The sequence below is a fragment of the Clinocottus analis genome, unplaced genomic scaffold (assembly GCF_023055335.1).
Source record: "Clinocottus analis isolate CAN_PGR_092001 unplaced genomic scaffold, fCliAna1.0.p SCAF_19, whole genome shotgun sequence".
Lineage (NCBI taxonomy): Eukaryota > Metazoa > Chordata > Actinopteri > Perciformes > Cottidae > Clinocottus > Clinocottus analis.
The window spans coordinates 13,688,233-13,823,852 of NW_027175920.1; the positions used below are offsets into that span (position 1 = coordinate 13,688,233).

The window sequence follows — 135,620 nt, forward strand, 5'->3', positions numbered from 1 at the left end:
TGGGTATTTACACCCCTTGATATGTTTTGGTGTGATTACAGTAACAGAGTGGCTGGTGAGCGACTGGCCATCTGCTTAGAGTCAAGATGCATGAGTCATGATTTGCCTCTTCACTCCTGGGTTTCCTATCTTCAGTTTCATGGGGACAGTGACTCAGAGAGAGATCCAATGTCGGTCTTTGTCATTTCTGTTTGGGGGTTTTTGTCTTCTTTTTTTTGGTAAACTGAAGAGGAGGAGCTCTCAGTGAGTGAAGGTGACACCCTGCCAACACGGTCCTGGGTCCTCAACACGTCTTTTCATCGATTTGGTCAAACTACTTTGTTTAATTTAAGAAAAATTACACAAGCTTTTTTAAAAATTTTAAACCACAGACACATGCTTAATATCAGTGGTTGTTTTAATGTTAACACGCATGTTGAGCCATTTTTGTTGTTCCTACAAAGCTACTCAAAAAAGTAGTGACATTGTTTTGGGATGAAACGCTCTTCACGTTATTGCCATGTCCCTCCAGGTCAGCTGAAGCTGCTTGGAGCAGCCATGTTAGTTGTGGGGCGTTAACTCCTGTTCTCCTGGGAACATTTGGATATTTGAGCCGTCAGCAATTATCTGTAACTAACTATTAAACAAAAAAAAGATTCCTTATGTACTGGTTTGTCCACCCAATCATTGTTCAGCTCTGTGATACTTAAAGCCGTTGGGGAACATTTCTAATGTGAGAACTGAGAATTCAAACTTGTTTCCCATCCTTATTCTGGTCCTGATGGGTGTATGTTGGTTGCTCAGTGGTCACCTGTATTGCATTACAGTTGCACTTTTACCACATGAGTGTAACGTAACACTCTTTGCTTCCCAACAAAATCACATGGAAACGAATAAAAATAATAACAAGGCCATTGCAAAACACTATAGCTGTACTGGCAAAGTCAACTCATCTGGAAATCAAACGATCACTGATGCAAAAAGAACAGAACCTGTTATTGTGGTGGATGTTGTTGTGCGATTAAGTCTAGTGATAAACTGCATGAGAAGTGTAGTGGCGGTTCACTCCAGGAAATGTGACTGTGAATTACTATTCACTGCTGACCTTGTGAATACAATGTTTTCTACTCATATTTCGCTCTTGTCGTGTTTCAGAGGGAAATGCAGAGTGACAGGAGTCATCATAAACAACAAGAAAAAAGAGCTGATAAAAAAAAGTCAAGAGGTTCCTCCAAGAACCAAAATATCCACTTTTGAGAAGATTTGTGCTTTAAAAACATAATATCCTCTAGAGGAATGTTTATATTGTGTTGTTTTCTTTTTTGTTGTTGTTGCATTTCCATCTAAAAAACATTATTTTTGTATTTATCCTTCAAAATTCTTCATCCTCCTCAAGTTATTTTTTATGAAGTTAAAAAAGCTGGCAGTATAGCTCAAATACAGCCTGCTTTCAACATCCGCTTAGCTTCTTTAATGAGACTGTTATGACTTGTAACATCATTTCTCTCAATAAGTGTAGTTGTTTTTTTTGTTTTTTTTAACTCAGGTGTTGCATGTTGAGGCCAAACAATACCTATAATCTTATCACACCAGAGAGCAGATGTTTCAAACTGGTACATTTTGTGTGCAATTTCAAATGAGTGATCATTGCACGCATCACATTAAATGAGCAAACAAGAGAAGTCTCATGCATGTATGCAATTTGCATGCATTATTATAGTCTTTTTAACCTTTAATCATTTCTGTATTTTAGCTTGTCAACATGTTGAGCTAGAGGTCTATTTATACACTACAAGTCTTCGAATTGTGGTGCCTGTATGATCTTCACAAAAAGGAGTCAGATTTAGCTAAATCCCTCAGAGCCTGGATCAAAAGAAAGAAGATTAGAAAAATATTTATGATTTTAATCCCAAAAGAAAAGTTTTGAACATGTTCACCCTGAGGTTCGCGTTGATATTTTTATTTTTTAATTTTTTTTTATCGATGTTTCGTTTAATTGATATTTCATTTAAATTCAAACGACAGTATTTGAGCAGCAGAGGTCGCCACCACACAACCCCGCTACGCCCGGGGTCTTCCTTGATTTCTCCAGGAGTCCTAGATGCCTTGATGGGACTCTTTATTCATACATCCACGGCCCCACGCACAGGAGCAAGCAACTGTTTAATTGCCATATAATGTTGGCTGTAAGTGAACTAAATTAGAAAAAAATATATAGGAGTTAAAAGCAAGTTAAATTGTCCCTGCGGTCGCCCACCAGACAGGTGAATTCAGTTCAACAACAAATATTAATTTGTGCCCCTGTGTAAAAAAGGGGAGTGTCTGTATAATAACCTATTGGTTTCAACCGAAATGCATTTAATCCTAGTTTTAAATCACAATCAGTGTAAAGTTAGTTGGAGTTAAGAAGTTGTGCAATTTTGCCTTCAAAATAAAACCATAAATAAGTGGCGGGCAGAGCTACGTAGATGCTGCTGGCTGGTCAGGGGGGTTCAGAAATGTATGTCAAATACATACACAACTTGAACTCCGGGTGGGAAATTACAAACAAGTAAAAAAGACCAACAATTCAATCAAACGACTATAATTAAAGAAGACTTTACTTTGAAAGCTACTACCGGAAGTCGTACACACGACGTGGTTCACTTGACGCCTCAACGCCTCCGTCTCGCGCTGTCCAGCCTCCAGCTCTTCCCTCAGTAACTCCACAGCGGATTTGCTTGTCGCCCGCCACCACCTGCGCTACGTCTACAACAGGTGAGACGCGCCTCTCGTTACAACGAGTTTATTAAGAACAAAAACAAAAAACAAAAGCTGAGCGGACCTCAATTTCGACAAATGACGCGCGTTACAGATGAAAAAACTTGCGTTTTGGGGGACTTTGAGCGAGCGCCAGGGAGACGGGACACCTTGACAGTTGAGGCTGTCAAGTTAGCAAAGAGGAGCGGCTAAATGTTCGTGTGTTCACGAGCAGCAGAGGACGAAGCTTAATGAATGTGTCCTACCATGAAGAGGTGGAAGACTTTCACTGGTCAAGCCGTAGTTAGTCAGAATAGTTCAGGGGAAACTACGCCAGCGCTGTCAAACATTTTAAAATTGGTTATTTGATTTATAAGCTAGCAGTAGAAATGTTTCGTTAATCTTTGCTATCTTTTACCGAAGCGTTTAGGTGTTCTTGTAAATTCGCCGTACAAGAATACACAAAACGGAACCGTATTTCATTTTAATTTGCAACTTTTAGCAACTGTTTTACACTGCTCGTTACCACCACTTGGTGTTGTTTTTCTATCTTTAAGACAGATGAACCAGTTAGAAATCGCGAGGGTGTTCCTGAGATGTCATTACAGATTTGTGCATTTGATGAATGTCTAATTTATAAGCGACAGTAACGATTTCTCACAAGTCTTTGAACGTGCCATAATTCATGTGTGCATTTGCTGGCAAAACAGGAGGGATTAAATAGTCCGAGTTAAGAGTTGGTTTTAATCTGACATTTTTTCAAGAAAATTTGGACTGCTAAACCTACTATTGAGCTTAAAAAACTGAAACAATAATCATATGTCATATAGTTAAATTGGGATGCCCTTACTATTAGTCATTTGTTATCTTCCTTGATTGTGTTTTCAGACAGAACATTAGGCTATGGGGATTATCACATGCCCATAGTCTGTAATAATGACGATAATAACTCGTCACTTAGGATTCCATGAAAAGTCACCTACTGTCACAAACCTATTCAACCACTGTCTCAAATAGCTTAGTTGACATCTAGGCTAACAAGCCCATTTTGGACTCCTTGTTTACATTCTGGCTCATGGCAGCGAAGGACTCTGCACTTGTTTACTGCCTGGCAAGGTGCCTGGCTAGTTTTAGATCATGTGTCAGTGCAAAGACATGCATTGCCATCTGCTGCTGGGCTACACTGCTGCACGATCACCTGGCAGTCCGGAGGAATAACTAAGCTATTCGACCGACAGCCCTAAAATAGGAAGGGAGACGAGATCGTCCACTCATGCTTTTTGACTGGCAAAGTTTCTCCTCAGTGCTCAGCACAGACACAAGAAACATATTATCTACTAGTGGGATGTCAAAGAGATAAAAAAAAAAAAAAATGCTTGTAAACAAATTCCTAGTCCTAATTGTGGTCTTGACCACATAATGGACTGTAATGTTGTAATAGGAGGCTGTGTGGCTCATTGAAACAGCCGGGCTTTGATGTTGCCTCACAGTAAAAACAGATTGTTTTTACACTAAACTACATTTTCCGTGTTTATTTTGTGTCTTTATCACTGTTTTTGCTTCACTTGCTGTCCCAAAGAGATGGAAATTACAGCATTGTTTAAATTAATAAATAAAAAATAAATAGCGTAATCAGCCAGAACAAGAGACACGGTTTTGTCTTTAAAAATGCTTCCTGAAAGTTCAGGAAATGTTATTGATGGACGGGGCACCTTATTCCTGCACGGGAAGAGTACCAGATAAGCCGCAGCCTCCTGAGGGACTGGCCTTCCTGGATCTTAGAAAACAAATAAAAGTTGGGTCAAGTTAAAGTCACATGTCAAATCCTTTTTTTTTATGTGTGTGTGCCTAATCCTGATAGGATTCGTCTATCAAAAAATATTTATTTTATTGATATAAGGGCAGCTGTTGAATGGAGCAACTGGCACAAGCAACTATTCACCAATTGACATAAAATTAACCAGTTAATTGTTTGTCATTTACATACAAATGCTAGTTCCAATTTCTTAAATGTAAGTACTTGCCATTAAAAAAATCTAAATAAAATCATTGTAAATTAAATGTCCTCTTGTTTTAGACTGCAGCTAAGTTTTTGTCTTTGACATCTGAACATTTTTAAAAAGCCCAAAGGGATAATTGCCGTTTGCGTCAAACATCTTTCGTCGATTCATTTTATATTTCCGGCAGCGTATACCACATGAAGTACCTGATTGGTACACCAACACATTTGGTCATTCATGCCATGGACTTAAAGTGATTTCTCCCTGTTTTTCTAGCATTGTGGTGGAACAACTGGTTGGACGGCGGCTTCTCTCCCGGTTGACGGAGAACATAAAGTCCTGCTGGCCTCGAAATCTCGACTCGTCCTGCTGCGATTCTAGATCCAAGACCACCGTCAAACAGCCGTCAAACAGCCGTCAAACAACCGGCATCCAGCAGAGATAATGGACCCAAACCCCAACAATGAGAGGAAAAAGATCTCCTGGACCACTTTACCTGATGCTCCTTCACTCTAGACGCTGCCAAGCCGTCCGTTCCCCAATCGTCATCTCATGGCCGGGATTCTATTGGCGCTGACAAATGTTTGCTGAAACCGTTCGTCTGAAAGAGCATTGAAAATAAAAATTAAAGAAAAGAAAAGCGACTGTAGCCGTGAGCAGTTTGTGTGCCTGTGGTTAGGCCTGTGATCATGGGGAAAGAACAGGATCTGCTGGTGGCAGTGAAGACTGGAGATCTTCTGCTGGCGCACAAACTTCTCTCCAAAGTCAAGTGCAACAAAACCAGTGAGTATGGCACTAACTTTGGGGGGCAGGAGGATTCATGGCTTTGTGTGATTACTGAGTGCTTTTGGGTCTGTTCTGTACTCTGGGAGTGTAATTTAATTCCACAGTCAAATATAACTTCGACAGCAGAGGCAGAGCTATTGCCTCGTGGGACGTCACATCTCAAACAAGGGCAGTTTCTTTGCAATAACCACAAGATTGGGTTCAGCTGTGGACCATAACCCCCTTCCAGGAGTTGGGTCAGGGACAATTTGGAGCTAAATGGAATCGAACTGCGAACACAAGCTAATCTCCTAAGCGCAGACCCCTGCTGCTCCTGTGTCTTGTTGCGTGGGTTATAGCGGTCTTTCTTCTGCTCGCAGATACCCTTATCGGCATAGATTCCAAGTTGGACGTCAAGTGAGCGCTGTGCGGTAACATTGTTGCTAGCGACAAGGGCTCTGCCTTATCCAGGCCCGGGGGAAAGTTGAGGCCAAGCGGGCTGTGAAGTTGAAGTCTCTCTTTGTGGCGTTATCTTTTTCTGGGCTTTCATCAGCGTGGCTGGCTGCTCAGTGACAAGCTCTGGGAACAAAGCTGTGGCTGTCAGGAAAAAGCCTGTTACACACTTTGAACACTACACAGACAGCGAGCCCCGCTTGGCAGGGAATATTTAAAAGTAATATTATCTGCTTTTGTACCGCTGTGTGCTTCTGTTTGTTAAAAAACGACGGCTGCCAAACTGGCTGGGAAAATGCGACGGGGAGAGGGAAGAAAGTGAATGAGTAATGTTCCTGCTGTTTTATAAGCTACCATCGAGGTGCCCTTGAGCAAGGCACTCCCATCGGTTTTGGAAGAGAAGAGCAGTAATACAAATACTTAGCTGTAAATACAATTGAGTAAGTCAATGAACATATAAATGCATGAATCTATACAGAAATAGATATCTTATTCAAATGAAAGAACAAATACAAGCTAAACAAAAATGTATAATCAACTCTCCCCGAAAAAGCGTCAATTTTCGTAAGAAAAGAACCAGATTAATTACTAACATTTATTTATGTACCTAATTCTGTATTAATTTCAGCATGCATTTAGAAATGAACTCTTCTATTTTGTCATTTTGTCCCCCATACACAAACAAGTGTAACTGTGTCAAATGAAGCAAGGTGTTGAAGATCCCAGTTTACTCGCTCAGTTGACTTTCTTCAGCTAATTAAAAGTTGGACCTTCACCAGGCAAACACAGCAGCTGACCACATGGCGTTATGGAAACAAAAGCAGAGTTGTATACTTAATGACTTTCACAACTCCACCTTTTTTTTCTTCTGCACCTGCACATCGAGAGCGCGAGACAAAGATATTGGCTAAATCTGTGCTTGAAAGTGTGGAATTGTTATGCAGATGCCCAGGAGATGCCGGGTGCCTGTGTATCTCTTAATCTCCCTCCACTATACTGATTCTCTCACACACACACACACCACACGCACACGCACATACACACTGCTTTCAACACCACCGATCCTCGATGACCCTCGCCGAACTCTGTCAACGGTGTAGTCATTTGTCACTTCAGTTGCAGCCTGCAGTTGTCCGAAGGCGGTACGGCAGATGCTGCAGCTGGCAGCGAGGGCTCTGCAGATGACCTCCGCTGTCTCACATTTACAGATTGGCCTTGTCAATAAGGGCTGATTGATTGGTTAATAGTGACCTGCTTTGAAAATATTATAATCTTTTTAAACCAGCCACTCCAAAAATAGGCTTGTATATATAACTTATTTATTTGAACTCCGACCCTCAAAAAGGTTGGTGTGACAAGTGATGTCAATTTTTCTACAGGTGTTTGGTTGTTAACCAAAAAGTATGGCATTGAAGTAAAACTTTTACTTGCCTGGTGGTGCAAAAAGTCAGGAGAGCGGCGTGTCACCAAAGTCATTCTCTTTCCCATTTGGAGAACAAATGTCTGAACAAAGTGTCATCCATCCAGTAGCTGGAAAAGATATTCCTGTGTGGCTCTATCTATACAATGATTTTCACTCCTCTTTTAGTTTTATTGCACTTTGGTCCAAGAGCAACAGTGTTATCTTCACAATTAATTGTTCATCAAATTTACTTTGGGCCATGATTATTATGGTTCCCAGATAAAGAATTTTAATGCGAGCTACCATGACATTCCTCTAACTAACCCAACTATCAGGCCAAAATTCCCAATTATATATAACAACATTTTTAAAAGTACAAAATATACTGAACACATTCATTCTGAACACATTCATTCTCCACTGAGGATGAACACATTGAGCATTTCTATCGCACCACGCTAACAAAATATATTTGCTTTGAAAACAAGATATTTGATAATCTACTTTCCGGCTCCCTGTCGGATGAATCCTTTTAATGTATTATTTCCCGTTACCTTCCTGACGTGCCACTCACAGGACAAATGTTTATGACTCAACAAATAATTTTTCTTCCTTGATTGACACAGCAAAAATGTTCTATCTGTTCTAACACATTTCTGAAGTAAGGTAGAACAAGCATTACAGTTTCAAGTGCCAAATTGTCTGTTTAAGATTTATGTCAGGAACACAAAAAAAATGAAAATGACACCTGCAAGTGTTCTGTGACGTCCTTGTGAGCTCGAGTGACATTCTGCAAACAAACACAACTCTCACACAAGCGGAAGCCTCTGGAGAGGTCAGGTGCTTTTTAAGTTGTTATGGTGGTGTCAGACCGACATGCTGAGCATTCCCAAACCTCCGGGCTAAGCCTTTGGCCGGGGCTGGGGGCAAATGAAGGAGGGAGGCACCTGCACACGGATTGAACCCTGTAGCTGGAAGGAAGGAAGAAGAGAGGGAGAGAGGGAGGGGGACTGCGGGGTCAGGAAAAAAACACAAAACGCAAAGTTGGTCCAGCCGGGTGTAAGGAAGACTTAGCTGTCATTTAGCACAACAACCCTAGGGGGCAAATGGATATACTGTATTCAGAACAAAGGACATGGATCAACATCCAACACGTGTCCAGTTCATGCTGCAAGCTGCTTCCGGTTCCTTCCTGCCTTTTATTTGTTTGTCTCTTCCAGTCATGTGGCTTAAAAAGATTCATCCCAGTGTGGTGAGGGAAGAGGTGAGGTAGTGGATGAACTGTGTCAGCGGACCCATCACTGAATCTTGACACGCATACAACACGAGCAAATGTGCACACATTCACTTCCCACTTTGTTAGTAGCTATTCCTCGATATTCATCGCAACAGTGGTGTTGTAGATCACCATGGGTTTGTGCACTTAATAGTTTGAATACTCTGAAAGGATAATTGCAATTATTGCTTTTAAGTAATCAATTAATCAGAGAACCTCTTCAGTTGGTTATAGAGAAGTTAACTACTGCTGATTTACACTTAAGTATAAAAGAACTGTTGTTAATGTGTTTTTGTACATGGACTTTTCCCCCCCAACTTTGTTGATAAATATCTTTGCACCGATCTGTACTGCATGATATGAACTCTTCACAAAATGAATTTATCTTAAAGAGTTTCTCCCACCCACTGATCACAAAGCCTCCCTCCCAGCCTCCCCTTCATGACTCCTCTCTAACGTTCATTTAAATATCACCGTTGTGCGGCGATAGACTGCAGCTAAGCACTGGCTCCGAAGCTACTTTTTAGTGGGAGCCGAATTATCCGTTCTGGCCTCCGAAACAAACTGTGTAAAGCAGTTAGACTTTAAAAATCTGTGTTTCTCCGACACTGTTCGAAGGACACAGTGAGACGTCCTCAAAGGGACTGTGAGCCGAGCTAACGCCGCCCCCATCTTGTTTTTTTTTTGATGATCACTTAAGTTCTGGACATCCAATGTTTTATCCAGTTAATTTATACATATATATATATATATATATATATATATATATATATATATATATATATATATATATATATATATATATATAGCGATATTGCGAAAGTTTAATTGTAAAAATGTGTCTTCAAACTAGATGAAGATTACATAGATTTTTTTTCAATGTTTTGGGATATTTGACGATTGGGTAAAATAAGACGTTTTTACCTTGTGCTCACAGAATTTGTCGTTCAAAGCCATAGTTTATTAATCCATTCTCAATAAATTACCTTATCTTTACAATTCTACAAACAAAGTGTACATGCAAAATGATTGTTTTAAAGGGCCTTTTAATTCCTGGGTTAAGTTCCTGCAGCTCCTTAGTTCCTACCACCAAATGGTTAAAAATAAAATAAAAAACACCAAATCTGTTCAAACCAGGGGTTTTCTCAGGGGTTTTCTGACCACATGAACCCGCCCCCTGCCTCAGACAAACTCAAGACCACTGTCGCTTCCCCCCTTCACCTAACGGCAAAGCCTGGCAGTGTCCCGTGGGGATTAGCGGAGGCTCTGAGGCTGGCTGATGGACAGCTAGCTGAGATAGGAGGTTTCTCCTCCGATCAGCCATCTGCTGACATCACATTGGCTGCTCGGACAATTTAAGTGGACTTATCACGGCCTCCCTTCTTTTTTGCTTCGCTGTTGCTAGCTGACAAATCCGGTGGACTCACCGTACATCGAACATCGACATAGCGGTTACACTCGGCACATAAAGTCATCCTACCCAAAGTGTGCTCCTCCCACAACACTCCGGGTCAGTATTGGACTGAAGTGGGTGTCTCTCGCCCCTCCCTGAACGGGGACCATGAGAGACTAGAAGGTTCTTCAAAGGCCTTTATGATTACAATGTCTTTTGTTGCAACACATGCTTGCTTTCATCTTGACTCACAGCCCAACCCTCTCTTCTGTCATGGTAAATACAAGGCCTTTGGGTAGTTCTCAACGGACAGATGGACAAACAGCCAAGACAAAAGGAGAAAGATCATATTTGGACGTCCATTGTGTCAACTATTTGATGTATTGATGACCTTTACAAGACCTAGCACTTTTTGTTTCACCACCTAATTCACCACCTAATTCCACAGGACCGATTCATAAAGCAGTTGTGGTTAGCGCATCACAACTGCATCGCTGTTTCGATGTTGCCAGCGGAGTTCTTGGTGAATGCGTTTGTCATAATGACGTGTTCGATACTGAACACCCACCACGACCAACCACCCCGGGGAACAGTGGATTGCAAACTCTCAGATCAACTAAATTCAACAGAATTCATCAGATTGCACACAAGAAGATGGACAGGAAAAGGGGAGAGAGGTGTATTCACGTTGTTCTCATGCAACGTTCATAGCTATACCTACAAAATAATGAATCACCAAAGTCAATATGATGAGGAGTCAAAATTGGTGGACCAGCCATCCAACAATTATAATTTGTGTTTTGTCGGACCCAAAGATATTAAATTTATAATAATATCAAATCAATAAAATCTGTAGTTTCTCACATTTGAGAAGCCGGACCCAAAGAATGTTTGATAATTAGCGCTAAAAAAAATACTTTAACTATTGACCATATTATTGATATTTTTTTAAATAATTTTTTTCTGCCAATCGAGTATTGAAGTAATAGTTGGGATGGAGTAATGTTTTGCCATGTGCACGGGAACTTTGCTGAGATTCATTACAATAAGTTTTTATTATGAGACCGCTGGTTTCCCCTCTCAAGGAGAGTGATCTGAAAACTTCAGATTAGCTTCAACAACAGTGAGACTCATTGCTTTAAATTGAGGGTTTCCCATCGGGAACTTGCTCAAGAATTCTTTTCGTACTTCAAAAGTAGAAATTCACAATCCACACTGGTAGCGTTTCCTTGATTAATCATTAATGGCCTTTCTACAATAAGTTAAACTTTTTAAGTTTCCTCAGAATACTTAGGCCTGTTCACTGTAAGCATCTCTCTATTCTCATCCCGCCTGTACAGAAATATCCTGTTAAGCCTCATCAAGATAAGAAATTGACCATATGTTAAAAAGATTTTCTAAAGTGTTAAACTTTTTTACTTAAGATATTACATCCAGGTTCTTCTTTTTTGGGTCGACGACTCTTCCCCTCAAATCCCACCCAATCCATTATTTTGGCCTTCTGCTTCCTTCATCCCTGTGCCTTACTTTAAATTAGGGACGGTCCATCTGGACTAGTGTCAGATTAGAAGTCTGTTGGCTTTAGGAGCATGTAAGAAGAGGTGTATTTGGTCAAAAGTGTATAAGTGCGGTTTAAAGCTTGCATATGTGTTGTTTCTTCAGATACGGCATATGGCCCAACACCTGAGAGGTAGATTCAGCCCCTTTCAGCCCTTGTTGTACCTAATTTAGAGTCTTGTTTCAAGTCTACAGCAGCAGGGTGTTGAAGTTAGCCCCATTAGCCCACCGGCTAACTGGGCTAATCACTCCTCTACTTAATTGGCCAGACATTTGGGTAGCGGCCAAGTAGTGAGTGAACGGCTTTCGAGTTCGCCTCCTCTTGCGCCCTATCCATTAATCCTGAGCCCTTTCCACCCCTGACAGATGGGGTAGCTTGTCTAGGATTGCTTAGGAATTTACCAAAGGAATTAAGTGATGTGTCTGTGTTTGTGTGTGTGTGTGTGTGTGTGTGTGTGTGTGTGTGTGTGTGTGTGTGTTGTGTGTGTGTGTGTGTGTGTGTGTGTGTGTGGTTGCAGACCGTCATTTAATCTGGCATAACTAGCCTTTTATTACTAGCTCCAGGCGGCACATTGTTGAGTCTGGTGCTCATCCTCATTGAGCGCCTTTCTTTTCTCCCGTTACTAAAAAACAAGCCGTCAGTCAGGCAGGTGCGTTAATATAGCCTTCAGATTGCGAGGCACGGTGTCACAGTGTTTCTTTTACCTGCTCTGCCTCTACATGCCCTGCAACTGTATTCATGTGTCTGGATAAAAAATAACAAACCTGTTGGCAGAGTTGGGAGATTTGCTTTTGTGCTTGTATAGACAAGGACAATGTGATTGTCTGTGCAATGAGGTCTCATTGCGTGTGTATTGCATGAATGTGTGTGTCTATAGGTGGTGAGGAACGCGTCTACTGTACCTAAATGGGAATCGGGCCGCATCAGTATCTGGCAGCGGTAATTAGAATCAGCGGCAGAGGTTGTCGTTGCGGCTTTGATCTTCCACCTCATTTTGATTCTTCCCCGTATCCAAAATTCGTTGCAAATAGAAATCCCCGTCTGCGGTGGCGGTTCACATCTTTCCGGCTTTGTAGTCGTTTTAATACGCTACTGTGCTTCAGAGGACGATATAAAAAATAAAAAAATAGATTGTAATAAGAATTGTCTTGATAATGCCGTCTTGGATGTAATTTAGGCCAACACATGAGTGTCTGTGCAAACCTGTGACATGGCAGTTTTCAATTAGTGCCACCTTTTCTTTTTGGCAATTTGTCTTCATCATCTGGCTCCCCCCGTAAACCACAGAAGCTTTTTTTCTTTTTTTTGAAGATACAAGCGTTAAGTCTCAGACAGCCAAGTGATCAAAACTGTCTCACCTCAAACCAGAGACATAAGTTATATATCAGTTGTAACCTCAAACTGCTTTTTCCCGCTGCGTTATTGTGATTGCTCTCACTTAAATGCTCCGGTGCTGTTATTTTGACAGATGGAATTGGTTCCATATTGTTAATATTGCCAATCATAGTGTTAGCAAGCTAATTCACAGCACATATATGTGGACGGCCTGTAGCTAAGGTAGGTTGGTGTTGGGTTTGTAAGTCGGGACGCCACAAGCCTTACAGGACGAAATCCAGGTTATGTTTAAAGGGGCATTTTAGCAAATTTCTACGTGAAGCTCAAGGCTTTTACACACCTGGAGAGTGACTAATAAACGACACAAAAAGAAATACTGGGTTGTAAATAACAGTTGCAGCATTTCTTTTTCAATGACAGTTTCTAATAGATTTGCCAATCTATAGGCTCCTATTGAGGGCTCTATTGACCAGAGCTGCGTCTCGCAGTCGGCCTGAGGTAAATATTTGTACAGCCTAAGCCACTGTAAGCTGTTTTTATTGAGTAAAAAGCTCTGAATGAACATTGCCTCCAGTAAACCGTTAAGCTTTATGTTGAAAGGTAAAACAGAAAGTAGTGGATCAGGTATGCGCTGCCTTTTGTCAAGGTTGAAAGGAGGAAACGTTGTGTTCCCTCTGTGTTCGGACCTGGGAGACTCCGTGTTATTGTACACCTTAATATGAGCGTTCATGACAAAAACAAAAAGTTCAAAATATATATATATATATTGACGCGTAAATTATTGCACAAAAACGGCAACATTTGATAAAACCAATAACCAATAATTACTGACAATTTAAGAACAATTTAAACTTGCCCAATTAAAACAAATTGCTGCAGCTCTTGAGCCAAGCCGACGTCATCAAACGTCTCGTTCTGTCCAACCAACAGTCTAAAAACTAAATATTTTATTTACTATCATATGTGGCCTGAAAAAGCAGCAGAATTATCATATTTCAGCAACTACATCCGGGAAATGTTTCGCATGACCAAAACAATTACCCATTATCCAGATAACCGATTAATAAGTTCATCAAGGTTCAATTCCCAGCCTTGAGTTTGAGGGGCTGGGGGGAAAGGGTGGCATCAGGCGGTGGGTTGTGTGATGTGTCAATCTGTTACTATAGAGTTTTTGATCAGACCATGTATGTAGTAGTATGCGTGTAGTATCTTTAGCCCTCGTCCTAAACAAACCTTGAAGCTGCATTTTTTGGCATCTCATCCCCCCAAATATCCACATTTCCAGCGTATTGATCGTTGCCTCTTTGACTAAATGAGAAATGTAATGACTTTTCCATCCATGTAGCAGTGTTTGACCTCATGCTGGTGTTTGGCTTAAATCCAATAATCCCCACAGTTAACTAACTAGCTGGAGGGAGTCGCTGAGCAAAGTAGCCTTTGTGAAATAGATTTTATTGTTTGGATTTCTTTTTTCGACCTCCGCAGCGTAATCGCTAATGCCTCAATTTCGAACCAAGAGTTGGTGGAAACCTTCTGGACCCTTCTCGAACCAGGTCAAGTCTTCTCTATCTAGTTCACCGTGGTGTAGTCCTACTTGAGTGTGACTTCATTTTGTATTCTTTTTATATATTTACTATTGAGTGGAACAGTCGTGTGTTTAAATAGTGTGGTTTTAGTGTGTTTAGGAGCGTACGGCAAGCAAGACTTGGATTATACTGCTAAGGGTTTTAAATGTCATGCTGCTCAACGTGGCTCTCATTCACTTAAAGTCATTGAGCATTCAGCATTTTTATTTTTATTTTTGGTTAGCCATGGAGGCTTGCAAGAAAACTACGTTTTCTTCATGAATTCAAATTTACTCGGGGTGTTTAATTGGTATGCAAACAAACAGTCATTGTGTGGGTGAAGTATTATTTTAACCTTCAGACCCTTGAGAGCTCAACACTGGATCAAAATCTCATCCTTCTAGTGGCGGAGCCACTCGGGCACAAAGGAAAAATGCCATGGCAGCCTATCAATCAAACTGAGGAATTTAAGTTACAGGTTATGGGTTATTCAAGTTTTTGTATTCCTAAAAATTCATTTTAAGAAGCTTTTTCTATCGTAAAATCATTCATTAGTTTTCAAAAGTGGAGTGTGTTTCCTACCAGATTTTGTCATGTTTCCTTGATATTTGCTGTTCTACGAAAAAATGGGCCAAACAGGGAAGTAGAAGGAGCCAGTTTTGGGTGCATCATTTCAACCTCCTGTTTTGTGCTATGCCTCAATCCCATTAAACCTTTTTGCTGTTCAAAATCATGCAGAAATCCAATAATGTCATAATGCCTCACTGTACGCCTCATATCATTGTATTGCTTCGCCTCAGATGTATGATGAATATTGATAACCAACAAATTAGTTTTCTTCCAAGGCCAATGTTTGAAAGTAATGAACTGGTCCAACCCGGAGCACGGAAACCAGCAGGGAGATCTGCGGCGAGTGAACAACAGATGATTTTAATAGTATGTAAAGTATTTTGTCCCCCGAGGTGCAGGGTTGAGGTGCGTTACGTAACATGAAACCTGCAGGTGTGTTCAAATCTCCCATTGCCGAGGAGTGAAGGTATACAGATGCAGCGACATACACAATGCAACACGGCGCTACAGATGATCCGTTTCATTCCCACACTGGGCTCACTGTCAGCGAATATTCAATGCGTCTGACCCAGTTGCCAGAGGCACCGCGGGAGATTACTCCCTACATTTTTTAACAATGGAGCAAATTTATTGGATAATAAGGCCCGCAGCTGTTTTGATGTGGAGTTTTTTATTTATTTATTTTTCCTCAAGACCCAGTTCCCAGTTTGTTCCTCTTAGCAAACCGGTGATGGAGAAAAAAATGATGAGGAATTGTTTCCCGTTAAAGTGTGTCACTTCGAAAAAAGAAAGAAATTGTGTTTGTGCACCTTGCACTGTTTACTGTTGTTCCTTTCCTCGGTAGGGTTGGGTGAACTCCAGCTGCATTAACAGTACATGCACACAGCCTTTGCCTCTTTTTGTTATTTTAATTCTTTATAATGACTGTCTGTTTACTTGAACAGAGAGTCATGAACACACACATGAATACAAGCACGCTAACCAGCACATACTCATAATCTCCCCGTTCCGGACGCCCTGTCGGAGGAACCACACCGGGGCCGCCCCTCACTCAACTATTTAAAGACATGATGCTGATGTCGCTCCAGGGCTTGTGTGTCTCTGCAGGCAGTGCGTGCCTCCGTTCTCCTCATCAGCATCAGCACTCATCAGGGGTCGGGTCTATGGTGGACCAAGATTACAGGTGATTACGCCTGACCATCGGAGGTCTACGCTAAGCGTCGTTGAGGGACAAGTGGCATTTTGCCGAGGTCCAACTTGGCAGAGGACTTAACTTAGTGCATAATAATCGTTCGGTCAAACAGGACTTGACAGACAACTTTGGAAAAAGGTTTTCTTTTTTAATGGGATTCAGGTAGTAAGGATGCACAATTAATTACATTTTCTTTTCGAATGTAATATGGCATACTGCAAATTTTAAATAATGGGAGGCCGCACTACATTTGTTCGAGGCAAAATGTGTGTCTAAACACCTGTTACACCTGTGTATATATATATATATATATATATATATATATATATATATATATATATAAATAAATACACCCTGATTTTTGTCTATTGATATTTTCAAGCGGTAAACTCCACAAAACCAATTGGAAGCCATCATCAATCAATGATATCAATTAGGCTTGGCGCCCAACTCGGGTTTAAAAAGGTAAATCGTTCTTGTCATTTGCTCACTTCTTTTATGCAACCTTTGAAACAATGGCCACATCAACAGATATCACCACGGTATCACTTTCTTTGCTGAAAGTCTCGCCACTTTGCTGGAGTTATTTTTGAAGCTGAAGTGCTGTGCAGTCGTCTTTTTTCTCGGGAAAGCCGTAGCAGCAGCAGCTCAAGCTGACACAGGCAATCTCTCTCTCTCTCTCTCTCTCTCTCTCTCTCTCTCTCTCTCTCTCTCTCTCTCTCTCTCTCTCTCTCCCCGTCCCTCCCTCCCTCTCTCTCTCTCTCTCTCTCCCTCTCTCTCTCTCTCTCTCTCTCTCTCTCTCTCTCTCTCTCTCCCCGTCCCTCCTTCCCTCCCTCCCTCTCTCTCTCTCGCTCTCTCTCTCTCGGCTCTCTCCTCACAGCAGAGAGCCGCAGGATGGCTCCCGCTCTGTGACTTAACACCCCAGTTTGTTTTTTTTACACTCCTCACACAAACACTTGTACACACAGTCACACTCCTATGGGGATTTGGTCACCACCTGCCATGGACGCCTGGCACTGTGGAAGTCACGCTGCAGACACCGTCATAAGGGATTTTACAGTTAATTGAAGGTCGCAGACACCTTCATGGATTATGATCCCACATCCCCCCCCCCCCACGTTTTAAAACCCCATTCAATTCTCATAGACCTGGTTGCAACAAACAACAACAAGTGTGTTGCATGCAGGAGCGTTTCTTCTCATGTTTTTTTTTTTTAGCCCTATTAGGCCTTGTGTGGGTCAGCTGGAGTGAAGCCAGGTCTCCGCTCTGCCTCAGTGGTTTGGTTTGAGGGTCTGTGTACCTTCTCAGTAATCAGAGCAGTTAAATGGATGTCTTCCTCTGATAAGTGTTTCCCTTGATGCGGCCCTCACCTGACCACAAACCATTTATCGCCAGAGAGAGATGATGACCTTAAATTACCCCCTCCGTCACCCTGTATTTTGTTCTCGCCCCGGGCCACTGTGGACTCCACTGTTTGTTTCTCTTAAAAAATGGAGGGGAGGGGAGTTGAAGGTTCTTCCCAGCCTCACAACTCCAGCAGCAAGTGGCCTTTTCTGCATTTGTTATTGAGAAGTGAACATGAATTGCCTTGTTGTAAAACTCCAAGGAATACTTCCCTGATATAGAGAGAAAAACTTTAACACAATGCCAAAAAGCCTAACCTAGAAGTAGCCATTGTTATTTGTAAATGTTAGAATGTTTGATGCAATATTTTACTCATCTGACGTATATTCCATCCCAGGGATTTTGACGTTTCTTTTTTTTTGTTGCCGCGTCCCTCATGGCCGCCTCAACTGTGTCCTTCCTGATAAATGTGGCATAAAATGATCCATTGTTGGGTTCGCCGCTCATTTTTGTTCCCCGACGACCCACTTTTGTCGGGCCATTATTGGGCTGATATTGTGTCGTCTGAACCCAGAATTAATAAATGGAAATCCTTGAAATTTTGTACATTTATCTCCTGCCAACATGTGAAATTATGTAATGTGCCTAAGGAGACAAAAGCAATGTTATTTTACACTCCCTTATTTCTATGTATTTTCCTTCCAGCTTTTTTCTTCTTTTACATCCACGGACCGCGATCAAAGACATTTTTAAAAATGAGCTTCGCAGCCGTGCGAAACCAAAGCAACAGACGCCTCTGCCAGCTGCAGTCTCACTGAAGGAGACGAACACAAGCTTTATTTGTTGTTGTCTTTAATTTTTTATTTACATTTTCCAGCTTTTCCTCCTCCTCCTCCTGCTCCTCCTCCTCCTCTGAAGAGGTTCCCACTATTCGCACACTCGTCTGATTGTGCAGCAAGTGTTTGTCTACACACAAGAGTCTCCAAAAAACCCAACAACATTCCCCTCGTCTCACCTGAAAAAGCAAAAGGCATTTGAATAGCGCCTTTCGAATCGTTCAGCCGCTTTAAGCATTTGACACCAACATGTCTTCCACCCATTCAACACAACGTGCAAGGTGCCACCTGCCCATCGGGACCAAACAAATTCCCATAATTATATTTTTCTGTCCAGGATGCTTTAACGGTTCAGAGAGGGAGGGCGGCCGCAGTAGAGTCTGTAATTTTCCTGCCTCTTTAAGAAAACACAATGCTTGAGATTGACTACACATCTGTTTGCACCAGCTCTTCAGTGTGAGGGGTCGGGGGGAAGGGTGGCACACACACATACACACACACACACACAATGAAGAGTCATCACGCTGGCACTGTAATTGATCCTGTTGTCAGAAGGAGCCCCCTACTGATTTTTATGGCGAAGGGGGGAAGCAGGGAGGGGGATGGAAAGCAGACGGGAGAAAAGGGAGCTGACAGCTTTGTAGATACATGGTCGAGTAGGATAGCGTGGTGGGTGTGCTATGCGAGGAATGCCGGCTCGTGTTGTAACTAGAACTCCTGAAAGGCCCTGTTCTTTCCATAGTGCTGAGACAGTTTAGACCCCGTTTTGGCATGCTGCCTGACGCCCAACCCTCCGATCCGTCTCGTTATCAATGCGCCTTTTTGTGTCTTCAGGCTCTTGTTTTAATCTCCAGCAGCAACCGCTCCGCAAGAAGCCCGTGTGTAAACTTCCACCGGCTGCCGCAGAATGAGTACATCAAAACACGAAGCGAAGCCCGCACCCCGTTTGTGCAGATTCATTTCACCGTTTGGTAGAGAAGCCCCGCGGAAAAAAGTTCCTCGTGAGCATTTCTGTCGTGGGAGGCTCCAGCAGTTGGAAATGATCTCCTAACCGTGGAAGTGAGAATGCCTTCTTTATCCACTAAGCTCCGGAGGAAATGGCAGACATTCTGTATCGTGGAGTTCCCACGCGTCCTGGAAAACCGTGGCAAAGCGGTCGACCCATTTCAGAGTCCGTGAAAACGCATGTCACGTGCAGGTTGGATGACTTTCTCTCCAACTTGTCTTAAATGTTTGAATGATGTTAATTTGGCGTACATGTTTGGTTCAATTTGTCACAATTTGTAAGCATACAAGAGGCGATTTCATGGATGAGTTCTTGCCAAAGACGAGCACATCTTTTAAATCAGACTTCCACGGAGAAGAACATACTAGCATGAGGGGGAAACCGCGTCAGACCAGCGAGATTGTTACTGCAGAGGTTCTGCAAAATGATCTGTAGAAAAGAGTGAGAATATTGTCAGAAGTATGTATATTTTGTGACAGTTCTTCGATTGACGTTTTTAAATCCTTTAAATTTTATGCATAGTAAAACCCAGCTGCACTGGTAATCTGAATATTTTTCACTTTATAACTTCTGGGTTGAAAGATGACATCAATAAACCAGAGAGAAAGAACTGCAGCCTTAATCGGCACTCCAGTGGGAACCCATTCATACGCTACATATTCACAAATGACTTCATATTCTCTTTTTCATTTTGTTTTATATGGAACATTTATTCTGATTTTCCATAGCAATTTTTTTTGTCCCACAGCTTCTGCTGTTAAGCATCCACTTTGATGATGTAATCCATTTTTCTCTTCCACAAGTTTGGTTCCTACATTTCTACTGAACGGATCATTGCGATTTATTACAAATAGTTTCTAGCCATCAAACCGCCTGATTATGAATAATATTGCTTTACCAAGTCACTATCTGAGATATGGGGAGCAGCAACTTAACTAAAAAGAAGTCGGATGGACCAATAAACATGAGCAGTCAGACTTTCCTCCGTGTTCATCATTGAGATGTTATCCCTTTAACATGTTTCAAGTACTGTGATTGTTGCTTTAAATTCTATTTGCCATAAATGTGTCCATTTGCTATGCATTCATATTATATAATGTGATAATTTGGTGCAATATGGCCATTACATTTCCCCACAGCCTCAAATGACTTCTTCCGTTTTAGCATCACCGCTTCAGTCTCCAATGCTGCCGTAGAATGTTTTATTATTGTTTATTTCTAAGGGACATCATAAATGTCTTAAACAACGAACCCATCCGTCAAAAGAGAGACAAGTATTATTCTGCCAATCAACTAATTGATCTATTGACCAGCCGTTTCAGCACTTACTAGTCTGAAACCTTCACCTCTGGTTAACTCTGCTTTTCTTTCACTTCCCGTCTCTCTTTGTCACACACACACACGCACACACACACACACACACACACACACACTTATGCGATTTTCCACACCCAAGTGGGAGAAGACAGTGAGGGGGATTGAGTGCAATGAATGGCTCAGTATTTAGAGGTCTTGGTGATCTGGTCCCTGTGTGGGTCCTGGTGGACAGTCGGGCCTTTACAGTACATCTCTCTGCTGTAGGATGTCCGGGGATCTTTAGCGAAGAGTTTCCAGCCCCCATTAGAGGTCGGAGAATGAAAACATCTGAAATCTGGAATCTTAGTTAGATATCTTTTTAGAAAGAGACTTTAAACTTTAAAGGTTGAGCCGAGCTTTTGATTGGCGGGAGCTGATGAAAAAGGAGAATTGTGCATGTAGACGAGTTATTAGAAGAAGTTTTGACTTTCTACCTTTTTAGATATAATACATTTGCTACAAATACGGTTTCATTTTTCAAGTAAATTATGTCGATTTTGCAACAGCCAGGTACAGTTTGTCAATTACTTTAAGCAACTGGTATTCAATTTGAGACATTGTGAACAGTCCGAAAGTATTTTTGAATGAATTGAATGAATTTATTTTGTGATTGTTGCTTAAAGCCCTTTGATGCAAATTTGTAATTTGTGATTTTGGGCTATACAAAATAAACTGAATTCTATTGAACACGCGTGGAAGCAGGACTAAGGACAATGACGAGAGAATGTTCCCTCTTGGAGTAAAGTGTGAATGAGAAAGACTTGGGACAAGTACCAGTCTGTCCATTCCAAGGTGAGTGGGAGAAAAAAAAAAGAAAGGAAAAATAAAAACTTGTCCAGTCTTGCTGACTGATTTATGCTTTTTTTGCGACTGGGTTCTGCTGCCGACAAAACAACATGTACTATTTTCTCCTGGCGTGCTTGTGTTCAATGTTTGTCGCTGTCGCTTCCAAAGAGCCGATGCGATAAGCAGTGTGGATGAGGTGGAATGCCACGTTTCCGTGAGGCAGAATCACTTTGTTTATGAATCATTTGGCCGCCGCGAGGGTGTCAGACGCGCTGAGAGAGGGAGAGAGAGAGAGAGAGAGAGAGAGAGAGAGAGAGAGAGAGAGAGAGAGGAAGGGTGAGGCAGCAGGAGTTGAGGAAAGCCTTCCCATCCTGTCGGTGCTGTCAGGTTGTTTGAAGGAAGGGAGCGACGACAGGCAGAAGTGCAGGAAGAAGTAAAAACACACACTATGAAAACACACAAGGGTCCGGCAGGGATGGAGGGATTTCTGGAGAGCTCTGATGAAAAGACAAATATGTCACCGAATACTAATGCTCTTTTTCCATTCCCTCCCTCTGTCTCTGTTTCGTTCCAGAGTTGCTGGGCTCCGCCAAGAGACTCAACATCAACTACCAGGACTCAGACGGGTGAGAGGCGTGTGTGTACGTGTGTGTGTGTGTGTGTGTGTGTGTGTTAATGTGTTAGTCAGCCCGTGAGATAAGTGTGAAGGTGAGTCTAAAGAATGCAATGGAGGAGTCACCGTGTCTTGATTGACATGTATATTGCAAAATAATAAAAAATCCCAACCTGTGTTTTGTCTTCAGGCTCCACCACGAATCATGACATCGTCTCACACATGTTCCGACATATAGTGCCCTTTGTAGTCATTATCTCCTCTTCAAACACGTAAAAAATTACAGGAAATTCTGTTTGTTTAGTTTTAATATATGACGACTTATCTGTCTAACCTGTTTGAGTTCAGAAAAGTACTTCATTATGTTCTGAATATGCAGTTAAATTCAAGATAAGTTAATAGGATCAGAGTAGTTTTAGTTGACCGTATGAATATGATCCTAAAAGACTGTGGCTAAACCTACACGTCCAGCGGAAAAGTCAACATCCTTAAACCTTGAAACCTTTTGATCCCCCATTTCTATGTGAATGGAAACAAAGAACGCTGCAAAAGCGTGGCAGTAATACACATTGTGGGGGAGTTTCCTGTTATATTTTTTTGCCCTTGTTAATGCACTATAAGCAACAAGTCTGTATTATAATCGGCAGCTTGGCTTCTCATTGGTTTAAACAGACGACTCCACATTGCCCCAAACCTGTCTTCTCGCCATTGGCTCCTTGCTTGTTTTTAGAATTGATTTTCAAGATTTTACTGATAACTTTTACATTTTCATGAGCCAGCCTGCAGCCTTAGATCATCGGGTGGGGCCCTTCAGGATGTTCCTAAGTCAAGGCTGAAAACTTAAGGTGACCGTGCTTTTGCCATCAGGGCCCCTCAGCTTTGGAACGACCTGCCCGAGGAGATGAGGTTTACATATTCAAACTTGTCTTTTTAAATCATTTCTTAAAACCCATTTCAACTGTTTTATTTAATCATTGATATTATTTAATCATACTAATTATTTTTTTTAAATTTATTTTATTTTATTGATTATTTTTATTCGTCTAAAGTACTGTTTTATCAGGGTTTAACTCTTACCTTATTTTTTTTATTTTTTTGTCTGTCAAAGCTCTTTGTAGCCTTTGTTTTTAATGGTTTTATAAAATTAAAGTTATGATTATTTTTATTATTTAAAATGTGCTGCAAGCAGCCAGTAGGCAGCACAGTCCTGCTTGGCAAAATAACAAAGCTCACAGTTAATTTTAACATTGGTTGCATTGACATACTTTATAGTTGCATTTCCACCAAAAGGTTTAGTTTATTCGTCACACAAGAGAACAGTTATTTTAGCGTTTTCATCAGCAAAAGCTGTGGATAATACCTGGCACCCGGATCTTTTACGAGAACTACCTCGGTCGAGGTTCCAAGTTAAAACACTGCAGATCCCTTATTGGTCAGAGAGAATCGTCACTCCGGCGACATGGAAGATCCTGCACAGACCCGCCATTTTTAAATAGCCAAGCTTTAATCCACAGAACCAGGATTAAAAAAGAAATAAATGTAAACCCGCAAAACAACACTACTGCAAACAGCTAATGAAGTGCAGACGTTCCTCTGCTTCAAAAAAAGATTCAGTATGTTCCTTTTTTAAGACGATGGCTCAGCTACTGGAAGAGAATCCAGCACGCAGGAACCACAGTGGCTTTTAAAAGTGATTTCACACATAACCTGTAACCACACAGAAAAATGTGGTTTGAAATGTTGCGTGGCCAATTTTATTTTTATTTTTTTAAGGTTTTAGTCTTCGTGCTTATCCTTCCAGTTGATTTTTATTATATTTTTTAGCTCGAGCAAAGGAGCCCGTCACACATGCAAAGAATCCCCCGCTGCAAAGCTGATATGCGTGTTTATGTGCAGGCCTACAAGCAATGTGTGGGTTGGCCGAGGCCTGCGACGTGTATCTACATGCAGGGTCAGTGCAGTGTGTGGGAGGTGATACACAATGGGGGTGTTGAAATTAAACATGTTGTGCGTGTGTGTGTGTGTGTGTGTGTGTGTGTGTGGCACAGAGAAAGGGGTTACCTGTGATATATGAGATCGGTGCAGAGGGGATGAAAAGGAAGGGGAAGGTTAGCAAACAGGCGCTTGTCACTGAGTCAACACCACCCCAGAGAGAGATTAAGACTGTGTGTGTCAGTAGAGGGTAGGGGGCTGTAAGTGACTCTGGATGTGGACGTGGTATGGAGGACATGGGTGGGTAAACAAACGTGTGTGTGGGGCATGAATGACTAAACAATGCAACTGATAAGATAAGCCCATTCACGGTCTGGAGATCCCTCAGATTTTATATCGGCACAGGCCGACGTCTAAATGTCATAATGTCAAGCTTGTTGAACCTCACCGAGTGTCACAAAGTGTGGTAACTAAATAATAACCAACACATTCTAACCACCAACTCATCAAACATTGCAGCGAGGTCAGTGGCGCTGTGCTTTACACTGTGGCGCGCTCAGATCTGAGTCATGACCCGTGGGTCAGTTTACACTCTTTCCATGCAAGAGTCTATTTAACATGAACTTCTATGTTCACAAAAAAACGTATACTTTCTGCTCATTACATTCAGTCTCTTTTTAAAATGTGCTTCCAGCGTAAGTTTAGTTTTCAGGTTCACTTATGCAGCATTACTACTCAGTTAGGCAAAGTACTTTTAAGTAACATAAAAAAAAGTAAGGCAAGTTTACGATGTCAAATTGTTTACTACTTTAGTAGAAATGATACCTCCATTTTTTCCAGAGAGATGATTGGTCAGTAGGCATGTCATTTAGATCCTCTGAATTGAACGTAACTATTTGTTCATAAATAAAAGTCTTCATGTGAACAAACTGCATTTGTTTTCCATGAAAACGTTACAGTTTACCTTTCAAACACATCTGTTGACATCTTTTGCAAAATCTAAAAGTAAGTTATCTTTCCAAAAGTATCCCGGCTGTTTACTGCTATTGGTGCCCAAGACCTGTGGGCTTCTACTCTTGACTGTGTGAGGCTGTGTTAGATCACCTGGAGCCCTCTGGACGGTAGTTGGTGTGGAGTGTGTTACTCTGCTCGCGTGTTGTTGCCTCCTCTGGAATGCTCACTGGGCCCGTGTCGCCCGAAGCAAAAGCAGAACTCGTCGGCAAGAATTTATGCCTTTAATTTCTCCCTCTGTGGAATATACTGCGACCTGACAGACACCCAGACGCAAACGCACACATACATTTCATCTTTGAAGCTCTGACACACATACATATAATAACACACACACACACACACACATTCAGTTTTTATGTGGGAATACACAAATATATGTGAACACACATCTTATCTTGGCCGATGGTTGTTTTGATGTAAACTGCATAAACAGACTCATCACATTCCCACACACACATCCCTTTACTTCTATCTTGGTGAGGACACTCACTCACTGATTGCGTTCCCTTTCCCCTTGCCTGAACATAAACCATCACAACTAAATGGCAAACCCTTACCCTAACCTAAACCTAATTCCAACCTGATCCTTTAACCAAGTCTGAACCAGCCAAAAATGTCCTCAATTTCCAGGAATGCCCTCACTCTAAAGCTCTCAAACTCAAGTGGTCCTCAAAAGAAAAGACGTACAAGTACACACAGACACACTTGTCTTCTCAGTTTGAAGTGTTGATGGATGAATGGGAATACACACTCATAAAAGCACACATAAATTCTTATCTGAGGCTTCAGTTCGTAATGGGATATCACACACACACACACACACACACACACACACACACACACACACACACACAAAGACACACACATTCACACACCTTCTGAAGTTTTGATGGGCGCATACACACACACAATCTCAGTCTGAAGTTTTGAAAAGGGGCTCACCTGCTGTAAAGTCATCAGTATGATTCATAAGCCCTCTCATCTCTGTGTCTCTTCTCCCTCTTGCTCTCCCTCAACAACCCTCCCTCTCTTTCTTTTCTCTGTCACCCTTAGCTTCTCGGCGCTGCACCATGCCGCTCTGACGGGCACCACGGAGCTGCTGTCTCTGCTGCTTGATGCCCAGGCCACAGTGGATATCAAGGACATCAACGGTAACGCGACAGCAGAGCTGCTCCAATGTCAGCGGACTAACCTACAAGTTATGGAAAGCAAAAAAAAAAGTCCACGTTTTTAGAAGTCAGTTGGGGTTAAATTGAGCCTGAAACTTCCTCAACAGCTTTTTGGCACTCAGCTGAAAAAAAGTTTGACCCATATGAATAAATATGATTCACTTTGAAGTTAGTCTGCCACGCAGCGACAGCAGCGCTACAGCAAATATCTTCAGACTCCAAGCGGAACAAATGTAGTAGAATCGGTGCAGGAGTGGCAGCTCGGCTGCTGAGACCGGAGGGGCGTAGTGCTCATAACCGTGTGTGACGCCGCTGAGGTCAGCAATAGATTTCTTGAGGACTGTTTTGAAGGTTGAATTTTACCCTTGGCACTTCCTTCCAGTTTGTCAGTTTGGGAATCCATTTGAATCCACATTGTGAACTGTTGTACAGACAGAAGAACTAGCCAAGGTACCGGGGTTTTCTAAAGCATTAATGACTACTTACGTATATACAAGGCTTTTAAAAATGTCAAGCTAAGAAGCTTCATCATCAGCTATTATATTTTAAAGCTACGTTCAAACCACCATTATGCATCTAAAGCTAACGGTAATAATTATTTCTAAATATTTTATCTTGGCTGTTGTAAAGAACGAGGAACTTAAGTTAATTAAAAGAGAGGATCAGATTCAACAGTCATGTTAGATAATTTGGAACATAAACAATGGCGAAGGGGTTCCCTGGACTACTGATGAGGATAAGGCCGCCTCCCTTGAAAGGAAGACCACTACAACGAGAGAGGAATTTATTACTTTTTTATTATACAACACATTAACCTTTAGGGGGGAAAAAAGAGAAGTGACCCTAGTGTGCGATGAATCAACAAAGTGTGCTCACCATAGACGATATATAAGAAGTCAACCTCATCATTTAGATGTCACCCTCAGAGCTAGGGATTATGTTTTTTTGAAGCCACAAGGACGGCATTTTCGACTTCAACCATCTTGGTTTCTTGCAACCACTGAACGCAAATGACCTTATCTGGACTGTGGAGGAGTGAAATTATAATGGAGACACAATGGTAGCAACCTTTCAATCACCCTGTAGCCTCGCCCTAAAGCACACTCTTCTTTATGGTCTAATTGACTCCAAATGGACCATCATTTACGACATAAAGCATGATGCTTTACTGAAGAAGACATGAAACTAGAGATTGTAAACATTAGTTCATGTTTTCAATGTTTACTGAGGTAATAAAGCAAGTAAGAAGTAGGATGATTGACTCAATCCCACATACATTCTGTATAATTTTGACTTTTTGCACTAAGCAATACTTTGTTGTATCAACAGTTGATGACTGTGTCATGTGACTGAAGGTGTCAGGCAGCTCTACTGCTCCTTTTTTTTTTTTTTGCGTTATGGTTTTATGATCCCACAACTTTAAAGAGTAACCATTAGACTGATTTCCAATCAGTGCTGATGTTGCTCTGTGTTTTCGGGATGTGTGAATATACAATTGTTCGCTAACACATTTGAGATGATAACATGTCAACGGTGTGTTTACAGCTTGCTTTGCAGTTATATATTTACATATCCAATAGAAACCGATGGGCTTGGGGCTCAGTGCCGGAGGGTTAGGGTTGTGAAGGCAGAAAATGCAGTTTTGGTCTTTGCATGAGATTTACTGACACTAAGGAAAACAACATAATGCAAATTGATGTTTTCCTTTCTTAGACCCTTCATGCTTGTAAGCTTTCTGTTAAAACCCTCAAGTCCCTGATGACATTTTGTTCACGGATTCAAGGATATTATTACTTTGATTTTGTCTGGAAATTCTTGAAATTCTCCGTGGAGCTTCTTTAATATACTGCCTTTACCTTCCCATCTCACGGCTCTATCCCTCACCCATGTTTCCGTCTCTAGGCATGCGCCCCCTCCACTACGCAGCGTGGCAGGGTAAAGCAGACTCTGTCCTATTGCTGCTCAGAGCCGGAGCTTCAGTCAACTCCACTTCCAATGATGGACAGATGCCGTTACATCTCTCTGCTCAGTATGGACACTACGAGGTGGTGAGTTCATGCACATGCGCTGCAAGGCATTACCAGACCCCTGAACTCTACCCCCTTTTGTCTCTCAGCCTGTATTGTCTGCTTACAATACTGGTAATGCCATGACACAGGTTTTCACAAGAGTCTAAAGGTAGTGAACGCACACATTCCTTTCCTCCAGCCTTATCCGTGTGGCTCCTGGAATCTCTTAATGGACAGATACAGACACCTCAAGCTGTCATATAACCCATATGGAGGCCTGACCTCTTTGGTACACCATTAAACACAATACTAAGACAATCCTAAACAGAGCTATCATATGTTCCTCTCTTCTGTTCCTTTGACAAAACGTCAACACAGAATGTGTTGGGATGACTGACAATGCGAGTGCATGTGCATAATACATAAGGTGGTATCTCTTACGTTATCCTTTCTCCCCTTCTCTCTCAGTCTGAGATGTTGCTGCAGCACCAGTCTAATCCCTGCCTGATGAACAAGGGGAAGAAGACACCTTTAGATCTGGCCTGCGAGTTTGGGAGACTGAAGGTATGAAAGTATTGCACGACGAAATTTCACTTGTCTCAAATTGTTCGAAATAAAACCTAAATGTGTGTAAATACTAGTGCTGTCATATTAGCGCATTATTAACGGCGTTGACGCAAACCAATTTTAATGGCGTCAATTTTATTAACGGCGTTAACGCATTTTTATTTTTTTTCTCACGAGCACTACGCCGGATGTAGCTCAACTGGAAGCAAAACAATAGGTGCGCCGTTTTCGCTTGGAAGCTAAGCTAACGTTACAAGTTGAAATGAATGAATGGTGAGCGCAATACGGCGAAATGAATGATAAGACGTGGTTCCCTTGACAAGACCGAAGTGGGATGAGCTATTTGTTATTGTGAATTGAGCTATCATCATCGTAGCTATCCAGTCTGAAATACCACTCGATGGCCGAGCACACAGCTGATGCTAACTCTGCGCCCCCTCGTCATAGCCAGACACGAAGGGATGACTATGGACAGAAACACATGGACACCACAACGAAGAACAAACTCACTGCAGCCATCGCTAAATGATGCTACTACGTGTAGCCTATTAGCGTTGTGGAGGACGAGGATCTAGCTGATATTATACACATCACATCCAACGACAGGACCTAAAGTCTGACTGCTATGTTCACCCCTCTCTCTCTCTCTCTCTCTCTCTCTCTCTCATGCTCAGTTCAATTAGAACTTTGCAACAACAATATTGCCAAAGCAATTAAAACACATCAGAAAAACATAGAAATATACAACTCATACAGATAACAAAAATAATAACAATAATAAAAACAGACTGAAAGTTAATTTTATTTTGTTAACCCTTGTTTACCTAAATTGTGCACTTCATAATTTTATTTTGCACCGCCCTGTTCGGCAGTTGTTTTTCAATAAAATAAAACATTTTCAGAAAGCAAGCCAATACACTTTTTAATGTTGATAAAAGTATTAAAATGAAAGAAAGAAAAATTGTGATTAATTGCGATTAATCGCAAGTTAACTATGACACAAATGCAATTAATCGCGATTAAATATTTTAATAGCTTGACAGCACTAGTAAATACCTATAGGTATCTGCACACAGCGCAATACAGTTTTTTGGGGTCATTTCCTTTGCTATAATAAGCATGCCTCCAATTTTTGATCGGAGTGGGATTCATCATTCAGCACACATGGGTGAAAGCAGAGTTGGACAGTTAAAAATCTATTTATTTTTTCTCTTCTCTTCAGAAAATATAAGAGAAATTCAAAAGAACACTGCCGCGTGAAGCTCAGTATCACCTTCCTCATTATGTGTTTAGCATCATCTTTATTGTAGCCCTCAAGGTGTATGTTTCTCACTGCCATTATTAACGTCATCAATACAAGAATATCCCATATACATGCCTCTGGGTTTTAAAGACTGGTACTGATATTTCATATAGCAACTGGATATCATAAAAGAATGCATTGTGAGGAAGTTCCTTATATCACAAGTTTGCCTCAAGGGACTTTACAATCTGTACACAATACGACCCTCGCTTCGGATAAGTCAAATTTATATAAAACAAAAGCCTCCAAAGTCACCAGAGCCTAACTTATACTGGAGGCCGATATCAATATGTGAGAATTAAAACAAGATTACAAGTCAACAGCCACGCTAGCGGCTGTGTGTGAGTACAACAAAGCTTTGAGCTAAATGCTAACAAAAGCATGCTAACTTACTCACAATGACATCTAACATGTTGATGTTTACCGGGTATAATGTAGATCATTGTCACCATCTTAGTTTAGCAAGTTTGTTGATTAGCTCAAAACACAAAGAACGACTGAGGATGATGAGAATGTAATTTATTTTGTGGCTATTTGGTCCCAACCTAAAGTAATGGACAAATTAAAACTGATTGTGCTGGGCAATATGGAGCAAAACGAATCTCACAATATTTTAACCAAATAGCTTGATATTGATAATGCAACTATATTGCATTATTGAAAACTAGTGCTTTTACAGAAGATTTACGTATGGAAATATACCTGTGGAGCAAACGTTACTACTGCTCTGTGAAATCTCTTTTCTGTTTCTTCAAGAATGTGCTAATATTTATTCAGGAAGTGCAGTTAGTGACCGTGTGGGCTCCTCGGTAACTCTGACAGCTTTACAGTTTAGTTGTGGGAGGCGGGGCTTAGCATAGGGTCTCTTCCTTGTCACTTATCTGATGGCATATATACCAATACCAATGTGTTTGTCTGTAATAAAGGGAAATGACCTGCATAAGGATCAGTGCTGGAGGATCATATAATGCCATTTTGTAGTCCATTTATTCATATAGTCCTTCTAATCCAATTATTAGCATGTGCAAAAGCCCTATTTGGCCCTTTTTGGATGGGGATGGCCAATGTCAAACGCGAGCGATAGCTTAAATGAAGTGACCCAGAGCTAAATTAAGCTTGCATGAGCGAAAGGAAAATAGGCTTCAGCGGCTCTTTTTGGATGTGCGCGCACACTGTAACATTAAAAGGATTGCACATTGCAGTGTGTTGTACTGTTTCTCTGTCACATCGGCGGATGAGCCTGGCTAGGAGATGTATAGCTCGCCCTGTAATTCAGAATTAGACACACACACACATTTCCTATGCCTGTTAAATGTTCTCTCGTCAGGTCTGAGTCTGCAGTTTAGCTGTGAAAGAATAGAAGGCTTTGGGCTGTTTTGTGACACACAGACTTTGTGAGTGAGTGAGTTTGTGGGTGAGTGGAGGCTATGGTATATTTAGACAGCTGCTGAGTAGTGGATAAGCCTCTCTGTACTACCTTGTCCCTATATATACTGTAAGTCACCATATATATTATTTCAGTCAATATATTTTTACCCCCAAACCTCATGGCGTTGCATTTATATTTAAGTACTTCTAATGCTGTAATTCTTGCCCCGATTCTGCCACTCCTCTGATCTCACAACTCACACTCATTTTGGTGTCTTTGATTTCTCCTCAGGTGGCTCAGTTGCTGCTGAGCAGTAACATGGTGGCTGCGCTGTTAGAAGGGGAGGGCAGGCACGACAACATGGACTCTCCATCCACCACTCCCCTCCACCTGGCAGCCAGGAATGGACACAAAGACATAATCAAGTAAGATTACAGAAAGTAAGCACTGTTTGAACCGCACTGGAATAGATTTCTGACACATGGTCACTTTCGGCCGTCTCATCTTCCCAGCAGCTTCTGTCTACTTCACCCACAGCTACTGTTACTGCTACTTATGCCACCAATACAACTGCTGCTGCTGCTACTACTACGACTGGAGTTACATTTTAGTTTTTACTGCGACCAACATCCTCACTACTGGGGCTGTCAGCACTAACCATAGTACATAAGAAGTTATTGAGTCACCGGGACGTCGCCCATTGTTTGTTTTTTTGTTGTTGCCATCTTGGTTGTTGGCAACCTCTGTGGCACCAACAGTAATAGTGGTAGCATAAGCCTACTGCTTATATGCTACCACTATTACTCTTGGTGCCACTATATCCACTGTAAAATAACAACACAATAAACAACCACTAAATCTACGACAACAAATATTTTTACTGCTACTATCAAGATCGCCATAACTAGGGCAGTCAATGCTACTTCTTCTACTGTTGCTGCTAATATCTTGACAGTACAGCTTGTGTTATTACCGGTACATTTACTACCACTGCTATTACCATTATTATTGCCATTATCACTCCTCTGACACTTCACAGAATACCGTGTCAGGCCTTATTTCACAGCTGCAGGTGCGCAACATTTCCCCTCAGGTAGCTTCAGAAAATACAACCAGTAACAATCTCCTTTTTTCTACACTGCAGTGATATTTAATCCACATTTTTCCGTTACCTAAGAACGACTTGCTGTGTGTGTTTTTTATTTTTTATGCCAGCGTGTCTGTGTAAATATGTATGTGATTAGCCAAGTAACTCCACCCTGCCTCTCGGGTGCATGCAGCTAACGATTATCAGATCTCTTTTGCAACACCCTCTCCATCCTCCTCTCTCATTCTCCTGAACTTGGAAAATTAATAGGAGACATAAAGGAGGAAAGACGAGCTTTCAACACAAACATATGAAAAAAGATCACTGCATTAGCACACGAGTTTATTCAGAGTTTACTCAGCAGAATTTGCCTGTGATCTCCCACTAAGGGATTTATGTCTCTTCAAAGAGTCTCTGTCTCTTCCACAGCAGACGTCTTATCGTACCTACTTTTTGTGCAGCTGGAGAAGTTTTCTGGGTCTGGTTCAAACTTGAGCTGCAAGAATGTGCACACAGACAAGCAAAAGATACGATTTTGTCCCAAGGGAAGATGTGGAGACTTTATTGATAGCTAGTATCATATATACACTCCATGTATGTGGGAAGGTAACAGTTCTAAGTATTAATTATGATAAAAATAAAAAAAAATCTGTATTTTGTAGTAGTAGTAAACTGCTGTGCACAGTCTGTCAGCTATGATGTGTGAAATACCATAAGGGATGTAATCAAGACTGACTATTTTACAAGAAATAGACTAATATATGAGTAGTCATCACGAAGAGAACGATCACAGAGAATAATTTTGTGTGGAGACTTGTAATATCAAGACCTTTTTTCCTTTTCTTTTTTTACTTACTTGTCTGACTGGTAACCTGCTGTTACAGTAAAGGAAGTAGCTGCAGAAGTGTTGGCATTCACTGTGGAAATTGGCAGCAAGGCTGTGTTGGTAGTGGGTTAACATTCAGAGAACATCCTACAGCACTGCTTCAGTGTTTTCATCAGAAGAACCCGACTCAACGTTCACACAGCGAGCCGAGGACCTCCTCCACTTGCAACTGCACTCTGGATACAACGCCACCAGCATTCAGCCGCATTTCTAAGCGTGTGTGTGTGTGTGTGTGGGCGGATGAGTGGGGGGTATATGGCTTAATGAGATGTCGCAGATGTCTGTAACAGTTGAATGGAGGAATCTGTTTTCTGAGGGGTTTCCTGCGGCCTTACATGAGTGCTTCTGCTTTAATTACCCAGGTTGCTGCTCAAAGCCGGTATTGACATCAACAGAGCCACCAAAGCCGGGACGTCTCTGCACGAGGCTGCCCTCTATGGCAAAATGGAAGTAGTGCGGCTGCTGCTTGATGTAAGTGAAGGTGTAAAATATTATAGTTCAGCTGATGTGGGATTTTGAAGGCTGACACGGATGTTTGTTATATTGACGGTGTATATACAAAGATAATTGCAAACTAACACAACTTCACAGTGCAATTGTTATGCTTTAATAAAGGAAAGAGGCCTTTTAAGGGAGGGTTTTGTTATTAAACTGAACCTCACCCACAGTAATCCCACAGTGTGTTTGTGTGTGTGTGTGTGTTTTTCTAGGCGGGCATCAATGTGAACATGCGCAACACGTACAACCAGACAGCTTTGGATATCGTCAACCAGTTCACCACCTCCACAGCCAGCAGGGAAATCAAACAGTTGCTGAGAGGTTAGTGGCTCTTAAAAACAAGTTTTCCTTGGGAATTCATTGATGCTTTTATGAAGAGTGGATTTGCTCTTTGACGGAGATAGAGGCATCATAAACAGAATAGAGATACAAGATGTGTCTGTATCTTTCTGTCTCTGTGCAGAGGCGTCAAGCTCTCTCCAGGTCAGAGCGGTGAAGGACTACTGGAACCTCCACGACCCCACCGCTCTTAACCTCCGGGCTGGAGATCTTGTTATGGTATTTGTTTTTGTTTTTGTGTTTCTTGACAAAAAAAAACAACCTTCTCTTTAATGACTGCTTGCTTCAGTAAGTAAGCATCATCCCTGTTTGTGCTTGACTTGTAGCAAACTGGTGGCAAATTTCTGCCATTCTCCTGCTTTATGTCTTCCATAATGTTATGTTATTAACAGTGGCTCCAACTAACAACTTTTTTCTTTTTACTCTTTGTTAGCTTTGTTTGCAAAGTAGTTTGTTCATTTCTATTGGGATTGAAAGATTACAGATGGGGTTAATGCTTTTGTTTTTAGTGTACACGTTGAAGGCCATTGAGATAAATCCTCCAATGGAAATATAAACAATGATGAAAGTTTTTAATCAAAATTAAGCATTTTACGGATTGGTAACAAAGTATTATTGGGTGTTTTTTGGGTAGATTTTTCAATTGAGATTCAATATATGTCTTAGAGATAAATAACAAAAAATACTTAGCTATAAACTTAATATTTGAAAAAGTAAATGTGTATATATATATATATATATATAAATCACTCCAAGCGTTTACTTTCACTGAAAGTACTGCACTGTAATTCTTATATAACCTACATAATCCTGAGCCTGGATGTGCAGAGCTGCCTCTAAGGAAGTCAGGTGATGTAGAATAAAGAGCGACACAGTCCTCACAGGCTGCAGGTCGGGGTGGAAGGATGGGTCAAACAACCGCAGGAGCTTCTCTCAGGAGGCCGTTGTTCGCTTCCTGTATTTAACCAAAGGGGAAAGTTTACTTATTTTCACTTGTGTTACATTATGTACCTATGTAAATTTCATTAAAAAAAACATAATTTGTCCCTAAAATACAATCACTTCCTAAACCTAACAAAGTAGTTTTGTTGTATAACCAGGTTTGGCATTTCAGATTTAATATCCTGAAAACTGTTGCATGAGGATACATTGATCACACTGGTCTGAAGTATGCATGATGTTTGTAAACCCACACCACTCATTTCTAAAGCCCAATCTGTGTGTGAGAAATGAGCTATGTGGCATGGTATGCATTGTTAAAACGTCGCGACCATGACCTCATGCTCCAGGTAGCCCTTTGGGTGTTGGTTCAGATCGACGCGTTTGTAAAAAGAGAAGCTCATCTGTTCATCGAGACGGGCGATTGGAGGACGTAACAAACCGCTCCAGACACGTCTTATCCTTTAAGGCTTCAGATTACGAAATCTCATTTAACATTGTGCATATTTACTTTGCTGCACCTCTCCCAAGGGACAGCTTGTTGTGTGTTTTGTTCATGTCCGTGACCTCGCAATAATTACTGTAACATCGGTCACGTACATGGTACATTTCATGGTACATTTCCCCAGACTGGAACTACTTTAAAATCATTTCACTCTGCCTGTTCACTGGCGGGGGAATCACAGGCAGTGTAGGGAATTATACGATGAAGACTTTTGTGAGTGAAGGCTTGTTGTTGGGATTTGTGTGGGATGTTGCGCGGTAATTTAGTGTACCCTGAGCAAGGAGACCACAGCAGAGGAACAGGCACAAACTTGCTGCAGTCGCTCTCTCATTAACAACTTGTTATCGCATTCCCTCCCCCTCCACACACACACACACACATTTGCACGCGCACGCACACACACACTCGCTAGTTGCACTAATTCACGCACGTGCACATTTTGGTGTTTACGTGCTTACTGCTGTGTATTTCGATATCTTATAAACTTGTGACCTCCCAGACTCCTGTATGGGCTTGTATGTTGTTGTGCGGTGGTATCCTGTCAGAAGGCAGAGGTGTTTGTTTTTGTCCTCCCGTCACAGTGAATAGACTGTGTACTTTCAGCTCATTGGCTCTCTCATTATAGACTTAAAAACATGCCTGGAGGAGTCACACACTGCACATACTTAGAGTCGTGTGCAGTTGACAAGGGAAAATGTTATGAAAGCAAACCCCTCCAAGTTCCAAATTCTTCCCCCACCTTTTTTCCATCACTTTAACCAAAGTGCCCAGTCTTCACATCATGGTTGACTAATTTTTTTGAGACTGTTTACATTCCATGCTCTTGTCTAATGTGATTGGGAATTGTTGCGATGCTAATGCTGCTCACAGCGACACAAACGTGCTCATGATTTGTTGGTTGGTGTCAGGTCCTGGAGCAGCACTCAGACGGCCGCTGGAAAGGTCACATCCATGACACCCAGCGGGGGACGGACAGGGTGGGCTTCTTCCCTCCTTCAGTGGTGGAGGTCCTCAGCAGACGAGCAGGTAGACAAACAAGCAGCTCACACATGCGCAACAAATGCTGCTTCATGCAACACTACATTGTACTTTTTTTTCTCCACTACATTAGTGTTATCGGTACTTACTTTGCAGACTAACATTTTACTCTTCTCAAATATGAGGCACTGTTGGTTGAACTATCCAACGGTATATAATATTGAGTCAGAATGTTCATTCTTGACCTTCTAGTGCCGATTCTCATTCAACATGCAAGTATCACCAATCACAATTACATTCAACATTTCTACAATAAATGAAAGACATGTTGGATTTGGGAGTCCACCCACCCCCAAGAACATTTTGACTGAAAACTATGCAATTTCACATTATTTTGGACCATTATTGTTACCTTGGATAACGGCCAAATAACTTAAAGACAAAACTTGGCTATAGTTGAATTATTCTTTTGTTATTTTTCTATCAATCTAAAATTGCAGATTCTTAAAACATTGAACTTATGTATAATATTTGTATTTTGATCACACACAGACGTGAAAAAAAACAACTCAATTATAGCGCCCAGGTTGTCCCCTCCCCTCGTCCAGATTCTCTCGTCATTGTTTTTATGTTCGTACGGTGCAAAAAAATGCTGGCGCTACACGGTGTGGTGACAGGGTTATGAATTGCCCCAGAGGACCCGATGTGAAGAGGGAGGAGGAGGGTTCTGGCAGCTCGTGAGAAGTGCCAGTGTGCAAGAAAACGTCACGGTACGCCAAAGAGTAAATTGTAGAAGTACCGCTTACTACCGGCCCCTTCGAGCGCTGGAGGCCACTGAGATCATGTCGTACTCTGTCTACGATAACTCTGTGCCAGATGGAACCGCATACTGGGGACTTGACTTGACAGAGTGCGGTTAAACGGGCTAATCCAGGGCATTGGTTATATATCAGGGCTAAGAATATATCTAGACACTTGTACAAAGCAGGATCTATCATGTTGGCAGAGATGATCACTGGATGGTTCAGCATGCTTGAAAATCATTTGATTTAATCCCTTTGAATAAAAGGAATATGATCCCAATGTTTGTTTTGCAGCTGTAAAGCCACTGACATTCAAACAGCGGGACAAGCACAGCGAGAGGTCCAATAACAGCTACAGACATACACACACACAAGCACATACACACAAGCTAAAACACTTCATTTCAAGGTCCTCAAAAAGCCTGGAAACACACACAAATGTAGATATTCACACGCGGAGACACACATTAATAGGATTACTATGGCCAGATTGCAAAGTGTCAGCTCAGTGCTAAAGCCCTCACAGTCTGCGCTGGGATTGTGCGTGTGTGTAAGTGTGTGAGTGTGTGTGTGTGTGTGTGTGTGTGTGTGTGTGTGTGTGTGCGCTCATGCTTGAGGGAGAACAGACAAGAGAAAGAGAGTTTGACTTTAAGTCGGTGACAGGCTCTTTGCTTATGAGGCAAACTCAGTAGCGTGTATGTGTGTGCGCGTGTGTGTGTGTGTGTGCCTGAGTTCTGTGATAATGTCAATGGTGTCAGCAACTGTGGACCAACAACACACAAAGAAAAAGTAAGCCCTATAAGCGTCGCTGGTGATCTTACACTCTCTTTCAGCAGCCTCTTATGTAACACCAGTGGGGGATTTACGGTGAATTTGCTGGTTTTTAGCTGTTGTTCCAAATGCTCAATGAAGAAGAATATATGATAAAGTTCATAATGTGTTCGTAATACTTCAAAAGGGTGATTTCTGTTGCCGGCTTACAGTCTGTTCCAATACCTGTGCCTGCAGTTCAAACTGACAAAACACACATGCACGTACATGTGCTTCTTTCTCTCACTCATGCATTTCATCCTCAACTTAAACCTGTCTCCCTGACACTAGGGGGCACTCTCTCCCGGCAAGCCTCAATGACAAGCCAACGACAACACTTAACGTCCAGAGTTCCTCCCTCAAGCCATGGCTCCGCCCCTCAGACTGACGACTCATACATCCTTGGTTATGATCCCGCAGGTATGCACACACACACACACACACACACACACACACACACACACACACACACATATACAGAGACATACATATACATACATACATACACGTAGAATACAATGAGTCTGGGGGCCCTCATCTTTTTGAGGAAACATATTTCTTGTTGGAAAGTCAGTCAAACAAATACAAAAGTGCAAAACAACTACTAAGAGACCAAAAAGGGCCTCAAAGAGACTCTGTACAACCTCAGAGAGATGCTGTACGACCACAAAGAGACACGGTACGACCACAATAAGGCACAAAACGACTACAAACGAGGCAGTAGCCAAGTTTAGTTTGTAAATTGTTTGTTGTTGTGCTTTGTTGTAAGTCATTTATTGAATGAGTTGGGGAGGCAGGAGATGAATGATCTGACTAACTGCTCAAAGTACTTGATGATGGTCGAGGTGACTGCTGCTGGGCGGTGGTTATTCAAGCAGAGGGATATTATCAGTGGGCTGAGATCCTAGGCCTTTGTACCTCCACAGCCACCGAGTTGTTCTCAAAGCGTGAATAAAAAGTTTTCCATTTATCTGGGAGAGATGCCGACACTACCTCAGCATTTCTGGGTTTCCTTTTGTCGCCTCTGATGGTTCTTAGTCGAGACCACATGTGTCTGTTGGATCCATGGTAGTTAGACTCCACTTTGTGCCCGTGTTGTCTCTTAGCACTGCTGATAGCTCTCCGTAACACATACAGTAGCTTGCTGTTCGTCAGTGCAAAATGTGAGCCTGTGCTTTAAGTTGCACGGAGTTTCCCGTTAACCCAAGGTTTCTGATTTGGGAATGTCTGTACAGCAGTCCTAGCTACAACGTCATTGATCTGTGGGTTTATTCCAAGTTTCTGAGACATTTCCTTGCCCCATTTTGTGGCCATCTCAAAGCTCCTATTTCTGCCCTTAGGAGCGAGGATCAAGAAGTCATGTGGCATCTCTGGGTAGCCATGAGCAAGTCTTCAGTTTCTACTTCGGTTATTGTCGCATATGAAGCTAATAACTCCTGAGCGTCTGGTTTGACATGCGTTACATAATATGAATTTTCCCGGAGATATTTAGCTAATAAATAATTCCCATTGTTCAAAAGACACCAAAGTTATATTCTGAATGATAATTCATTCACAATCAGAATATCAATAAATACAGACGCAAATAATAAATTAATGATATAAAAGCATTCTGCCATTCCTGTTCCTCTAATTAGCATACAGTGCACAGTATAAAAACAGAATGCAGGCTTTTATTGGTGTGCAGGTGTTTTTTTAACAGGTAACAGGGTACAGCGAGAAAACACTGCTGCTCAGGCTTTGGTAACTGTGTGTGTTACTATTAGCACAGTACACATGATGCAGACACAAACTCCAACATCTCTACAGCTGTGAAAGTGGACTGACGATCTGATCCGTCTGTGATTAGCAGCTGCCATTTGAAACGGATGTCACGACGCAAATCCTTGTATGGTTTCCTGTGTCTTTCCATACATCCTCGGAGGAAGGGACTTGTGTGCAAGGAGAAGATCGTTGGGTCTTTGTTGTGCTAAAATATATATACACACACATACAATATATATATATATATATATATATATATATATATATATATATATATATATATATATATATACATACACACACACCACTCAAGCAACCTGACTTCTGAAAATTTTGAAGCCAATGTGGAAGTGCTTTAAAACTTGCATTATCATTCATTTAGTAAATGATGGTAATTTATAATCAAATAGATGGTAAAGCAGGGGATGCTTTAGTGCAGGGCTACCTTGGTACAGACGTCCAGTCTGTGAGTCGCCTTGTTTAATGTTCAGTTGTATTAAGCTCCACCCTCTCGTATCACTTCTGGTTACAAGAGACCAAGATGGCGACAGCAAACGCTGAACTCAAGACTTCAAAACCGTAATCCAACAAACCAAAGCAATGCACCGCTGTGATAACGGCCAGTGTAAATTTCCTCCGGAGATAATGAGAGTTGTATCTGATCATAGGATGCTCTGGATAAGGTTGTGATCTTGATGCAGACGCTGCCACCCCCCTTGTTCTTCCCCTATTGTATTGTCCAGTCATGACAGTGCAAAGAATAGCCCCATCTGGAACAATAGCTGAGGGGGTTGAGCTAAGTCTTTAACCATAATTTTGTCCCTTTTGAAAAGCTATCCTAATCCTAATCCATCTTGTTAGGTCTTTGTTGAAGGTCTCTCTATCAGAGGAGTGTGGTGGTGGGGTGGGACTTTTACATGTCTGTACCCAGGGGCCCCTTGTCTCATAATCCTTCCATGTTCCCAAGTTTCACATGTTCCTCTCAAACAGCACCCTGATCCCAGTCCCCTCTCGATGTTGCTCAGTGGCAGCTTAATCTAGTAGATCCTCTCCCGGCGACAGCGTGTGGGTCACACAGTGAGTGTGTGTCTAAAGTGTGTGTGTGTGTTTGTTAGGTGCTCCACCTGACAGTCAGCTCTCTGCCCCAGCTAGTGCTGCTAGCCCCACTCAGGACATTTGGGTCCTCAGGAGCTCTCCCACTGGTAAGGGTGTGGTCCCAAACCCTGCAGCCAACCAACCCTGTGTGAACCTGTTGACCAGATCCCATCCCAGCCATGCTGATAACCGCCTCTTTAAAGAAGCTTATTCCCATCTTTATCCCTTAATATCCCAGAGTCTTGACCTTGCCTTGCCCCCCCCCACCCTGCCAAATCCCTCATCCCCCATCCCACCCGCACCCCAATAATACGGTAACCATAACCTTTGACTTGTCTTGCAGCAGTTATAATGGTGAGCAGCACTCTTTTAAAGTCTTTTCTTCATGTGTTACTCCTGTATGTTGCAGTGACCTCCACCCTACACAGCAAAATATGAAAACAAATTGCACTTTTGTTTTTCATAAGCGAAGAGATAATGTCAGCGGATCACCAGATAATTGCAGAAATTAGCAACATTTTAAAGAAAGTTTTTTTTTGTTAAATATGAATGCGTTTCGAGAGATGCATAAGAGGATGGATAGCAATCAAAGCAGTTAATTAGCCTAGCTTAGCATAAAAGTTTACTATTTAGCATGTTATATCTTGCTAAGCTAACCTAATCAGCAGACGAGCCCTTCATTTAAGGGCACAGTATGTAGGATTCGGTGGCCACTGAGATCAACCAACTGAGTCTCCTCCCTTTCCAAGACCAACCTTCCCATCATATCGATGACTTCAGGAGCCCTGGAGGTCAGACGATGGCTCATGGCACCACGTTTTTTTTTACACTCTAACGGATCATGTCACTGTAGTCTTACAAGCATGGTGGTCGCGAGGTAACACAAAACCATGAAAGGCTCTCCAAAGCAAGCGTTTGGTTTGTTCGTTCTGGGCTACTGTAGAAACATGGAACATTTCTTAGTTTCAGGTGATCGTACGTTAATGAAAACATAGTTAAGAATATTGTACTCTATTTCAGCTAATAGTTCACCAGGAATCCTGCAGACTGTGCCTTTTAAACTGTTGAATAAGACCGCAAACACGCGCATATCCTAAAATGCTGAACTAATCCTTTAAAATAGGTCAATAGGAATTACATTTAAATGAAAGTTTTTGCAGTGCAATACAATTTTGCTTTTCCTGCTGATTCCGAAACTAGCAGTCAAACATAAGTCTGATTCTACACTGTGATCTCTCTCTCTCTCTCTCTCTCTCTCTCTCTCTCTCTCTCTCTCTCTCTCTCTCTCTGTCTCTCTCTCTCTCTCTCTCTCTCTCTCTCTCTCTCTCTCTCTCTCTCTCAGGTGACAGAAACAGCGTTGGTAGTGCCGGCAGTGTGGGCAGCAGCCGTAGCGCCGGCAGCGGCCAGAGCTCAGAGAGCGGCCACAGACAGAATGGGATTCAAAATCGCCACAATGCTGACACTGGCAAGGTTAGGTCTGATCCGATTCCTCCATCATGATTCACTTGTGTGAATGAACAGTTGAATACTCCACATAATCTGACCTGGCATGTTGGATATTGTCTGCAATGCACCTCAGGAATTCTAGAGAAATTTCCCTTCATCATTATGTTTTTTTGTTTGCAGCTGGCTCCCTCTGCTGGTGAATCAGGAGACCACCTCCACATTGCAGGAGCCGAGCACAACAAACAGGCCGATAGATCCACAGGTTGGTCCGAGAATAAAACATCAACAACATTTGATAATCAAGTAAAAAGCTGTAATTACAGAAAAAAAGTAATGATTCATGAGAATTAAGTCATAGAATCACAAGGAAAAGGTTCGTGTGAGTCAGGGTTTTAATGTGAACGTGTATTTTGATCTCGGCAGTCTTAAAAAATTACAATATTTAAATATTACAAGTCCCTGCTGGGCGTTAGCTGCTGCTTCAAACATGTATCATGAAATGTATTTTGTTTCTTTTGAAAAGCTAGTCATTCATTTGCTTCATAAAGGGTCACCTGTTTCCTCATCTGTTAGGAGTATCACTTTTTTGTGAAATATTATGACTTCGCCCCTTAAGTGTTTGACTATTTATACTATATTTTCTAAGTATTTTCTTTGTTTTATCTTAATAGTGTGACTATTTCTAGAATCCAATTTATTTCTCATAACATGTGACATGAAATCCGTATTACATCCTGATACTTGGATACATTTTTCGGACTCACAGCATCAAAGCCATAAACGATATTATCATTGTTATTACTGTACCTACTTGAGGAATGCGATTCTAGACAAATGCAGCAGCGCTTTTGTTCTGCAGATTGAGCTGTTATTGCTGCGAATCTAAAAGGAAATGAGATGGGAGGAGAGAGAAAAAGCCGACCTCACCTCGCCACAGAAACCAATAAAACCACAATCCTGTCTCCACCACACACATAAAAGCTCCCAATCACCTCTCCTCAGGAAACACTGCATGCTGGCAGAATGTGTTTTTGCGTGCGCTTGCTTGTTATAGATCTGTACGGCAGGTGCAAAAACAAATCTGAGAAAAGCGCACATTGTGCAGTTCTTCTCTGGAGTGCTCAGAAGGGGCTTTGAACATGTTATGGAGTGACATGCTAGATGAAGCAGAGGCTCTCTGTTGACCTCAGGCTGAATAGGAAGGCGGGTTAAAGTGAAGGAGTGGAGGAACGAAGAGTTGGAGGGAGGGAACAGAAGCAGAAAGAGCAAAAACACATTTGTGAAGTGACGGGGAAAGAGAGAATAAAGGGAACAGATCAGATGACCTGTGTGTGACGGATAGGCAGAAGGAAGGATGAAGTGCCGAACATCAGGAGCTGTGCCGCTCTTTTTCCTCCTGACGGGTAAGAAGTCATGCGCAGGTCGTTTGATGTTTTGTCATGGCTGCGGGAGACATTTCGTGTCCTGTCGAGCGATGGATTCAGTTGTTACCATGTGAGAGGAGGACAAAGTGGAGGCGGTAGACAGCGTCAGTGAAACCAGAGAAAATGACCCTGGTGGACTCACACTCTCTAGAGGTTGAATGTTGAACTTTCCAGGACAAAAAATGAACATCTGTCCTTTATTGTGTTTTTCTTCTTTCCTACAGTTAAGACAGGTGCAACGAATGTGCCAAAACAACACGCTCTTAAAAGCGTTTTGTTCTAGATTGCTATTGATAAATAACATTGGGTCAAATGGATGATTTGACCAGCTTCTCAACCCAAAAGCATCGTCTCTTGCCCTGAAGCCAAATACCTCTCCACTAGCTGCTACGTTTCACTCTGTTGGGAGACGACGGGCCCCTGACCTTCTTTGCAAAGTAGAGAGAGAAAAGAATCTGAGTAATTAAAACTCAGAAAAATAAGCAGCTGAGGTTCTTTTGGCCTCGGGACATTTAGAGTCCTGGATTCACCAAGTAGTACTTCAAAAGGGCGTGAGAAATACACTTCCCTGGGTTTGATGAAACGATTGCTCCTCTTGTGTCTGTGTGTTTGTTTTACAGAACTAGAATTAGCTTAGCTAAGCCGTGGAAAACAGCTGGTATTGTGTATGTTTAGTCTGTACGCAAATGTAGTCATCGTAGCGCCAAACCTTTCCACCTCACAGTGACGATGAGGCGCCGGGAAATCACTGCGCCAAGAAATAGTCCCGGCACCGAACTCTGTTCTTACAACAACAAATATAATTTTTACATTTCTGTAGTGACACCCAAGATGTAAAACTTTAGACATTTAAGGTGGCATATTTTTTTAACTATGGACAGCGCCAGTCTAGCTTGTAGCTCCTGCTTTATGCTAAGCTAATCGCAGCAGAAACCAGAGATGTACGTCTTAAACTTGGTAACAAGGTAACAAGTGTGGAGCTGCTCAATACACAACGAATGGTAGTTTCACAGAATGTTTATACACAATGAGCTTTACTTTATTGTAGTGTTCTCAGTTGTGAAACAGAACATTAACCATACACTCAGAACATCGCCCATATGCTCTCCGTGTCATCTATAACACCAATTCATTGTTTCTGGAGCACACTTTATACATGAAGTAATATACATTTGATTTTATGAATTTTATAAAAGCTCGTAGTTTCCATTTAAAAACTATTTCCCCAAAATAGTTTGGGCTTTATAAATGAAGCCCAAACTATCTGCACGGCTAGATCCCACTAAAGTTAAGTGAGAATATATGATTTGGTTGAACTGACACTTTTCATACTGTCACTTTTTTGGGGGGGATTATCAATTGGCCTTGACCTTTTTGACTTTGTTCATCTGTCTCAGTCACTCACTCTGTGGTTTCAAAACGACGCTTTATAGACGATGATAATTAACTGGACCCTGTGGGGAGGGATGTCTGAAAGAGAGGGAGGAAAGATGAAAACACTTGGGCAACAGATGGGAGGAAAGGTGCATTCCTCAAAGAGCTGTGGTAATGTGTCATGAGATGAGTCATAAGTGTTCATTGAGTTTTCCGATCAGGTAGATAACACACCTTCATACACCTGGAGAGACCCAACAGCCATCACCCAGACAGATGCAAGAAGGCTGACTCAGCATGACTTAACTCAGATATTAGTTTAGTTACTTAGACGATATTAGTGACTGGATCAAATGTGTATAATTCTTGTTCTAGCGGCGTCTTCTCTTTTCCCATCGGGATGTCCTGACCCCGCAGACACTCACGATGAAGCTTGCAGGTTGTCGTCCTGTAGGACTGATCGTGTGTGTGTTTTCCAGGTGGTTCCCGTCGGCAAGTCAACGGCACTCCCCAGAAAGGCTTCGTGAGGCCGGAAGACCTTCTGGAGGGCAAGGTGAGCGGACTTCTACCTCACTAACATGATTAACATCTGGCTTTTGTCCCTGGTGGGAACATTTACAATTGGCTTTCATTTCTGAGACAAATTACTCTTCGATAGTCACAGGTGTTTTTTGGCAGTGATGGAAGCACAAACTCCTGGTGGATGTGCTCATTTTTGCCCGTTTATCCAGTGCGATGCTACGTGACGCTAAGTGAATAATTGTGCCAATTAAATCTGCAGGGATTTGGACAATTATTATACTTTATAAATGATCAAAACATACAGCAAGCATGCTCTCATCAAAGCGACATATTTGTACCCTGTTCATCACTGTGAAACACTTTCATTCAAACTGGACAGAAACTCAAATATAATAAATCAAACCCTCTTTGTTAGTTTTTCCACTGTTCCAACAAGCAGCAACTTTGAGAGTGAAAGAGAGACTGAATAAAACAAATGGCCAAAATGTTTTTACTGTTTTCCGTTTGTGGCATTAATTGCTTTCGCCAGGTTCGACCATGTTTGTTTTGTTTTTTTTAATGGAAAAAATAAACATCCTCCCTCTCTGTTGTTAGGACTCTGAGGCCATCTACCAATGGCTGTATGAGTTCCAGTTGCAGCAGTACACATCGAACTTCATCAGCGCAGGATATGATGTACCCACCATCAGCAGGATGACCCCTGAGGTGTGTGTGTGTGTGTGTGTGTGTGTGTGCGTGTGTTACATGCAGAATTTTAGCATAAACAAACTATTCAAATTTAGATCCATTGTTGTTGTTGTTGTTGTTGAATGTTTATTAATTTGCCTTTTTTTTACTTAGTTGCAACACTTTTGCTGTGCTTTTTTGGCCATCTCTGTTTCATCTATCTCCACACTGTGTTTGCTTGTCAGCATAGTTTTTCTCATATTGAGAATTTACAGCCAAACTGTTTTTTTTAAATAAAATAATACTGACTATCATGAAAATATAAGAATATACATTGTACTGCAAACAGTCAATCCTCAATAGTTGAAAGATGATCGTATGTTTTGTTTTCACCGGCTGCATACATGTGTTTTGTTCTTCAGGACCTGACGGCCATCGGCGTGACCAAACCAGGCCACAGAAAGAAGATCTCAATGGAGATTAGCAAGCTGAGCATCCCTGAGTGGCTGCCTGATTACATCCCTGTGAGGAAACGCTTCAAATGTCCTCATCTTGTGTTGAAACACTTGAATGCAACTACTTCTCTTGGATGTGTTGTAAAACTTGTTTCTGGGCTATTAAGGTTACACAATTGATGCTGCTTCTTCAAATCAGCAGAGCACCACATCCTCCAGGACGAGTCTGACTCTTGTCTGGTCTGCTTGCTTCTTTCAGCCGGACCTGGGCGAGTGGCTGAGTGTGATTGGACTGCCTCAGTACCAGAAGAGACTGTGTGACAATGGCTACGACTCCATCACTATCGTCAAAGACATCACCTGGGAGGACCTGCAGGAGATCGGCGTGACCAAACTGGGTGAGGAGTTACACCTTCTATGAAACTCCCTGGGGATTTGCACGGCTCCCCCGAAGGACTGATTACTGTTTTTTTTTTTATACAGTCTTTTACTATTCAAATCTATTTCTATTCAAACAGCTGTATTTACATTTTTTGGTCAAAAATTGAATTGTACAAGATCACAGTTGAACGGTCAAGAAGGAGCTTTTACATGAGGAGGACGCTCTGCGTTCTCTCTTTCCATTTCAGGCCACCAGAAGAAGCTAATGTTAGCAGTGAAGAGACTCAGCGACCTGCAGCGCTCGCGTAACCATGCCGACAGAGCTGGAGGCGGGACTCTCCGACGGAACACCCCCGGCGCCCTGGAAACGGTGGCCATCGAGCACACGCCCAACGTGCAGGCTCACGCTCCTCCTGACGACTGCTGCCCCTCCCCTCGCACCCCCAGGGCGCTCCTCTCCTTCCAGGACAGCGAGCTGAGCGCCGAGCTGCAGAACGCCATGATGGGCAGGGCCGGGGGCGGGGCCGGCGAGGCGTTCGGCATCAGGGGTGTGCCCTCTGCGGCGGCCATGTCGGCCATGTCGGTCAGCCAGGAGAGCATTAGCACGCGGTCGCGTGGGTCGGGGAATTCCGGGAATTCGAGTTCAGGGTATTCTCAAGATCACCAAGCTGCGGCGTCTTCAAACAGGATGTCCAGCCGGTCAGAGGAGAGTCTGGGGAGCGGTGCGGGGGAGGAGCCCGGCAGAAGTAGACAGAGACCCACGGAGGCGTGGGAGCACCTGAGTCGCTCTGCTACCCCCAACAAACTCCCCTTCTCCCCTCTGACACCTCCGCTGACACCCAGCAAGATGCCCCGCTTCGCCTACCCGGCCGTCCCGCCCAAGACCAAACACTTCCAGTCCCCCGGCCGCCTCTATCAGCCCCAGCAGCACGCGCCCTCCTCCCCGTCCTCCCCGTCCCCTCAGCCTTCCCCCACGCAGAAGGCCTTCAGTTACCTCCATGCCCAGGCAGCGGGCGTCAACGGGGCTCCGTGGGGGTTCTCCAAACCTCTGCCTGGAGCGGTGCCTCTGCTGGCACTCCGGCCCGGACCTGCCCCCGCCGGCGACGCCCAGAAGGGCCCACACAAAAAGCGCGCCCAAAGCCTGACCCGCTACGCTCTGTCCGACGGCGAGCCGGACGAAGAAGACGACCCCGCCGCCCCGTGCGCCGCCGCTTCCTCTTCGGCGATGCCGTCCTACGCCACTCTGTCGCGCAGGCCGGGACGCGGGCACACGAGCGCCTCGGGGACGCAACGGCACATCAACCGCAGCCAATCGTTCGCCGTGCGATCCCGACGCAAGGGCCCACCCCCGCCGCCGCCCAAAAGGATGAGTTCGGTAAGCGGCAGCCCCGTACGCCAACCAGGAAACGGGAACGTGGAGCCAGACGGGAAGCAAGGGGCGGAGCTGGAGGGCTCTGTGAGGAGCATCGCAGCGCGGCTGGAGGGGAGCAGCAGCTGCAGTCCATCCCGGAGGATAGATATCCCACCAACTCATGTCCAAGTTTCACCTGTTTTCATCCCCGTTTCTTCTCCGACTGCACATGCGATGAGTCCTCACCTCATCCTACAGCACCACAAACCGGTCCCTGCTTTGGGCTTAGGGGGCCTGAGGAGGACGGGTAGCGAGAGAACGGATTTGGAGACGGCCAGACAAAGAGCCGGAGGCACGGAGGGAGCGCTCGAAGACAATGCAAGGAAAGGGGAAAAAATGTCCAAGAGTGCTACGGCGTCTCCGAGGCACAGCTCCGGTGGCCACCTCCCTTTCGCCGAAGAAGGCAACCTCACTATCAAACAGCGGCCCAGGACGGCGGTCGCCCCCCACGCGGACGCCGAAGTCAAGACCCCGAACAGCCTGGAGCTCCCCGAGTTCAATCTGAAGGAGTCGGACACGGTGAAAAGACGACACAAACCCAAAGACTCGTTGACACCCGAGGAGGTCGCGTCCCCCAACAGAGAGTTTAAACACCCGCAAACCAACAGCGTCCACTCGCCCAGCGACGTCAGCGACGATGAATCTCAGAAGCCGGGGAACGTTTTCCGTAGAGTCGGCTCGCTCGGGAAAGGCCCGAAGCCTCCGGTGTCCTCGAAGCCTTCCAGTCCTCTCAAACAAGCGGCCAACAGCAAGCCGGCAATCTCCCGGAAATCAGCCTCTTCGGGACCTAGCGGCCAAACAGCCATCCCGAAACTAACCAGCGTTCAAATTCACACCGTCTCCCCAAAGCTGGGCGCCATCATCCACACACAGTCGTGTGTACCCGGCCCCACACCTGTGACCCCACAGACGGTGATGTTCAAACCGGAGAGTCCACGGAAAGCGGCTGGTTTGTCCGTAGTGAGACTTCCTCAGCCCGGCACGGTCCCGGCATCAGCAGCAGGTAACACCGACCAACTCACTGAATCTGCCTCACGAATTAACCATATTTGGTCCAATATTTCTAAAATAATGAATGAATCCCCCACGTATTGTCCCCCGCAGGACTGAACCTCATTTTGGTCCAGAGTGTTGCGTTCGCCGCTCCGGCGCCTTCGTACTCGACCTCGGCCCCCGCCGGTCAGGCAGGGAGAGACAAGGCGACGCCCCCGTCTGGCGCGGCCGGTCTGGAGGTGCTGGCCCACAAGAGGCTGGAGCAAACCAGCACGTCGCTGGAGGCTGCTCTCAAAGTGGTGGAGAACAAACTGGCCCAGGGGAGCAGTGTGGACAGGTGAGATCTACACCGCCATGTCGGCAAATGAACTCTGTGCACGTCACGCCTTTCCTGCTGCCGTTGCCGTGACTCAGCCAGGGGTTCCCGTTAGATTACCTCCAGTCTGAGTCCAAAAATGACTCTTGACCACTACCTCTGTGAGCTTCTGGATCACTTCACAAAAAGGGTAGTTAGTATCATACAGTATAATATGTCGTAAACAGTATCAGCATAGTATGCCTAAAAAAAACCTTGAATGGCGACATGAATTATCACCTGATGACATCCGGTGTGTGTGTGTGTGTGTGTGGGGGGGGGGATCAGCGAAGTACAACATAACTTGACTCTACACGGGTCCAGCAGGCTTGTAACAGTCTTGTCCGTTCCACAGTGGCAGCGGCTCAGTGAAGGCGGCGGGGAACATTCTGGACGACATCGGCAGCATGTTTGACGACCTGGCTGACCAGCTGGACGCCATGTTGGAGTGACCGTCCCGAGGGGAGCGATGGACGAACATGGAGACTGAGAAGCCGGCGAGCAGGAGAAATCAGACCGGTCCTCTGACTGGTGAGAACAGAGACGTGGAGGTGCTCAGCTCCTCTTTATGAAAAATAGATACTTTATTTAACCCTGCGGGGGGGGGGAGATACTCAAAAAGTGCACATTTGAGGATTTCCTGCACAACCTTTCACGCAATATTGCCCAGTTTTTCAACGCGAGCACTTCGCCTTAGGACACACACCTGGGAATGTTATTGGAGCAACAACAGACAGCAGCTTCCAGACGTGTGTGTGTGTGTGTTCATACTATTATCACTAAAGGGAATGAGGGTCCATTTTCTTCACGTTACCTGTAAATGTATCTATGAGTCTCTGGTGACACTGTGTATGTGTGTAGTCAGATATCTTTATACTGAGTATATTTATACTATATGTTTGTTTTTTAACAAATGGAGTTCCTATTGACCGTTTCAATCATTCTTGTGTATATTAGCATAACTGTGTTATATATATTTTTGCTGCTTGTTGTCTAAAACGTGGGGGAAACATTGTTTATTGTATTTAAAGACGCATATTCCTGATATGATTTGACACGTTGCTTTTTTACCAAAGTCTTTTTATTCTCTTCAGGAGACACATTTTGGGGCTTTTGGGGAAACATTCTTTCTTTAAAGCGTTTCAGTGAAAGATGTGTCAGACTGTGGAGCTCAGGCCGCCTCCCACTAACGGTTTGGAAGGTTTTATGCTCGCCTCAGGGTGCTATGAAATGAATTCACTGTAAGTAAAAGTACTGTAAATGTGCCCTTTTCAAAGAATGGGAGACGCTTTTCAACATTTCCTTTTAAACGTGGACTGTTACAAAGCATTTCAAGCAAGGTCAACCTTCTGAAAGAATATGAGCATCGTTAAAATGACTGAACACTGTAAGAGATCACTGTAAGGGAGCCTGGATTCATGACTTTTACATTTGTATTTATGATCAATTTATTAATGATTCCTTTTTAACATGCCATCCTAAATATCAGAATTCAAATAGTCTCTTTAAATGGGAGCAATTTCAAAAGGTTCAGAGATGCAATCTGATTTAGAGACGGACTAAGAACATATGTATGCACTAGTGAAAGGGACCAGCTGGTCACCAGCGTTTCACTGCCCGAAACTATGCTTTTATTATTCATCTTCGCTCTGTCATTGACCCAATGCCATACTCCGCTTATCGTGCGGTTCAATGTCAGTCTGTGAGCCATCCAGTAAAGAAAAGCCATCTTTAATTCTATATTATTTTTTACAAATGCACTCAGATTTTGTAAACGGCCCTCAGAAAGTTCTGTCTTGCACTGTCGCTACGTTTGAGATTGTGAGGTGTGAGCCTTTCTTACATCAAATCTTCTTTTAGCACTACGGATTCCTCCGTTCTATTTTGACGGATGCCTGTTTGTTTGTTTTCTGCAATATTTCCATTGAATTCTGTATCATCCTGGAAATCATTAAAAGGAGAATTTGTACTGAGGAAGTGTTTGTCCAGATGTTTTCTCATGAGAAATGTTGAGCATTTAAAAAATTCAAAATAACAAAAAGTTGACATATCTGCAGCTTTAGGCTTAATTTCTTGTCAAATTACTGTTTACTCCATTTACTGCATTACAAACCAGACATTACTCCATTTGATCCAAAGGTGTATTCGTCAATGCGTTCTACAGCATCAGTAACTTTAGAGGTTCACAGGTAAAAGTCTCGTATTGGATACACAGACCAACTGATGCAGCTTTCATTCCTGCAATTTCAGCAGAATCCAAAATCCAATATAAAATGTCCTCTTAAATGATATATGATATCATATATGTATATACAACAATGTATTAAGATTAAGAACTCATAATCTCTCATTCTGTTTGTCCCATGTGCCCTATTATTCTTTACATAGGAACAATGTGGTAAAACGTCATTGATAACAATCTTAAAAGAAGAAATTGTAAGACGGTCATGTCAAAAAAAGTCATACAACAAATCTAAGTGTAGTATGTCAACAAAAAGGCAGAAATAAGTCACAGGTTATTATGTCGAAATGGTCCAAATAAAATGCTATGATAATATTTAAAACAAAAAGACAGCTTTGTCCTCGCACACTATTTGGCCCTGGAAAAAACGTTTGCATTGACTCATTTGATCAGATGAATCCATACACACATTTAGGGGTGACGTCACGAAATATAACAACGGACATCTGAAGCTGGACCCAAAACCTTCACAGAAGCTTCTCATGTAAGAACAAGGAGCTTCGGTTCAGCCCCACGAGACCAACTCACCGGTTCAGAACCACGGACAGCGCTGCTGGCTGTGCGCGTACACCAGCGTGCGCGTGCGTGTCTGGAAGATGTGTGTCGACGATGGGACTAGTGGTGTGTGTGTGTGTGTGTGTGTGTGTGTGTGTGTGTGCATAGAGGATAAGTGATACGTGTAGATATGTGTGTGTGTGTGTGTGTGTGTGTGTGTGTGTGTGTGTATAGAGGATAGGTGTGTGTGTGTATATAGAGGATAGGTGTGTGTGTGTGTGTGTGTGTGTGTGTGTGTGTGTGTGTGTGTGCATAGAGGATAAGTGATACGTGTGTGTGTGTGTGTGTGCATAGAGGATAAGTGATACGTGTAGGTATGTGTGTGTGTGTGTGTGTGTGTGTATATAGAGGATAGGTGTGCATGTGTGTGTGTGTGTGTGTGTGTGTGTGTGTGTGTGTGTGTGCGTGTGTGTGTGAGAGAGATCTTAAAGACTGTTTTCCTGACATGAACCGCAACAGCAAAGTTCGCTAGAACCCGGATCAATGTTGTGCAAACCGCTCACATCCGGGTTCTTCCTCACTGAAACGCGCTTCAGGAGACCACGATGGTGAACTTTCTTCCACTCGCAGAACATCGCTGATCCTTTGCCGTCCCGGCTCCCTCTCCAGTTTCATGAAGGAAAATCAATGTCTCAATCCGCGAGGACAAGTGAGATTCTCACGCACGTGTAGGTGCATATTAATGCATATGTGTAAATACACACTTTGTGTATTACTTTTGCGAGCTATTTTATGTCGCTGTGCGCAGAATCCCTCTGCAGCCTCTGGAAAGCGCGCGCGGGGCGCCCCCTAGCGCGAGACGTCTATCACTGCACTCCAGCGTCACCAGCCATGCCCATGAGCGCAAGTGTTTCCACACGTGAATAGGATGTTTAGGTGAAAAAAAGAAGCAGTATAGTTTGTAGAATACAGTCACAGTATATAATATGTTCACAAAAGTAATAATAATAAAGTAAATTGTATGTCAAAATGTTTTATTTGTCAGTGCTCATCAATGCATCGTACAACAGAGAGCATCAGCGCACTTTCTATGTTCACATGGAAGGTCTTGTATCGATACTCAGACCCTGATGCAGACATTCATTCCTGCAAAATCAGAACAATTTACTGAGGAGATCAATTTCTCTCAAGTCGGTCAAAATAAAAATATCCTCTTAAATCATTGAATCAAATATGTACAATTGTCTATTAAGAGCAAAGTGAAAAAATAATGCGTCATGCTGTTGAATCCTATAGGATACCAAAACCCCTGAACGGGACAGACATGACGGACAGTTTCCAGTACGGCGACCAGAGCTTTCACCACGAACTCCACTGACCTCCAGCGGGCTGAAGACTTCGTACTGATGATTCAAACCGTCAGCAGGGAAACCGGTCGCTGTGGAATGGTTATGTTGATGTAATGGCTCTGGAGCGACATCCAGAGGAAACGGACATACTTTCATTTCAGACATTAACATCGCAAATTTGTCAAAAACTATAGATTAAAAGAAAATGTAATTTAAAATCTGCCAATAACATTTTTCCCCCATGCCCCATTATTCTATACATGGTCCTTTTCATACAAGAAACTGTACATTGCTATTCTCCTTTTACACATTCTCCTTAATATATTAACATTCATTCCTGTGTGTGACGTCATTATGAAAACATGTCAAGTGGCAAAACTGAATTAAAACAAATAAAATCATCGTATAATACTGAAGAACATGAGATTAAAATGTTCAAAATGAACACTGGGCGTCAAGTGGAAGCCAGATTCAAAGACCAGACACAGGGCAGTCAGGAGCAGATGATGAAGATGATGATGATGATGTTTATAAGTTGCCGAACAGTTCGTTCCTCTTGCTCCAGTCCATGGGCGGGGCTTTCTTGGCAGCTCGTTTCTGACGGGCTCTTTCTTTGGCCTGAGCCAGTGAGATGCCCAGAGCCAGGCCGTCAGCCGCCGGGGCCCGCTCCACCTGGACACACACACACACACACACACACACACACATCAACAAAATCCCACCTCCCACAGTCAAACCTCTCCATATTTCCAGGATCATCTCTCCTGATCTAAAGTGTGTGAATCTTTCTAGACGTCCGAACCCCCCTCAGGGTCACACACACTATTTTGACATCAGAGTCAAGTGAGGACAATCTCTCCATGGAGGTTAGAGAATAAACGAGTGGCTTCCAGCGGATACACCAAACACTTGCTGGTTCCAGCTTCTCAATGAGGAGGATTGACTTATTAGTTAGTCTTCTTCTAACAGTCAATTCAATAACTTCACGTTTCAGGCTTTTGGTTCCAGAAAGCGAGACGTCTGATGACGGTAGATTCGGGCGTGAAGGAATTCTGAGGGACTTTCTTCACGGTTTTCTGACTTTTTTAATGAATCAATAATGAACGAATGGTTAGTTTAGCAGAACACAACTTGTGCTGGTGGGAGGGGGGGGGGGGGGATTAGAAGGAGTCTCTGTGCTCGACCCAATTTCTTCATAACTAAAAAATAAATAATAATTTAGATGAGACATTTGACTGTCACTGCAAAACACTTTGAGCCACGTGTTGTGGGTCAGATCCTCACTGGACTCATTTAATGGAACAGCAGCTTTGAATCCAAAATAAAAAGGAAAAGATATAGATATAGATAGATATATACATATACATATATATACATATACATATACATATATATACATATACATATATATATACATATACATATATATATATATACACATACATACACACATACATTTCTGCTTTATTAGTAATTCTGTCTATTGGTATTTGAATTAAAATAGTTTTTAAATCAACTTCTGTTCCATCTCAATTTATTTCTTTTCAGGTTTTTATTTTCTTGTCTTTATGTAAATCACTGAGACCTGCCTCTATGATGAAATAGCACTGAATAAAGAGATAAAGCTGCTTTTCCTTCAATAACACAAAGCATTGACATTACTAATAGCAACCAGGAGAACGGTGCAGCGGTAAAGAACCCATTTCAAACACTTCCTCTGAGTTGCATCATTGACCACTAGAGGCCAGAAGGTGGCGCTGTGTACCTCAGCAGGAGGGGAGCTCTTGGTGGCCGCCGGCAGGGAGGCGTTGGAGGAGGCGCTGGAGGCCGACGAGCTCACCGACACTTTAGGCTTCACCTCTGCTGCCGCCTGCGAGGAACGAAACCGACGTTAACAGAGACTGTAGGGCTGAAGCCTCCTGACCGCTGAAGAACTCATCAGCTGCACTGGGATCAGTTTCACAGGATCTGCAGGACCGGGTGCTCTGTCAACTCTACACTACAGGTCCTCACGTATGGAAGGACACGTTGACAATGAAAAGCGTTCATCAAGGGAAGAGGAGGAAAACCAGCTGGGAAAAACGCAACATTCCCAGATTTGGCTGCTTCAAACTAAAAGCTTTCAGATAAAAAACATCACAGGGATGAAGCCTCCTGATTATTGTTTTATGATTATGAAGCACCACCGTGTTCAGGTGGACACATGTCAGGGAACCATACCTCAAAACTAAGACTAATGAAAGTAAAACTCTGCTGGTTGAAGGTAAGAGAACCGGTTTTGGGGTTTCAGTAGTTGTCCAGCAGGGGGCAGCACTGGGAGTATTCTCTCACTGGGAGTATATATATATATATTTACTGGGAGTACCCTGCCATGAGGGTCCTCCATCATATACTCATTATTCTAATCTGTGCGCTGGTGGATGTCCACATTCTTCCGCTGCACAGAGCGACCTGCTCTTCAGCCGCCGCGCTGGAGGACTCGCTGGATGAATGTGTATGAAATTGGCATCAAATTCATAAGCAGCTGCTGTTCTAAAAATAAACCGGGGCTTTGGACAAACGCTACAATGCGCTGCATCACACCAGAGCCTCTAATGAGGTCCCCCCCCCACACACACACACACACTCACACACACTCACACACACACACACACACACACGTTAAATGTATTGTCTAACTATGAAGTCGACGCCCTCTCGTCATCAACCATTGACATAATTAAAAAACACAATATATTTCTAATCTTCTATTGAGGAGTTTGATTTTATTAATTGGAATGTTTGGTCACATATTTCATGACTCCATCATCTTAAAAAATATGAAAACGGACAAATGTATTGTGTTATTGTTGTTACATTAAATGTATGCTGCCGTTAGATTGCTGCTGAACCGCCCCGCTCATACTGGTGCATGCTGGGAAGCGGGAGAGGAGTTATTGAAAGGCTAAATGGCAGCGAATATTTTTGTTTGTTTCAAAACATATTTTCCCCATAAATCTTGACTTTGACTGAACAAACACACACGTGGAGTCATTGACAACGTTTCATACGCACTCGGAGCCGGATCTTCACCTGCTGCAGAGCACCGGCTTCAAACTGAAGAACTCATTTATTTTTATGTCCTTTCCATACAGCACCAATACGAATACTTCTGTAAAACTACTTCAGTCAACTTTATTATGAAACACTTTCATGTTTAACCTGAACCGACTCCTCGGTGTCAACATTCAGCCTCGGTTCCTGCCGGCCAACGCTCTTTTTTTAGAGATTTCTTTCTCGTTAAAGCACTTTGTAGAAGAGTTCTTTTTCTGCCTTTCACCTCACACACTATTCTCCCATTTTCCTCCGTGGTGAAATTCTTATTTGGAGTGCAAAATAAGAACACACAGACACACACAGACACACACAGACACACACAGACACACACGCTAGTGAACGAGGCCAGCGGCTGCACCTGAGCTGCTCTCGTCTAAAAGGCTCACGTGTAGTTTATCAACTCAGTCAGCTTCTGTAAATGTAGGTTAATCAGTGCACACACACACGCACACACGCACACACGCACACACGCACACGCACACACACACACACGCACACAGCTCTGCGTTATGTAACTGCTGGTGAATGAGTGATTGTTGCTGCAGTGGAGGAGTCGGCCTCATGTGTGGCGATGTGAACGCCGCTCGTTAGTCACCTCATTAGCATAATCCTCAAATTGCCCTGAGAGTTAAAGCCACTTCAATCCCATGATCCTCCAGGACACAGAGGGGAGAGACAGAAACACAAGGAGGGAAACACTGGGGAGCTCTTGTTGCCATGGGGAAGTCTGTCACCTGATGGGCCAATCCACTTCCCTTTGGCGTGCGTGTTCGTGTGCGTGTGCGTGTGTGTGTGCGTGCGTGTGTGCGTGCGTGTGCGCTCACATATATAGAGTGTTTACTTCTGATAAACTCGCCGTGGGGCTTTTACACTTCATGATGATGGTACTACTCCAAACTGTACTCTGTGGCTCTGGGGGAGGAGCTTAATCAAGTCTGAAAAATAACCCTGATGATGTCATAGTGATGAGGGTTTGCGTTACAATCGGGTATCGTTAGAATTTATTGATATTCTTATCGGTTCGCTTTTTATTGTGAGGAAAAAAAAGACAATTGAGAAAAGAATGGACATTGGTTCATTGTTCTTGTATATAAAACAAATAGTCTTTCCCTCTCTGCCATTGGCCGTTGTCCCTGCAGGTGGGCGTGGCAGAGAGGGTCGTCAGAGTGGGGACGCCTGTGCTCACTAGTGACACTCACTTAAAAGGCTCTGGGTCTGAGCTGCTCTCTCTCAGCTGGGTCGGTGTTCAAAGATCACGGTTCGTCTCCACAAGTTCAATAAACTCTTTTTCTGTTAACACACTCATTGTGTTGCGGCCCTTCTTCTGTCATGGCCGTGCGGCCCAGTTTGCGACAAGCAGCAAACACAAGAAGTTCATGAACGTTTCATTTATTAGCCTTATTTTAGGAGTAATGTGCCGTCGCTAACCCTTCCTGCAGCAGACGAACAAACATTGGAAACTTCTCCTGCAGCGACACGAGACCTCAACATCTACTGGAGTAAAATGGACATCTGGTTACAAATTGAGCACCGAGCACAATCCCCCTTCAGAAGCTTGTTGATAGTGACGAGCGACTCCGTTTTACTCGTGTGCATGGGATGCTAACACGCCGGACTAGCTTGTTGATGTAGAACTGATGACCTCCACATGAACTGTCAATGAGTTGTAGAAGAGTTGGTTGGCGCCGGTAGAATCACTAGGAACGATCCACTGGCGCGGCAGTGATGTGGCAAAAAGTTACAATGTTTTTGTAACCGCGTGTTAGAGTTTGACAGCGCAGTCTGCAAACAGGAAACGCATGAACGCAGACAAAGTGTTTCACAACACTGTCCAGAAATCCTAATCTGCTACCAGGAATGTCCAGAGAGGATCAGTGGGGCTTTTCCAGGCCACTATCTGTCTCTGTGCGTACAGATGGGTACTAACCTCCTCCTCCTCTGACGCTCTCTCTGACGCTGGCTCAGGAAGAAGTCCTGCAGGAGAAAAGAAGACACTTCATCTGTATTTACTCCAATCGGGGTAAAACTAAATGTCTGACCACGGTGTTCTTGGTCTTTTCACACCGTCATGGTAAACACGCGGGCAGCAGCTCGCACCAAACCTGTGTGTGTGTGTGTGTGTGTCCATGTGTCATACCGGTGACGTGTTCCTCGGTGGGCACAACGTTGCATCTGTTGAAGAACTCGTCGGCCTCGGCGTCCACCAGCAGCAGCGTGGTCTCGTCTCCTCCCGCCTTGATGGCCGCGACCACATCCGAGTGCTGCATGCCGATCACGGACCTGCCATTGACCTGAGAGAGGAGGGGAGTTCACCTTCTGACTCACGCTACGCTGGATGTCATTTAGTTTGCAGTGAGCACAAATCCAGAGCACCAAGTCTGCAATCAACTTGTCAGACAGATTGTGTCGTCGAGGTGTTGCAGTTTAAGTGCAGATTGCTGATATAAAAAGACTGATCATTGAGATGAAGTCCAACAACTGTCAGCAGTCTCCTCTTTAGTCCTCACGAGTAGTAAATAAGTTAACGCATGTAAACCAGAACGCAACTCTTTAATTAATGTACTGTTTTATTATGAAATAGCTATAACTTTGTGATTCTGTTTAGGCCACCAGAGAAGGCCAAGAAGGCCCCGACGGCCCGCCACTGCTATTTGAAACTCTACTGTACTTAGGCCTTCATTCGTTTTCAAGACAGCCCACAGGCAGCATTATACTGTTTGCATTCTGTAAACATCGGACCGAGGCGTCGATATCCACAAGTGATCCTCCACGACAGCCGCTCACATGAGAAAAATAACTCACACGGTTGTAAATACGCCAATCACTGACAATCGCATTTTCCCCAGGATGATAAAAAACTTATTCACACAAAGTAAGTGAGTGATGATGTTTTTGTTCGGGTGCCATATTTCTGTGGGTCTGGAGAAACAGAATGAACGGAATGAGAGCTGACAGGATGGAAACTGTTTGGTAACCGTGTTGTTACAGGGACGCGGTATGCAAGCATACTCCCAGAGAGGGAACTAATCAAGCCTCTTGGGAGATAAGACGGAGGAATTCCTGTGTGTGTCGGGGGAGATCCGAGGTGGGAGTACCCTCAGGAATCTCTCAGCCAGACTCCCACTGTGGGTGTGGACATCGGACAGATGGTACGGCCAGACCCCACTCCTGTGACCACCGCCGATAAATTAATGAAATTCCAAGCGTCTCGTTTCCAGAAGTCGACTTCTAAACGCTCCACAATTGTCCCGTTTAAAGCGTCTACCTCATTGCCAACGCAGTACGTAGACAGACGCAGTAAGTGGATTAACTCTGACCCCGCCACGTTCAACAAAGGAGGCGTGGTCGTCACAAACACAGCGAGGGAGAGAAAACAACAAACACTCATTCTGCGCTTCGTTTTGACACAGGAACACATGTACATGTGCATATTCCATGTAATAATGACATCATACACGACCGTTCAAAAGTTTGGAGTCACCCAGACAGATTTTTTTAAGGGTCTTCTAATCATCCTTTAGTCTTCTAAGGCGATTAGCAAACAACGTACCACGAGAACACTGGAGCGATACAGTAGCTGCTGGAAATGGGCCTCTATACACCAACGAAGACATTTCAGTAAAAATCTGACAATTCCACCTAGAATAGTCATTTACCACATTAACAATGTGTGTAGAGTGTATTTCTGATTGATTTAATGTTATCTTTATTGAAACAAAACAGTGCTTTTCTTTGAAAAATAAGAACATTTCTTAATGACCCCAAACTTTTGAACAGTAGAGACGGTATCCTGTCAGGATACCGTCTCCCCACTGACACATGGACACACAACCCAAAGAAAACAGACGCACAGTATCGGGCAAAACTCAGGAAACAAAAGGGAAACCAACCGTGTGTGTGTGTGTGTGTGTGTGTGTGTGTGTTACCTGGACGAGCTTGTCTCGTGGTTTCACGCCCGCCCTCTGAGCCGGAGAGTCGTCGTCCACGGCCCGGATGAACTGGCCCGGCTTGGACTTCTCACTGTGCAGGTTGAAGCCGTAGCCGCTGGTTCCCTTCTTCATGTGGCAGAGACGAGGCCGCGGCCCGCCGAGCTCCTCCTGCGCACGACAAACATGCAAGTCACTGAGCGGGGCAGCCGGTTTCTGACCGTCAGGGCCGAATCAATCATACACAGCGATGTGTTCCTCTGCGTTTACTCCTGCGTCCCCAGCGGCTGCTGAGGTTTCAGGCTGTCTCAAAACAAAAAGTTGGATTGTCCTTTTTTTAAGATTGTGACTAACTGTGCAGAGTCAAGTTGAATGAATTTGCCAAAACACGAAAGATCAAATAGTTAAAAGGTAGACTGACTGCTAAAAATATATAAATGTAAAAATATGTTCTATAGATGATGTTTATAATGTATTATATATCTATAACATTATCGTAAGTTCTCTTAGCCGCGATCGTGTCGTGAAAGTCTGACATGGTGACAGCATTAGTTGCATCACAGCACCCTTGGGTGGGCCACATCATCACATTCTAACATCTACACAACTACAAACCACTCCAGCACATTGTCACATGCAGCAGCTCTAACAGCCGTTATTGTTAATGTCAGATACTCGTGCGGTGGAGGCTGCTTATCGGCTGCGTTCGGCCGGTGCCATTTCCATCCATTTCAGTGCAATTAATCTCAAGATGTCTCCTGGGCGTGGCCCACTTCCATGCCGCTTACGTCAATCTGACATTTCCACACCAACACAATCCACAGAGGTTTGTACACCGCGTAGCTTCCCTATTTGCACACCCTGTGCATGTTGCGTACTTAGACAAGTGACTTACGGCATTGAATGAAGCACAACATGGCACAAGGTCATAAACATGAACCTCTTCCTAACTGAATGAATCAGCAGCAGGTGGCTAATCCTGCTGCGGCCTGCTGTGTGCCGAGCTAAGTGTCTAATCCACGTGCGGTGAAGGACCTCACTTAACCTCTTCACTGCTGCATGAGCTCGTCTTTTATTGCACCACTCCTGGAAATGATTGCTGAATGGGTTCCTATTACATAAAAGGGGTCAGCTCCATAAAGAGTTTTCAATTATGTCCATATCACTTGTTTTTATTCTTTCCTATTGTTGTTGCCGCCAATTGTACTTTACGCATGCACAATCTAGATAATTAGTTGGTGTCACAACTCGGCCCTGAAGTTAGATGTGAAGATTTTGCGTGTGGCCCAGCTGGAGGATGTGATGCAGAACAAAGACCCAACAGTGGATGATAATATTAATATTAATATCCATTATTATTCGTCATAATAACTTAAAATAAGTCAGAATTTGGCAAGCTAAAGTCCTGATAGAAAGTCAAATATTTATTTTGACTGTATGATTTGACTTGCATATTGAAACTTGGCTGAAAGACCGAACTGTCAACTCGTGGAGGTCACAGACTCGACCTCCAGACCCTCGACCAGTGAACATGTGCACGAAGCAGCTTACAGGCGTGAACATTAAAAAAAAAAAACCTCACGCCTCATTTCCGTGATAAAACCCGCAGCTATCTGCAGCGCTCCCCGATATCAGCGGCTGCCTGTAAATGATTCCCTGCAAAGTGACTATTTAAGATCCACCTCAGCCCCCCCCCCTCCTCTCCCTCTTGAAGGTGCTAACTAACTTGTGGCGTTGGTGTTTCTATGGATCCGGGGCGGTTGATGATTGCCGAAACGTTCCGAGTGAGTCAGTGCGATCTCGGCAGGACCTTTGGATGGAGTAATACATTTATGACAACGCCTGCATAACCGGAGGCTGAGGACGATAAGGATGAGGGAACAGGTGAGGTGCAAAGTGCACCACATGCCAATCCATATTTCATACAATCTGGAGCACTTACTGCATGCGAGACTTGTCCGCACCCCGCCCTGATATGGCACGGAGCCAGTGATGAAGCTGCGAGAATAAATATTGAAATATGACTGGAGGGTATAGTTTGCTTCAACATTGAGGAATAGGGGAGACGCATATTGAGCAGCGGATACATAGTCGCCTCCATTCTGAATGTCTGCATCTGTTTATTGTGGAAATGTTTTATTTATTCATTATTTTTGGCGTTAAGGAATTCTGTTATTGCTTTCAAATATTAATTAATCCCTCCTGAGTCAACACACACAGAGGAATGATTTACTTTTCCTCCTGTTTTCAGTCTTTAGTTCGGGGAAGTAACCTATTTAAATGTGCATGCACACCTTTTATTAATACATTCATTAATTCTAATAAACTTTAATAGCTCAAAACTTTCCACACATTTAAAACACATCCCCCCATATTCTCTGAGATTATCAGAGTACATTTGTGATATTTTAAATACAAATTTGTAATTTAATGATAGTCAAGTCGTATTTTACAATTTCTTCAAACTCAACATCCCAAGAAACGGGGCAATTGTTTCAGGAGTCTGGAGATTTCCTCCGGGTTTAGATTATATTGTTGTTGAGATCATCTGCATCAGTTATTACCTGTTTTTTGAAAAATGACAATGCGTCTTTAAGTTATTACTGATATGAACGTGAAAGCACACATTAGGAATGCTGCTTCAAACCGTTTAGGAGGCCGAAGGCCCCCAGTTGAAACGGACATGAAACATTTTTGCGCTGGCAAAGTATGCGAGAAAAACCCACAAAGTACATTTGTGAATCCGTCTGTGTGTATTCATTAATATTGGGACTGATCTGACCCGAAACAGTCTGTACCGCAGGAGACTAATATCAAGCGGTATGTATTTGTGGCTGCATGTGCAGAGGACTACGGAGTCAAGTGAAGGAATCAAGGAGTTATGTTTGATCCCGATGTGTCCTTTACCTTAAACTGTGAGCATCACTTTATCTGAAACGCTTCTGGATCACAGCTCTTCATCAAAAGAGGATGTGACAAAGCAAACAACACAGCAAAGACATTTGTGGCGCGTCACTTCTCACTTTGTGACTCCGGCATTCGCTTCGTTTGGCCTCCAGCTCAAACTGACGTAATCACAGACATCCCAGCGCTTACCCATCCCCATAAATTATTATCACTCAACACGACGCACTTCAAGAGACATTCAAGGACTGCTTTCAGATGTTTTTTCTTCTTTTTTCAGGGTTTCCCGTCATGCACAGGAAAACCACAGTGTCAGCAGAGCCGCACACAGAAAAACAGCTTCAGTGACACGAGTCCTGCACGATAACGACACCACTGGGTAAAGTCCCACCGAGTAGCTCTAACAGGCTGGCACTGATGCAGTGTTTGTTGCCACAACAACTACCCGCCGCTAAAGGTAACCGTCAGAGATGAAGCTCATCTGAAATGTCTCGACGCCGTGTGTGGCACGCGCCTGGCCAACGAGAACAATATAATTCAGCCGCATGTTCAAATTCTTAGCGTCGTTACGGCGCTCGGCACGCGGCGCCTCGTCACACACACACGCTGTTGGAACATACCGAGTCTGCATGTCAACAAGTCCCATGGAAAGATGGAAAACCTGCAGCGCTTACCAGCTCAAGGGGTTTCAGGAGCTCGGCTTTCAGACAGATAGTAACTTAAATTATTTAAATCAGTATAAAATAATAACTATAAAAGTGTGAAAACCGAAAATCCTCCGTGTTCATATTTATGTGGTTTTTGGGAGTTGTGCACTAATCCTAAACGTTAAGGATGCATGTCTTCAGTAGGAACCAATGGGCTTTGGTCCAAGCGCCACAGACAGGAAGTACAGAGATGGAGAGACACATTGTTGGTTTTGGTCTTTTATTTTTATAGGATTACATTTATACTTCGTCCTGGACCAACAGGCTGATACCCGTCATGTAGATATTAGCATTATAACAGCGACACCGCTACCTGTGACCTGAGAATACAGTGTTCAAATAGTCAGCAATAGCGTACAACTACACAAAAGCAACATTTAGAAAAGGAGCCGTCCCTTAAAATGTGATTTTCCTCTGCAGTGCAGAGAGGTTAAAGGTCAACCAGAGCCTCATGCCCAGTCATGTGCTGCCAACATAGAAACAACATCCGGCCTGTGATCCGCCACAAGTAGCCATGGTTTGAATGCAGGATTTAGCTTCTTTAAGTGCGATGTTACAAGAGGCAGCAGGACACTGAACATTCCCCAAGCCCGATGAATATCAGAGGGTAATGGTTTTACAGCTCGCTGTGGTTAAACATCACATCCTGCACTCTGACCTGGTGTCATATAATGAGGACCTTGGATTGAGGACGAAACCCTAAACGCTGTGCCATATGAAACCTTTATGAGGCTGTATCTCAAAACATGTCCTCACAAAGCACAAAAGGACTGAATTTGGGGCCTTTTCTGTAGACGCACGCAGGCTGCATGCTAACCGGTTGCACTCTTGAACCTTGAAGCCCCGTCTCGCAGAGTCTTAAACTCATTAAATGAAAAAGGATCCCAGGGATTGCTACAGGCCAAGCAAGAAAACAACAACAACAACTCGCAGCCAACATTGCAGAGGTATTTTAAAACTGGATTGTTTTTGCGTTAGCACCTCTGTGCTCCGCGAGCTACTCGAGACATCCTGAATGTCAACACGTGCAGCTCAGGTTGGAAAAAAAATAAAACTGCTCACGTCAAGGTCTGATTTCTAGAAAGCGACATGGCGTTTACTGCAAAGAGGAAGTTGTTGACTTACATAATCAACAAATGCAGAACTGCCAACTCCATGCAGCATTATTGTTATCAATTACCTGGCAGAGACAAACACCAAACAACGTGGCTTCAGCACTATAGCAACTCGCTGCAAGGACAGGAAGTGGTTTCCTCATTACCCCAACAGCTCATCTGCTGACAAAGTGTGTGTGTGCATGTGTGTATGTGTACGCGTGTGTGAAACTGGTGACAGGAATGAGCTCTACCAAAGACGTCTGAAAATAAGTTCAGAAACCTCTGATCAAGTACAGAGAACAAGAGTTCGTACCGAATATGGTGCCGGTGAGAGAAGAAAAGAAAAGATGAACAAAAGGGACTGCCGACGTAACTGTTAGCATTTGTTGTGCTTTGTTATTACCGAGTGTATCGTTGGTGCTGCTTGCTGTGCGATGATGGTCCGGGGTGAAGACCTCAGAGACTTTTCAGGTGTACAATCGTGCTTTAGCCACATTATAAGGAGTCAGTGGTTTGGTGAATGCGTGGTTAAGTGTAGTGTACACATCTTTCTAAAATAAGACTCCGAGTTTGACACAATACCAGAACAGAAGCCCCAAACCAACGGGCGGGCTTAAAGAGCATATTTTTCTTTAAACAAAATCACCGAAACTACACCATTGATCTACAAGCTGTAAACATCTTCATTATCGTCAAATTCTCAGCGTTGCGACGGACCTTGAACTCATCACGTGTGATGAAGGCTTTAGTCAGACAAAAAAGCAGCCAAACAAAGCTTTAACTTTAACTTAGAATTGTGTTATTTCATCAAAAGCATTTTATTCTACGAGTCTCATTTAAAGTCCTTCCCCAAATAACCTGTTTGCTCGACCAGATACTGTAAAAAAAAACCATTAAATTTTGCACCTCTCAGCGCAACTAGGAAGTTATGAGTAACCAGCAGTCACGTGACAAAGACTGCTGAACACTGAGCAGGAAGAGGTTGTACGAATGTAAACATTTTAATTTACATAGTACTTAGAGACGCCCTTCGTTAACACTTTGGGAAATGTTACATATGTAGATTCTATTTAATTTTTTTACAATAAAAAAAAAAAAGGAACTTGCCTTTTTTTATGATTTATGGCATTGTACACTGCAAAACAAATGCATTTGAGTTCTCTTCCCTTCTAGCCACACACACACACACACACACACACACACACACACACACACACACACACACACACACACACACACACACACACACACACACACACACACACACACACACACACACACACACACACGGCTCAGAGGGTTAACCGTCAGAAGAATTTGTATTTTTCTGCCCTCCCCGTCATCTTTATGCATTCGTCTCAATCTGAATGTCAAATTCTCCATTTAGCAACTGCTGACTGATTCGAACTGAAAGCCGGCGGAGCCCGAAGCTGGAGGTATACAATCACAACACAGTAGTACTGCGATCCGATTTTCAGAGCAAGAGAGACTTCAAAGACGTCCTAATTGCTTGCACCAAATGTAATTATAATCCCCGTCATGCCAAAGACTCGATCCAATCTTGATTCATCCTCTGGCTTTTCATCGGACGGCTTAACGTCAAGGTTCAGGCCGAGCTGAAGGAAAGCGCATGATCACAGCGGCGACGGCACAAAGTCTCCTGTCGTCTCGGCAGCGAAGAAATGTCCTTGGATGACCTCGATCTCAACGAGTGGAAGGCTACGCTGCATTTACTCTATTGCTCAGAATAAAAAGGACTGTATGGGAAGCTCGGCCGACCAACAGGCTATTCTGTATCCATGTTTATTTAGACTTTGACACTAAGAAAACAGTGGGGCAGCGAGGAGCCCGGTCCCGTGACGCCAACAGCTCTTTCGTGGCGTTTGTTTTGGAAGGCAGCCCATGTAAAGAAGCATCTGATGGAAAGCTGCCTTAACGGGAAATGCCTCCAAGATTTGTCCGGAGTAAGACAACGGATTGCTAAACATAAACATGTACACTCAATGAAAAAATATGACATACTTCTGTGTTTTGGCTGTTGGGAATCTTTAAAGAGAATAAAGGCTCATTTATGACTGTTGGGAGTGACAAATAATGATTTAAATACAATCAATTATATTAATGCTAGTAATAACACATTTGATCTTAAATGGTTTGACTTGAAAGTCTCCAAGTACAGGTACATAACTCCAGATAGACTTATAGCTTCATCAACCGCAGAGTGTCCCCCATGCGTCACTTCACTTAAACAGCATCTCCAACAGATGAAGACCTCAGATACAAATCCTGCATCAGGATTTTGACAGTGCATTTTCCAGCAGGCAGCACTTTTCATTTCCCTTCTGTCAGTAGAGAAGACGCGCTTCCACCAATGGTACGGGAAAAATAATTGGGCAGCTAAAGTGAGCAGTTCAAGGAGTCGCAGCACCACGAAACTGAAAACAATTGTATGCAGCACAAACGACCACTCTTAAAGAATGGACCCCTTCTATGGATGATTGGTACGAGGGGATTTTGGAAGTTCTTCCTCTGGAAAAGGTGACTCGCTCCCTCCATGATGATGTCAAAGGATTTATCAAGATATGGAAACCGGTCTTAGACAAGGTGGATCCCTCCGACCTGGACTTTGCTCTGCCAGATTAAAAACAGGTACTGATGCCAACTTCACCTGGTTGTATAACCAAGAGTACATATGCAAGACTGGTGATGTACGAATGTGTTATTTGCCGTTAATTATGAAAATACTAATCAAAATGTCCTGAAGCCCACAATAATAACTTCCCAAAAAAATCACTTACTCTGTCCAACGAATAGTCCAAAACAAGCCTGTCTCATTTTAATAAATGAAATAAATTGAATTATAACTTGTAAATTGTAATTACAGATGGAGGAACCGGCGGCTCCACTGAGTGGCATTAAAGTAATCTTGAATAATAGTTTCACTCCTCCTGAATCACTCAAAGTGGCAGATTGATTGCTCTTTCTCCGGCTCATGCGAGCTGGGAGATAAGAGAAGTTGCACAATGTGGAAGAAATGATCGACTGGCAAGATGAGAGGCTGCTGCCTCGAGGACTTCAATCGGAGGTTCAAGGGTCTCCAGGTATGCTGCAACTGGAAACGGGGAGTTGGAGCTCGGGGCAAATATAATGAGTCGGGTGCGAAGAGGCATTTCGATTTTTGGTCAAGTACCTCATTATATCACATCTCGCTTCAACACTTCAAACACCCACTCGTTTACGACCTCATTATTTTACCGTTTGTTTGACATTTTCACATCTCCAAGTACAGAACAAATTGCTGTTTAATCTGGTGACCGGCCCCTCTTGGCCCCCCCACACACACACTCTCACTTTACTCCAGCCCTATTGACAGTGTGTGTGTTAAGCGAGGGTGTAGGTATTTCAGGGTCAGCATGGCCTCCTTGTTGAGGCGTGAGAGACCTCTCTCCTTTCCTCCCTTGGCCCGCGAGTCTTTCTCCACATGCAAACACGGCGGACAAAGCCTCTTTCTGCTGCCGGGCATCTCTATGGAGACCGACAGAAGGCTCTCGGTGCGGTGGAGGACCGAGTCGCTGGAGGCCAGGATGTTACTATAATATGATGACATGCTCATTCAGCTCCGGCCTTTATCTTCCGGCAAAAAAAAGAAAAGCAATCTTTGTGGTACTAGATATCCAAGTCTTTGCTCAGACATCACCGGGAGGATTTTTGCTCAATTAACTGAGCCCTGGACTGCAATACCAAGTCAAACCAAAAGGCAATCACGTGAAAGGGGCTATTGTTTGAGGCGCAGCCGTGATTGTGCTCGGGGAGCGAGATCCACATCATCACTGGCCAGCCCACTCAAGTGTATCCTCCTGGGAGGCCTGGTACCAGAGGCCAGTATAGAACCATCAGTCAGGCTCTGCCAAGATTCCCATCAGGCAGGAATGCGGCTGGAGGTTTGCAGCATCCGAGCCAGCCTGGGCTTTTCACTTCACCGGAGGATTAGTGACGGGCCGTGAGCCGCCTGCATGGAGCGAGACAGAGATCTAGATGTCCCCTTTCCCGACCGCGGAACAGGCGCCAAACTTTGGGAGATCCACGTCGGTAATGGCAGGGGACTGGATTTTGAGTCGTACGAGTTGGATTCGAGTCAGAGAAGCAACGACAGCTGCCAACTTTACTCGGAGTTTGTGGCCGCACAAAAGGTTGCAGCTAACGTTAGCTTGCTGTTACCTAGGAGATAGCATTAAGTAGTTAACTTGAAAAGATGAGATTAAGGATCTTTTGTATTAGATCTTTGTGTCAAAGCTTTGGTAGTTTCAATATCATCTTTTAAACTCAATGAAAGAGCTGTAACGTTTTTATGTTGCACTTTCAATTTGAGCTTCACATAACGTAGTTATTACATAACATCGTTATTAACATAACGATAGAGGATGGAAACTAAAATTTGTTTCAAATTTTCACTAAACGAAGATGGAATGAAGAGCAAATCATTTATTTTGTGACGCTGTTTAGAACTTCACCAAAGTTGAGCAGGACGTGCTGCTAACAGCTAACAGTGCTAGCTCTCCCACTGCTAATTTCAACTGTCTGTTGTAGACGATGTAACATTATCAGTGACATATTTCCTGATAATAGGGACAACTGGATGCTGTTCGGCTCGATATTATATAATTAGGGTTGCAAAGGGGCGGAAAGTTTCCGGTAAATGTCCGGAAAGTTTCCACGGGAATTTTGGCTCGGGAATTTCGAAAAAAATAAATGTGCCTAAGTTTTTTGCAAAAGCATTTAACAGGGAACTTAAATGTAGTTGAGACCAAAACTATGCACGCCGAGCTCAGCTGGAAACTGAATGCAGCTGGTTGGGAACATTGTCAGAAACATAAACGTAAACATAAAACATTTTGTTGTTTTAACGTCTTTCTCATCAGTGTTGCCTCTGAACGTTTCAGCCGGATGCCTGGCAGGTGTAAGAGCGCCGAGTTGCGTCGAGGCCGAGAGCGGTATTGCAGAAAGAGAGAGATTTCAATTACAGCTGCAACATTATGAAAAAAATAACTGAACCAGTTCATTTTTTGGAGCTGTGAACTTAGTTCAACATTTTGAATTATGGACTATGAACTGAACTAGTTCATGTAGAAAGTGAACTTTCCCAACACTGTTTGTCATTAGCATATTGATTACTTGGTAAACTGAAGCCATGTTCATTTTAATACCAAGTTAATTTGTATATCGTAGAATTTTTACAGCAGTGGGAGTAGGAAGTATGTATGTCCACACAAAAGTACACCATCATCTTGATTATTCGTGGCTTTTGCAATGTCAAAAAAGTCATTTTTAAAAGTTGTATTATAAATGTTTGCGTGCATGTCTGCTTATGACAAGGTAAATACAGTTAAATTACCCCAAAATTTCCAGTTAATTCCTGTTGATTTCTGTTAATTCCCGTTAACTCCCGATAATTCCCAAATATTCACGTTTATTCCCGTGGAAAGTTTCCAACTTTGAATATTCCTGGAATTTGCAACCCTATGTATAATACAATATTCACAATATAATGTGAAGGTCCCTTCACACTACGATGCGTTCAGTCGCTGTTCAGTGAAAAAATGTATTTGGCATTTTGGTAAGAAACTTGAATCAACCTGGTTGTTTAAAGGAGATGTTTTCACAGCTACGTCCAATAAATAGATGAGAGAGAATTATGTTTACACTAAACTCCAAGCAGCTTAATACATAAAAAAAAACTACTAAATACAAGGATTGTTTTATTCCATAAAAATACAATCTTTTATTTCCTGACCATTTCACTTGTGTTTTTAAACAGAGAAAAAAAACCACTCTAAATTACTACAGATAACAGAACTTTGGATGTTTTTTTACTGACTTCAGTGTGGTTGAAATTAGTTTTGGGACTGTGGTAAAAAAAACACAACAGTCTGGAGTCTTGTAGACCGGCTGCTATAATCAAACAACCAAAGGATCTGTACGATCGGCATTTAGTATCAACAGGAAAAAAAAACATGAACAGGATACTCTTAGAGTTGTATTTGCTCCCTTTTTTCTTCTGTGCTTATCCGATCAGTGAGTTTTTATGATCCGCTGCACCACGATAACCTTCATGTTGTTTTGAAGCTCATTGACAGCTGGAGCCGATCCCAGCTGTCAATGAGCAAAGTCAAAGTAAACCCTGGACAAGTCGCTAGTCTATCGCAGGGCATTGTCCGGGACAATAGAGACACATTCACACCTACGGTCAATTAAGAGTCCAATTCACCTAACCTGCACGTCTTTGGACTGCGGGTGAAAGCCGGAGAACCCGGAGGGAACCCACGCTGACACGGGGAGAACATGCAAGACCAGGATCCGAACCCTGGCCCCTCCTGCTGTGAGGCAACAGTGTTAGCCACGACACCACCCTGCAGCCCTACACCCTTGACTCTTTACTCGCAAATTAAAAAACAATTCCTATTGTCAGGGACCACACAGATAAACACCACCATAGTTAAGCTATCTTATACAGCTGTTACACCGCATGTAAAATCAGGGCGCAGACTTTGCACTGGCAGTTAGAACGCCAACAAAATCTTGCCTTGTTTATGAGCACTTCAAAGAACAGTGTTTTCTCGCAGATAGCAAAAGCCTGGTCCTTTAAACAGGCAGGATAATGGTAATCCCACGAAATAAACTCATGGCACAGTCCCAGAGAAGAGAGTCAGACCTTCAGTATTGTTCGCTCATTGTTCTTTTTGTGGATGCCATCAATAAAGGTCCTTCTTAAAATAATATATACAAAAGTGTGGAAACTGTGGTGCAATGTCAAAATTACCCATCAGTCAAGACGCTTAGAGCGTGTGCAATTAAAGTGCTATTTTTAAACTACATTATGTCTCCTCATATCTCTCAAAAACCCCGTCAGGTAATAACAATAGCAGAGTAGAAAATAATGTCGTCACTGACATGAATCATAGCAACAAAGCCTCTGGTCCGACGAGCAAAACCTGCCGGGGAATTTAAGACGGGAAGCAGAGAAACCGTCAGGCCTTTGACAAAGACTCGATTCAACAGGAAGGAGTAGAGGTGTCAGCTCTCAGTCTCAGCAGATCACTGCAGTGGCTGCCTGGGGCTGGCCTCAGATCAGATGGGAAGATAGAAACCAGAGGCACTGCTAATTTTTAGGCTGACAAACATATGGCGAGTGAGTCGGACTCCTGTAAAAAGCATTAATATGGAAGGAGTTGTGTTTTAATGACCTCTGGCCGACCACAAACTAAGGCCTACGCTTATGTAACATATAGCCGGATGATGTGAATGTCAAAACATCAGATGCACTGTCACTATGGCAGCTATCGCTTTAAGGGCTCTGGATGCTCTAGAGGATTGTAAATGCTAACACAAACTAATGATCGCCAATGCTTTATGGCAAGATAGCTTTTAAGTTTTTATGTCATTTTTGCATTAATGCGACCGATTTTACGCATGAAATGCTCACTCAGAATTACCTTCTGTACGGATAGTTTGTCAACAAAACAAACTAAGGAACTGATTGTAGATCAAATAAATAATTATTCAATTATGCAACATAGAAAGTAGGTGAACCTTGTTGAGCTGAGGTTGTTCTGTAACACACACACTGATCCAAAAGGCTAAGAATACTTTTTCCTTGGTGAAGTTTTTCAATTGATTTTCATTAATGTATAACATTATGACACATCACAGTTATATGCTGGTTAAAGATTACATAATAGAATACTTTCATTTCCACACACAAAACGCCCACTCCTATTCACAGGTCAAGAGGTCAACAGCTGATATTTTCGACAGAAATTTCTCCAGGTCCGACTATTACGTTTGTTCAAGATGACACTATATAATATAACTTAACACAACGCAGTATAATGTTGCGTTTAGGGTCCCATGAACGCCGAGGGCCGGGACTTCAATGGAGTGAGTTGCTGTGCTTTGCTGTACCTTGGTGCTGGAGCCGACACTCAGCCGGTCTGACCTCTCCGAGGCAGCGTCCCCGTTCGCACGCGGGGCCGGCGTGGACTCCCTCGAGGTGCCGTTGCTCTGCGCGTCCACGCGCTCGGAGTCGCTGTCCCCCGCGCCGGGCAGGGGAATCCCCTCGGTGACGAATTCCCTCCGGCACTTCAGGTTGTGTTTGTCCAGCAGCGCGGCCGTTTCGGGGTCGACGACGATAAGCTCCAGAGCCCCATCAGTGGTCCGTATCCTGGCCACCACTTGCTGGTGGCTCTCGCCCTCCACGCTCTCCCCGTTCACAAACGCCAGGCGGTCGCCCGCGAGGAGCCCGGCTTCGGAGGCGGGGGTGTCGGACTCCACGAGCCGGATGAACTGCCCGGTCTTGCCCTTCTCTCCGTGCAGGTGGAACCCGTAGCCGCTGGCTCCTTTCTTCAGCAGGCACAGCTTAGGTCGGAGGTTTGACATGTTCTTGCTTTTTTAACGGACGAAAACTTTTTTTTTTTCTTTCTCGGCGCTATGCGAAACCACGTCAGAGCCGTCAAACAGGGAGCCGCACAACAACCATACAACAAAAAGCTGACACCTGTTGCGCGCAGACTTCGCTCAGGCTTCACTTCCGCTGAACTGAGTCGCAGAAACTTTCCGCTTCGCTTTCACTCCGCTCGGTTCACAGTTCCTCCCCTTTGAACTGCGATGTTGCAATCTTGCTTTTTTTTCCGCCTCCAATCGGCCACCGTCTCGAGCCAGTGCCAAACTAAAGTGTAAGATTAACGCGCGTCATCGGGTTTTCAAAATAAAAGCTCATTTTACGACCGCGTCACAACTTTTACAATTTTGACGATTTCTGAATGTTTTTCCCTCGGATAATTTTAAAATCTGAGCTACAGGGCACGTTAAAACGTTTTTGAGTTTGTGTTTTAAAAGCGGGATACTAATAATTTAGATTTTGTATCCTTAAAATTGATTTTTCTGTGCGAGAAAAGTAAATAAATAGGCTTAACTGTGCTAAATGAATAAATACAACCATTTAAAATTATCTGCATGTATCCTTGGCAGAGAAGATAACTTATTTGAAATAATAGAATATTGTACAGATATGCCAAAAGCGTTTCTTACAAAATGACACGAGTAAGCGCTGGTTGGACTTGAAGCCTTATTATTTATAAATCCTATTAACAAGCCTGTCTAATAACAATATTATATTATTACACTTTAAAAAGTGTAATGTTCCATCTTAACTTTTTTCTCACTGACTTTCAAAAATCAAAAACTGAAGTACAATGTCGTCAATTATTTAAGTATCAGGCAAAAAGGAGGTAAGTGCATCCTAAAGGCACCTAAACAAACCTCTCCCTTGTTGGAGTTTGTACAAGCTTGAAAACAAAAACATAATTTAAATTCACATTTAAAAAGGGGACATTCTATTTATTTAATTGTAACTCACACCTGTAAATAAGAGGTTTTTTTTATTATTTATTCCTGTAGGGAATCAAACCTACATATTTAAGTGTTGCTGACTTCATGATTCCTTTATGAGTAAAGTATAAAACCAGGCAAACATAACTCAAATGTGATGTGATGTGCAGTCTCTGTTCTCTCTCTCTCTCTCTCTCTCTCTCTCTCCCCTCTCTCTCTCTCTCTCTCTCTCTCTCTCTCTCTCTCTCTCTCTCTCTCTCTCTCTCTCTCTCTGGTTAACCAGAGGCACTGTACTGAAGATGACCGCTCAAATCAAGTGTGCTCAGTTAAAAATAGTTTATTTTTTCTGCAGCATATGACACATCAAAGACATCTTTTGGCAGCTCGGTCCGACAACAAGCAACTGTTAAACGTGTACAATGGTCAAAAGGCAATAATCAGATTTTTTTCTTCCTTTTTTTTCTTTATAAACTGTGTCAGACCTGAGCATTCCGACAATAATTGATCGATAAGAAACATTTGCAGGAGAGCATTGCATACTGCGAACAGAAGTTCGGAAACCTGAACATGGAGCAGTTGTTTTGACATCATTAGTTTCTCAAAGCTGCAGTAATGGATATGGTTTTATGTTGCCAATGGATCAGTTCATGTAAAGGTTATGGCCCTCGGGGGAATCATCACTCTGCTGCATTTTAGCGTCCTTTGTTTCACATGGCCGGCGGGAAATTCTCCCAAAACCACCATACTGTCTGAATCTGCTCATAAAGAAGTGGCAGCTAGCTGCTAACCAAAGCAAAGCATTTAGCAGCTAAAATCAGGAGTTGGTGGAGACCAAAACAGAGCTAAAAGGAAAGTAGACTTCGACTCTAAATAAATGCTATTACGCCTCTGTGGGTGCTGGATCTGTAAATAGTTAACTATTATTTGTGTGTTTAGCTTAGCTTATGGCATTGGGATGCTGCTAGTACGACAAAAAATTTCTCCTTGGAGATTAATAAAGTACTTTTCATTCATTATAACAGGGAAGTTGACAAAAGGAATAATAAGTGGCCCAGAAAATTGTTTGGATCCATTAATGCAGCTTTTCATGTGTATATTTATATACTTGATCAATTTCAAAACCAAATGTAAGCCTGAGTGTTGAGTTAAAATCCGAGGATTGAAAAAAAAAGTTAATTATTTGTTTATAATTTATGTTTGTTCTGATACAAATATAAAACAGAGTTTAACATTCTGGAGGCACTGTACACATGGTTTAATACATGCAATTCAGCAAACATGCAACTGAAGTTTAAAATCCACAATTAAACCATAAAAAGCTGATAAAAGCAACATACTATTTACTCACAAATAGATTATGTACATAGATGTTTCCTGTATGAAGGACCACATTGTAAATCAGATCATCGTCAAGTAGCTTGTGTAATGTTTGGTCCTATGCAACAATCCTCCTCTAGAGACGCATTTCAGGTGACCGAAACATTTGCGTTCCTCTGCGTGTTCAGAAATTGAGTTGTGGTGACAGTTTTTCACACTGGCGTCTCTCTCTCTCTCTCTCTCTCTCTCTCTCTCTCTCTCTCTCTCTCTCTCTCTCTCTCTCTCTCTCTCTCTCTCTTCTCTCTCTCTAGCCGGCAGTCACTTCTCAAGAACCGTCTATCAGGAACACCAGTCTGACCAAACAGACGGGGCTTTTGTTGTCCGTCTTCTTGGCTTTGAATTGCGTCCACAACACAATGTGTGGCCCTTATTTGCATCTCTTGGAAGGTTTACACACATACGAGGTTATAGCAATGTTGATTTTTTTTCCTCCCCAGTTTAAGTCTGTGTCGAGACTGTGTGCTCTTATTGCTCATGTCAGTGCAGGTTGTGTAGTTTATGATTCACGAAATGGTGTCACATCCTTGTACTTCCATCAGCAACCATTTAAAATGCAGAAAAAGTATTTTATGTCTGGGATAGTCTGAGTCTGATAAGGCCAACAAAAAACAAAAATAAACATTATTCAAAGAGGCATGAATGATAGATTTGGTTAGATGAGAAAATCGATATCAGTGCGTTTGAAAAGGGAGTTTCAGTGCCACCATTTGTTGACTTTTCTGTATTTTAAGTGAAAAGTCTTCACAACTATTGCATGGATTGCCATGATATCTGATCGGGTGCAGACGTTCATGTTTCTCTTTGGAATAACTAAAATAACTCTGATGGTCCAAATGCTATCATCAGGTCAAAATTTCAATATTCCAACATTTTGGATTGTGACCTCTAAAAAGTCAACGCTGAAGGGCCTTCAACTTGAGTTATTTCTAATGGCCAGCAGGGGGCGACTCCTCTGTTTGCAAAAAGAAGTCTGGTTGTATGGAAAAAAATAGGCTAACCGAGGCAAACCACTTCCTGACTCCACCTGCGTACCAAACAGGCATCTACAGGAATGTTTTGGTCCATTCGTCTAACTCTCACAAAGAAAGCAGATCGCATGAGGCTTTATTCTCTCAAACAATTTACTTTTTTGATCAAATTTCTACTGTAAATATTTAGTTGCTGTGTAAACATTGTCGACGGCTAAATAAAATTAAAAAAAAACTTGGCTTTTTCCAGTCCATAGCTTGGTTTGTCCTTTTGGCTTTTTGTCTTGAATGAATGGCAGCATCACATTTTGGGAGCAGCAGTGAGTTAGTATCTTCCTCCCACTCAGGACCGGAGTGGTGGGTGGAGGGAGAGGAGCTTCAGAAGGAGCTGCAGCAGCCCGACTTCTCCTTCTGTGTTTCAATGTATTCGTGGATCTGGAACTTGGGTTCATGAGGATGCTGGACGGCCCGGTGCTTCAGCTCCCTGAAGAGCAGCGGCAGACATCAGGTCAGAAAACAGCACACATGTTTATTCTTTACTAAATTAATCCACATTAGTTATTATTTGGCGGTCAAAGTAGATTTATGAGGTGCGCAGTAATTTGGCTAACCATCTGAAGAGATTATTATTATTATTATTATTAATAACATTATTATTATTATTATTATTATGAAAATAGAAACATTTTGTTGACTTAATTTACCCACGTTATTTAAAATAATTGCATTAATCATATATATATATATATATATATATATATATATATATATATATATATATATATATATATATATATATATATATTTGATGGATACATTAATGGGTGTAATTGATATTTTTTAAAGAAATAAATTAGAAATGAGGGGATCTTATGTCATTTGGTTAATTTTAAGGGATTTTATTATTAAATAGCTCTTTACAATCCCAGTTAAATGCTTAACATACATCACTATATTGAATATTTTCACTGTGTTTGAATATTATTTCATTCAATGAAATGTCCCATTTAGTGGGTTGAAACTGTAATCAAACGTGTGACTTGTCTTTGAGTTGAGAAGAGTTATCAGGTCTCATACTTGGACACAGCGGTGAAGGCCAGCTCCACGTTGACCCCCGTCTTGGCGCTCGTCTCCATGAAAGGAACCGAGTACTCCTGAGGGGAAGGAGGAGGAGCAAACAGCGGCGTTAACAGCAGAGTAAACCGTGTCAGCGGCGCTTGAACGGCGGTGAAGGAAGTGTACTCACTCTGGCCAGCCGCTCTCCTTCGTCTCTCTTGATGGCTCTGACACTGCTCATGTCAGCCTGACAGAGAGATGCAGTGCAGTTAGAATGAGACTTCAGCTCGACTTGGAAACATGTGGCTGCAGTTCACTTTGTGGCATCTCCCCGTTTACTTTCTGGAATCTTGCTTTATTTTGTGAAACTGAGGGATGCCCTCCATTTAGAAGACATCGCCAATCTCTGTGTGAAATGGCACTTTCCTACTGGCTAACAAGTAGAGGCCCTGGATAGCAGCTGATTTCAGCCACACATGTGGTCGACATGCGTCCATCACTCGTTCTCACACTCGTTGTTCTGCCCGTGGCTGAAGTCCCTGTTGCACTTCAGAGCATAAATGCATTTGTTTGTTTACAGTTTCTTTGTGAATTTCACAAGAGTTGTGCTGACCAAAATAGAAAAAACTCTGATAATGCCGGCTGGACACGCCCCTTATGCCAACTGTGTCTTACAAACATGTATTCTATATCTCCTACCATTAGAAGCCACAGTTTTCCAGTCTGGCCTCCCTGAACATCACATCCCTTTCTGTTTTCTCAAGACTTTATAACAATTGCTTCTCCTCACCTTGTTGCCCAGCAACATGATGACTACGTCGGTCTGTGCATACTCATGGATCTCCGTTAACCACGCCTAAAGAAGAGAGGCAGACAGACATGAGTCAGTCCAGAGAAAGTGTCTTTACATTTGGGAGGCAGGGTGAATTACAATAACACAGATACACACGCACATGCGCGTGAACACACGCACACACGTCACGGTTTGCTCTCTGTCGCCTTATTGTTTTTCGTCCCATATCCTGACCCCATACTTACCCTGATGTTGTCAAAGGAGGTTCTGCTGGTGATGTCGTACAGGAGGAGCAAAGCTTTAGAGAAAAGATGATCAAACATATTATTATCTGATGGCCGCCGCCCATCTCTACGGCCTGTGGGTAAGAGCAGCGGCGGGTGGTGGGTGTGTATATTTGCCTCACCGTGGGCATCTCTGTAATACGCATGTGTCACACTCCTGAACCTTTCCTGGCCCGCTGTGTCCCAAATCTGAAACAGAAAGGGAAACAAAGAACTCGGCCTGGTTCCACTTGGCACGGTCTCATTTTCAGTCGCGACACCGGCGCCCAAGAGGAAGCCGGCCTGGGCTCTAAAAATAGGCCGCCATTGTGGGAGCGCATTGAGTTTTCACCGGAGCTGATTTACTCACTGACCTGAAGTTGGACCTTGACGTCGTCAACAGTCACCACTTTATTCTGGGAGAAGAAGAGAGAGATCTGTATTGATGGTTAAAGGGCCAACACATTATCGCCTGAATAAACAAATGCATAAGAGAAAACACGTACGGCGTCTTCTAAATAACTTGAATTCATCAAGCATCTTATATTTCTGCTTCTACATCAATACACTGAACAAATACATTGAAGATTTTCAACAGCAGCACATCGACGTGACCTCATTGCTACTCATTATATTTTATCCAGTGTGTGTATGTATTTGTGGTCTCCAGAAGCGTGGTTAATATTGTGAAATGCTCGCGGTTGATGCTGCAACTTGTGGTTAAAGATGTGAAACTGTGGCATTTAGGTTTAGGGAACAAAAGTAAAACCAATAGGATACTCATGGTTTTACAATAGTTTGGCTTTAAATAACTACGGCTTAGAGTGACGCGACTCAGTGACACACAGAATCATGTTGCAACAGAGAAAATAGCTCAACTTTTGATTTCACACAAACACTGGTCCCCTGGGTGAAAGTCCTGTGTTTGTTTGACCCACATCGTCAGACTTTCTGGCTCTTAAAAAGGAAATCTGTTGCTTTTACTGTCTATTAATGACTCGGATGGGTCCACATTTGAGCTGGTTGAAAGCCCGGTGTGTCTCACATAGACGCTGAAGGCTGCCTTGTGCTTTGCTATCAAGACAATGCTGCCTCCCACACGCTGGTCACTCAGACTTAAAGTAGCTGGCTTTCTCTTCCTCCATGAGCCGCAACTCTTTGTGCTGGTGCACAACAAAGCCAATTATTTACCGTGAGCTGCTGACAGCGTGGACAGCCTGTCCTACATTGTGTTCATCGGACTCTTATGGAGTTGAGGTGGAGTGCTTATGTTTCCTGAGGGAGTCAAAACTATGAGTGCTGTCAATTCTCCAGGGCATAGGAAACTCTCCCTTAAAAGACATTGTTGTTTTTATGTTTTTGCAACATACAAAAAATTGCATTAACTTCCATTGTATTTGAGCGGAGGCAGAACTCTCACACAGATATATCTCTTGTAAACTGAGTCAATTAAACCAAAACTATCTGCATGACTTGTACTTGTGACGGACAGCTGAACCTGTGACGTTCTTAATTCCACGGAGAGAACGTCCTGTATGTAAACGACACAAACAAACACAAACCGTGAATCCAATGCCCACTGTGGCGGAGAAGGAGCCCGGGATGAACTTCCCCTGATCGAACTGCACCAGCAGCGACGTCTTCCCCACGCCGCTGTCCCCGACCAGGATTGTCTGCGAGAAAACAGTCAATAAAAATCATATCAGTGTCAGAATCAGCCTGGAATGTTTGCTTTCTGGCCGGAGGCTCATTTTGTTATTTTAGGTGATGAGTCAGCGTTTGCGTCACTGGACACGTCTGCTCTTGAGCAGTACAAGAGAATATGATCTTTTACAAGAGCCCGGCTGTGTAGCGCCATCACAGTGTGACTCACAAGCGCGAGGAGATAGCCTTCGAGACAATGAAATGAATGAAAGGCAGCGTTCAGAAGCCTCCAAGTTAGTCACTAGAGCCAGCAGTCAATACTTCATCTTCGACAGGCCGGTCTTTCATTTGTAGCCAACTTAGAAAAGTCACGCTGAGGTGCTCACCACCTCCGCACACACACATTAGTGCCCTCCAACTCTGACGAATACATTAAATGAGACACAGCCAGGCTGTTCTCTGTCTCCTCGAAAAAAAGGCTCTGGATGTGTTGATGCTCAACATGCAGCATGAGTGTCTTCACTGATGCAGAGGCTTATTTTTTACCCGGAAGTGGATTCAGTTAACGTCCGGTGTGAACAAAATGTCAAGTATTGACTTGACTTGTAAATGTTTGACCCTATCGCCAGAGATGAACTTTAGGACTGGTTCACTGTGGAAGCCTCCGCCCCCTCAATTGGTTGAATGCCATGGTTTCACAGCCAACACCAATGTCCATCTGGACAGGGACCTTTTGGTGCACACCAATGTCCATCTGGCGCTGCCTTAACTTCCTGTTATCTCTCAACCACTGGCTATCTACAGACACAAAATGCTCCCCCAAAAATGTTAAGAAATGAACAGATTGTGGAATATGTTGTTGAGGCGTCTCAGTGTGTGATCCTGTTGTGAACATCCGTAGACTTGTTGGGATTCATGTCCACAAACTGGACAAAACGGTAAAGAGAAATAATGTGTACATCCATGAGGCGATGAGTGTTTGCTACGTGAGCCATAGAAAGGAAGAAAAGTGAAGTTGTGGTGGAACTGTAACTGAGTTTAGACTTGAGGCTTATGAATGATAAAGGCTGAAAGGATTAGAGTTAAAGAGCTGGAGCGGCTTTTCTCAACAGTTACAGGTTTTAGAGCCTCCCTTTGATGTCAGCGTTTAAAGGGATTTTGGAAACTCTCAGAAGTGTGTCACTGCTGAGTTGTGGATAAAATATCGACGCGGCATCCACAATAATGTGTCCTCTGAATTTTCACTTCACATGTGTTCAGGCATCGGCGCTAACTCCTGCTAGTTAGTCTCTCTGTTAAGAGAAAGCCAGTGCAGCAATTGAAGGCCGTAATCCAAGATGGCGACGGTGAAACAGTCAATTTCGGCGTACCCAAGGCTTCAAAACGGTAGTCAATGAACCGATGGGTGACGTCACAATGACTACGTCCACTTCTTTCATCAATCTTCTCACAGCCTCAAGTGCCAAATCAGTGCTTAGAGAAAACGGTCACTTGTTTTTACACACAGAGGACGCGAGACATCATCACTCATCATGATGAATCTCTTGAAAACGGATAAGAAAGATAATCGCTGAGCGGACAAACATGTCAAGCACAACACAAACCAGCTGAATAATACAATATTAGTATTTCATCGGCTCCTCCTGCACCTTAATGGCTTCTGTTTCCTGTTTACTGGACGCCACTGAGAGCATGCAACGTAATGCCTGCACGTGAGCGTTGACGACAGAACCAGTGGAGAGAAACAAGCGCACTCGTAGTGTTACACATGCATTATGTGACGACGATGAGTGCATTTGTTGTGGGTGTGGAGGGGTAAGACGCTGTTTCCGTGGTAACAGAGGTTAGCTGGGAAGTGGGCCTGACTCATAAAAAAAACACTGGAGACTGGAGGCAATTAGGTGACAGCACCGCAGATGTTCGGGAATTAGACGTGGATGATGTGAACAGTGAGAGGCCCCGATACGAACTTCCATGGAGGCGATCATGATGAAAACACTTTAAAAAGATGCAACGTTCTCTGTTCGGGAAGTCTGAGAAACAGTGAAAGGGATTTAGAGTCACAACGTTCTGCCGATCTCCTCTGCCGAAGCGAAGCGGGAAAAGAAAGTCACTTCTATCTCCCTAGAGAGTCATAATTCTGTGGCATCGAGCCGAGAATGTAATTTAACATGAGAGTTTTCATATTGCTTTTAATTTCGACCGTTTGATATGCTGTACAGCTGGAGCTGGAATCCACAGAACAGCCACAGATTACTGCAGCTCCCAGTATCAAAAGTCTTAATTTACTCTAGTGCCGTATGTGGCGACACACTAGAGAGTGGAGATATAAACATACATTTATCCACTGTGGTGTACGTACATTTATACCATGATAGCAGTAGATATTGTGTGCATTTTAGATCAAAATAACCACATAGGAATTATTGTGTTTTGCTGACAAAAGAAGGGAAGTCACAGACGGACTGATGCATTGTGGTCCTTTGGTAATAAGAACTATGTCACACCAGCTTGTCCTTCATACTGAACAGTTAACATTTTATTTTAAAGAACTGAAAAACCACGTGGAAGAGTTGAAGTTCGAAGACAAAAACACGGACAACTCCGAGACCTGTCAATCACAGTATTCCCGCCCTAATGCATACTGTGCTGTACGGTCTATTTGACTCTAAATGGACGATAATTTACAAAAGAAACATCATGCTGTATTGAAGAAGACTTGAAACTAGAGATTGACACATAAACTTATGTTTACAAGGTTTAGTGAGGAAATAAATCAAGAGAGAAGTAGAGTCATTTTATCATCGACTTCTATGGAATCACATATTTGATGATAAGTAAGAATACAGATTTAAGGCTCATCCGCTTTAGTTTTTTTTTTCCAACCAAAAGCAACCAAACTGTTTTACATTTCTTTTGAAAAGAGCAGCTTCTATTGCGACATACAACATGCTCTTTGCAAAGCACCTGCTGCCCCTCACACAACCCAAGCCTTTACACATGCACTCACACAGACACACACTGCTCCCGGGGCAATTAAAGGCAGATGGTCCAAGTGCATGATGGTTACATTAGGGCATCCCGGGCCGTGTCTTATTGGACAATTAGTCTTATAGATTTACCCAGTTCTCGCTGATCTTTTAGGTGCAGTGACATTATAGCATGATTGTGTCTGTGTGTAGATTGCAGACACAGCCGTCACATTATTATATCTTAAATGTGATGTAATTAACTAAACATCATTGTCACTTTGGGGAAAGACATTTAAATAAAAACGTAACGTTTCTCGCAGCGACCGATATGACTGGATAGAAGAGAGTGGAGGGGCATAGCGAACTGACCGAGCATTGACCCACGGCTTCATCATATAATCTGTCACTGAAGCCCAAAGGGGGTTTCTTCTTTCTCTCTTTTCAGTCAACAGCGAGGTCAGAGGCCAGCTCTCTTGAGCTTGAAGGGATTTGTTCCTTACTGATGTCACTATGCTGTGGAGCCAGAGGAGCCAGAGCAGCCTCCATAAGGAGTCTCACAGGGATGCTGCGGGTAGCTGCTAACTCAGCATTGTTACATCCTGGTCTCGAGCTTTGACCCCTTTGGCCTGAAGGGCCCAACTGCTGCTGAGACCCGAACGCACTGCTCGAACTAGTTTTAGCCTCTATGTGAGGTTACTCAAATAGCTTTGAGTCCATTTAAAAACCCTTTACTGCAGCAGAGTCCGGTTTCAGGTTGAGCATGATGGATTCTTTGGCTTTCTGTTGAGTCTCTCAGCTGCGCTGACCGTCTCACCCAGTCTCAATACACATTAAGGCTCTGAGTTGTTGCTCAAGTTGTGTTACCGCCAGATTTGATGCTTGTTTTCCTTGTTTATACCTTACAGTGATTTAATGTTGTTGTTGTTTGGATTTTTGAAGTCTCCCTGAACTGGAAAGCACTTCCGCCCATTTGCTTGAAAAGTACAATTAAATCATTATTATTTCATCAATAATGATAAGGATGGTTGCCACATTGCAGAGGATTGTTGACTCCTTCATCTAATTGGACAACATGAGTGCTATATTAACACAACACGTTGAGGGAGACACACGTGACCTCATTCGAGGCCGCATTCCAATCTGAAGCAGGAAGCTGTTGAGTGAGTAGCACTGACAGATCATTACAGACAGAATTGTGTGGGGGGTTTTTTTCGGATTTGACGCGCAGCGAGTCTGGAAAGCGACCAAGTGAAACGGCAACCAAGTGAAGATCAGCACCACGGAGAGCGCAACAACACCGCGTCCAGCACGCGACGCGTACCCGCGTCTGGAGGACTTTTTTGGGGGGGGGGGGGTTTAAGGGTAAAATGCCAGCCAATAAAGAGGTAAATAATAGGAAGAATAACAAGAGACTATGAGGAAAACACGTCTTAAAGAAAGCGCACCAAAGTTACAGATACATACAAAAAAGGAAACATATCCTCATACCTTGTGCACGAAGTCTTCGTCGTACGTCGGAGCCGGCGGGGTCTTCGCCTGGCTGTCCGCGGTCTCTCTGGACTCGTAGCCGCTATCGGGATGGATCTCCGGGTATGCCGTGGTGTAGTGTGCCGAGATCGGCTCCATCGACTCCATCCGCTCCATCCTGCCGTCCTCCATGCGCGCGCTTTTGTTTTCTCACAGCGGAGGAGCTGGTGAGGAGAATGAGAGCTGACGGAACACGCAACCTTCTCTCTCTCTGTCTCTCTCTCTCTCTCTCTCTCTCTCTCTCTCTCTCTCTCTCTCTCTCTCTCTCTCTCTCTCTCTCTCTCCCTCTCTCTCTCTCTCTCTCTGTCCCCACGCCTTCTCTCTGTGATTTAAAAGGCATGTCGTGACCACGTAGCCGGATGCGATACCAGCGCAAGGGGGATGGAAGAGAAGTGAATGAGAGTGGATGGGAGGAGATCAAGAGGATGGGAGGAGATCAAGAGGATGGGGATGAAGATGAGGAGGAGGAGGTGAACAATGTAAACGTTCTACATTATCAGCAGCTCACATGTTGTTTTTTGTCCAAATCTGCCCATTTTATATTTACATTGAAACGTATATACACCGATAATCACAAACACACACACACACGCACACACACGCACACACACACACACACACGCACACACACACAAATACAGCAGGTAATTGCAAGGAATAACACTGACATGGTCGGCCTATTAGCGTGGTCCATTGCGCATGTCCGCTGGTTCCACTAGAGTTTGCACGAGAGTCGCTTCTTCTTTCTTTTCTTTTGGAGTTTCCCCGCAGTGTTTCTGCTGTAACCCGCCTCCTCCCGCCTCATGTTAATATTCACCCGCAGGTTATTCCCGGAGGTGCATGAAGAGTTTGGGACATTTAGTTTGGTGAATACTTCGTCTCCTCCACTGACAGTTTGGTTAAACTCTCCAAAACGCGCGCGAGAGACGGAAGCGTCGCTTCTGCTTCACCAGCGAGAGACTCGCGATGAGTCCGGAGCTGCTGACCGCCATCGTGGCTTCTGGTGAGTGCGCGGGCCGGAGCACTGTGTTTTATACATGGAAGCGCAATACTGCCAGGAAAATAAAGAAAATATGAGGCAAAAAAAGTCAGAATTATGAGATAAGAAAGACGAAAAATATGAGAAAGTCATAATTATGAGATATAAAGTCATAAATATGAGTTAGAAAGTAATATGTTTCTATTGCACTGTGTTGATTGTTGTTTGTCTAATGCATGCAGCACCCTGCCCAGACAAATTCTTCAAACTGTATGTCTCATGTGTTATGTGTTGCATAACAAATGGCTCCGTTTCTGATTCTGATTTCTGAATTTCTATCTCAATATTTTTAATAAATGGGCTTCCATACTTCTCTGACATGATGTAAAAGAAGTGAGCTAAAGCATCGTCGCTCTGCTTAAGTGGTCTTTAAAAAAAAAAAGGATTCTTGCTAACAAAAACCACATGTGTTTTTTACCAGTAATTATACTGTGTGCATGTGGGAAGAGATGGCCACAAGGTAAGATTTCTGTATATTTACTTTTTCCAGGTTTAAAAATAATAATAATAATTGATGAATATATATATATATATATATATATATATATATATATATATATATATATATATATATAATGTATTGCCAAATGTATTAATTTCAAGATTCATTTCATAGCCATACTGATCTAGTTGTGTATTTATTTATTTCATATCAAATAGTTACAAAGTAACACAACATGTGTTTGACATGTGAACTGCAACGTAACAATGGAAACTGTCCTGGATTGACCAATACACGACTCTACTTGTGAAAAGACACTTTGGTTATAGTTTTTCTTCAGAATTGTGAATTGGACCGTTACAAATGGCCGCCCTCACGTTGTGCATTTGCTCCACTCAAGACGTGAACTTTACTGCGTGGTGTCCATACGTGCAGGTGGACATCTCCCCGCCGACTGCCTTCATACCTCATAACACAGTGTGCTGTTCCTCTCTCCCGCCTCAGGGTCCTGTGTAGCCATTTGTTTAATGATGCTGATGCTGGTGATGGTCCTGTACAGGAACGATCCTCTCTGCTGCAGATTCAGACCCAGCAGGACTGAACGCGTAAGAACAAATACGGTCTAACCACAGAGAGACTTCAGCCTCCTGTCCCGTCAACTGTGCTTTAAGAATTTACAGATTTCACCCCTTCAGCTTTTTGGGATGTGATTGTCTTTAGATGCCGTCATACAGTTGTAACCTCACCCCACTTCCCCCCTGAACACACTCTCTGCACAATCTTTTTTGTGTCATTTATGATGAATAGAATTAACATAGCATATGGTGTACAGACGCCCATGGAGCGCTGGATATAATTGAAGCAATTTAAAATAAATAAACCAACAACCAAACCAAAAACAGGAGAGCAGTCCCAGAGCAGTCAGGTCTCATCCAGCATGCGTAGCTATACCTGCGGAAACAATAGGATGCGCTCTAATTTGTAGATATCCCGCAAAATGATGTCATATGTTGGACACGCGATCATGAACGAGTACAACAGCAAGCTGACCGCTGTTTGTTCCCCACGTGAAATCAGATTTATTTGTTACGTAAGTTGCGTAATTCAGTGATGGCATTGATTTTATACGATGATCTTTTCCTTAACATAGTACTTAGTACAACTTAGTAATTCAAGATCTTTTCCTAAACTTGAATGATCTTTTTCTTAAACCTAACTAAGTATTTCATAATCTTTTCCTAAACCTAAAACCGGTTATATGCCCGGCCCCCGCGAGACAGCGATGTGTCCTTGAGCAAGACACTTAACCCTGAAATTGCTCCTGTAGCTGCGACTACGGTGTATGAAAGTTAGATAGTCCTGATGTGGCACCTTGCATGGGAGCTCCTCTCATCAGTGTGTGAATGATTCCTATGTAAACCGTCTTTGAGTATTCAGAAAACTGCTATATTAAACCTAACTAAGTATTTGATGGTCTTTTTCTAAACCTAACTAGTATTTCACAATCTTTTCCTAAAGGTAACTAGTATCAGACGATCTTTTCCTGAAGCTAACTACATAGTTTTGTTAGGACTTTGCTGTGAAGATCGAAGTTTATTCTGAAAAGACTATGTGTGTTAATGAGCGGAAATTGGCACAAGGTGCTGGACCTTGGTAGGAAAACGCACCAAAAATAAGAATGAACTCTTCATGATATGAACCGTTGTGTAAGGAGACGTTGGCTGGAGCAAACAGCCACCCTGTGTGCGTTGTGTACGCACCAACCTGTACTATGCTGGAGACAAAAAAGGTTTCAGTTAGTTTGTATTCATTTAATGAATGGTGCTCAATACGTAATTCAGTGCATATACAGCACATCCACGTGCCTGTAAGAAGTGGACAGAGTCATTTTGAGGTCCCCCGTTGGCTTGTGAACTTCCACTTTGAACGCTTGAGTTTGGTGTTTTGGCCGTCGCCATCTTGGATTATGGTCGTTGCCATCTTGACTTTTTGAAACCACGGAGAGGAAGTGGTCATATTTGGACCATATTTAAAAGAATGCATTAAGACATGCATTAACATGGACACCCATCAATCAAAGCATTAAATACAATAGGGCAACTAAACTGTATTAACTATCAAATCCAGATCATGCCACAGGATTCCTCTACAAGGCTGGGCTACAATATTAGCAAACTGCCTTCAATGCTGCACATTCCTGAACAAATTTGCAGTCATCAAATTACCTAAACTCCCCTGACATGGAGGCAACCTGGAGGTTTTGGGGCCCCTGAGGGTCTGAGGCCCCTTGGCAGATTTTGCCAAAGTCCTAATAATAAAAAAGGAATGTAAAGGACAGATCAAGAATTTAGGACAAATATTAAGATATTTCCTTAAGGTGAGGGCAAACCACACACCACCACCACTGGAGCTCATGGGGATGCTAAGCTAAGCTAAGAACTAGAAACTAATAGAAACATGAGGAAAAGCTTTGCTGTGGTTGTTGAATTGAGACAAATTGCCAATGATCTCTTACCTCCCAGGATGAGCCTCCCTATCACCACACCAGGCACTCTTTGACGAGCATCCCCTGTAACGCGCACAATGCTGCCATGAACCAGGGAGCTACTGGACCACAGGTAAAAACAGATCATCTGACGGGAACTGATGGCCGCAAAGATTTGAAATGTATCTGCCAGAAGTTTTATATCCATTGTTGTGTCTGCTCGTGTGTGTGTGTGTGTGTGTGTGTGTGTGTGTGTGTGTGTGTGTGTGTGTGTATGCAATCTAGCTCTCTGGGAGGCTGTTTGTTGTTGGGAAGCCACACGACTACCACCTGAATGGGGCTCCGCCGAGGCTGCCGTCCTACGAAAGCGTCCGTAAGATGGACCGTCAGAGACGGATCCACAGTATGATCTCACAGCGCTTCGGCCTCATTGGCTGCTCTGACGAGGTGAGCCAACCGCAGTTCAGTTTGGTCCTGTCGGGGGGCGTTTCTCAAAATGACAGTTGGATGTTTTGGGAAATGCCAATACCGCTCTCATGTCTGTGGGATAAGTATAGAACTGAAATCAGGAGGCACTTAGCCTAGCTTAGCATCAAGAATAGCCCAGCTGTCGCTCAAAAACTGCACCGACAAACTGCGACTCTCTCAAGGTGTAAAGTCATCTTTCATATTGGCAATAATCATATGTGTATTTCAAGGCACATTTCAAACATCTACTAGCTAACAACTGTTTATATTTATTTCCTTAAATAAGCTCCCATGGGAGACACCAGAAGGGGAGGGACTCCTCCTCCCCTTAAGCACAACACCAGACTACAGAGCCCACAATGTTTTTTATTGTGGGAACGAGTTAATTATCTTGTGTGCAAAAGATAGTAACTTCCTCCAACAGGATATTTAGGTCATGGGATAATAATAAATATGTCATCTTTGGGCATTTTGGGGCTCCATATTGAAATGCGTTATTAGTATATTATTTATTTTATTTATTTTTATTATATATTTATTTTTGTCACGTTCCATTCTAGCCACCAACGTATGAAGAAACCCTTCGCCAATCCGTCGCCATTCCACCTGAAAATCTGGATGTTCACCCGTCAGTCTGCCTCCAGGATCACAACTCAGACCACAATGAAGACACGCACAACCCCGGTCGGCCGTCCTCCTCCTACTGCCCGGCACAAAGCTCCAGGTTACCGTCTGTCTGATGGCCCTGGAGTTCTTTTGGCCAAGTCACAGAATGATGAAGGGGAAAGAGGGGCTACAGTTGTTAGAGCCAAGAGGGTGACGCCGTTGGCGGACAAGAGAAGCGTTTCGAGAAGGGATTGCTTGTGCTTTGAGGCAGAGCTGTTGATGGATCACTGGGATCCTGCTTGGATGTATTCTCATGGCTGTACACCCCCCAAGGCTGACAATGACACATCTCTCTGCATTGTCCATTCAATTCCCGGCAGGCTTCACATTGTGGTTTTCCAAGAATGGTTTAATGGGAGAATGGATTTAAATGTTTGACAAATGTGATTCTTTCGAGGGTGATATTTTTGTACTGAAGGCTTTTTATTCAACATCTTTGAATTGAACGCATTTGACATCAATTAAATCCTGAACGTCCAGTGTTTCTTTGCATCAGGCCTTCACTCTGAAAAGAGTCTAGGAACAACATTCAGACCACCGTAGGATGCCAATGCTGGACCCACATCCCGACCTTGATGTGCTAATGTTCAGCAGCTACTGTTTAGGCTCCCATTTTCACCTGTTTCATGCTAACGTTCGCTAATTGGCGCTTCACCAGACGGCAACCTCTGGTTCTGCTGGGTGAAGCCGACGCTGGAAATGTCTTAAAACGTTCATTATCTCGTATGGCCAGAAGGGGGCGGCAACTCTGGTTCCAAAATAAGTCTGATTGTATAGAAGTCTGGTTGTATAGAAGTCTACGAGAAGATGACTCTACTACTCTTTTGATTTATTCCCTCAGAAAACATTGTAAACATGAGTTTATGTCTTAATCTCTAGTTTCAAATCTTCTTCAATACAGCGTGATGTTCAATTAGTAAAACATGGTCCATTTAGAGTCAAACAGACGATAAAGCAGAGTATGCTTTAGGGTGGGCTTACTCTGAGATAAAAAGTCGACAAAGTGATTTCAGTTCATCTTGTTGGGGACACGAATATCTGTGTCAAACTTAATGACAATACATCAAATCATTGTTGAGATATTTCACTCAAAACCGAAAGGGCCCACCTCATTGTAGAGTCGAAGGAAAAAAAAAAAGACGGAGTAATTGTTATATAAAACTGTAAATCATAGCTTGAGAAACCTTTTCACTTTGCTGTGTGTCACATTTACTCTTAACCAGTAACATATAGACTGATATTTAAATGGTAAATGGACCCGTACTTGTATAATGCTTTTCTAGCCTTCCGACCACTCAAAGCGCACACATCTGAACACAATCTCACATGTGTACCTTTTATTATAACACCCAAATTATTCAAATAGTCCTGGTTGCAGAGTTACACTCTTCTTAGTTTAGGTATACATTTTTCAAGCAAAGGGCTTTAAAGTAGGATGGTTTCTAACCAGTAGAATCTGGGAATCATGAATCTCTCTCCAAAGGTTCATGGTAATTCATCCCAGAGTTAAGATATTTAACTTTAAAAAAAACTGTCAAGGGGATCACTAAAGTCAGTAGGCGTCATCCTCTGAGGACCAGTAATGTGTTGTGCAAAGTTTAATGCTAATCTAACAGCTGTAGAGATATTTCAGCAGTTGACCCACCAACCGAGATGAAAAACTACAGCATGAATGTTTCAACATGTTGTTTAAAAGTAAACTTCTTTCACACAGAGTTTCTACACATTTCCAGACTGTAAAAGAAAAAACAAACAAACTCAGATGATTCCCAGTCATAGATGCGTCTCCCTTGCAAGCCTGAGTGTTGCTTCCACAGTAAATGTGTTTGGCCTGCACTCAACCACCAACAACGGCCACTTTGAGTTCGAGAGGTAAAGTTACTCTTTAACCCGAAACAATCACTAACCACAGAAACCAGGAAGCATCTGGGTGAACAAGACTGCACTTTGTTTGTGCGCACGCAGAGGACTTTCATGACTCATTGTCTTCTTTTTGGGGGAAAATATTTCAAATAGTCCATTCCAGGCTCGTGGAAATATTGCTCAGCTTCATTGCGGCATGTTGTCCAATCAGACATCTCAGCAATAGAACACCATGCCTGTAAACTCCTCGCATCCATCACTCTGCTTCATGACAGCGTTCCAACTCCCATGTGGTGTACCAGGCGTCACCCACACTCCCACCTGCATACCACAAGCCGCTGAGCTGCAACAGGTCCTGTTTTTCTCTTGATTCCTGTTGAAAGGTTGTATCATTCACAACTCACTTGATACAGAGTGTTTCACATGAAGGTCGTGGCCTGGTAAAGGTTTCCTTTCAACCAAGTCACAGGGATCTTAATCCTTTCAAGGCATTACTCTCCGGGTTACTTTCTTTTTTTTCCTTCGAGAACTTCCAATATGTGAATAAAACACACCAGCTACGTGAATGTGGACCTGACTTTGGTAAACTCATCAACATAAAGTTATGAAGAAGTGATTGTACAACATCTTGTGGTCAGTTTTTGGTATTGCACATTTTACATTGAAAAAAAATAATTTATTCCTTCCCTACAATATTTGTAAACTGGTTCCCATTAAAGCTGTGTGTAGGCTTAGCTAGCATCCGCCCGAAAAACCCAGCCCGTGTTCATTACTGATGAAAGTAGCAAGCAGCTCCAACGGGGTTTATTGATTACTGTTGGGATGTAAAGAGAATTTTTAAAAAAATTTAAAAAATGAATTTAGGTGTACAAATGTAACCCATGATAATACCTCTGACACAAAAGCCAAGTCTTCACATGTTAAGTCTTTCACTTATAAAACTTTAATACAGTTCAGTGTTACAGAGGGTTGTCCAGACCACAAAGCAGCTCAGTGAGCAGTAACTGTCACGTAGTTATGCGCCCGTATCATGGATTACACTGGGATGTTATTTATTATCAAACACAGGAATTTGCCACATTGTTGTCCCCAAAAACACAAAATCCATCAAATATTCACTGGAAATGTTTTTCTTTTTACATTTGATTCAGTCGTGTTTTGTATAAATAAACTGAACAAATCAATAAATAAACATCCAATGTGTGACAGAGTTCAACTTCTGTTGGTAGCAGCCATAGAGGGAGTCACATAATTATGTAACTCAGAGACAGGAAGCCGAGGAGGAGCCAAGAGTCTGCAGGTGTCCGACTGCTCTTTGGCTGATGGTGCGCTGCTCACTCACATCTCCGGAAAACAGTGACAGTTCCAAAAACAAATCCTTCTTGATCGTGGTCCACCGTGAAAATACCAGGGGAAACGACGACGTCCTAGTCCGGTCCAGTCTCAGACCATGTCCACCAGTTTAAACTTACCCTCCTGTTTGACTGGCAGGACGTTGACGAAGGTCTTGTAGAGCACAGTTCCTTTTGGCAGCTTGGTGATGACCCGGGTGGCTTCGGGGCTGCGCGGCGGCGGGACGTAGACCTCCTTGGTGTACCGGACGTAGCCCTCCTCCATGGCGTAGAGTGTGTTGTTGGTTCCCATGCCCACCTGAGGGACAGGAGGCACAATGAGAATGTGTACATTTACAAAACACCGAATCTACGTTTGACTCGACATGGAAAGTGTTGCTTACGTTAGCTCCTGGGTGATACATCAACGCCCTCTGTGTTGCAAGGATGTTACCCGCATGGACATAATGACCTTGTGAACAGATGAAAAGAGACTGTTAGATTACATTATGACCATGACAGGAGTTAACACCTCTCCGTGGAATCGATTACAGGTTAAATGTAGTCCATGGGGGCAGGACATTCCTCAGTGTGTGCTATATTCTCCATTGAAAAAGTTTCTGCACATGGAACTGGAGTGCCTACATGTACCAGGGTGGAGGTTTGACAAGTTGTTTTTGAACTGCATCTCAAGCACGGCACCCCCTGCTGACTGATTTATGAAACACAAGATGAAGTAGTTTGTAGTTCCATGTCTGAACGCCGCTGAATGCAGGAGGTACATCCGATCTTGCAGCAGAATAACTCAGCTTTCTCGGTCGATAAAGCACGGACTGAGGAATTTACTGCTTCAATTGACTACACATATACCATCCACACTAAACGGACATAAACATAAAGAAGTGGCACATTTATATGTTTGAATTAGCACTTTTTTTAACCTTCATAATGGAGGATGTATTGCATTTTTTGGGGGCTGGGGTGGTCATTATAATTTGTTTCCCCATGAGGGTTATTCATAGTAAGAAAGATATACAAAGTGTTAGCTATCTCCATTTATAGTATGCAATTAGTTTAACCTTTAGTGTATAAGCTTATCTATTTTACTGCAGTTTGAATAACAATAATCATCTAAGCATTGCCACACTGTCACATGGCAGCTGAATAGCTACAGCACTTATTAAAAGTGATTTAAAAACAATGCATTATTACCGTCGTATTTCTTGGAGCCATATCTCCGCCCGGGACTCTTCCCTCCGGTGTTCTTGCTGCTGCCGCCGGCCTTCTTGGACGCAAACCTTACAGCTTCCAGAAGAGAGGTCTGGCCCGGTACCAGCAGACCTGAAACCAGCAGCACAGAGAATTCCAGTGTTAAAGAGAAACCATAATCTTATTGTGGGTTAATTTATAAATGTCCCAATCAGAATTTCAAAACATCAATAACACAAATTATCAATAAGACAAACACATTATGCCAGTAGAAATCGATCCTTCGCGTATAAGCAGGACACAGAACACAGTATAAATACAACACACTATATAAATACTCAATGCAGTTTAACAGATAAAAGACTAAAGAGAAAACATTAGAAAGTTGGCAAAAAACTGGTTACACCGGGTTTAAGTCTCTCCAGCTGTTAAAGTCGACTGCAGCTGATCCAGATGTGATCAGCTGCTGCAATCACCAGGACCCGACGTCGCGTCACGTGACGCTGCCAGGAAAGGACATCTCATTTCTCTTAAAACATATTTCCTCGTTTCCTCTCTCTTCTCGCATGGTTTACTTGAGTCTTTCCAGGCATCCCGGGTGTGAGGGACGTAAGATAAAAGACGTCATTGAGGTAAACGGGGCTGCAATTAAGAGACTTGGGATGCACCCTATGACACTCGCTGCTAATTTACACGTTGAGCTATATCTGCGAGGTAGCTCAATTAGCTTGTTTCAGATTAAAAACGTTGTTCAATGTTTACAGAAAGCCCTTAACTACTGAAAATAAATTTGCTTTTTTGTCACGTCGGCTCGATACATTTGTAAATATTGGTAGAACGTGTAAAATACAAATTTAGGTAGTTCATACCTGCTCTGGACTTCAGTATCAAGGACGCCAGTGCCGCCATCTTGAACACATACTGACGTCGTCTGCGCAATTGCGTCACATCCGGTTATGTTTGCTGCATTCAAGAGCCAGTCCTTTCTCAGCAGAGTACACATACTGACTCTATTTATTGCACAAGCTGGAGAGAAATGCAGTCAAAAGTCATGAAATGCCAATAAAAGTAACTATTACGATCGCTTTATGAAGACATATCTACAAACAATACTTGAACAACAACAATGTTTTAAATGCTTCTAAGTTTATAGGATTCTGAGTTTATGATTTACAAAATACCATGTCACAATACACAATAAATTAATAGAGGTCAGAGGGAAACACCAATTTTATTTATTTATTTTATGATAAAACTAACTACAATTGGTCCCTTACGAAACGAGTTTAATGATTAAAGCACACGCTAAAAGAGAAAAGACTGCGGTGGACGGAAGTTCAGACTCGTTCCATAAACGTGAATGCAACATTTCCTGCAACCCGGGAAATCAAACAGGCTCTTATGCAAAAACATACTGTACGTGCATCTGGTCATTGCAAGAAGCACTAACTTCTTAAAATAACCCGCATCTGTGTGCGGCATTCCGTGGGCGGTGAGTACGACCAGCAAAGTGAGCTTCCTGCTGGCGTAACTTTGTCGACGTTTCTTTCTGCTTTATCATCGGTTGCTCAGTTTTGCTTTAAAGTTGTCGATATGTGGATCGCCTTTATTTTTTCCCCCGAGGGACCATCAATGCTGTATAAAACTCAATTTAAGAAGTAACGCATTTCTTATTAAAACGTATTTTTCTCATCGTGCATGTATTCGCTTCACTGGGCAGCGACGTTACTGGTCATCTGTTATTGGTCCTCGTTATTCTCTTGACACTGGAACACACAGTTGTGGGCATTACCGAGCAGTTTGCACCAATTATTTCCAAATATTTTGTTTCTGTCTTTTATCTCATTTATTTTACTGGAAGTGCAGCTTGGTGTATTTCATGTTATGATCTGGCAGATACTTTAAAGTAAGATACACTTACATTATTAATATTATTATTATTATTATTATTATTATTATTATTATTATTATTATTTTTAACGATTTCTGAATTAAGCTTGTTTGGGTGTCTGTGTGAAGATAAAAAGACACTTTTGGTCTAAAGCTTGGTCCTCTCGATGCAATTCCTATTTTATTCATGGGTTATTGTCTCTTATCTCATATACAGGAACTTCTGCTTTGCACGTGACGGAGCATGGGCAGCTACAGTGACTCCACCAGTGACCTCGATGAGGAGTTGCCTGTGTTTGACTTCCTCCAGGCGGATCACCGCCTCCGCCGAGCCTCCCCTAGCCACGACTTGGATGGCTCTGAAGCCACGGCCTCCGCAGCGAAGGGCCACGCGGCCGCCCGCACGGGGGCGGTTGATGTGCTGATGATCAGCAGCGATTCTGATGACGGCGCACCTTATGTCCCTCTGGCACAGAGGCTCGAGCAGAGACGAGCCAATGCGATTAGCGCCTCCTCCTCCGCTTTCAGCAGGGAAGATGCAGACCGCCGTTCAGCATCCAATCCGGCCGCCACGCGGCTCCCCTGCCCGAATGTTCCTCCGGGGTCCGAGCTGCCGCTCGGCCTCCATCAGCCGAGGACGGTGAGCTGCAGGGTCTCGTCCGGGGGCCCGGACGCCCCTCCAGTTGTGAAGAAACCCGTTAGGAGGACGGAAGAGGAGATCCAGGCGTCCCGAGAGGAGGCTCTACGGAGGAAGCAGGCCGGGCGGGGCCAGCAGAGGGACAAGGAGGCGCTCAGGCAGGAACAAGAGAGACAGAAAGCAGAGAGGAAGGCTCTGGCCGAGGCCGCCAGGGCCTTGAGACCGGAGGAGTGCATCAAGCGCATGGTGGTGGCCGTGGACCCAGGTCTGTAGATCCATTTCATACTGCAAACAAAGCCCATGTGCTCAGAAGGCACTATTCAAGGTCCTTCTTTGTTGTTGGTGTCTGCAGCTCTCTTACAGCTGGAAGGAGGCGGCACTCTGCTGGCGTCGGTGCAGGCTCTGGGCTGCAGCTGTGCCGTAGAGAAGCAACCGGTCCCACGCAGTGTCAGCTGGATGAGGAGGGCCCCCTGTGCCCAGGTGATAACACACAAAACACACGTTATCTGCCGCAACCGCTGCACCTCACATAAGGTGACGCATGACTGTACTTGAGACAAATGGAGACGTGGTTAAGGAGGCAGTTTTACGAGCGCTCATCCATTGTGTGTGTGTGTGTGTGTGTGTGTGTGTGTGTGTGTGTGTGCGCGCGCGCGTGCATGCATGTGTGCGCGCGCGTGCACTGTAATGAAATGTTTACCAGCGGAGTCGTCTGTTTCCCTCTGCGTGTCTTCAGCCAGACGGCGGTGCGTGTGTGCCAGAAGCCCACGTGGTGATGCAGACGACGGTGGACGACTTCATCACTCTGATCCACGGCTACGTTCAGGTTGGTCCGCGGCCGACCGGCGCTTTAAAAAACACAACTGAGGTCCAGATTAATGAACCGACTGGGAACACGGCGGCCGCTTCCGACGACGGGCGGCGGGACCGAGACGTGAGGATGAAGCCGCAGGGGAGCGGAACAGACGGACGGGATATGACATTACAATATAGTCACGGAGCAATAAGTAGAAGTATGGTAATTAGGAAAAAATGTATGAGCGTACGAAAACATACCAATAATTTAATGTCGCTTTAATGACCGCGTAGCGAAGCAGAAGGTATTTGAACTAAAACTCATTAGCAAAATGAAATGGCTATAAACATATGGCCATAATATACATGTACATCATTCATATTATAAAACAATTGCAGAACATACAAAGCACCTCCTAATGTATTGTAATATAGAAATACCAAAACCTTTGCCAGACAGAACGCTGATGTCATACATCTTTCTCACCGACTACAAAATACTCTTATTCCAAAAATAGATATTCATAATAAAAAGAATAAGAAGAACTTTAAATAAGACTGAATTCCACTGATAATTTTATTCGCATGCCACCGTGTGTCCTGTGATTCACGTAGAAGGCCGGTTTTGAAGCCTGGAGTTCTGAGATTTGGCCGCCGCCATCTCGTCAACCAGTGAGCGAATGGAAGTGACCGTATTTGTTTTGTGGAAAATTGACCTACAGACGGCGTTTACGGCTCTGATAAGTCACCTGTTAATCACAAGGTAGTCCCGCCCTAAAGCATACTCGTTTTTACATGTCCAGAGAATATCGGCATGGGAAAAAAAATCTACATACAGATTTGAACGTGAATATGGAATGCAGACCCAACCATGCTGGAGATGTAAATCTTTTTATATATATATATATATATATATATATATATATATATATATATAGTCATAAAAAAATCCTTACTTAAACAGCAGACAGCTTTTGTTCCGGGCTATATTTAGTGGTGCATTAATCCATATTTAAATGCTAAACAGCGTTTTAGTGTTTATTTACAGTTGTGTGTGTGTGTGTGTGGTGTGTGTCTTGTGCAGGAAGAGAGCCGGGGCCTGTGTGCCTCTGGTCCGACTCTGACGTCCTGGGTGCAGGAGCAGCAGCGGCGTCACCCCGGTAAGGTCCTGAGCCTGGCGGTCATCGACCTGGAGAAATACTTCAGGTAGGGAAGGGAAACCGTGACCCGTCACGAGGCGACGTCTTCATCGTCGGGAGACGGGGCCGAAAGGGAACTACTTATTTTTTATTATCGTGTCCGTCTGCAGATCCCAGAAGTCCCAGAGCCAGAAACGCTTCCGAGAGGCAGTCGCTGGCGAGGAGCGAGGGGGAGGGAAAACGAAGAGGAGGAGGAAGAACGCCGGAGACGAGGCACGACCCGAGGTGTCGCGGATTGAGGTGGAGGAGGTGGGTCGGTCGCTCGGTCGGCGGAGGACGACGAGCGGAGGAGGCAGGCTGTTCTTGAACAGACTTTGGTGAATTATTCACAAGGAACTGATGATGTGTTTTCTGAAACTGTATTTTGGGCATTATCAATGGAAAGTATTATTATATAAAAGAAAATTCTAATATTTGAATGAAAGAGTGCCAGCCTTGTTTAAAGGGGGTTGGCATTCTTTACTCATCTTATTGAAACCCATTAATTTGAAGTGAACTTGGCCCAAATGAATGAATACCTGTGATGTCATTTGCATACTTTAAGGCCCGTTATGAACCCTGTGGTCGTGCAGAAGAACTCACAGAACCGTTAATAGATCTGAGCACCTGGCGAAAAAACACCTTTATGAAAAGTACCGTTAATTTCCCTTCCTAAAACTCCCATCAGGCCGTAGTGCATCTCCAGCTCCACACCGGCGTCTCCGTCCGCTTCCTGGCGACCTGGAAGGACTTCGCGGCTCACATCGCCATGACGACCAGAGCGGTCGCGGAGGCCCCTTTCAAGTGAGCGACCTCGCAAGGTAACTCCTCTGTCGGGAGACTCCTCCCCCCTCAGATAAAGAACGATGGTTTCCTCTCTGTGTCCGGCAGGCGAGAGCGGGAGCAGACGGGCTTCTCGTTCCACCTGGAGAGCGAGTGGGCGGGGGGGCAGCGGGTGGAGCGAGGCGGGAAGGGGCTGCTGCAGGCGTGGAGGAGGCAGATCCAGCAGTTCAACAGAGTCAGCCCGGACATGGCCTCGGCCATCCTGGCGGCGTATCCCTCCCCGCAGCTGCTCAGGAAGGTACACGCCCACTTATAGCAGACCGGTTCACCGTCCCCCAGCATGCCCCAGCACACGTTAAAACAAGACGACCGTCACGTTGTCTGATACGCACGGGATCACTCCTCGAGGCCTTTTCTCTTGATAACAGCGTATGAATCGCAAAAACTATAGTCAAACCTTTTCCATCAACAAATCTTAGGGTCGGACCGAATCTGACTTTTTAGGTCGTTAAGGTTTTTTTAACTTGGCGGGTCAGTGGTGTGAGAGGATCCCCTCCGTGGAGCTCTCCCTGAGGACGTAGGTCCACGCAGGGTGTATTTCCTCCCTCCGAGCTGCAACGGGCGACTTTTTTTTTTTAGGTACCATTGAGAAGTTTATTACTATTCATCATCATCAGCTGCTTATACAGTTGTAAAATATGTAAAGGCTATATCAGTCTTCAAGTAGGTTTTTTAATGTAATAATTTGCTACGTAGTAATAACAATACCATTTTTATTTTAACTTGTAAATAGACTGGTATCCTGTGAAAATGAGCAAAAGCAATTGTAAATAATGAATAAGCAGATTGTCTCTGTCACGATGGCAGCAATATGCTGCGCTTCCATTAAAACCTTGAATCCTGGTTATACGATGTATATTATATTATACTGTAAAGGCCCACCAAAAAGAAGAAAAAAACAATATGAGGTCAAGTTCAGGCTATATTTAGAATATTACAGGAACCTGATTGAGAAACTCACATTTTCCTGTTGATTAAATGTTTTGAATTTACTGCTTTTCTTCTTGTAAAAAGCACAATGATAGCGCTTTATTATGCTGCAGTACAAGCACAGCTTCCCTCTTAGTACAAATGCATCTTTATCGCCTCAACGATGTCAGTTAAGAGCCTCCAAGAGAATAAGTCTTCTGTTGTTGAAACATTTACTTTCACTTCTGCAAACGCTCACATTTCATCTCTCTGATATTTCATAGAGACGAAAAAATCAAATACAACGCTGTCAAATACTCCCCCCCCCCCCCCCCCCCGCCCCCACTCCCATCTTTCTGCAGGCTTACAATCTCTGCAAGACCGAGCGCGAGAAGATCTCCCTGCTGTCTGACCTGGTGGTCCGCAGAGGAGAAGGCGTCACCTCCACGACTCGCCGCGTCGGCCCGGAGCTTTCCAAACGCCTCTTCCTCATGATGACCTCCTGCGATCCTCAGCAGAGTCTGGACTCCACCGTCTGACCCCTTTCATCGTCTTTGGAGTGGGTCACTTTCTGTTTCCAGCATTGCATTTTTAAACTGTGAAGTTGAAAGTTTTTTGGTGACATTACATTTTTGTGTAATTAAAGTTTTATGAAAATTGTATTTTTCGAAGATTGCAATTATTAAAAGTGCCTTTTCTGCTCAATGGTAACAGTAACAGCGCTAATGGTACAAACTACGGCAACCTCCGGTTCTATCGAGTGAAGCCGATGCCCAAGTGTATTAAACTTGCATTCTTTCCACTGACCAGCAGGGGGCGCACCTCCAGTTGCAAAAAAAGTGATTGAGAAAGTCTATAAGAAAATGACTTCTCTTTCTACTTCTCGCTTGATTCATTTCCTCATTAAACATTGTAAACATGAGTTTATGTCTCAAGCTCCAGTTTCAAGTCTTCTTTAATGCTCATTTAGAGTCAAACAGACCATAAAGCAGGGGAGGCTTCCTGTAAGTGACAGGTTGCTGCCAGAGCTGTATAGCATCTATACGTCACTACTCGTTCCAAATATGGTAACCTCTGTTCATCGCTTGCAAAACAACATGGCAACGGCCGAAAAACAACATGGCGACAGCAGACTCAAAGCTTCGGAACCGACGGACCACAACCCAAATGAGTGATATTACAACAACTCCGTCCATTTTTTATACAGTCTAGTTAGCTGTTGAACGTTAGCCGATGTGTTATCTTGTTGAACTGCGATCATGACGCATTGTACGTGGGTTTTGGCCGGCAGCTGCTGTCCACTCTTGACTTTCCATTTAAGTAATCGTTTGAAGCCATGTTTATGGCACTTAGAACAATACAAAGTTTAAACGTCTATTTCCCCAGTACCTGGTCCAGATCTACAGAACTGTGGCCCACCTCTAATGTGGTTTAATTAAACGTTATGTGCAGTGTAACACCACGGCCTTTGTGTATTTAAACTGCTGCCTAATCGAATTATGTGGCTAACCTCTTTCTGTGTCATCAGGCTCTCCTGTGTGTGTGTGTGTGTGTGTGTGGAGCCTGTTTGCGTTCTCATGGTGTGCAGTGGTAAAAAAGCCGCCGCAAATCTGCTCCACTTGGCTTTGCAATGCCCACGGCTCATTTCCGCCGCATTAGCAAAAGTGGAACCTGACCAAGAAGTGATGAGAGTGGAAACGGGGAGAAAAGGGACGAAAGGGTAACGAGCTGTTAAATGGGCTTCAGAGATGAGCAACATGCCTCTCACTCTCGCTGCTGCAGACAGAGAGGCCACGGTGACGGAGGCGGTTCAGAGAGGGGAAAGGGGACCGCGGTAAGCTGGGAAATGAATTCTACACAGGTCTCAAGCTCACTCTGGAAAATACAGGGATGAGCAATGACTAGTTCTTCTCTTCACAGGACCCTAATACCACACAGAGCCACCCTTTGGTGAGGGTTCGTCCAAGCTATCCCTTGAAGGTACTCCCTGAACTAAAGGGATGGTTTTACTAATTTGCAACAAACAATCGTGTGTGTTTTAAAAGCCTTGTTGCACCGTGCGCATGCAGTCAAAGATGAGAAGAAAAAAAAGTGCAGGTTCATAGCTCGAGCAGTGTTTGAGATCATCCGTGGACGGACGTACACACACGGCCGAATACATAATCTCCTGGCAGAGATGATGAAAGTAAATGGGAAAACATAAACAACATTAAAGCTGCACTACTGAATACAACTACCCTTCACTAGATGGACAAAGACAAAGTTGCAATCGTTAACTTTCAGCAGCGAGAGGGATGATATTTCCATCAGGGGCCCACAACGGAGCTCCATCAGGGGCCCAGAACGGGTCTTGTGTTGGTGTGAGCAGCATTCTCCAGACACACGGCTCTGAATGTAAGCCATGTCAACTGTACGCGGTCATAATGCATCGCATGCGTGTGATCAGCTGTAAAAAAATAACGACAGCATCAAAACATTATTGCCGCGTTTAAACGGGACCAGAATACAAAGCTTGTGAAAAAATCAAATAAACAATCCTGATTAAATTTTGATACAATAAATAAAACGATTCAACCAGGCTTGTTTTTCACTGGCAATTTGTTCAAAAAGCCTCGGGACACGGAATTATAAAGCTGGACTCAGACGGGAGACCTCTGCAGAGCGATCCTAAAACTGCAAATGAAACCACGACTGTCTGCACGGCGCCACACCACCGGAGGTAAGTGGGGTTAAGGTTGTTGGTTTTTTCTCCCCATTTTCAAGACTCCTCACACTGCCACTGCCGTGGATGAGACCGTACCGTAACATCAACTGCGTCTGGCAACTGAGTGCCAATAATTGGTTCTGCCATCTTTGCCCCAAAAGCTTTTGTTACATTACATGACTCAGTAGCTTTAAGTCGGCGTCGCGCAGGAGGAGCGGTACGTTTTTCCTTGGATACCCGGAGTTCAGGTCACACAACTTGGCAATTACAGCGAAAGATACACGGCTTCGCTCTATCTCAGTACAAGCCTCTGCTTCAAGTCCTATCTCGTTTGCTTTGAGGGGGAGTGGAGACTTCAAGGATGCCAGCGGGATGGAGCCAAAACAGGAAGAACAAAAAACAAGGGGGGTTGTGACGAGCAAAAGGATGGAGATGTGTGTAAATGCCTCATCTGTGGCAACAAAAAAAGAATAAGATAAGGGGAGAAATGGGAGAGCAGCGCTTCGGAGCGTCGTATGTCACTGTCTGTTTATCCGAGACGGGCACTTTCACTTCCAACGGATTCGGTTCGATGCCCTGGAAAACACGTGAACGTAGCATTTATGTGTGGCAGATCCGGCTGCACTTTAAAAATACATTTAGTAAAAGGGCTTTAAAAAGGGGCCGTTTCAACCCTTATGTGCGTCGGTTTGAACCTCATCTAAAATGAATGCGACCTCTGCGCCCCCTGGTAAACCCTCATTAACTCACTCGGGGTCACGGTTCTCATCTCGGCATCTTACTACTCAGTAGCATTGCCCCTTAACACTTAGAAACAAAAGTCTGAACTGGAAGCTCTCAGATGAGCACAAGGTTAAACACATAGAGAGATAAATACATCATCTCTAATGTTCCACAAAAAAAATCCCTTCAATCAGCTTCCAAACACTGGTAATGAGTTTATTGTGATGATGAATGAATGCGGAATGGTACGAGAGTCCCACTTTAAGGTCTTGTCATTGCGCTGCAAGAGCTGTCAGTAGATGATTAAATTGATGGCAACATTTATCAGAGGCTTTAGTGTGAGCAGCGGTGGCGAGTGGTGTGCTCCCCGAAGCTCATTATGAAGGCATCAACTGCAAAACAAGTTTCAAAATTCATCACTGATGCCGCTTTTGAGAGAACTGACAGCGCCCAAATAATCCAGATGCCCCCCCCCCCTCCCCCCTCCCATGGGCGCCAAATATCAAGGAATTGTGACTTACTGTCAATGTCGCACCAAGTCTGAACGAAAGCGCAGGGAACGTTAATGTATAGAAGACACTGGCGTCTGAATGACAAATCAACTTTAGCAGTACATTTACAAGAGGGATCGCAATCAAATCCTTTTGATTGGACCGTGAAAGAGATTACAGTTACAGATTACAGTTTACAGATTGAGGGATGGATGACGTATTTTGGGAGGCCAACCACAGAGTTGGCATCGCCCGGGTTCCCGGGGGGAAAACAGGATTTTTCCTGTTAAATTCGTAATTATTGCGGCTAACGGTCGCTCTTTTTGACGCGTATTTAAATAATGTTACATGTCGGTGGTAACGTGATTAAATACTAATATATGCAGCAATGTGTTCAACGTAAACACAACGTAAACACTATTTCAATATGCATGAGACATGCGCCTCAAGAAAGATGTAAGTGTGTTACCTATAAATGCGTTCAGCTTATACCGAGCTTTACAGGCCCAAACAATATTTATAAACACATTTCCAATTAATGGAATTACCACAAACTAATTACCACGCGGTGAAGCTGGAGCCCTGTGGGGCCCCCAGGGGCCTTTGTACTCTGATGCGGCTCCTTGGCGTCGCGGTGTTGGGAGGATCCAGCCTTGTTGACGATGTTAAATTAGCAGGACACGTGTTAAACGGCTCCACATTTAAACGTGACATTGTGTGTTACGCTCTCGGCCAATCGTGAACTTCCCGTCTGTTGTTTCCTGTCAAAGCTTTCTGACACTGACACTCTGTGTGAACGGATGTTGCAGAACATATAAAAAACAAAAACATATCCACTTATGAGATGAAGGTGCTAATGAATCTACTCATTATCATGTTGAGAGCTATGGGAAAATGGCCGTGGTGGAATTAAGTCACTAGGGGGCAGACTTGAGCCACGTCCAAACACCCCCACTTGCTTCCACTGGAGTCAGATGGGTAAATAGAAAAATATCAGCATGTGTCAGGATTTGAGAGGCTGGATAAATTATCAGGCGAGCAGAAAATGTATCCTGTAAACTAACGGACGGGGGAAAGATAAATATGCAGCGAGAAAACCGCGGTAGATTTTGATAAATGGCTCAGATAAGTTTGGGGGGATTTTTCTACGTGCTAAGATAAGATTTCAAAGTGAAGGGCGTGTCAGCTTGTGTTTTATTTTCCACGTTGGATGTCGGGTATCTCTCGGGCCTGCCTCTGTTTCCTCCACTACATAGAGGCCCTGAAGAGGAGGCTCATTTGTGTTTTTTCGAGGGTTGTGTGTGAATAAGGAGGCGGGGTGTCAGCGTGCATTAAGGTGAAACAGGTCCTTCGACCCCGCCGCCTGGCCCATTAAAATGTGTGATCATGAAGTGCGATATAGTGTCAGACTACCAAGGGGATTGAGCGCAGTGTTTTTAGTGTGAATGTGAAATGCACTAAAGGACGAGGCTGAAAAAAGAGGAAGAGCGAGGGAAGCGCGTCGCCTTTATTTTGTCATATTTTGGTATGAATTTGTTGCTTAAACCAAATGCTCCAGTCATTGATGTCACAGCGGGAATGTTGCCCCTGACAACTGTGAGAACACGCCAGTTGTGACATCATCATAGCCCACTGGATATTTTAACCTGTGGTGAACATTTAATCTCTTCTTCCACGTGGAATTACCCTTTAATTCACACCATGACCGCTTGACACGCTTCGTTCTAAACATACGCTTGGCTGCTCGACAGATCAGGCATTTATTCCAATTATAGAGGTTATAGTCCTGATTATAATCTTAATCCTGAACCCGATTTTTAACCCCCCTTTATGAAAAGTAAAAAAAGACACCAAGCTTTCCCCCCCACCCACACACACACATACAGAACTGTCTACTGGCAACAGGAAGGGAGTTTTACAGCCTTTCTCACAGGCCACGCCCACAAACTACCAGACCGGTCTCTCACGCAGCTCCCTGAGCTTGAACTTTGTTTTCAACTTTTTCTTGTGAATGAAAGCACTGAATATAGATAGAAACAGGAAATGGCCTTCTCCCAAACAGTTGCAACAGAGTTGGATACTTTGGGGCTTGTGTTACAACGTCACTGTGGAGCTACTGCAACATTGACAAGTACTAGCAACTAGCAACGTTATTAAAATACTATTAAAGTTATGCGACAAATAAATCCATGTCGGCTTCTCCTTCCACATGAGGAACGAGCAGCGGGCTCCCCGGTTTCATTTGATCAATTACATCCGACACGTCAAGATGGCTGCCGCGAATCGGGCCCAACAAACATTCTGACATTGAAACAAAAGAAAAAGCAACAAATCTGAACAATGAGACAGTTAAAAATGGGGCGTGTGTACCATTTACATGAGTAAATACAAATTTTGAGTTGTCGAAATAGCTGCTGATCGACGACTGCTGAGGGGAAAGAACTGGGAATTCTGGGAAATTCTGCGATCAGTCAGACTGTCTCACAAAACATGGTTTCTAGCTATCTCCTTTCAGTTTGGTCAGTCCATTGAGCACATTCACTGTAAGCGGGACAAATAAACACACACATTTTGCTGACAATGTGGGGCAAAAAATGCAGGCTGCGCACAGCTTATGGAACGCCATCAGAGCTAGTTTTTAAACACACCAGGACCAGGACTATTGGAAAGCCATAAAGGAAGTTGCCCTCAGGCACTTATCCGAGATCAGCTTATACTCCTTAAATCATAATGTTAACAGCAGCGGGGGAGGAGGGGAGGGAGGGAAGGGGAGGGGGGGCTTATTTGTGCCCTTGGAACAGCAGATATGTAAGCAACCCTGCCCTCAGCGACCAGGAGCTACAAACTACACCCATCACATTTTCATTGATCTCCTGTCCCACAAATCAAGACTCATCCTCATTCTTCCCCAGCCCGCTGACGGATACTCGGGCACTCGGTTTACATTCCCCGCAGCCTCCCCCCCTCCAGTGATGGCAAACAAAAACAGAACATTCGAGCTTGTCAAAAATGCACAAACGGCGGCGTGGGCATAGCCCTCGCCCCCCCTCCTCTCCCCAAAAGAGGCCGGCGTAAGAGTCAAACTGGACAACCCCAAAAACCCACTCCGCCCTGTCTGCTGCGCCCACAAATCAGCATTCAGTCCACACGGGTAAAGACAGCGGATAGGGGCGCTCCCATTTCTTTTTCCAAATTAACATTCCACCCGGCTGCCGTCGCGGTTGCTTGATCCACAGAAACAAATTGGGAATTGCCTTTGATACGGGAGTTGAAAACACTCCCAGGGAGTTCAGTGACACGCGAGAAGCACGGCTTCCTAATCGCACGCCGGCACACACAGGCACGATTAATCGTAAACAAGTACAAAGATGAATGCATATCACATGACCCCCCCCCCCCCCCCCCTTACCCCCTCCCCCGACCTCCAACCCCCAGTCATCTTATGGCTGCCACTGGTTGTGATGCGTTGATCCCCGGCTTGCATTCAGCAGAAGAGACTGCCATCCAGCAGAGCTCTATTCAAATCCGACCCCAGCACTCCTTGGACATGAAGTGGCCTCCTCCCACCAAGTGCTTGAGTGACAGGCCCTCTTGAAGCGATGTGTGTAAGGCCTTCATTCTATCCGGCTACCAGCAGCATCACGTCCGGCCGGCGTCGCTGTTTGGACTGCGTCCTCTCTCTTTTATGCAGCTAAGCCGCATCATTCGCCGCACGCGATGGGAAGAAGACGAGCTCCTCACAGGGTGACGGAGAGGAGGATGAGAAGACAGAGAGAGAGAGAAAGGTGGACAGCGTTGAGAGAGACAGAGGGGAAGATGGTGCAGGGAGAAAGTGTGTGTTTGTGTTGTGTCATTCATCATCGCCTCTTTTCCACTGGTCTGCCTCCCTCCCAAGCGAGACACAGAGAGATAAAGCATGGAGGAGGAAAACAAAAACACACACACACACACACACACACACACACAGCCGGTGGGAAGACAGAGACGCACAGAAGGACGGACGGCGGGATAAGGAGACCGTCGACGAGTCCCTGTGATAGAGCATGATATGTGAGTCGAGGGACTTGACAGAAATATGTGAAAATAACCTGTTTTCATTATCTCGTCATCGCTGAAAAGATGATCTTTGAAATCAAGATGCATTAAATGAGTTTTCTTCGCCCCTCAGAACCGGATTTGCATTAAAAGATAGATACTGGATTATTTTGTATTTTTTAAGCCCACACTAACACACGCAGTTTAAAGTTAAATCAGATAACGATAGATCGGCTTCCTTAAATAGCTTAAATTATGTTATTAAAGAAGTTGATTAATAGATGTACTGAGTGGGACATTTTTATATGCAACTAGTTACTCTCAGCTAAAACTAATGTAGTCTGATACAACATCCCTTACAATCATCTTTCATGAACTGGAAACACACTTTGAATACATTACAAGTTCGAAGACGGAAACACGGACAACTCCCAGACCGGACAACACCCTGCTAACTCTCCTGCCAATCACAAGGTAGCCCCGCCCCACAGCATCCCCATCATGGTCTGTTTGACTCTAAATGACCATAGTTTACTAAATGAACATCACGCTGTATTGAAGAAGACTTGAAACTAGAGATTGAGATCATAAACTCATGTTTACAATGTTTACTGAGGGAATAAACCAAGAGAGAAGTAGAGTCATTTTCTCATAGACTTTTATGGAATAAGAGTTGTTTTTTGGATCCAGAGGAGTCGCCCCCTGATGACCAGCTGATCGCACCATAATCAACAAGCGACGCACAGAGAAGAACATCTCGGATATACCAGAACCCCAGAATCGTCCCCCATTGGGCCCCAGAGGCTTATCCGTGGCAATATCTGATGGGTTTCCGGATTTGGCGGCCACAAGACGAATATAAGTCCAACACTCGCCCCTCAGGTTGTTTTCCTGAGCTCTTGAGAAGAAGACAAAAACTATCTGGCTCTTTATCATCTAAATGTTCCTCCAGGTTCATGGGCCCAGGTTGTCTAACTTTATGTCTGATGTTTGCTGCTGAGCAGGCTGCGTGTACAGTAACTTCGCCAGCTGCAGGTATTGTGATGGCTTAGCCATAAATTAGCCGGCTAAAAGAGGCTTAAAGCCCCCATAGATCTGAGCGGGGCTGCAAAGTGGAGCGATAATCCTCCGTGAGTTCTTCACTAAGAGCAACACATTTCACAATACACAGTCATCTGATCCATTGTTGACACAACAAAAATATTGATTAAGAAACTTTAAGGATCACAGCGTCTGACTGCACATCATGTCTTTAAGGCACTCGAAGCACGTTCGACTTGAATTACTACACCTCTCCCCCGTCTCCGCTGAGCTCCCGTGATTGAAAAGCAACAGCCAAAAGGAGTCAATGACTCCTGTCCAGTACCTTCGCACAACATTTCCGCCTCATATAAACTTGAATAAATGGTATTGAATGCAACCTTGGCCCCTGGTGTTGCTCTCTATGAGCGCTACCTCAGCCCCGGTTTACTCCCTCCTGTCTACGCCATTACCCATGATGAAGTGGGAGATCCATCACTCCAAACGGCTGCTCCACTCAGCCGTCAGCCAAAAAAAAGTCCTCTGTTACGAATCAGTTTGGGAATTCAGACATTCCATAAACTTTACCGAACTCTTACGTTGACTGGCTAATGAGGTGATTACCAAACACAGGCTTGTATATGGCCGCCATTAAGCCGTGTAATGTTGCTGCTGTCCCTCTGGACTCGATTTGCTAATTCATGCTCTTTCAAAACCAAGAGGAAGGACATTGGAAATATCTGCAACGGCGACAATAATTATTTTGCCTTCTGCCACCGAGAGGGACCGCGGTCTCAAGTGTGTGGGTGAAAGAAAGAAGAAGTGTGAAATCATTTTATTCTGCCCGGATTGGCTGAATGCTATGTGTAACTGGGGAGTCTGATGCGAGCTGCCAGATCAATTCAGGCCTCAGTGACACTTTCCAAAATGACCCTAATGGAACGGAGACGGCGGCCGGTGTGGAGGAGCTCACTCAGCTCAGGTGGGACTGAAGTGAGTCTTTAGCTCCTATGGTTCCTGGTTCCTTAAAAAAAAAAAAGGATCTTAAAAGAAGAAATCTGAATCTATATTTGTGGCTTTTGTAATTGTCAAAAAGAACATTTTAAGATTCACTATTGTTAAGTGTTGATGTTTTCATTGTATCCAGTGAGACCGTAGACTGTATAGAAGTCAACACTTCTCAATAAAATACAAATGAAATAAACAAACTACATGTTGGTCTCGTTTTAGGTAGTTCTGTTCACGCTGATGTATGTTACGCGATTAGTTCTCCAACGCTGAAAAGGGGGCGTGACGTCATGATTGACGGCTGCTCCAGTTGCAAAGAGAAAAGAGAAACTGAACTTTCTGAGAGGAATAGAAAGTTACCATCAAGCTGTCTTAACAGCTCTGTTTGGGTTATGATACCTGACGTCTGTCCATCTTTTGAAAAAATGGAAAAGAAATCCAAAATGGCTGATATTTCATTAGGGATATTGACTTTTACAAATATGAATCAAATTCAAGTTCCAATTCAACGTTCTCAAGTCACTGAGCATGTATGAAACCAGTAGCTGTCGGGCTGAAAGATTTCATTTACCGGGCTGAATGATCAAGTTGAAGCGCGTTACTGGCTCGCTAACAATCCAACTTGTTTTTTGTGCAATGCAAATGAGCCCATCCATCAGGAAAATGAAAAAAAAAGACTCAGAGATGGATAATCCAGAGTCAGGAGCCGCATAACAATGTGTACGTAACTTTTCTGTTTTTGTGTGTGTGTTTTTTGTAATTCTCTAGCTGCAGAAGTCTCTGCCTGTGTTTTTATGTCAGCATAAAAAAACTGAATTTAGATCGAGTGCGTGCGTCTTCATGTGGACGTGTTGCACGCGCGCTTCTGACACAGACATATCCAGTTGCCATGGCTACCCCCTCAACACCACTATCCTGCCATCCTGTCAGAGGAGCTGGCGCTGATGCATGCTACGTGTTTTGCTAATCAGCATCCCTTCACTCTGATTATCAATTTTTCTTTTGATTTTAGCTCTATGCTAGGATTATATATATATATATATATATATTACGATCCTGAATCATTTATCCCTCCTCCCCTGCGGTTAATTTAAAGATTTTTCGAACAAATAAGTCCCATAATAATATTCTCGTAATATGCCTATGATATTCCAACAAGGACTTAATGTGCCTCTGTGGTAAAGTAGGCTTCTCAACACTGAATTTATGGAGCGAGTTTTATTATTCCTTATACGACTCCCATGACATCAATTCAACACTCCTGCAGGACATGCCATGCAGCTGATCATTTTTGCCGCGATAAGTGCAAGACCAATTACTATCAGACACTATAGTTATTATATATCAGGGCTCAGACAAAAAAAAGGAAACGCAAATCAAGTGAACGGCAGGGGAATAGTTTGCTGTGATATGCACCGGAGCAGACACGGAATCACTGAAGGTCTAAATCTCTATTAACCGCCGGCTTCCCCAGCGCCGGGAGGAAATAAATAAATGGTGATGAAGTTTACGGACCTGACAAGCAATGACAAGGTTATCATAACTTACGCCAGCTCACACACACACACACCCTCTGTGTCAACCTCCCTAGTGTCCCGTCACGTGTCCTCGCCTTGGGTAGTTTATGATGTGGGGCTCCAGTGCATCTATAACATCGACGCACCGGAGGGCTGATCTGAATACCACAGCTTTCACCGCTTATCAGGGGACTCTCATGTCACGCCTTTGTGACCAGCTGTGAGGGGTTTACTGTAAGCGTGGGAAGTGGCTCTCTGCAGGAGGCCCAACCAGCTGGAGGGCGTGTCTTGGGGATTACCTCAAAAAGGAAAAAGGACGGGACGATGGAAAATTCGTCACTGCATTGAACATATTCGGATCTGCCAATCTGCCGTCAAAACTGTCACTAAAACTGATTATGTTGCTTTTTATTTGCAGATCTGCTAGGTGGGGTTTAGTTGTGGGAGGGGTCATTGGAAAGTGGGCGTGTTTCAACAATTCAGCTACCGAAGAACACAGCGCCCTATTTTGACACCCACATACAGGTTTTACTATACGATAGTATTTATTATTTAAACTAAATACGTTTAGTTAATGGTTTCATTGTTAACAATGTGCGCTTCCATTGTTTGATTTTTTTTTTTCACTGACGACATTTTGCAGCAGGAAAAGCGCACTAGAAAATGAAATGAGAGACGGCTGAACTCCATTTCTGCTTCAGTTTCAGCGTCCTGGTATTGTGCATGCGTGTTAGTATCGCATGTGGCACCTGTTTGTTTCCAACGACGACAAATTTACAACATCTGCCGTGGAACAAAAAGGACAGCCGAGCGAGATCTCACATCACGGATGTCATTTCAGTGGTGAAACACTCACAATATTTATCCACAACACCGAGACGTTGGTAGCCCAACCCAACTTAGCACGGAGACTGAAAGCTCTGTCCAAAAAAACACAAACAAAGAAATCTTAAATCTATGCGGGAACTATACTCTCTACAACGTCAGCACTTTAGTTCAGGGACTTATAGTCACAGTGAGGTTTTAAAGAGGTCCCGTCCCAAATCTCAAAGGTCGCTATTGGGGTCAATCAAGGCGGTTTCGGTATCGGCGACATTGAGCTCTTGAGCCCCCGTCCGGTTCTTCATTTTCCGTCGGCCGTTTTTTTTTTAGTTCGAGAAGCTTTTCGTGCACAGCACCGCAGCCGGTGCAGCCGACGCCAACTCTCCTACCGTCCGTCACTCCTCCACTCCAGTTAGCTTCCTGTGTGCGAGCCGGCGCTCAGCCCCGCGGCAAACAAACAGCACGCACCTTGATCGACAGCAACACACAATACACGCAGTAGGAGACCTTTTATTTGTGTTATTCACCTAATTTATGTGCACTTGATTCATTTCCGCCCAGCGTTCGGCGAGCGGCGAAGAGCCTGCCGACGGCCGCACGCCCCACGCCACTGCCGTGCCACAAGAGCGCCGCGAGCAAGAAGCCAATTAGGGCAATTTATGAGTGACGGGAATAAACATCTTGAATGCAGTTCGTTCAGGTAACTCAGGTAAAGGCTGGAGGTCACTTTTAAAAAGGAAAGAGAAATTACTTTGAGACAGCAACAAGGCCAAAAATATTATGGAGGGTTGGTTATTTAGTTAAAAAAGAAAGAAAGAAAAATGTTGCGTTACAGCTCAGATGCAGGCTCTTTTTTTATTTTTCTTGCAAACAGAAGCTATTCAATTACCCAGCATATGTATTCGATTGGTTTAAAAAGCATTAATGTTCTCGATGTGTGCACAGCTGGCAAAACTAGATTATAGACGAGTATTAGATCGTGACTCTGTATCAGAAGACACTCAATATCAAACAACTCGGATCTGGGGCAAGAAAGGAAACCCTATAATCAAGACACCGCATAATAGTGAGCTGGTAGGTGTATTTTAATTGTACTTATCTTGGACAAAGCCAGGCCAAGTCTTTATGCAACGCTTAACCGAACAGCATCTCCAGCTTCAAACTTCATGCACACACATGAGATTGGTATTGATCTCTTCGTTTGACTCCGAAAAATATTGAACCACTCCTTAAACCAGCCGATCTCTAGGCCCTACTCTCTAATAACACATCATTTACACACGCGGAAACCTACACCGCCCAAAAGACATGAAAGATATGAAGAGCCATGTGACAGCAGTGAAACAGGAGAGAAGCTCGTTTGAGTGTTTTTGTGTTGAGTGTCTCTGCTCCGCTGAAACTGTCTCACTGAAGAGGTCCAGCACCACTAATAAATAAAGCGAAAGAACCATTCGGTTTCATCGGTGCGGCTTTTACATTTGGATAAATGTAAGCCGACTGTCACTCATTCAAGCACACGCCTCTGTCAGCAGACTTTGTTTAGTCCAATGCAATCACCGTGAGACGGGGGATTGGCTCAAACAAGCGGACCTTCACTCAGGGCACCGCAGTTCATGTCCTCAGTGAAACCAAGTCAACGTTTACTTATTTCACCTTTCGTTTGTGACGTAACTTACGGACTTAAACCCCCACTAGTCACCTAACAAATATAGTTATTTTATTAAACAAACATATTTGAACACATACCACAATCTTTTCCTAAATCTAACCACGTAAACCTAAAAACTACGTAAACCTGGTGCACTGTACATTTCCTGTGATAAAGGAAGTTTAATTGTAAAAAGAAACCTGCGCATGTAAGAAAGAGGAAACTATTGATACGTCCAAAGCTGACGCTGGAGAACCTCGAGCGTCGTAGTTTGTTGCGTTGGGCCGGGACTTGAGTTGGTAGTGGGAACGTGATGAACATTTACTTTGCAAATTGTTCTCATTCCCCCTGCACTCATTGAAAAAGGGGTTATGAGCTAAAGCATCGAGTCCAATTACTGCCACGCTGTACTAAATTCCACAGCATCATGCTGTGTGCAAATTTCACCCTTCAGCTGACTTAATACCCGTGACTATGCACTTACTCTAATTTAATACTATAAAGAGCTTTTGACCTACGCACTGTGGCAGTCATTACTCTGAATGGCTCTATTTATCTTGTCATAGGGACCGTTGACTGCAGGAGAATGACTTAATGGAACCAGCAAAATGCCACCAAGCATTTTTTTAACTAGATGTGTATTGATTAGTTTAGCAATTAGTGGCCGCTGACTTGATGCTGCTTGACTGGACAGCCTTTTAATGTGGCTTCTGTACACACCATATATCACAATTGCAAGATACAAAGTCATTTCTGCCTGTGATCAATGCTAATGACCACTCGCACCATTAACACCTGCACTTTATTTTCTTTTTCTTTTCGGAAGTATCACTCTCTTCCCATTGTGCTCGCAAAACAACTTCAAATGTCACCGTCTCTCCCAAACTGCAGGGTCCTGCGGCGAGGACTCGTTCCAGCAAGAACCATCAGTCTGAACACGATAGGGACTTAGCAACAGGGAAGCAGATTTGCACAGAATGAGTTTGAGATGCAAAATGAAAGTCAAATTTTACCATCTGAAAGTTCATTTACACAAGCGGAAATATACGCTGCCGAAAGACACAAAGATATTATAGAAGTGAAGGAGGAGAGAAGCTCGTTTAAGTGTCTCAGCCACGCTTAAACAGTTGGACTCAAGAGGTCCAACAGCTGATAAATTAGCCGAAAGAATTTTACTCCATCGGTGCTTTTACTTTGGGATAAATGTTGCGCATTCCAGACCTCTCCCTGTTTTCTGCCGCAAAGCAGCCGATCTGCCAAATTGTACGGATGCAAAAGTCGATGTCTTGACGATTGGTGCCGTTTCTATCGCTGCCTATATCGTTTGCTAACATTACAATCAGTAGAAGCTAGTTTCCAATTTCAAAGCTTTATTGATCAGTCGGGCCAAGCAGCTGTTTGTCCCATCAACGCTGTGCAGTCTGAGATAGTCTCATCAACAACATGGGATACAGGCAGAAATATACAACAACAGCTGTAGAAACAGCACAAACGGTGGATTCAACCAATATGCGAGGTGCTGAATGTCAGATTTTACATAAAATTGCTACAAATAAACACAAAATATAATCAATATTGGTATTGTAATCAGCCTATTAATAATACTGTGAATAAACATGTAAATGAACTCCATCCATATCTTTAGTGAGCATGAATAAATCACTCTCTACATTGGCGAGCATCTTGGCCATCGAATCGGAGGCTATATGACAACTTGAGGCCATTGTTTCAAAATCAAAGAAAATGTATATATTTTTAAGTTATTTTTAAGTTAAGTTATTCTCTAACAATTCTCAGTCAGGTCAGCAAGGCGAGGTGCGTGGAATCAGATGTTCACAGCAATCAGTGATAGCCATCTCTATCAATAATATTTAACTATTATCTTATATATATTATTAGGATTCGACGATCAGTTGACGATGGGCAAGACTCGACCAATCAGATTTGGCTATATAAATTTATAATCGGGGGAACCGCGAATGAATTCACTGACAATACACAGCCCCAGCAGGTGGCACATCCCAATCGACTGCTCTCGACAAGAAGCCCTGTTCTGCAAGAGATGTGAAAAGGTGAAAAATAATACAAAAAGGGGGTCGGCTTTGCACCGCTTGGAGAGTTTTTGGCAAGATGAAGTTTGTCGCCAAAGTAGAACATCAAACGCCCATTTAGCAAAACACATCTTTAGTGCGACTAACAAAGACGGCACCCGTACCGCAAGACATTCAAGTGGCATCGATGTCGGGGTTTGACTACAATCTTACTAAAACTGACCGAAGCACGCTGCAATGTAAACCGCAGGCCGCCGTCACACATGGAGATGACAAGGCAGCAGTGTTATTCTGACGGGTTTAAGCCGTTTGATTGAATGGACAAATCAGTTCGGTTGAAATAAAGATTGGTTGAATTAATGCAGCAATATAATCGATAGAAAAGTAAAAAATAAAATTTGAAGAAGGCGCATAAAGCAGTTTAATGTCCGTCTCCAACATCAACCTTTTTCACATGAGGCCTCTCTGCGCGTGATATTTCAGCACTATGTCTTCAGATTTCATATTTTGGAGCATTCTCCGTCGCCCGAGCATCAGCAGAAAAAGAGAAGTTGGGAAGAGTTTCAGACGACAAAAAAAACATCATAAATTCAACGAGAAAAATGCAGAGCACTTTTATTTCCACTATAATGCCACTTTACCTTTTCCATTTTATTCAAGCGTTATGGAGCACTTTACATCACCGAAAACACTTTCAGAGAGCACAACATTTTAGCGCAGGGAGACATCCTATTAGGGTGAAAACATATGGGTGTAATTTGTCCTTTAAAACTGGCACCTCAGGGCCAACTCGTTGTAAAAGGACCCCGGCGGTGGCTTTGGTGCTAAAAAAGCTCAGAGAATAACTTTCAAATTAAGAGGGAAGTTATTTTGTTTGATCCACGATTGACTAAAACCAGGGAGACAGCTCTTTGTTTATTTAGCTTTGTCAACACAGCACAAATTAAATTAAAGAAAGACAGAAGCCAACTCTCTCTGTGGTAGGATGGAAGTATAAAGAACAGAAAAACACTAGTTTGATCAGCTCCCTGTTTGTACTTCCTGAATGTAACGTCGCCTCTGAACGAGAGCTGCCAAAACCCGCCTTGTGAATGTGAAGTCTTTGGGAGGATCTATTTCCCAGATGACTGGCGCCTGCATGTTGTGCTGTTTGTGGATGAGGTTTTTTAGAGGAACCCCCGATTAATTATTTCAGGGTCTGCCGGAGGCTCCGGAGCGTCTGGAGGAGCCTTGACCGGACGAGTGGATGAGCAGGTTCATTCAACCTGCTGTGTGACACACAACCTTCTCTAGACAAGAAAGTCCAACCACGGTTGAGGAGGATGTTTTCCAAGAGACACGCATGAAAAGATGTTTTACCGTTGCTGATTCCATACTGTTCCAACAGTCTACCCTGCAGGTGGTAGAAGTGCTGAGAGGGCAACCAATGATTTAAATAGTCATTTTGAGGCATTCACCTTGCTGGTTATCCTAAATTTGTCTGTAGCGCTACAGTGAACCCCCCTCTGCTAACATCTCTGCACCCGGTTCGTTGCTGACAATTTCCACATGCAAGCCGTACAGAATGTGGAGCGGTTCCTGCCAACCCCATTGATTTCCTTTGATGCACTTCTTGTTCCTACAGGTGTCAAAACTAACTTTTCAAAGAAGCTGCAACACATTCCTCTCCTTACACAATTGAAAGTGGAAGTAATAAGCAATAAAAAGCACATTAGCTTACGGTGGCTAATGTTAGCAAACTTTTGCTAGAGATTGCTACGTAATGGTCGTTGCTGACGACTGTGACTCTTCTCTGCTTGTGCTGCTGCTACACTTACGCTTCAGCATTCGCTGCATCCGCTTTCTTCCTTTCAGTCTAAAGATAGAAGACGAGCGCTTAAAGGGAAAATGTGAAAATCAAGTACCAAAGTGACAGAAAGGCAAAGTCTATCGTCGCCACAGCCGATCCAAAGTGGCCCAAATCCATCCCGATGCGCTGCATGTTCTGAGATGTGCATGTGACTCTAACTTAACTGAACAGTTTGAAAACAGAGTAACTGAAATGCTAGTCTCTGAAGGAAGTGTTTCTTAATTAATCATTTGATGTTGGTGTCACTAGACTCAATGGGCACGCTCTGTATTTAACAAGAGAAAGTACATCAAGAATGGTCCAACTGCTCACGCAATATCAAAGCAGGTTGTCATCTGCATGATAGCACTGAGCCAAGACACTTAAATTATTCAAAGATAGCAAAGGGTGGTGTGGAGGGCAACTCTAAAATGTCCTGCTGTGCGAGCTCTGTAAAATCACTTAAAATGGAACAAAACAGTGGGAGCCAGCCAGATAAGGATACAAAATAGAAATAATTTCACCCAGCATGCAGTTATTTTGACTCAAGACCTGGCCAAGGTAGGCATGATAATCTTGTTAATGTATTTTTCTTGAGGCAGAGCTTGACCTAATATGTGAAACATGGCTCTGACCCGTAAATATATTCATCTACAAAACACTTAATGCTGCAATCTTTCACTGTCTCCGACTCGGAGGCCCTGGGGATCTCTCTGCTTCTAACATTCGAATTTACTGGAGAAAAAAAAAGTTTCACGTTATCCAGAGTAACGAAAAACAAATTTATAAAAAGTGTTGTTCCATATGGCCACATGACAAAAAGCCTGCCGTCATAGACAAGAAATGGGGGCTGTGGTGTCCTCTGGATGCCGTAGAGGTGGTTGGAGACAGGAGGATGATGACTAAGCTATCATCACTGATGAAGCACGCCTCCCACCCCATGCAGGACGCTCTGCACAGCTCCTTCAGCCACCGGCTGATTCAGCCCCGGTGTCTTAGGGAGAGATACCGAAAGGCCTTCCTCATCGCTGCTGTCGGGCTGCACAACAAGCTGAGCTCGCAGGAGGCCACGAATCACTTTGAACACTCTGAACACTTGGGATCACTTTAATTCATCTCTTGGTGCAATATCCATTACATTATGTAATTAAGTACTTTCATACATATTTTTTATTCCATCTGTATATGTAATTCTCTTCCTACTGTTCATTTTTAATTTTGTTTATTACCGTTCTACCGTTTATTTATATTACTTGATTTTTATCTTTTTATCTTACAGGATTACAGCAATGCTGCTGTAATCCTGTAATTTCCACACTGAGGGACTAATATAGGATTATCTTATTTTGTCTTATCTTAATATTTCTGCTCACTGTACGAAAGTGAAGCCAAAATATCCTAGATACGGCCGCTACTATTTGGGCTTTAGACTTAATTCAGAGAGAGAGTCAGCAGTGATCTGCGAGCCGGAGTATTGAGGTCCAACCCACGCCCAAGCCAATCGCATGCTGAGCATGGCCCCAGTTTGTTTGCACTAGAGCCACTTAGCCTTTATCTTAGCATGACGCTTACTTTACATGCTACCGTGCTGGCAGCTGTTTGGCTAGAAAGACACAACAACTTACCATATTGTAAATACATTTATGATGAAATTGACAAACTACATGTTCAATTATTTGGCTAACCTTGCAGTCAGTGGAGATATTGCTACATTAGCTAGCAACACGGTCAGTGACAAGAACCCAAGACTGAACATGTCAAATCCTCCCTGTTAAAACACCCTGGCTTCCCTTTTCTCCAGTTGCCAGATTATTTCACCATCTCCAGTTGTACTTTGACTCTCAGCCTCTCTCTTGATCTCTCTTGGACTTTACATAGTGTTTAAACTAACCCGTTCCCTCTGCACAGGATTCCCATGCCTGCACTCCTGCTCACGCCTGCACTCATCACCTGTCCTACCGTCCCTTCAGTGTTCTCTCAATAAACCCATTACCTGCATTCAAACTTGCTGTCCCCGTGGCTGCGCTTGAAAACCAAACCCTCAAACCGGCAACCTCCGGTTCCGAAAAGTGAAGGAAATGTAGAAGTGCCTTCAATCTGCTTCATCTTTAATGACCATCAGGGGACGACTTCTCTGGTTGCAAAAAGATGTCTTCTTCATGATGTTCATTTTATAATTTATGGTCTTTTTAGAGTCAAATGGAATATATAGCAGAGAATGCTTTTGGGCATGGCTTCCTTGTGATTGACAGGTCCCTGCCCCTACCAGAACTGTACATGGCGTCTCTACGTCGCTCCTCCACAGCCCAAATACAATCACTTCCGTTCACTTGTTGCAAAAAAACAACATGGGATGGCAACAATCTAAGCCAAAACGCTGAACCTTAAAATCTCACTTTACAAACGAATGAGTGATGTCAAGACGACTACATCCACTTCTTATATACAATATAAATATATATGTATCTATGGCCGCAGCCAGACACTTTAGACTGAAGAGACATATTAGTTCACCTGGTGGTCTTGAATAAAACAAGAGAAAGAGAAGTTCAATTCTGCAGACTTTACCTATGTCACTGTTGGACAGGTGTGTGTGTGTGTGTGTGTGTGTGTGTGTGTGTGTGTGTGTGCTGTACAATTGGACAAGCACTTGATTTGAAGCGTGGTGACACCTTATTAGTACCCGGACAAAGCGTCGCTCTGAGCTAAATATTCAAAAATGTCATTAGTTTTACATTCAGGAACGTTGACCTCATATTAACACTAAAGTCTACCCTTGAACACGTTCTTCAACATTACATGTGTCTAATTATACAAAGCGTATATGAATGGTGAGTTAGGCATGTGAACTGCTTGTAAAAGCCATGCATTGAAGCTCCCATCCCTTTATACCTTAAGGTGTAACCGATCAATGTTTCATAGACACCGTCAGAAATCCCATAATATGACTTCCACCCACATGTCCCTACCGTCTCCAGAGGACACATTGTTAACCGTAACAAAGGCTTCGGCTCGATAATGCTTTGGCTCAGAGTGTGTGAATCCAGAGGAGGCTCATCGTCGCGGCATAAAAACTTTTCCTCCTTTAATCCTGGATCCCCATTAAAGTCCAAAGCCGATCCCCCACACACTAATCAACACTTAGTAGCTTTTACAGGAACATTACGGCTCACTGTTGTCTTTTGTCATACACTAGCAGAGCTGCCATTAACTTTCCCCAACTGCATCTCAACCCACCGGTCGTAACCAATGGCAGAGCATTGTGGAGGGGAATGAACCATTTCCTTTAGAATCACCTCCCACCCATCACAAAAATATTGTTCATGGTAATGTGCTAGTTTGGCTAGATGTGTCAGTGATGTCCGCCTGTTGGACGAGCTAATATGTACACAGCTAATGTTTATATAACCGTGCGGCTTATTAAATAGAACTGAACACAAAAAGCTCTCATCTTGCTCTTCAAAATTGATAATTACAAGCTAATCTTTAACGGCGCACTACTCGGCTCACGCAGGTGAACGAGCCTTAAACGATCAGATTCAAATAATAAAACATCTAATCCAATCTCTATGATGTTTGTTGGCTAAAAACTAGAATTTCTCGCTGAAAAAGGTTTTTCCACTTTAAAATATAAAAAATCTGATTGACATGTGAACTGTTTTTGTGATTTGCGTCTTCGGTTGGAACAGAAAGGCTTGGCATTGACTGACAAACTTAAAGTTGGAAAGTACTGAGAGACGAATCGAATAGCTTGGGGAATGTCTCAGCGGACACATATTGACGAAATGTCTGCTGAGAAACTTTACATTTAAATAAAGCATGTGGCAAGCCAGTGTCCATTTCAAGCAAATCCAACCCCGATGTTCAGCTTATCAGAAGTGTTCTGGAGGTAGAGTGTATGGGGCTATCCAAGTACGCTCCAGGCTATGCTTTATTCACATCTCTGTGACCTTGGGACTTGGAGATCCATTAAATTGTGATTAGTTTTGACAATATTCTGCTGACTCAACTAGAAGTGCGGGCTGGTATCCCTCTGAGGAGGACCCTCATAAACTCAATTCAGCTTATCACTGTGTCAATATCACCAGAATTATGAATAGTAATAAAAAAAAATAAAAAAAAGCTGCCTTATGTCGGGGAGGAGAAGGGAATATATTCTCAGAGTGGTAGCTCAGTGTCTCAATGTATGGACTCAAAGGCTCATTTCTCCTGCACTCACACACGCACGCACACACGCACACACACACACTCACACACATGCACACGCATGCGCACACCAGTCAGCTCAAGTTATAACGTGGGATGAGACAGGTGCTTCGTGTCCAGACTGATGATTAGAGTGAAAGACTAAGTGGGCGCAAACATAAACTACCGACATCGACACCCGCACAGGTCACTCACGGGCCTTTTCACAATTTTCAGGAACTTCAGAAGAAGTCTCAAAAAAACAGTGGTCGAATGGCTGCAATATAATCTATATTAACACTAATACAACAGCTAATAAAATAAAAAATGAATTTCTAGAACAAAGATGGCTCAAGTCTAGTCCATCTATTTAATTAATTTAAGCTCCATCTCTATGATTTCATTATTTTGGACGATAAAAGCACAATAATTGCCGACAACACAGTTTCTACTTTGTCAGTGTCTTTGAGGCAACTCACTCAAGATAATTGTGAATATAAAATGCAACAAGCCTTTCTGTACGTGTCACATGTGGCTAATGTTCAAGGTTTTAAGTGTGCCAGTAGTTTTGCTCATCATGTGTGATCGGGATGATGGCCAAAGTAAAATGCCAATGTTTGTTTACACAGCGTGTTTTTTCTTCCCCCCACCAAAATGTCTTCCCACATCAGAATGCCAGTCTTCTTGGCAAAGTCAATCGTATTAGTCAGTGCATAAAGACGACGCTTACCTGAAGTGCTGAGAGGTTATCTTCTTGAACCGCAATCATTATTCCTCCTCCATGAATAACACCTGAGGTCATCAGTAAAGATGTTTGCGCTGAGAGAACCCAGATGGCAGAGGAAATAAATTGTGTGCGTTCCCTTTTATTGCGTGTGGACTGTCAGTGATGTTCTATTATAATAAATGAGAGGCTGTGCATGTGGAGTATGATGTGCTTGGGGAAGTAGTATGAGCCAAGAGGCCGATGAGGACGTGCTGCTGGCAGGAACTTGCCGTTTCTTTACTATGTGAGCTATGAATGTATATACAAACATAAGATAAGGAGTTTGAAAACCGAACTTTTGGAAAGTAGTTTTGCATCGATAATATCAGACAATCATAGACATCTAAAAGACATCTTAATAGCCTTGTGACGTGTATTATCCGTACATCTAACCAGACAGCAGCTTTTTCTACTGTCGGTCTCACCTGCATACATGTGTTTAATAAATCAGTCTCTCATCAGAATTGACATCGTGGCCTGATTGAGTGATTTCCTCTTCATACGGTCCAAGAGAAAATAACCCCACATGATTCCTGAAAGGAGCTTAAATGCAGCAGTATTTTTCATCCCAGCGTGGCTGCAGATTGATATTTTTAACTCTCCTGTACTCATTTGGTGGCTCACAGTGAATTTAACTGCGCACAAGTGGATAGATAGGTACGTAGTGTTCCCTGTCTGTTGAGATGGAAAAAGAACACAACAAGATGCAGAGCTGAATGTGGAGAGCTGTTGTGAGGAATGCAAGGTACAATAATAGATGTTCATGGTAGCTTTCATGGTAGCTGTAGTATGTTGGTACATAGAGATACAGAAAACAATTATTCAGCTCCTCCATCAAGGTCGAGACGGCCGGGTGACGGTCTGCCCATCACAGACACGTCTGCATGGCATCCCACAGGGATCCCTGTTGGAGAGGAAAAGACGTGACACTGATCACAAACACGATCCACATCATTTCCAGCTGTGCAGCAGCTGTGCACCAAGAATCACTCCCCCATGTCCTCCTAGTTGGGAACTGCTCCTGTGACTTTATTCAATGCTCGTGCATTTTGAACCATAAATGGGAACTCAGCGGTCACCTGACAGCGAGAAGGTTCTGTGCTTCAGACCCACCGGTCTTTCTGTGTCGAGACCAAAGAAATGCACTTAAGCAGAAATAACAGGATGTCTCTTTATTTTTATTTTCCTCTCGTGAGAGAAACAAACAGAATGTACGCCAGCCTTTCATATTACAACCAGAGACCACCGTGTATAAGAAGTGGGCGTAACCATCCGCTGGTTGTGTAATTCGGAGATTAAGTCGTCGGCATCTTGGCATTTTTTCAACCAAACTGAAGTTACCATATTTGGAAAGCGGTGGAGTGACTTAGAGACGACCTATATGTCTCTGGTAACGGCAGCGACCTGTCAATCAGAGTAAGCCCGCCCTAAAGCTTACTCTTCTTTATGGTCTATTTGACTCCAAACGGACCATCATTTACTAAATGAACATCATGCTGTATTGAAGGAGACTTTAATCAAGAAATTGAAATTGTTCACAATGATTACTGAGAAGTGAGTCATTTTCTTATAGACTTCATACAATCAGACTTACTTTTACAAACAGAGAAGTCAGTGGAGAGAATGCAAGTTTCCACATTGGCTTCTGGAACAAAGCTCCGCAGCACAACAGTCAGATTATGTGAGTTCAAAAAAGGACAAAGATAACTTTAGGAATAAAAGGAACTATGCTGAAGAGTTGGAATAATGCATGACGTCGGGAAAATTCTGCTTTTTGCATAATGATGACCTTCACCTTTTGCAAAAATAATATCTCTTCTTGTTCTTCTGAAGGGCAGACTGTGTGAGAGGAACTTCAAGCATTAAGGAGCCACTGAGGAGTGTTGAATGAGAGAAAGAGGGGAGAAGAGGTGGGGGGGGGGCTGGAGAAGTAGAGGACTTGGAAGACATCTTGTATGTCTACATCTCAATGCTGGCAGGATGCCCTATTGCCTTTCTTTCATAAAAGAACTCGCTGACAAAGAGGGAAATGTGCGACAAGCGTCTGCTCCTCTGAGTAAAAATATTCAGTGTACTCTCCGCTCCATGTTTTGATTCCACCTTCCCACCGCTGTAGGTGAAGTTGTAGCCATCAAAGTGAGAAATGTTTAAAGCTGTATTATTTTCTCTCCATATCTTTGGAAGGAGGACGTCTTAGTGGCATCGAGTTTGAGACAAGGCAGCAGTGAACATGACTGCTGGCGCTGGCAAAAGAAAAGAGAAAGATCCCCCCCCACAAAACAAATAATTTCCCCACACTGTAAAAAAGCTTCGCCGTTCCTATCACAAATCTGTGGCTGTGAAGTAGGACATCAATATGCTTCTAAATTCCCACGTGTCAGATATTCCGCGGCATACCTACACTCGTGAAATCAATTCCCTCAGCTGAGAAGAGGTCGCATTTGAAGGATGCTGAATAGAGTACGCTTGTTATCGGGAGGCTGCAGTTTAATCAAATCAGAGCGCTTCAGTGTGAAACCAATCCCAAACTGAGCCTATTCGAGGCGCGACCCAACGGGCTGTGTCTGTGGCTAAACTCACCGTTACCTCAGCTCGGAGCCGGGGAGGAGAGAGGAGGGAGGCTGAGGAGATCCCATTGAAGTGAAATAACATCGCGCCTGTTGCTTCAATGCCACCTGTGCTTTACAAAGTGCAGGTCACTGGAGGCCTAAACTTGCTCCAATGGTCAGATTTCTTTCCATTTACTAAGCTTACTGGTGCTGTGACGACGTTTAACCGTGAGCCGACTGTCCAACAAAAACATAGAAAAAAAAACAAATAGAGACGAATATAAATGTATACATACTCACAGCAGGGATGAAGTGTAACATTCCATTGAACTGAATGTATCTTACAGGCAGCCACAGGTTAAGTTGGGCCTTTTTTATTAAGTACATTGTGTTTCATATTTATATCAACCTTTGCGTGTGCTGCAGACTGGTGTTCCTTCCAGCCGATGCCATCGAGACGCTCACTCAACAAAACCCGAAAGTAGTTTTAATACCATTTTTCTTATTCCTTCCCGATACGGATCCCAAAACAGGATCCTACCTATCAACGGATACAGAGTACCGGTACCATGCCAGTGAGCTATTCCTGTCACGATTCCAATTCCCTCTCTAATGTACATTTTACGTTGATTGTAAAAACATCTCCTTCAAACTACGGTATTTATTCAAGTTCCTAGCCCAATTTCTTTTTTTAAGATTACATATGAACACATCACCTTGACGTTATAATTTGACTTTTGCCTCATACTCATGTTACCTGAATGGATCTCGAATGCATCCTAGTGTAACTCAATGCAACCTGTTAGCGTTAGCTGTCGATTCCCTTATTTAGTCAAGCAGGACTGTGCTGCCCGCCACCATGACAGTAATGGCAGTTCAATTTGGGGGCAAAGGAAGGCCAGTGTCCGCTATAATATGACTCACGACAGTTCAACTGTGATACATTAAATAAAATCAAAGCACATCTGTTCCGCGACACGAGAGTAACAAATGTCAAATATAGCTTTCTATGTTTTGGAGGACTCACCTGCTATTTTCAAACCAAGCGGAGGCCCCAGTGACGAGTGAAGCCCTGTCGACTCTTCACCACCCCCATCCTCTGGACCATCGCCAGAAGCTCGTAAAAAAGGCTTTAACTGACATCAAGATTTATATGAGGGATTATGCAACCAATTGGGAGAAGGTTTTCAGGATAATGACAAAACTGGAGCCACAACACAAGATGCACCAACACACACACACAGTAAAAAAAAGTATAGGCTGTACTGAAGGGTAGAGCAAAAAAGTGACAGCCCTAACACACACTGCACCCGTGATAACCTTTTTATTCATGTGTCGCCTCAGCAGACTTGTTCTTCTCTGCTTCAGAAAACACATGCACAAACAACCAAGATCAACATCAGCTAAGTTCTCTGTGACACGGAGAAACAAAGGCCGTGTAAACCTTTTTTTAATGCGCAATACTATTTTGCACATGTCAAGTTGCAAAGCCAGTTTTTCAGTCCCGGCTGCTATGTATGTGTCCCTCTGACTTACATGTGAAGTCTCAGCTCCCACCGACACTAGAGCATCAGACTCTCTAAGCTAATAGAGTTTCTACTGAACTTGCATGACTTTTTTTTTAAGGCGAAGGGAGGGCTGTTATTGCAATGAAACCCAAAATCCAGGGCATCGTCTCTAATGCAATTCAGTGGAAAAAAAACGTATTTTCTTTTTTTCATACGGAACATCACGCCCAGCAGATAAATGGATGCACTGCAGACAGTACATATAGGGAGGATAAGAAAAGGGCAACAAAGGACTAGACAGCTCTATGAATACAGAAATAGGTTGGAGAAAAAAAACTTGAAAATACTTGACAAGAAAGACTCAAATTCACAGTATCAGCACACTCTCTTGTATTTATCAGTTCTGAGATGACAAATCCAATATAGCGGCAGTGAGGCAGACTGGATGTCTGCGGATACGCTAAGCTGATCATCTTACAATCTTGCTATTTGGGAAATTAATTTGGTGTCTTGAATGCGGCGTTGTGTGTCGAAACAGCAGAGTGCTCCACAACGCGCTGTGGTTGGAAGCACAGGCGGCGTTTAGCTGCTGGTTTGATAAAGACTGTAAGGAGCAGCAGCTCATTGAAGCTGACTGCGTGGTTTTCATTGACACAATGTTTTTCTCCCGAACTCACAGTACCTAATATTGCACTACGGCAGTACCTGTTAGTACTTTATACCTTAACAGCACGGTTCTGGTTCTTTACTACTTGGATCTGTGGATTCTTCCAGTTGGTTATGAAGTGATTGCCGAGATGTGTCAACATGGACACATTGCTACCACAACGTCACAGGAGGCAAGAAACGCAAGTAGTCAACATTTCTGGAAACTTGATGGGGGCAAAAATAAGCTGCGAGGCCCCGATTAGCGCTTTGGTTTCCTCCTACTTTCCGAGTGTACAGCTTTTCAAACACATGACCACAGATTTGAGGATCTCATGAATAATTCCTTGACTGCCTTTGCTCCTCTCGGGAGCATAGGCTTTAGGCCCTTTTGCCTGCGGCATTTCTCCAGCTGATCCGAGGATGACCTCTATTCATTGGTCCTGTAGGGGTTCCATTTCGGGGCTCTTTGGGTGATGTTTGTGGCGGGTTTCCTGAGGGTGTGTCCAATCCAAGTCCACTTCCTCTTGTAGGTCAACAGGATCCTGGCTTGTTCTTTTCAGCGGGTCCACATTGCTTATTTTGTCTCGCTGCCAGATGTTCAGTATTCTCCTGAGTTCCTGAGTATTTGAAGGCTTTTTGTTGGAGTTATAGAAGCATACTGTAGTTTGGGAATGATTTTACTTCCTTCAGGGAAGTGCTTTAGGATTGGGTTGCTGGTTGTTGGAGTCCAATTTCCTCCTCTGTGTCTTCGGTGTTTTGGTTTGTATGACCAAGTTCAGTTAGCTATGTCATCCACAATGTAAAGGACACCTAGCTGCTCCCACATTTCCCACTTAATTCCATTTCTTTTCCCTTCTGCGTCATGATCCAGTCAACTGCCAGGAGCAACAGGAATGGTAAAAGTTGATATCCCTGCTTGACGCTCTTCTTGACATTAAACTTGCGGGATTAAGTTGACAATCCTGGTGGGAATTCGACAGTGGTCCTACAAGCGCCGTAGTGTTGTCCCATCTACGTTGTCAAGTGGTTTCTCAAAGTTTTTACGTAGTCTGTGCACGAGTGATCCTCCCTGAATTCTGCTTGCTCGGCTCTTGTTAACGGCTTCCTGAGGATGATTGAGAATGACCCAATTGAGAATTTGACTGGGCACAGTTGTTACTTAAATCAACCTCATTTCTGGCAGTGTGTCCCTCTGCACATTCTGTAAATGCCGCCTCTTTCTCTCAAAAAAAACCGTCAGTTGATGGCTTTGGGAATATGTGGCTGTTCTGCCTGTGGTGGCCTGTTTGAGACTAAGAAATGCTCGACCCATCTGTCGAGCTGTGTCTCCTGGGTTGAAAGCAGTTGTCCATTCTTGTCCGTAATTGTGTTTCTTCTTACCAGGCGGGTATTGCCCAGACAATTTCCTAATTATGGTACATAACCCCTTTAGGGTTCATTGAGTCGCTGCGATTTCTGCCTTCTTGGTGAGCCTCTCCATCTGTGTTCTCTTGTCCCTTCTGATGTTCTCGTTCACTTTGTGTGACATCTGTTGTATTCCTTTTTGGGCCAATGCCTTCTCGGCTCTTGTTCTCATCAGCGCTGTTGGATTGTGCTGTGGGCTATTTGTGTTATTTACTTTTTATGCTTTTGGGTCTTTCTCCCTAAGGTGTCCTCCCAGGTTGAGCTCCAAGCTGCTTTTATGCATTCCTACTTCTCATTTACTGTCCATCATCGACAGCTGGAGCTCTCTGTTGTCCCGAGAGGGAATATCCTTGAACTTCTTTGCCACTTGAGCAATGCTGAGACTTTCAGTGTTGTATTTCACTCTTTGGCATGTGGCCCAGTGGTCTCTCTTCAGCCTTTGCATAAATTCCCTACCAGGAGGTGGTGATCTGATGCTAATGCTGCACCAACTTCAAATCTTGGCATTGAAGTCACCCATCAGGATAATGATGTCTCTGGCTCTCACAACTACTGGAATAGCTCTCTGGGTCACTAAAATACACAAGCCTCTTCAACACATCAAGGTTGCAGTTCAAATTTTTGTAATGTAATTTCCTTATTGCACAGTTACATTTTGTGTGTTCTTTTCAGTGACTTCAGTGCATCGCCAGCTGCAGGGAAAGTGCATTTCTATGTTTCTAATTTAAACTGTTACTTAAGGCACTGGAATGGCTATCAATATGTTTGAATCACAATTATTAAGGGGTAAACTGTTGAATTAGCAAAGTTATTTTTGTAATGGATCGGAGAAACTCTTTATGCCTTAACTCCCATATGTTGTTCATTTGATAAGAGTGGTCTCGGATTTGAATATGTTTCTATATTTTCCAGCATGATATACAGATAACATTAGCTGAGATGATCACTGGACATTTTATACAGAAATGAATAGCATTTGTTAAATTTGAATATTTGCCAAAGATAGCTTAACACCTGGGTGAAAGACCAGTGAGCCTGTGTGAGAGAGATATGAAAACAGTAAGAGAGGGAGAGCGGCAACCTCTCTATGTCTATTCTCAGCCATCTGTACCCTCATTCATCAAGGGACGCAACTTCATACCCTCTGCCTCCTCTCATCCCTGCTATTTCCTGTTTTCATCTCAGCCTCTGTCCCCACAGAGAAAGAGAGGAAAATGCAAGCAGGTAAAGGTGCTCCTCTCTGCCTCTCGCTCTCCTTGCTGCATATTTAAGTGGATTTATACTGGTTGTCTGGCCTTATCTGTCTCTGTCCTACTACTTCTGCTCACCGTTACCCGAGAGGCACACGTAGCCCGTCCTCAAATTTACAAATACTGTGCCTATGCACCGACACTCATTGGCTGGTTAAGACGATATCCATTGTCTGACACACACACACACATGGACACACGCACACACACACACACACACACACATACATACACACGCACACACACACACACTCGCATGCACACTCGCATGCACGCACGCATGCACGCACGCACACGCGTTTTCAGTCTCCTTTTCTCTTTGACTCTATTCTGGAAGAATACCTTGAGAGTAGCTTGAATAATTCTCTTTGTGCAACAGAAGGCTCTTCACTCTCGTAAAGGTTAAAGAAACTTCTCGATGAAATCTGGTCCCTGCATCCCCGAGACACTCAATGAATGAATATACATTGCGTCACTGCGCCTCCTTCATGAATACAACTTGCAGACCAGCATGTATGAAGAAAGTAGGTGCTGCACTGTCGGGGGTCTGGGGAATTGATTGGGGTGAGGAGCTAGGGGAGGGCTTAACATCACATTTAACAAAGATAAATAAAAAAACAACGCTTGTGAAATGAATAAAGGGTCAAATGATTAAATCAAAGGTGAAAGGAGTCCTTCTTAATGATAAACCCACAGAGGCACAAACCCATTATGAAGTTCCCTTCAGGTATGTTCAGATTGACAGAGTGTATATATATGTTTATACTTATTTCTTACTTATGCATACATCTGTTACCCGCTGTTCCTGTTATTATTTATTTTATTTTATCATCTGTGTGTTTAACTTAGTTTACGGCATTGGGATGCTGCTAGTACGACAAAAAATTTCTCCTTGGAGATTAATAAAGTACTTTTCATTCATTCATTCATTGAAAAATCTTTGCTTGGTCGGGCGAAGATGCGTTATAATATAATTTAATGAAAAAGTTGATGATCAGCAATACAGTGCTCGGTCGAGGGTGTCCATAAGCTGGTAAGTATCCATCTTGTCTATTGAACTCCATTTTATATCCATTCACACCTGAACCATTTTACAGTAATACAAACAAACAGTGACCCTCTTATGTTTACCAATACACATCCTTCATAATATTCTCCATAATTTGCCTTATTAGTTATCATATCCCTTTTATCCATTGTAATGTACACATAAACATTCTTTATATACATGTGCAAGTCCAAAATGAACTAATACAATTCTTCTGGTATCATAATAATATAATAATAATGTATCCTTGATTAATCCCTTATGGAAATTCTTCTCTGCATTTGACTCATTCTTAATTAAGAAACAGTTAATCTCTAGTTTCAAGTCTTCAATACAGCATCATGTTCATTTAGTAAATTATGGTCATTAAGAATCAAACAGACCATAAAGCAGGGTGTGCTTTAGGGCGGGGCTGCTGTGACTGACTACTCACTAGCTCGTAACACCTGAGCAGAAAGTGAAAGACTTTCACTCCACATATGGTCTTTTCCATTCATCGGCTCAAAAAAAAACCCAACATGGTGAAAGCCGAAATCCAAGATGGTGACGGTAAAATTGTTGAACTCAAACTTTCAAAACGTCAGTCGCCAAACCAATGGTTGACCTCAGGATGACTACGTCCACTTCCTATATGCAGGCTATGGAAGGTGTATTTCTTTTATAAAAATGTCACTCTGCAAGACGACTGCAGTGCACTGAGTGCATAAATAGGATCATTGTGGTTCTATACTGCTTCTGTGCGCGACACGTAAAAGTGATTGGTGTATCAACAGACATGAACTTCATTTGATAAGATTTACAGTCGCCTCGTATGGGTTTACTTTCTGTGTAAAATGTGTTTCTTTGCAAAACAGTGAACTTCACTCACAGGTAGTAAAGATGAATGGGTATGTTTTGGCCATGGACTACTTTATCATTCTGTTCCGTGCAGATAAGACGTTGTCTTTCATAGCATTTCATTTATTTATGTGTGTGTGTGTGTCTGTGTGTGTGTGTGTGTGTGTGTTTGTATACTAGAAGAAAAGTTTCTAAAAGAGAGTCAAGACTTTCTTTCAATGGACTAAGTAGTCATGTGTTTTTGTTTTTCTTTACAGACATGACCCAGCGGAGCACATCCAGCATCTCTCCAGCAGCCACTACCTCCCCCATCCACCTTGCAAACCTGTAAATATTGTAAATGGTGTGTTTTTCTTTTTTTCCATTTAATATTTATAATAGATTTATGGTAGACATTGTTTTTTTGGTACTGCTCTTTTATTTATTTGCACATTTCCCATCATTATTCTGTTTCATTTGATCTCAGACTCTCTCTGGTGAAAGTAGAGTGACGATTTTTCAAAATTTCACTTTCACAGACATTTATAATCACACTACTTTTGTGCACATACAACTTTGGTGAACCTATGTCAAGCTCCAAAACAATTCGTCCCCAAATGCGTAAAGAGATGGTTTCATTACAGGTTTGAAGAATAAAAACAAAAATCTGACTTCAACTTCTCAGCTTTCGGGCCAAATAATGTTTTTACACGATGTTCTAGAACAGACTATTATCCAACAATTAGCAAGAAACATAAGTGGGTGATGAAAAGATTGCTCACTTCTGGTGTCACAGAGTAAATGTGTGGCAGGGAGGTGACAGAGTCACAGAGTCAGGGAGACAAAAATGGAAATAAGCAACATTGGAAGTTAAAATGATCTCCATAAAGGACTTACTTGTCAACACTCATGTTACTTAATTAGCCGTTCACTTAATCAAAAAGGCGGTTTAAAGAAGCACCCGACCTGACCCATGACACTTGAGGTGTCACGGTCGATAGTCTCAAAACAACGACGTGACCACAAGTTCATAGAGGTCACTTGTCACTTCCTTCCTCTTCGCCTCACCTGAAAGTTCAACCATTGACACAAACCCTGACCTTGCGACTCGCTTCTTTATCTGGAGTCACAGCAAAGACTAAAATGACTGTTTATTTTAGCAATCTAAATAAGTTTTCTTTTTAAATACACTTCAGAAACCCCCGTGGCTATTGGAGTCAAAAAGACACGTTGGAACAAACTCAGTTGCGTTGAACTCTGTCTGTTTCTAGTGCTTTCAAACATCATAGGGACACCAGTAAGTGATAGGAAAAGAGTTGGAGCAGTAGTTTACACTCCATCAACTGGCTCAGCCAGAAGTTCTGCTGTTCAACAATATGAATAAAAGATGGCCAGGTACCTCGACAGGCTCTTTATTATTAAAGTGAGCTCCTGCATTGGGAAACATGAATGCGAAAAGTATTTGCGTCTTTGTGCGTACCTGAGGTCACAGCGATTAACCACTCACGCTGCACAGACGCTTAAATCGTCAATATCACAAAGTATGGTGAATTAATATTGAATTGCGAGTTCACGGCCACTGCCCTGCGTTGCGCTCGCACGGCGGTTACAGACCATAACTGATTGATGGCGTCTGTGCGGAAGCGTAGCACCCAACCTCCGATAAACACGCGCCGGCTTAGCAGTCGCCATGTTGAGAGCTGTTGAGAGTCAACAGAAATGCTCCCAAAATCTCATATTTAGCACGTAATGCCGTGAGGGTTTTGTACTATGTACATCTAA

At 43.3% G+C, this 135,620-nt stretch overlaps 6 protein-coding genes across 7 annotated transcripts; 3 read left to right on the top strand and 3 right to left on the bottom strand.

Annotated features, from left to right (window-relative positions):
- The first annotated feature begins 2,619 nt into the window (after positions 1 to 2,619).
- LOC137789554 (caskin-2-like) lies at positions 2,620 to 52,239 on the top strand. The gene is made up of 21 exons (XM_068583251.1): positions 2,620 to 2,736; positions 4,995 to 5,501; positions 22,130 to 22,181; positions 26,168 to 26,265; positions 28,186 to 28,331; positions 28,761 to 28,856; positions 31,823 to 31,956; positions 33,867 to 33,975; positions 34,215 to 34,323; positions 34,466 to 34,560; positions 36,694 to 36,811; positions 38,668 to 38,796; positions 42,578 to 42,705; positions 42,862 to 42,943; positions 45,959 to 46,032; positions 46,596 to 46,706; positions 47,090 to 47,191; positions 47,382 to 47,520; positions 47,752 to 49,917; positions 50,019 to 50,244; positions 50,618 to 52,239. The coding sequence occupies exons 2-21, from the start codon at positions 5,408 to 5,410 to the stop codon at positions 50,712 to 50,714; spliced, it is 4,305 nt and encodes a 1,434-aa protein (XP_068439352.1). The 5' UTR covers positions 2,620 to 2,736; positions 4,995 to 5,407; the 3' UTR covers positions 50,715 to 52,239.
- Positions 52,240 to 54,027: 1,788 nt separating this feature from the next.
- On the bottom strand, positions 54,028 to 74,712 carry nherf1a (NHERF family PDZ scaffold protein 1a). Its single transcript, XM_068583226.1, has 6 exons — positions 74,038 to 74,712; positions 61,371 to 61,541; positions 59,582 to 59,735; positions 59,372 to 59,418; positions 56,114 to 56,218; positions 54,028 to 55,020 (listed from the first exon to the last, which is right to left on the bottom strand). Exons 1-6 carry the CDS (start codon positions 74,509 to 74,511, stop codon positions 54,877 to 54,879), a joined length of 1,095 nt encoding a protein of 364 aa, XP_068439327.1. The 5' UTR covers positions 74,512 to 74,712; the 3' UTR covers positions 54,028 to 54,876.
- A 2,336-nt stretch (positions 74,713 to 77,048) lies between these two features.
- LOC137789456 (ras-related protein Rab-37-like) lies at positions 77,049 to 86,273 on the bottom strand. The gene is made up of 9 exons (XM_068583076.1): positions 86,024 to 86,273; positions 81,482 to 81,592; positions 80,294 to 80,335; positions 80,063 to 80,129; positions 79,902 to 79,954; positions 79,654 to 79,719; positions 79,054 to 79,110; positions 78,885 to 78,961; positions 77,049 to 78,291 (listed from the first exon to the last, which is right to left on the bottom strand). Exons 1-9 carry the CDS (start codon positions 86,192 to 86,194, stop codon positions 78,186 to 78,188), a joined length of 750 nt encoding a protein of 249 aa, XP_068439177.1. The 5' UTR covers positions 86,195 to 86,273; the 3' UTR covers positions 77,049 to 78,185.
- A 219-nt stretch (positions 86,274 to 86,492) lies between these two features.
- Positions 86,493 to 94,110, top strand: LOC137789458 (uncharacterized). 2 transcript variants are annotated; one of them, XM_068583077.1, is made up of 7 exons: positions 86,493 to 86,532; positions 86,886 to 87,065; positions 87,523 to 87,561; positions 88,048 to 88,148; positions 90,066 to 90,161; positions 90,314 to 90,475; positions 91,057 to 94,110. In XM_068583077.1, the coding sequence occupies exons 2-7, from the start codon at positions 87,029 to 87,031 to the stop codon at positions 91,234 to 91,236; spliced, it is 615 nt and encodes a 204-aa protein (XP_068439178.1). In that variant the 5' UTR covers positions 86,493 to 86,532; positions 86,886 to 87,028; the 3' UTR covers positions 91,237 to 94,110. The 2 variants fall into 2 exon arrangements, with proteins under 2 accessions (XP_068439178.1, XP_068439179.1); XM_068583078.1 differs by lacking the exon at positions 87,523 to 87,561.
- Positions 93,946 to 96,486, bottom strand: mrpl27 (mitochondrial ribosomal protein L27). Its single transcript, XM_068583079.1, has 4 exons — positions 96,435 to 96,486; positions 95,569 to 95,697; positions 94,761 to 94,828; positions 93,946 to 94,675 (listed from the first exon to the last, which is right to left on the bottom strand). The coding sequence occupies exons 1-4, from the start codon at positions 96,472 to 96,474 to the stop codon at positions 94,469 to 94,471; spliced, it is 444 nt and encodes a 147-aa protein (XP_068439180.1). The 5' UTR covers positions 96,475 to 96,486; the 3' UTR covers positions 93,946 to 94,468.
- A 441-nt stretch (positions 96,487 to 96,927) lies between these two features.
- eme1 (essential meiotic structure-specific endonuclease 1) lies at positions 96,928 to 102,427 on the top strand. The gene is made up of 9 exons (XM_068583672.1): positions 96,928 to 97,057; positions 97,673 to 98,357; positions 98,445 to 98,572; positions 98,829 to 98,918; positions 99,972 to 100,093; positions 100,197 to 100,335; positions 100,754 to 100,869; positions 100,957 to 101,146; positions 102,180 to 102,427. Exons 2-9 carry the CDS (start codon positions 97,700 to 97,702, stop codon positions 102,354 to 102,356), a joined length of 1,620 nt encoding a protein of 539 aa, XP_068439773.1. The 5' UTR covers positions 96,928 to 97,057; positions 97,673 to 97,699; the 3' UTR covers positions 102,357 to 102,427.
- Positions 102,428 to 135,620: the final 33,193 nt, after the last annotated feature.

What these genes read in the sequence shown, in the direction of transcription:
- eme1 (XM_068583672.1), top strand. Translation starts at nt 97,700, where the DNA reads ATGGGCAGCTACAGTGACTCCACCAGTGACCTCGATGAGGAGTTGCCT. An exon ending in GGTGGTGGCCGTGGACCCAG is followed by an intron (nt 98,358 to 98,444) that starts GTCTGTAGATCC and finishes TGGTGTCTGCAG; the next exon opens with CTCTCTTACAGCTGGAAGGA. An exon ending in CGCGGATTGAGGTGGAGGAG is followed by an intron (nt 100,336 to 100,753) that starts GTGGGTCGGTCG and finishes AACTCCCATCAG; the next exon opens with GCCGTAGTGCATCTCCAGCT.
- LOC137789456 (XM_068583076.1), bottom strand. Translation starts at nt 86,194, where the DNA reads ATGGAGGACGGCAGGATGGAGCGGATGGAGTCGATGGAGCCGATCTCG. An exon ending in ACGAAGACTTCGTGCACAAG is followed by an intron (nt 81,593 to 86,023) that starts GTATGAGGATAT and finishes GTTTTCTCGCAG; the next exon opens with ACAATCCTGGTCGGGGACAG. An exon ending in CCTCCTTTGACAACATCAGG is followed by an intron (nt 79,720 to 79,901) that starts GTAAGTATGGGG and finishes TCTCTTCTTTAG; the next exon opens with GCGTGGTTAACGGAGATCCA.
- mrpl27 (XM_068583079.1), bottom strand. Translation starts at nt 96,474, where the DNA reads ATGGCGGCACTGGCGTCCTTGATACTGAAGTCCAGAGCAG. An exon ending in GATACTGAAGTCCAGAGCAG is followed by an intron (nt 95,698 to 96,434) that starts GTATGAACTACC and finishes TGCTGGTTTCAG; the next exon opens with GTCTGCTGGTACCGGGCCAG. An exon ending in TGTATCACCCAGGAGCTAAC is followed by an intron (nt 94,676 to 94,760) that starts GTAAGCAACACT and finishes CCTGTCCCTCAG; the next exon opens with GTGGGCATGGGAACCAACAA.
- LOC137789458 (XM_068583077.1), top strand. Translation starts at nt 87,029, where the DNA reads ATGAGTCCGGAGCTGCTGACCGCCATCGTGGCTTCTG. An exon ending in TGGGAAGAGATGGCCACAAG is followed by an intron (nt 87,562 to 88,047) that starts GTAAGATTTCTG and finishes CTCCCGCCTCAG; the next exon opens with GGTCCTGTGTAGCCATTTGT. An exon ending in AGGGAGCTACTGGACCACAG is followed by an intron (nt 90,162 to 90,313) that starts GTAAAAACAGAT and finishes TATGCAATCTAG; the next exon opens with CTCTCTGGGAGGCTGTTTGT.
- LOC137789554 (XM_068583251.1), top strand. Translation starts at nt 5,408, where the DNA reads ATGGGGAAAGAACAGGATCTGCTGGTGGCAGTGAAGACTGGAGATCTT. An exon ending in GGATATCAAGGACATCAACG is followed by an intron (nt 26,266 to 28,185) that starts GTAACGCGACAG and finishes TTCCGTCTCTAG; the next exon opens with GCATGCGCCCCCTCCACTAC. An exon ending in CAGGGGAGCAGTGTGGACAG is followed by an intron (nt 50,245 to 50,617) that starts GTGAGATCTACA and finishes TCCGTTCCACAG; the next exon opens with TGGCAGCGGCTCAGTGAAGG.
- nherf1a (XM_068583226.1), bottom strand. Translation starts at nt 74,511, where the DNA reads ATGTCAAACCTCCGACCTAAGCTGTGCCTGCTGAAGAAAGGAGCCAGC. An exon ending in GTGTCGGCTCCAGCACCAAG is followed by an intron (nt 61,542 to 74,037) that starts GTACAGCAAAGC and finishes TGTCGTGCGCAG; the next exon opens with GAGGAGCTCGGCGGGCCGCG. An exon ending in CACGAGACAAGCTCGTCCAG is followed by an intron (nt 59,736 to 61,370) that starts GTAACACACACA and finishes CTCCTCTCTCAG; the next exon opens with GTCAATGGCAGGTCCGTGAT.